Below are 133991 nucleotides of genomic sequence, written 5' to 3' on the forward strand. Positions count from 1 at the left end.
GCCGGGGGCAGCTTGGCAGAGGTGTTCGTGGTGCACACAGCAGAAGTGGCGTTGGAGACAGGGGTTTCATGACAATGTTGTGGACTGATTTTTCAAATACCGCTCACACAACTGCTAATACTGCATCGATGGAAAGTGACAGGAGACAGCAGTTGTCAACTATGGTTACAAACTACTTTTCCTCCCATATCGATGTTCTCCCACACAGGTCATTCCCCTTTGACTATTGGGCCGCTAAACTGGACACCTGGCCTGAATTGGCCCAATATGCCTTACAGGAGCTCGCTTGCCCAGCTGCAAGTGTGCTATCGGAAAGAGTCTTCAGTGCAGCTGGATCAATCCTGACAGAAAAAAGGACCCGTCTGTCAACCCAAAATGTGGATGATCTAACCTTCATTAAAATGAACCACGCATGGGTTTCCAAGGATTTTGTCCCACCTTCCCCTGATGACACATAGGGTGACAGAAAAATGGCTTGCTTTGGTCCACCTCTTCCTGGTACTTCACCTATTTCGCCTTTTGCATCAGCTGAATGTCCAACATCAACATATGCCACTTTCTAAAACTCCCTAGCTGTGCTGCCTCCCCCCCCATGGCCGGGGTCACCACCTACCGCACGACACCGTGCGAGTGCCGTTGCCCTGGACAGGTGGGTAGGCCGACTCTTGGGCGCGGGCACTGGCACAGGGTCCCTCATAGTGCAATCAAGTGTCTCTGACGGTGGTGGTGCACACCCGCCGTCAGACACACCGCTGTACTATGAAGGGCCCAGTGCCAGTACCGACGCCCACGAGTGGGCCCCCCTTGCTTGGGCAGGGCCCCAGCATTTGCAATCTTTACCTCTCCCTGCTCCTCCGCTGTGTAATCTGGGCCGTCAAATCCATACTGTGCCTGACACCGTCTGAGCCTGCCTCCTGAGACATATATTTTGAATGTGTAAGCTATCCATACATGTTATCCAGGGATACGGTACCCTTTCTAACCTTTGTGCAATCACGTGCAATCCATACTGGGCCTAACACCGTCTAAGCCTGCCTCATGCTGTATAGACAAATATTTTGAATGTGTACGCTATCCATACATGTTATCCGGGGATACGGTACCCTTTCTAACCTTTGTGCAATCACGTGCAATCCATACTGGGCCTAACACCGTCTGAGCCTGCCTCATGCTGTATAGACATATATTTTGAATGTGTACGCTATCCATACATGTTATCCAGGGATACGGTACCCTTTCTAACCTTTGTGCAATCACGTGCAATACATACTGGGCCTAACACCGTCTGAGCCTGCCTCATGCTGTATAGACATATATTTTGAATGTGTACGCTATCCATATATGTTATCCAGGGATACGGTACCCTTTCTAACCTTTGTGCAATCACGTGCAATCCATACTGGGCCTAACACCGTCTGAGCCTGCCTCATGCTGTATAGACATATATTTTGAATGTGTACGCTATCCATACATGTTATCCAGGGATACGGTACCCTTTCTAACCTTTGTGCAATCACGTGCAATCCATACTGGGCCTGACACCGTCTGAGCCTGCCTCCTGAGACATATATTTTGAATGTGTACGCTATCCATACATGTTATCCGGGGATACGGTACCCTTTCTAACCTTTGTGCAATCACGTGCAATCCATACTGGGCCTAACACCGTCTGAGCCTGCCTCATGCTGTATAGACATATATTTTGAATGTGTACGCTATCCATACATGTTATCCGGGGATACGGTACCCTTTCTAACCTTTGTGCAATCACGTACAATCCATACTGGGCCTAACACCGTCTGAGCCTGCCTCATGCTGTATAGACATATATTTTGAATGTGTACGCTATCCATACATGTTATCCAGGGATACGGTACCCTTTCTAACCTTTGTGCAATCACGTGCAATCCATACTGGACCTAACACCGTCTGAGCCTGCCTCATGCTGTATAGACATATATTTTGAATGTGTACGCTATCCATACATGTTATCCGGGGATACGGTACCCTTTCTAACCTTTGTGCAATCACGTGCAATCCATACTGGGCCTAACACCATCTGAGCCTGCCTCATGCTGTATAGACATATATTTTGAATGTGTACGCTATCCATACATGTTATCTAGGGATACGGTACCCTTTCTAACCTTTGTGCAATCACGTGCAATCCATACTGGGCCTAACACCGTCTGAGCCTGCCTCATGCTGTATAGACATATATTTTGAATGTGTACGCTATCCATACATGTTATCCAGGGATACGGTACCCTTTCTAACCTTTGTGCAATCACGTGCAATCCATACTGGGCCTGACACCGTCTGAGCCTGCCTCCTGAGACATATATTTTGAATGTGTACGCTATCCATACATGTTATCCGGGGATACGGTACCATTTCTAACCTTTGTGCAATCACGTGCAATCCATACTGGGCCTAACACCATCTGAGCCTGCCTCATGCTGTATAGACATATATTTTGAATGTGTACGCTATCCATACATGTTATCCAGGGATACGGTACCCTTTCTAACCTTTGTGCAATCATGTGCAATCCATACTGGGCCTAACACCGTCTGAGCCTGCCTCATGCTGTATAGACATATATTTTGAATGTGTACGCTATCCATACATGTTATCCGGGGATACGGTACCCTTTCTAACCTTTGTGCAATCACGTGCAATCCATACTGGGCCTAACACCGTCTGAGCCTGCCTCATGCTGTATAGACATATATTTTGAATGTGTACGCTATCCATACATGTTATCCGGGGATACGGTACCCTTTCTAACCTTTGTGCAATCACGTGCAATCCATACTGGGCCTAACACTGTCTGAGCCTGCCTCATGCTGTATAGACATATATTTTGAATGTGTACGCTATCCATACATGTTATCCGGGGATACGGTACCCTTTCTAACCTTTGTGCAATCACGTGCAATCCATACTGGGCCTAACACCGTCTGAGCCTGCCTCATGCTCTATAGACATATATTTTGAATGTGTACGCTATCCATACATGTTATCCAGGGATACGGTACCCTTTCTAACCTTTGTGCAATCACGTGCAATCCATACTGGGCTTAACACCGTCTGAGCCTGCCTCATGCTGTATAGACATATATTTTGAATGTGTACGCTATCCATACATGTTATCCAGGGATACGGTACCCTTTCTAACCTTTGTGCAATCACGTGCAATCCATACTGGGCCTGACACCCTCTGAGCCTGCCTCCTGAGACATATATTTTGAATGAGTACGCTATCCATACATGTTATCCGGGGATACGGTACCCTTTCTAACCTTTGTGCAATCACGTGCAATCCATACTGGGCCTAACACCGTCTGAGCCTGCCTCATGCTGTATAGACATATATTTTGAATGTGTACGCTATCCATACATGTTATCCGGGGATACGGTACCCTTTCTAACCTTTGTGCAATCACGTGCAATCCATACTGGGCCTAACACCGTCTGAGCCTGCCTCATGCTGTATAGACATATATTTTGAATGTGTACGCTATCCATACATGTTATCCGGGGATACGGTACCATTTCTAACCTTTGTGCAATCACGTGCAATCCATACTGGGCCTAACACCGTCTGAGCCTGCCTCATGCTGTATAGACATATATTTTGAATGTGTACGCTATCCATACATGTTATCCAGGGATACGGTTCCCTTTCTAACCTTTGTGCAATCACGTGCAATCCATACTGGGCCTAACACCGTCTGAGCCTGCCTCATGCTGTATAGACATATATTTTGAATGTGTACGCTATCCATACATGTTATCCGGGGATACGGTACCCTTTCTAACCTTTGCGCAATCACGTGCAATCCATACTGGGCCTAACACTGTCTGAGCCTGCCTCATGCTGTATAGACATATATTTTGAATGTGTACGCTATCCATACATGTTATCCGGGATACGGTACCCTTTCTAACCTTTGTGCAATCACGTGCAATCCATACTGGGCCTAACACCGTCTGAGCCTGCCTCATGCTGTATAGACATATATTTTGAATGTGTACGCTATCCATACATGTTATCCGGGGATACGGTACCCTTTCTAACCTTTGCGCAATCACGTGCAATCCAAACTGGGCCTAACAATGTCTGAGCCTGCCTCATGCTGTATAGACATATATTTTGAATGTGTACGCTATCCATACATGTTATCCGGGATACGGTACCCTTTCTAACCTTTGTGCAATCACGTGCAATCCATACTGGGCCTGACACCCTCTGAGCCTGCCTCCTGAGACATATATTTTGAATGTGTACGCTATCCATACATGTTATCCGGGGATACGGTACCCTTTCTAACCTTTGTGCAATCACGTGCAATCCATACTGGGCCTAACACCGTCTGAGCCTGCCTCATGCTGTATAGACATATATTTTGAATGTGTACGCTATCCATACATGTTATCCGGGGATACGGTACCCTTTCTAACCTTTGTGCAATCACGTGCAATCCATACTGGGCCTAACACCGTCTGAGCCTGCCTCATGCTGTATAGACATATATTTTGAATGTGTACGCTATCCATACATGTTATCCGGGGATACGGTACCCTTTCTAACCTTTGTGCAATCACGTGCAATCCATACTGGGCCTAACACCGTCTGAGCCTGCCTCATGCTGTATAGACATATATTTTGAATGTGTACGCTATCCATACATGTTATCCGGGGATACGGTACCCTTTCTAACCTTTGTGCAATCACGTGCAATCCATACTGGGCCTAACACCGTCTGAGCCTGCCTCATGCTGTATAGACATATATTTTGAATGTGTACGCTATCCATACATGTTATCCAGGGATACGGTACCCTTTCTAACCTTTGTGCAATCACGTGCAATCCATACTGGGCTTAACACCGTCTGAGCCTGCCTCATGCTGTATAGACATATATTTTGAATGTGTACGCTATCCATACATGTTATCCAGGGATACGGTACCCTTTCTAACCTTTGTGCAATCACGTGCAATCCATACTGGGCCTGACACCCTCTGAGCCTGCCTCCTGAGACATATATTTTGAATGTGTACGCTATCCATACATGTTATCCGGGGATACGGTACCCTTTCTAACCTTTGTGCAATCACGTGCAATCCATACTGGGCCTAACACCGTCTGAGCCTGCCTCATGCTGTATAGACATATATTTTGAATGTGTACGCTATCCATACATGTTATCCGGGGATACGGTACCCTTTCTAACCTTTGTGCAATCACGTGCAATCCATACTGGGCCTAACACCGTCTGAGCCTGCCTCATGCTGTATAGACATATATTTTGAATGTGTACGCTATCCATACATGTTATCCAGGGATAGGGATACGGTACCCTTTCTAACCTTTGTGCAATCACGTGCAATCCATACTGGGCCTAACACCGTCTGAGCCTGCCTCATGCTGTATAGACATATATTTTGAATGTGTACGCTATCCATACATGTTATCCGGGGATACGGTACCCTTTCTAACCTTTGTGCAATCACGTGCAATCCATACTGGGCCTAACACCGTCTGAGCCTGCCTCCTGAGACATATATTTTGAATGTGTACTCTATCCATACATGTTATCCAGGGATACGGTACCCTTTCTAACCTTTGTGCAATCACGTGCAATCCATACTGGGCGTGAGAACGGCTGGCGAGCTGTTAAGCAAGCTACAGCACCTGTCCAGACAAGTACAGGGATTCCCTAGCGAGGAGACTTACTTGATTGTTTTCAATGTTGGGACAGCAATTTTTGGGGAGCACTATACTCTGGAGAATGATAGATGGGGCCAACCATACACTGGAACATTCCAAAGGTGGACATCAGACACTGGAGCAGCATTTACAGGGCCCATTATACACTAGAGCATTAGAAATGGGGCCCATTATGTTTGGAGCATTATTTGGGCCCATAAGACAGTGGAGCTTCATCCATGGGGACCAACATATACTGTAGCATTATGTGGAGCTCATCATATACTGTTTCAAACATTATATGGGACCAATGATTCTGTATGGAGAAATAGATGGGCCTCGTCATGAGATGTAAAAAGTGAGGTATTTTTCATTGTACTATACCGCTATTTATCTGCCGTATCAGAGCATGATGAGTTGTGGTATGTGTTAAAGGGGCGCTCTTTCGCCCAGGGCACATGAAAACCTGCAGCCAGCCCTCCCCCCCCCACAACTTTAGCCAAATAACCCCCATTTTTCAGTGCGTAACTTGTATTATGAAGTTAATTAAGGTTGACAAGCTTAAGTAAGAAGAATTGATGCTTTTGGCATTCAAATGGGCACTGTAGGTGTGTTTCCTGTCCTCCTCTCACTGCCGACTTTTATTCCCCATTGACTTACATTGGGTTTCGTGTTTCGGGACGACCCCGACTTTTCCCTATAATCGGACGATCTTGCTCGACCCGACTTTTGGAAAAGTCGGGTTTCACGAAACGAAACGCGACCCTAAAAACCAAAAGTCACTCAACTCTAGTTCTGGATAATTAGGTCAGCAGTGTCCTTCACAGAGGGTAAACCGGAACAAGGGATGAAATGGGCCGCCTTGGTCAGGCGATCGACCACCACCAAAATCGTACTCTTTACCTCAGAAAGGGGCAGTTCTACAATAAAGTCCATAGAAATGGATCCCCACGGGTGAGACGGCACCGGCAAAGGCTGTAACAGACCAGTAGGGGAGGCACGTGGAACCTTGAATTTGGCACATACCTCACAAGATGAAACGTACTTCTGGAGATCCTTCCGAAAACCTGGCCACCAGAAGAAGCGAGATAAGAATTCTTGAGTCTTCTGAATTCCTCTGTGCCCTGCAACCTTGGAATCATGAACCAATCTCAACACTCTTATCCTCACGGCTTCAGGAATGTAGAGGCGCCGTTCCCGGGTCCAAACTCCATTCCTAAAAAGAAGGCTTACCTCATCAGATGGCTGAGACAGGAAAAGATCAGAGTTGTAAGCTTCTTTGATGACCTGCAGCAAATCTTGATTCTGAATGACTCCTACAAAATTGCAATCAGAAAGTATGGTCTTAGGTGGAGCATCTGGAACAGCGTCAGTGGAGAACATCCAGGATAGAGCATCTGCTTTTCCATTGCGAGAACCTGGTCTATAAGAGATTGTAAAATTGAATTGATTAAGGAAAAGACTCCAGTGGGCCTGCCGTGGGGTCAGGCATCTTGCTGACCTGATGAACTCAAGGTTGCGGTGATCCGTGAGGACCACGATCGGTTGTGAGGCTCCTTGCAGAAGATGTCTCCACTCCTTGAAGGCGGCGATGATAGCCAGTAATTCTTTATTTCCTACATCGTAGTTCTTTTCTGCAGGAGACAGTCGCTTGGAAAGAAAAGCACAAGGATGAAGTAAATTCTTCTCACCTGTTCTTTGGGACAGTATAGCCCCGGTGGCACAGTTTGAGGCATCCACTTCAATAATGAAGGCGAGTTCCGGGTCAGGGTGGATCAGTACTGGAGCTGACGTGAACTCGGTCTTGAGCCGAGAAAATGCTTCTTGGGCATGAAGGGACCAAATAAATGCTGTCTTCTTCTGTGTCAACCGGGTGATGGGCGAGACGATGTCAGAGAAGTTCTTGATGAAACGTCTGTAGAAGTTAGCAAACCCGATGAAACGTTGGACCTCTTTGACGTTCTTGGGGATTGGCCACTCCTGAATCGCCTTGATCTTGCTGTTATCCATACTCAGACCCTGTGGAGAAATTACATAACCTAAGAATTGGATCTCTGACTTGTGAAATTCGCATTTCCCCAGCTTGATGTACAGCTGGTGTTCCCTCAACCGCTGCAAGACAGTCTTGACATGTTGCTGATGTTCCTCCATGGAGCTAGAAAAAATCAGAATGTCATCCAAATAGATTACGACAAAAATATCAAGAATGTCTCTGAAAATATCATTTACGAGATGTTGAAACGTTGCTGGGGCATTGCAAAGTCCAAATGGCATGACCAAATACTCAAAGTGTCCATATCGAGACCTAAATGCTGTTTTCCATTCGTCTCTAGGTCTTATACGGACTAGATTGTATGCCCCGCGTAGGTACAATTTTGAAAAGACCTTGGCCTGACGAACTCTCTCAAGAAGCTCCGGAATTAATGGCAGAGGGTAGCGGTTCTTGATGGTTACCTTGTTAATTTCCCGGTAATCAACACAGGGTCTGAGGGATCCATCCTTCTTTTTAACGAAAAAGATGGGTGCACCGGCTGGAGAGGATGAGGGGCGTATAAACCCCTTAGACAGGTTTTCGTCGATATATTCTTTGAGAGTCTTGAGCTCAGGACCGGACAATGGATAAATATTACCAAAAGGAATGGTAGCAGCAGGCAGAAGCTCGATTGGGCAGTCATAAGAGCGGTGTGGTGGTAATTTATCTGCATTCTTTTTATCGCACTCATCTGAAAATTCTTTATAAACTGCCGGTAACTCTAGGTCCGATGATGGGTTGGCCGGAGATGGATCAGTCGATTTCTCAGAAGTTACCTCTTTAGCTGGGAACCGCAATCTCTTAGTCTCCAAGTCAATGATGGGATTTTGAGCCTGCAGCCAGGGTAAACCCAAGATAATAGGGAAATGTGGAGAGGAAATCAGAAGGAAGGGCAATTTCTCCTGGTGATCATCTCCCATGAGGACCTTCAGTGGTTCAGTCTGCTGGTCTACGGGCCCCGAAGTCAAAGGGGACCCATCCACAGTCTCCATCAGAATTGAAGACACTCTTCTTTGTGATCGGATTCCATATTCCTTAGCAAAAGAAGTGTCCATGAAGTTACCGCTAGCCCCAGAGTCTATCATGGCGGAACTGTTCACCCAACGGGAGTCAATCCAGATCTTGATAGGAAGGTAACAATGTGAATCTTTTTTCTTATTGCAAGGGTATGAAACTGCAGAAGATAGAATAACAGCATTAATGGGTAGTATCGTTTCGGATGTAACAGAGTTCATATCTGAAAAGTCATAATCAGGAGCGGTTGCTGCATTTTCGGGTGGCCCTGATTCGGAAGTCATGGAGTATGATTCGGAGAAGTCGCGTTCTACCACGGCTGCGGTTGTTCTGCGAGAACGATTGGGGCAGTTGATAATAAAATGTCCTGACATCCCACAGTAAAAACATAAATTCTCCTTGAAGCGAAATTCCTTCCGTTCGTCACTTACTCGACTTCGTAGAGAATTTACCTGCATCGGCTCTGGTGTGGACTCCTGGGGACTTGGGTCCGGACTCTCCTTAGGAAGGAAAGGAAGAAGCGATTTATTGCTGCGGTTCATCTCAGACCACCTTTCTAGTTTTCGTTCAGAGATGCGAGCGTCTAGGAGAATACAGTGATTGATGAAATCACCTAGAGCAGTGGGAGCCTCCGCACGTGCAAGCTTGTCCTTGATAGAACTGGACAACCCCTTCTTAAATATTGAGTACTTCGCTGCACTATTCCAGGTGGTGTCCTGAGCCCACCTTCTAAAATCCATAGCATACTCAGTCACTGGGCGTTTACCTTGACGCAAATTCAGCAGGGCCGTCTCAGCTGTAAGGCCACGGTTCGGATCGTCAAACATCTGCCCCATGGCGGCGATAAACATATTGAAGTCATTCAGACATGCATCCTGTGATTCTATCAGAGGGTTTGCCCAGGCAAGGGCCTTATTTGTCAGCAACATGATGATAGTCAATACTTTGGATCGGTCTGTAGGAAACTGTGTGACATGTGCAGCAAAGTATAAATGACACTGGTTCAGAAACCCACGGTACTTGTCTCGGTCGCCACAAAACCTAAATGGCGGTAGTTTGGGGATGGTAGGAACAGAAGCCTGAGATTGTGCCTCCAGAGCCGCAACTCGGCCACGCAATTCCTGAAGGGTCTGACTGAGCACTTGTATATCATATTTAGTCTGCCCCTCTAGGCCTTCTATTCTGCTCTTCCATGTCTGCACTTCAGCGTGTACAGTGGCAGTGATATTATTTAGCTTCTTAACACGCACTTCTAAAGTCTCTGACCCAGCGGCATCCATTTTTTAAGGCTTGAGTATCCTGTCACGATACTAGTGGAGACAACTGGACACCAGTGGCTAGGTCAAAGAGACTGCAGACACAATGGGTTGTGCAAGCAATATTGTATTAGTAATCTGATAGCATATAAGTCCAGATAAATGTTCAGTCAATCTAATAAATGGTTATAGCAGAGTTGATACTCTGCGACACAGCATTCAAAGTCACTGAGCAATGCGGGCACAAGACACAGACTCTTGCAGAGCGGAGGAACACACTAGCTGGCTGGAGTTCTTACTTCACCGCAGGTGTAGTCAGGCAGAGGTTTCTGAAGTCAGGTGTTCAGCAATCACTCGATCAGCAGGCAGGGATCCAGACGTGCAGGTTGACGGAGGACTCCGCCGTTAAGAGAGGACCAACAGGGATAGTAAGTCCAGGCTTGGGACTGCAGAGGCACAAAGTCCAAAACATAATACTCAAGCAATGAAACAGAACAGGTGCTGGCTTTATATACAGCTTTGGCAGGAAGCAAGATGGCCGACTTGTGAAACATCAAGATCCATGTTAACTAAGGGCAAGAAAAAACAGATTATAGGACTAGATACTGACACAAGGCGTTGGCCGTGGGTACCTCGGAGGAAGGGGTTAACGGAAGGGGAACACCAGGATGTCTGCCAAACACAATGAAAAACGGAGACTTGGCCGAGGACTCGCCAGCATGGTTGTTATAGGCGAACTCTGCCTAGGGGAGTAAGTCAACCCAGTCGTTCTGGTGGGCGTTGGAGAAATGACGTAGGTACCCAGTCAACGTCTGGTTGGTACGATCCACCTGCCCATTGGATTGTGGATGGTAGGCAGAGGAGAAGTCGAGGGAAACGTTCAGGAGCTTACAAAGTGCCCACCAGAACTTGGAGGTGAACTGAACCCCTCGGTCAGACACAATGCGTTCAGGTAGTCCATGGAGTCTGAAGATCTGATGGATGAAAACTTTGGCCAACTCAGAAGCCGAGGGGAGACCGCGCAGAGGGACGAAGCGGGCCATCTTGGAGAAACGATCCACCACCACCAAAATGACTGTACAGCCAGAAGAACGGGGTAGGTCGGTGATGAAATCGATGGCAATGTTTTCCCAATGAACCGCAGGGACGGGCAATGGAAGCAACAAGCCGGATGGAGGTCGTCATGCACTATGTTTCTTGCACAGGAGGGACAAGAGGCCCTGAAATCGAGCACATCTTGGCGAAGCGTGGGCCACCAAGAGTGATGCGTGATAAGGGCAAGGGTCTTCTTAGTTCCGGCATGGCCGGCCAGTCTGGAGGAGTGCCCCCATAGAAGGACCTTTAGCTTGAGGTTCTCAGGCACAAAAGTCTTGCCAGTGTCATGATCCAGGTTGGATGATGACAGTTAAAAGCATATGTAACCTTTTTTTTTCCTTAAGCTGTGTGCTTAAGTTTGGTTTTGCCCCCGGTGGCCATTAGGATTATTACACGGTGGTGTCTTTTGTTCTAGTTTGCCCCCGGTGGTGATTAGCGTTATTACATGGGAATCACTAACAGGTGTGATTCCTCTGGATTACAGTTGTGGGCAAAAGTATTGACACCCCTGCAATTCTGTCAGATAATACTCAGCTTCTTCCTGAAAATGATTGCAATCACAAATTCTTTGGTATTATCTTCATTTAATTTGTCTTAAATTAAAAAACACAAAAGAGAATGAAGCAAAAAGCAAAACATTGATCATTTCACACAAAACTCCAAAAATGGGCCAGACAAAAGTATTGGCACCGTCAGCCTAATACTTGGTTGCACAACCTTTAGCCAAAATAACTGCGACCAACCGCTTCCGGTAACCATCAATGAGTGTCTTACAATGCTCTGGTGGAATTTTAGACCATTCTTCTTTGGCAAACTGCTCTAGGTCCCTGATATTTGAAGGGTGCCTTCTCCAAACTGCCATTTTTAGATCTCTTCACAGGTGTTCTATGGGATTCAGGTCTGGACTAATTGCTGGCCACCTTAGAAGTCTCCAGTGCTTTCACTCAAACCATTTTCTAGTGCTTTTTGAAGTGTGTTTTGGATCATTGTCCTGCTGGAAGACCCATGACCTCTGAGGGAGACCCAGCTTTCTCACACTGGGCCCTACATTATGCTGCAAAATTTGTTGGTAGTCTTCAGACTTCATAATGCCATGCACACGGTCAAGCAGTCCAGTGCCAGAGGCAGCAAAGCAACCCCCAAAACATCAGGGAACCTCCGCCATGTTTGACTGTAGGGACCGTGTTCTTTTCTTTGAATGCCTCTTTTTTTCTCCTGTAAACTCTATGTTGATGCCTTTGCCCAAAAAGCTCTACGTTTGTCTCACCTGACCAGAGACCATTCTTCCAAAACGTTTAAGGCTTTTTCAGGTAAGTTTTGGCAAACTCCAGCCTGGCTTTTTTATGTCTCGGGGTAAGAAGTGGGGTCTTCCGTGGTCTCCTACCATACAGTCCCTTTCCATTCAGACGCCAACGGATAGTACGGTTTGACACTGTTGTACCCTCGGACTGCAGGGCAGCTTGAACTTGTTTGGATGTTAGTCGAGGTTCTTTATCCAACATCCGCACAATCTTGCGTTGAAATCTCTTGTCAATTTTTCTTTTCCGTCCACATCTAGGGAGGTTAGCCACAGTGCCATGGGCTTTAAACTTCTTGATGACACTGCGCACGGTAGACACAGGAACATTCAGGTCTTTGGAGATGGACTTGTAGCCTTGAGATTGCTCATGCTTCCCCACAATTTGGTTTCTCAAGTCCTCAGACAGTTCTTTGGTCTTCTTTCTTTTCTCCATGCTCAATGTGGTACACACAAGGACACAGGACAGAGGTTGAGTCAACTTTAATCCATGTCAACTGGCTTCAAGTGTGATTTAGTTATTGCCAACACCTGTTAGGTGCCACAGGTAAGTTACAGGTGCTGTTAATTACACAAATTATAGAAGCATCACATGATTTTTCGAACAGTGCCAATACTTTTGTCCACCCTCTTTTTTATGTTTGGTTATAATAATAACAAAGAATTTGTATTTGCAACCATTTTCAGGAAGAAACTGAGTATTATCTGACAGAATTGCAGGGGTGTCAATACTTTTGGCCACATCTGTACACCAGCTTTACGGGATCGATAAATCGCGGACTATGCCATACCACCCGCAGGGAAATGGAGCTTGCGAGCGATTCGATCGCACGCTGATCCAAATGCTGCGCACCCTAGAGAGCGACCGCAAGGCCCGCTGGCCTGAATGTCCCTGAGCTGGTGTGGGTGTATAACAATCGGGTACATCGAGTGACTGGTTACACCCCCTACTCATTGTTGTTCGGACGAGAAGGCAAAGGCATTACGGAGGTGGAATTGAACCCGGAGGAACCACAACCCTGGACCGGGTTATCCTCATGGGTCCGAAACCACCGGCATCGGCTGCAGACCCTCCACCGTATCGTCCATACGAAGCTCCAGGATCTAGAACACAAAGGAGGAGCACTACCCCCACCCATTGATTTTCAAGCTGGGGATCGCGTACTTTTACTTGATCAACGCCCCCAAAACAAGTTAGAAAACAGATGGGAGGTGAACCTGTACCGAGTGTTGTGCCGAATAAACCCCGATGGGCCTGTGTACGAAATACAATCTGAAGGAAACAACACGCCCCTCACTCGGGTTGTGCACCGTAACATGTTACGACCATGTACGTCTACCGATCCCCTGCGACCCGAACCGACCCCCCAGGTCCCTGACCCTCTGCCTATGGTCTGGGACCTAGATGACGAAGAGGACTTCCCCATCGCATCTGCGGGGCGCCCCAGCAGTGGCACTACCAAAATCCCACCAAAACCAACTAGTCGACCACCCTCCACCACCCCAGAAGACTCCACTACACCTGAGCTTCGACGCTCCGAGCGGTCAACAGCTGGCAAACCCCCTGAACGTTACGATCAGGACTAATTCGTATGGTGACAAGGACTGACATCTCAAGGAACTAATACGAGTCTACAGAAACCCTCGCTCGAGGACTGGCGAGCATACAGGGTGGAGGAGTGTGGGAGGAACGGCCCCCGTCGAGTGTCCGGGCCGGAACCAGAGGAGCCGTCATCTGAGTTCTGGGGGAAACTGTTCCCGGGGGACAGGATTCGAGGACGGACCGTTGTGACTGACAGGTGGGCTGGGGGAGGGACCGGTATAAAGGAGGCGGGGAATTCCAAAGACGATGAGTCAGCAGACTGGGACAGACACAGCAGGAGAGGGTGGGAGCGACTGCCAGCTAGAGCGACTCACCAGTGCCAGGGAGGACGCCGACTGAGGACTCCAGAGGGACGGTAACCAGGGAGCCATCCGAGACTTGTTGCCCCTCTCCATCCCGCGGCCACTGCGGCCCCAGCACAGCCCGTGGCCGCCGTCACCTCCCCTCTGCCCACGGCTGCGGCCTGCCCGGGGTCGCCTGCGGACGCCTCCCCTGAGCTCGTGACCGCAGCCTTTTCCCTGCCACCCGCGGCCGCCCGGCTTTCACCAGTGGCTGCGGCCAGCACCGCGCCGTCGGCGGCCACGACTGTCCCGCTCCGGTCCGCAGCAGGAGTCGGGCCTCTCTTGATCGCAGACTCCCGGTCGCAGCCGATAGCTGCGCAGGTGGCCTGTCACTCGCCACTATACATCGCTGCCGCCTGCCCAGGTCCGGGCGCTGCGGCCCATCCGTCTAAGGACTCCGCCGGGGTCTGTGGGGCTCCAGTGTCCTCAGCGCGCCAGAGAGCGCAAAGACTGCGTCAACACCTCAGCAACTGGGCCCAGCAACTATTTCGCCGAAAGACCACCAGCCCGAACGGCGAGGGACATCTGGACGGCTAAGTAGACTCTAGACTTAAGGACCCGTAGTCGGCCAAACCGCGGCCCTATAGTGACCAGCCGTTGCTGGGAGTAGCCGTGTGCGGCGTTACTGTGTTTGCTTGTTTAGAGCCCCTGCGTGGGCAACCTGTGATACCCCTGTTTCGGTGATCAGGGCGTGACTCAGGAAAGTCCCCTCAAGTCCCATAAATGTATTCTTAAAAAGCACCATAGTTGTCTCGTGACTCGACACTGCATCCTGCGAGTGCCACATTTGCACAACAGCATGTGAAATTGATTGTCAATCAGTGTTGCTTCCTAAGTGGACAGTTTGATTTCACAGAAGTTTGATTTACTAGGAGTTATATTCTGTTGTTTAAGTGTTCCCTTTATTTTTTTGAGCAGTGTATATCGAAATCCCTTGAGACACGCCTACTGGGTGCCTGATGTCAAGGAAAGCTACTGTGAAGCATTAGAAATTTCTAACGCATGCGCATAAACAACACAAACGCATGCCAAAACGCATGCACACGCACCGGTTTTTTGGTGTCATGCGTAAGATGATGCAGATAAAAAACGCTGCGTAAACATGCGTTTGCGCATGCAGATGATATGCTGTGCACAGAAATGCTAATGTGACCCTAGTCTTACAGAGGAAGCAGCACTGATGAAATTGCTCAGAGACATGGCTGGAGGCCATAATAACCTGCTCTGCACAATACAGGCTGCTACACTGACTGAGAGGAGGCCTCCCCCTAATCATTAAATAATAACCTGCTCTGCACAATACCGGCTGCTACACTGACTGCAGAGAGAGAACTCCTCCTAATCACTACATAATAACCTGCTCTGCAAAATACCGGCTGCTACACTGACTGTAGAGAGAGAACTCCTCCTAATCACTACATAATAACCTGCTCTGCAAAATACCGGCTGCTACACTGACTGCAGAGAGAAGACTCCTCCTAATCACTGCATAATAACCTGCTCTGCAAAATACCGACTGCTACACTGACTGCAGAGAGAGGACTCCTCCTAATCGCTACATAATAACCTGCTCTGCAGAATACAGGCTGCTACACAGACTGCAGAGAGAGGACTCCTTCTAATCACTAAAAGCCTGCACTGCAGAATGCAGGCTGCTACACTGACTGCAGAGAGAGGACTCCTCCTAATCACTACATAATACGCTGCTCTGCACAATACAGGCTGCTACACAGACTGCAGAGAGAGAGGACTTCTCCTAATCACTACATAATAACCTGCACTGCACAATACAGGCTGCTACACTGAGTGCAGAGAGAGGACTCCTCCTAATCACTACATAATACGCTGCTTTGCACAATACAGGCTGCTACACTGACTGCAGAGAGAGGACTCCTCCAAATCACTACATTATAGCCTGCCCTGCACAATACAGGCTGCTACACTGACTGCAGATAGAGGACTCCTCCTAATCACTACATTATAGCCTGCCCTGCACAATACAGGCTGCTACACTGACTGCAAAGAGAGGACTCCTCCTAATCACTACATTATAGCCTGCCCTGCACAATACAGGCTGCTACACTGACTGCAGATAGAGGACTCCTCCTAATCACTACATTATAGCCTGCCCTGCACAATAAAGGCTGCTACACTGACTGCAGAGAGATGACTCCTCCTAATCACTACATTATAGCCTGCCCTGCACAATACAGGCTGCTACACTGCAGAGAGAAGACTCCTCCTAATCACTACATTATAGCCTGCCCTGCACAATACAGGCTGCTACACTGACTGCAGAGAGAGGACTCCTCCTAATCACTACATTATAGCCTGCCCTGCACAATACAGGCTGCTACACTGACTGCAGAGAGAGGACTCCTCCTAATCACTACATTATAGCCTGCCCTGCACAATACAGGCTGCTACACTGACTGCACAGAGAGAGGACTCCTCCTAATCACTACATTATAGCCTGCCCTGCACAATACAGGCTGCTACACTGACTGCAGAGAGAGGACTCCTCCTAATCACTGCATAATAACCTGCTCTGCACAATACAGGCTGCTACACTGACTGCAGAGAGAGGACTCCTCCTAATCACTGCATAATAACCTGCTCTGCACAATACCAACTGCTACACTGACTGCAGAGAGAGGACTCCTCCTAATCACTGCATAATAACCTGCTCTGCAGAATACAGGCTGCTACACTGACTGCACAGAGAGGACTCCTCCTAATCACTGCATAATAACCTGCTCTGCAGAATACAGGTTGCTACACAGACTGCAGAGAGAGAGAGGACTTCTCCTAATCACTACATAATAACCTGCCCTGCACAATACAGGCTGCTACACAGACTGCAGAGAGAGGACTCCTCCTAATCACTGCATAATAACCTGCTCTGCAAAATACCGACTGCTACACTGACTGCAGAGAGAGGACTCCTCCTAATCGCTACATAATAACCTGCTCTGCAGAATACCGACTGCTACACTGACTGCAGAGAGAGAACTCCTCCTAATCACTGCATAATAACCTGCTCTGCAAAATACCGGCTGCTACACTGACTGCAGAGAGAGAACTCCTCCTAATCACTGCATAATAACCTGCTCTGCAGAATACAGGCTGCTACACTGACTGCAGAGAGAGGACTCCTCCTAATCACTACATTATAGCCTGCCCTGCACAATACAGGCTGCTACACTGACTGCAGATAGAGGACTCCTCCTAATCACTACATTATAGCCTGCCCTGCACAATACAGGCTGCTACACTGACTGCACAGAGAGGACTTCTCCTAATCACTACATAATAACCTGCACTGCACAATACAGGCTGCTACACTGACTGCAGAGAGAGAGGACTTCTCCTAATCACTACATTATAGCCTGCCCTGCACAATACAGGCTGCTACACTGACTGCAGAGAGACGATTCCTCCTAATCACTACATTATAGCCTGCCCTGCACAATACAGGCTGCTACACTGACTGCAGAGAGAGGACTCCTCCTAATCACTACATTATAACCTGCTCTGCACAATACAGGCTGCTACACTGACTGCACAGAGAGGACTCCTCCTAATCACTACATTATAGCCTGCCCTGCACAATACAGGCTGCTACACTGACTGCACAGAGAGGACTCCTCCTAATCACTACATTATAGCCTGCCCTGCACAATACAGGCTGCTACACTGACTGCACAGAGAGGACTCCTCCTAATCACTACATTATAGCCTGCCCTGCACAATACAGGCTGCTACACTGACTGCAGAGAGAGGACTCCTCCTAATCACTGCATAATAACCTGCTCTGCACAATACAGGCTGCTACACTGACTGCAGAGAGAGGACTCCTCCTAATCACTGCATAATAACCTGCTCTGCACAATACCAACTGCTACACTGACTGCAGAGAGAGGACTCCTCCTAATCACTGCATAATAACCTGCTCTGCAGAATACAGGCTGCTACACTGACTGCACAGAGAGGACTCCTCCTAATCACTGCATAATAACCTGCTCTGCAGAATACAGGTTGCTACACAGACTGCAGAGAGAGAGAGGACTTCTCCTAATCACTACATAATAACCTGCCCTGCACAATACAGGCTGCTACACAGACTGCATAGAGAGGACTCCTCCTAATCACTGCATAATAACCTGCTCTGCAAAATACCGACTGCTACACTGACTGCAGAGAGAGGACTCCTCCTAATCGCTACATAATAACCTGCTCTGCAGAATACCGACTGCTACACTGACTGCAGAGAGAGAACTCCTCCTAATCACTGCATAATAACCTGCTCTGCAAAATACCGGCTGCTACACTGACTGCAGAGAGAGAACTCCTCCTAATCACTGCATAATAACCTGCTCTGCAGAATACAGGCTGCTACACTGACTGCAGAGAGAGGACTCCTCCTAATCACTACATTATAGCCTGCCCTGCACAATACAGGCTGCTACACTGACTGCAGATAGAGGACTCCTCCTAATCACTACATTATAGCCTGCCCTGCACAATACAGGCTGCTACACTGACTGCACAGAGAGGACTTCTCCTAATCACTACATAATAACCTGCACTGCACAATACAGGCTGCTACACTGACTGCAGAGAGAGAGGACTTCTCCTAATCACTACATTATAGCCTGCCCTGCACAATACAGGCTGCTACACTGACTGCAGAGAGACGATTCCTCCTAATCACTACATTATAGCCTGCCCTGCACAATACAGGCTGCTACACTGACTGCAGAGAGAGGACTCCTCCTAATCACTACATTATAACCTGCTCTGCACAATACAGGCTGCTACACTGACTGCACAGAGAGGACTCCTCCTAATCACTACATTATAGCCTGCCCTGCACAATACAGGCTGCTACACTGACTGCACAGAGAGGACTCCTCCTAATCACTACATTATAGCCTGCCCTGCACAATACAGGCTGCTACACTGACTGCAGAGGGAGGACTCCTCCTAATCACTACATTATAGCCTGCCCTGCACAATACAGGCTGCTACACTGACTGCAGAGAGTGGACTCCTCCTAATCACTACATTATAGCCTGCTCTACACAATACAGGCTGCTACACTGACTGCACAGAGAGGACTCCTCCAAATCACTACATTATAGCCTGCCCTGCACAATACAGGCTGCTACACTGACTGCACAGAGAGGACTCCTCCTAATCACTACATTATAGCCTGCCCTGCACAATACAGGCTGCTACACTGACTGCACAGAGAGAGGACTCCTCCTAATCACTACATTATAGCCTGCCCTGCACAATACAGGCTGCTACACTGACTGCAGAGAGAGGACTCCTCCTAATCACTACATTATAGCCTGCTCTGCACAATACAGGCTGCTACACTGACTGCACAGAGAGGACTCCTCCTAATCACTACATTATAGCCTGCCCTGCACAATACAGGCTGCTACACTGACTGCAGAGAGAGGACTCCTCCTAATCACTACATAATAACCTGCTCTGCACAATACAGGCTGCTACACTGACTGCAGAGAGAGGACTCCTCCTAATCACTACATTATAGCCTGCCCTGCACAATACAGGCTGCTACACTGACTGCACAGAGAGGACTCCTCCTAATCACTACATTATAGCCTGCCCTGCACAATACAGGCTGCTACACTGACTGCACAGAGAGAGGACTCCTCCTAATCACTACATTATAGCCTGCCCTGCACAATACCGGCTGCTACACTGACTGCAGAGGGAGGACTCCTCCTAATCACTACATTATAACCTGCTCTGCACAATACAGGCTGCTACACTGACTGCACAGAGAGGACTCCTCCTAATCACTACATTATAACCTGCTCTGCACAATACAGGCTGCTACACTGACTGCACAGAGAGGACTCCTCCTAATCACTACATTATAGCCTGCTCTGCACAATACAGGCTGCTACACTGACTGCACAGAGAGGACTCCTCCTAATCACTACATTACAGCCTGCCCTGCACAATACAGGCTGCTACACTGACTGCACAGAGAGGACTCCTCCTAATCACTACATTACAGCCTGCCCTGCACAATACAGGCTGCTACACTGACTGCACAGAGAGAGGACTCCTCCTAATCACTACATTATAACCTGCTCTGCACAATACAGGCTGCTACACTGACTGCAGAGAGAGGACTCCTCCTAATCACTACATTATAGCCTGCCCTGCACAATACAGGCTGCTACACTGACTGCACAGAGAGGACTCCTCCTAATCACTACATTATAGCCTGCCCTGCACAATACAGGCTGCTACACTGACTGCACAGAGAGAGGACTCCTCCTAATCACTACATTATAGCCTGCCCTGCACAATACCGGCTGCTACACTGACTGCAGAGGGAGGACTCCTCCTAATCACTACATTATAACCTGCTCTGCACAATACAGGCTGCTACACTGACTGCACAGAGAGGACTCCTCCTAATCACTACATTATAACCTGCTCTGCACAATACAGGCTGCTACACTGACTGCACAGAGAGGACTCCTCCTAATCACTACATTATAGCCTGCTCTGCACAATACAGGCTGCTACACTGACTGCACAGAGAGGACTCCTCCTAATCACTACATTACAGCCTGCCCTGCACAATACAGGCTGCTACACTGACTGCACAGAGAGGACTCCTCCTAATCACTACATTACAGCCTGCCCTGCACAATACAGGCTGCTACACTGACTGCAGAGAGAGGACTCCTCCTAATCACTACATTATAGCCTGCCCTGCACAATACAGGCTGCTACACTGACTGCACAGAGAGGACTCCTAATTACTACATTATAGCCTGCCCTGCAAAGTACAGGCTGCTACACTGACTGCAGAGAGAGGACTCCTCCTAATTCCTACACTCTTCTGTCAGACTCTAGAGCGCATAGGCTCCCGTCCGCCAGTCACGTGGTACACCGCGGGGGGCGTGGTGATACAGTGAGCTGAGCGCACAGGTGCAGCGGTCCCGATAATGTGTCCTGCCGCTGTGTCCTGAGTATCTCCTGCAGCTCAGTGTGTGCGGCCGGATGGAAGGAGATCCGGGCTCGGAGGCTGTGCTGCCCGCGGGCGCAGGGCTGGGGTTCACTGCTCTGCTGCTCCTGTTCGCAGCTTCTTTGCTGACAGTGTTGGCCTGGTTCCTGCAGGTGACGCGGTGGTCCCGCCCAGCACAGCCCGGTGCCCGGGGTCTCCTCCAGGCCCTGTGCGGTTTCCCTTCCATACGGGACAGCTGGAGCCGGGCCTGGGCTCAGGCGCTCAACCGAGAGGCGGTGAGGAGCCGGGTAAGTGGAGGCCGGGGCTCGCTGCCTGACGGCCGGCCGGTTCTCATGGGGCTGCGTCTGCCCATCGTTCTGGGAGCGGTGAGGGGCGCCGGGCACTGAGTGGTGGCTCCCCCGTGGTCTGTCGCCTCCGTGCTGTGTGTGCTGATCGCTGGCCCAGGCTCTGCGGTTCTCTGATCGCACCTCCTTGCAGTGTGTACAGAGCCCTGACCCCGGCTTCCTGCTTCCCATGACATTATTGGTGGCATCTCCTGGTACCAGTGCTGTGTAGTCTTGGCGCTGTTCACATGGCTGGGTTTCTTTTGTCCTATGACTGAACAGAAGCAGACTTGTCCGATACTGATCCGAGGTCCAAATCAAACTTTCCGCTGTCTTTGGCTCCATGAATATGGTATGTGTCCACGGTCAGGTGACACGGCATACAGCCGCAGCGTCCAGATGTTCCAGCATAGTGGAGACGGGATGTCATAAAATCCCGTCTCCACTATGTGTGCAGGGCCGCCTCCGGAGCGTCTTTATAGACTGCAGCATGTCTATTTATCTTGCAGAGACGCTCCGTGTCCACTGGATAAATAACCCAGTCTATGGGTGGGGCGGCGCTTTGGGTGGAGCGGGGTAATGGCTGCATTGAAGCGCAGCACTTCCTGAACGTGAAGGACACATAATACCCCTGGAGGCTCTCCATGTGGTGTCTGTCTCATGAGAAATTGATGGTAAAACCTGCCCGAGCTCTTACGAGACTGGGAACACTGGGGCACAACAAGGACCGCCGTCTGCACCGGGCCCCAGGCTGAGCCCACAATCAGCATTTGGTGTTTGCCGTGCTGAAGGAATTTTTTTTGGAGCATTTCTGCACAAATTGGCTAAATTAGGTTGCTTTTGTCAAGTTTTAAAGGGACACAACACCAACTAACACAAAAAACGTAATGCCATACACTACAAGAGAGCCACATGTGTATTAGGAATACTTGCCCACCAGCTGCAGCAGCCAAGGAGCGAAATGCCCAATGGGTGCGGGGACCGAAGTCTCTGTGGGTAATTGGCATTGATCACCTTATACCCATGTATATGGTTTGGAAGTGTGGCATTCTGGTGTAGGGTATAGAGGTCTTAAATGGAACTAGCAGGGCTGTTTCCCTGGAGTAATTATCCCACCAATGGTGGTGTTGTCGTCATCCTCCTGTGGGTGTGAGTGACGTGATTTTCAGGAGCAGACAGTCTTCCCTGACTATGTGAGTAAGCCTGGTGTATGCCCCTCTGCTGCGCTGGCAGACGCCACCTCTGCTGCGCTAGCTACTGTACATGTTCGTTTTTTTTTTTTTATTAAAGAAATTTCTTTGAAAAAAATTGGCGTGGGATCACACGACATCTTACTAACCAGCAGAGGGACAGTGGGCAGATGTTTATAGCCTGGGAAGGAGGTGTTACCCCATGGAGCTTCCCAGGCTATTAATATCCGCTCACAGCTGTATACTACTTCCCAAGAAATGGCACATCCAGCCTCGCTCTTCCCACTTGAACTGGTACGGTGGCAAGTGGGGTGACAGTATTGGCATTGATGTAGCCTTTGTATTGTCAGGTGACATCAAGTTCAGAGGTTAGTAATGGAGAGGCGTCTAGAAGATGCCCCCATTACTAACCCCATAATGATATTGTATAAAACACACACCCTAAATAAAGTTATTTAATTGAAATAATGACATACTCCTTTTAATGAGTCTAAATTAAACAATACCAGCTGTACTCCTAGCAACCCCAAACCACTCAAGCCATTGTCTCCAGTAACAGAATTAAAATAACAAATATCCATATTTCTTACCTGTCCGACGAAAAGATAATCCATTTGTCCTGCAATGTGTCAAGCTCTGCTACATCTAGATGGCAAGCTGCATTGTTGCATGATGCGACTATACAGCCTGTCATCCAGCAGAGACACTGAGCTGTGCATGCTTGCTCAGCGCCTTGCGGTGAATTCCATTCACCTCACAGTGACCACGAGTGTGAGAAAGTTCTCATGCTCTGTGCCGTCACAGGTCATGCGTGTTAATAGCAAGTAACGCAGTGCAACTCACTGACGTCTGTTTTGAGTGCTGTGAGAAAGTTAAGGCTGCCAATAATGTTGGCCACAACTGAACTTGTTGGAGAAACGCATGCCACAGACTACTACTCTTAACTTGCGTATACAGTTGAGTACTAGTGACGCCAACTCCCCAGTCTGTGCAGTGCTCCACATCTGAATGGGCAGTACAATATCAAAATGAGTATAATAAGATTAGTGCCATGTGTGAACTGTTACCAGCTGCTGCTCAGCATCAGTATTTATAACATTATTAAACAAGGCTGTCCATTACTGCAGATGACACTGTAATTATAAGGCTGTGTGCACACGCTGCGGATTTTGCTGCGAACCCGCAGCAGTTTCTGCTGCGGTGTACAGTACCATGATTCCCTATGGGAATCAAAAACCGCAATGCAGACGGTGCAGAATTTTCCGCGCGGACTATCTGCAGTTTTCAATCTGCAGAAAGAATTGACATGTCAATTCTTTCTGCGGATTCTCCTGCGGTTTGCCATCTCCTCCATTGAGGAGATGAAAAACCGCAGGGCAAAACCGCAGAGCAATCCGCAGGTAAAACCGCAGGTCTTTTGACCTGCGGTTTCACCTGCGGATTGTACAAAATCCGCGCGGATGAATCCGCACCTAATCCGCAGCGTGTGCACACAGCCTAAGGAGCTAAAACTAAGGGACTTATCACTTTATATTGACAATATCTAAAGTATGTACAATTTTTTTTTTTTTTGTTTTTTTGTTTTAAATTTTTAATCCTGTATGCTGTCATCTTGTGTGTGTGTGTGTGATCTATTGTGCCACAAGTGCTTTAAGATCACCACATCACCTGGCTTGTTTTTTTTATTATTCGGATGAATTTGTTTTTAAGCAAATAAAATGGTCACCACTTTTTTCCCTTTTTGACTACAAGTTCTCGCTGACACTTTACATAGCAACTTGTTCTAGTGCTGACATTCATATCATCTACATTGTAATGAGCTTATTGGGGAGACTCGGGGGTCAGCGGATGTTCTAGTCCACTAGCCAAAAGCGTGTGGACCAGGGCTCATCCCACCGAACGCTCGTTCTTCTTTTACCGTAGGCAGAACACTACTCGGACAACAGGGTGAGGGTAATACAATGTGGCAATACTTTATTGAACCTTAAACCAGGCAAATAACACATGGAACAGTCCCAACAAAATGCCCTAGATGGTGGACCTTAGTCTCACCCTTCTGGTGATTTGCAGTGGTTTCAGAGCTTCCAGGGCCGACTTCCCTCACCTTTGGCATGCACAGAGAGGAACTAACAACAAGCTTAGGAAGAAGACAGTCTACTGAGGTACAAGGCCAGGTGACCGGAGGGTCACATCCTGGCTTCTCCAGACATCTCCATGGAGCCAGATGACTGGTGGGTCCCAATCCTGGCTTTCCCCAAACGTATCAATGGGGCTCAGGTGGCTGGTGGGTCCAAATCCTGACTATCCCAAACATATCCATGGATTCACTGATGGTCAATGGAGCTGATCTGTATTTTCTTTTGGGGCCATGGGTCCCATAAGCTGGCATTCTGTAGAAAGTAAAATCTGTGTCCCTTGTGATGGAATCATGATGACTTGGTTGCGGTCTTGTAAAGAATCTCTGGTTCTTTGGATCTCTTAGATGTCTGGTTAGAGGCAGGGCTGTGGAGTCGGTTTAAAATGGACCGACTCCTAAAATATATAATAAATTGGGTACAGTAGTTCAATGCAGAAAGTGCTGAATATTTTTTTCATAGGAATTTGGGAAAGTTATGAAATGTCCTATAAATGGCTGTTGTATTCCTGATCTAAGGCTGCATTCACACAAGAACAGTTTCTTGCTATTGTAACGGACAATGCTTCAATCATAAGTACAATTAAACTGATGAATGAGAGTAATGAACAACAACTAGAGGAACATTTAGGATTCAGTATGTTTGAGATGGAAGGCCACAGTGCTGTTCATGTAACTGAGAAACAAACAGATATTACAACAGAAGAACAGCAAAATTATACTTTTAGAAATAGATGATCTTGTTGAAGCTGCTTCAAAACACTTTCATATTCATCACATGCGCTGTGTTGTGCACACGCTGCCGCTGGCAATAAGAGAAAGTCTGCAAGAGGGACATGCTGAAAAAGTGAGGAAATTGTTTATTGCCGCCAGATCCCCTAAAATTGATTCCATCTTGAAGAGACGTGCAGAAAAAGGAGCAATTGTCGATCAAGCCACTCGGTGGGGCAGCACTTATTTAATGATTGAGCGATTGCTTGAACTAAAACCGTTTCTTATAAAAATTATAAGCTGAGGATTTAACTCCTGGCATTTTCATAAGGGAGTGGCAGAACTTGCTATTTTGCCTGTCCCAAAGAGGAGGTTTAATCGCAGATGGCATTTCTGCTTCAGTGAAACGGAGTATTGTTTCTCCTTGCGGAGAATGACATGCTAGGCAATGCTCCTCTGGGAAATATGCTAATTATGCAAATTCTCTTCAGAGAGGAAGAGACAACGTGTAACAAGGCTCGTTAACGGGTTGACATTGACTTTTAGGATTGCTACTTCCAATAGGTGGCACTAGAGTTCTAGTCCTCTTCCTTTCTGAAGAGACAATTTGCATAATTAACAATGAAATGGAGAAAGACACAGCTATTGGAAAATAAAAATTTTTCTGGCAGCTGTTTATGTGGACCCAAGTCATCATATACTGCTTGATGATCAACGGCTTACTAAAGGAAAAGAAGCTACAACTGAGGTAGCAGTTAGGATGAGTGGCCTACAGGAGAACTGCCAGGCGCAAGAGGACTTGTGTTGTGAATTCGCTTTCTGGCCTAGCTCTGGTTACTAGTGAAAGTAGTGGAGCTGGTTATATTGACAGAGGGGTCGCAAGTTCTCTTTCCGGGCTCCTTCTGGTGGTTACTGGAGGTAATGGAGCTGATCTAATTAACAGAGGCCTGCCACCTGATAATGAGGAGATCTGGCGTTTGACTGGATTTAAGACAGCCGACTCCCTCTATCCGTGCTGGTGATTTTTTCCTGCCTCCTGAGGTCTTAGTTTTCAGCTCAGTCCCTGCATGCTCAGCTAAATGGGGTTTTACACATAGCGATATCGCTAGCAATGTCGCTAAAACGTCACTGATTTAGTGACGTTATAGCGATATCGCTATGTGTGATACTTACCTCCGACCGGCTCCATCGCTGATCCTGCGAGAATGTCCGGCTCCATTTCTCATCGGGCGCTTCCTGCTGTGTGAGACGAGCGACGCTGGACGCGGACGGGAGGACGTCAGGATCGCTGTGTGTGAAAGGTAAGTATCGTCCGCTGCGTCGCTGCTGCATCGCTGTGAGATCTGCCTGTTTGGCAGCTCACTAGCGATCATTTAGCGATGCACCAGCGATGCTGACCGGGTCGGATCGCTGGTGCATCGCTAAATGTAAAAGGCCCTTAAGTGTTCTTTTGCTATTCACATTTGATCTGGTTTTGCCTATTTCAGTTTTGTGTGGTCAGCCAGCTCCGGCTGGGGCTGTGCTGAATTTCTCCTTCCCCCATGACGCCACCACGGAGAGAGGGGATCCGCCCCACGGGGACAGGAAACCTACCGATAAAAAGGCGGTACCTCTCTCCCGCATCAGTTGGTTTCCTGTCCCCATAGGGAACCTACAGACTTGCCATCGGATGCCGGGGCCGACCAGTCTGGAAGATGGCAGCGGGAGCCCCCTGTCCCAGCTGGGGCAGTTACCCGAGGCGCCACCGCTGGGGTCAGCGGGCCTCCAGGGTGTGTGTGTGGGGGGGAGGAGGCGGCAGAAGCAAAACGATCCGTCCTCTCCCAGGATAGCATCTTCCATGGCGGCCCTGGGCCGGAGCAGGTACCGGGGTGGGAGAGCGCCAGCGGGCGCAGGTATCCCCCACGCGCGCCGGCAGCCGGGGGAGACTCTGCCGCCCGCGCAAAGCACCACTGGGAGCCAGCGGTGGTGCGCACGCGCTGGGCGGAGCGCGCAACGTCACACACGCGCCGGGGGAGACTCCGCTGTCCGTGCAATGCACCACTGGGAGCCAGCGGTGGTGCGCACGCACTGGGCGGAGCGCGCAACGTCACACACGCGCCGGCAGCCGGGGAAGACTCCGCTGTCCGTGCAATGCACCACTGGGAGTCGGCGGTGGTGCGCGGAGTGCGCAACGTCGCAAAGCATCTGGGTAGGCCGGGTGCGCGCGTGCGCGTGTGCATGGGGGAGCAGGGGACATGGGCGGCGTAAAGTATCTCTGGGAGGGATGCACAGGCGTCGCTCTCCCCGAGAAGGGAAAAAAAAAAACCTTTTTCTGGAAACACTCCCCTCAATTGCTTAAAAGCGCACAGGGGGCACAGCGCGGCCTGTTTCCTGGCACCATGAGCACCGAGCCTCCAGAGGAGCAGCAGCTGCTGGACGCGTCCTCGGACACAGGACAACAGCAGCAGCCACGAAAGTCAACACAGCAGCACCGTAAGAAGGAGACCAAGGAGCAGTCACAGCAGCAGCAGCTGTTCGGAGTCCCGACGCAGCAAGGTGTCTGGGGGGCAGGGGTCCCAAAGGACAAGCGACGTGCAGATCCGTGGCCCACGTCGGATTTGGTATCCTTCGGCCTGGTGGGTAAGTGGACTACGTGAATGTATATACTGCAATTAGGGCCTGTCCTCTTATAGGGGAAGAAGTGCACACAGAAGGCCAACCACAAGATTTGCCCACTTTGTAAGGAGGAGCTCCCTGCGGCGTGGGGAAAAAAGGCTTTGCCAGTCCTGCATTGAACATACAATCTACAAGGAATCCCCAGGGTTCGCTTCTGACCTTAGAGCCCTAATTTCCCACCAGGTAGAGAACACCTTCAAAACCCTTCAGGGGAAAAGCAAAAAGCATAAGAGACCCAAAAGAAAGGAACCTGAGTCAGATCCTAGTGATAGGGAGAGCGAATCTTCTTCATCAGGCACAGATAGCCCGTCATCCGGCTCCTCGTCCTCTGCGGATGAAGGTCGCAGCTGCTTCCGTATAGAAGAAACGGATAACTTAATAAAGGCTATCAGAACCACTATGGGACTAGTAGACACTAGGCCTAAAAGAACCATTCAGGACACCATGTTTAGCGGGCTAGAGCAGAAGAAGAGGTCTTATCCCATGAACGATAAAATCCAGGCGCTCATACAGAGGGAGTGGAAAAGGCCAGAGAAAAAGGGCCTCCTAGCACCAAAAAGGAAATAACCCTTTGAGGAGCCAAGCTGTTCGTTTTGGGACAAAGCGCCAAAAGTAGATGTAGCCATAGCTAAAGCCTCGAAAAATTTTCTCTGCCATTCGAGGACATGGGGACACTGAAGGACCCTATGGACAAAAAAAGCGGATACATTCCTAAAAGGAGCCTGGGAAGCAGCCGGAGGAGGACTAAAACCCGCTATAGCTGCCACTTGCACAGCCAGAGCCCTGATGGTGTGGCTGGACGACCAACTAAGAAACAAAACTCCAGGGTGCGCAATCCTGGACTCCGTCCCATTAATGAAAGGAGCAGCAGCATTTCTGGCTGATGCATCCGCGGATTCCATCAGGTTGACAGCCAGGGCAGCCTCATTCTCGAATGCAGCTAGAAGGGCTCTATGGCTCAAGTGCTGGACGGGAGAACTGCAAACAAACAAAGCTGTGCTCCATCCCCTGTGAAGGTGAATTCCTTTTCGGGCCCACACTGGACAATATACTTGAGAAAGTAGGAGATAGTCTTTCCCTAACCCATCCAATTTCCCCTTCAAATGTTTTTGGAGCAGGAAATTTATCCAGAGGAAGCCACCTAAAAACTCCCAGGACAAGTGGGAAGATAGAAGAGGCAAAGGGAAGGGGTTCATGTTCGGGAAACCGGCAGACAAGCAACCCCAATGAAGGTGTCTCCTTGGTAGGGGGAAGATTGGGCCTCTTCTTCCCAACCTGGGAAAAGATATCAAGCAGTTCCTGGATCCTAAGCATCGTAAAAACAGGTCTCAAAATTCCACACTCACCCAAACACTCTTTCGTAGTGACCCCACAGAGGCAATCGATAGAAGAGCAAGCTGCAGTACAACAGGAGATTCAGACCCTGGTGGAGAAATCGGTATTGCAAGAGGTTCCCCACCAAAAAAAAGAAGGCTTCTATTCCCCTATCTTCTTGCGGAAGAAACCAGATGGGACGTTCAGGACAATAGTGAACCTAAAAAGGTTGAAAAAATGCCTCGTGATTCCTCCATTCAAGATGGAAACAATAAAATCCGCAGTAAAGATGCTGTTTCCATCTTGTTACATGACGGTACTCGACTTGAAAGATGCGTACTATCACGTCCCCATACACACGGACTACCGCCGGTTTCTCAGAATGGCAGTCATAATAGGGGGAGAAATAAAGCATTACCAATTCAAAGCCCTCCCATTCGGGCTGGCCATCGCCCCGAGAGTATTCACGAAAATCATATCAGAGGTCATGGCACACTTGAGAGAGCAGGACGTCCTAATAGTCCCATACTTGGACGACTTTCTAGTAGTAGGCAACTCCCCCGGTCATTGCAGAGACCAGTTGAACCAGACTATGGAATCTTTGTCCAACCTAGGTTGGCTGCTGAACCTACCAAAATCTCGGTTAATTCTGAGCCAAGTGCAAGAATATTTGGGCATAACCATAGATTCCATCAGGCAGGAGTGCCGTCTCCCCGAAGGGAAAAGGCTACACATAGAAGAGCTAGCAACAGGAGCAATAACACGTACAGTAATGACACTCAGGAAGGCCATGTCCTTGCTCGGCTCAAAGACAGCCTGCCTACCAGCTGTCCAGTGGGCCCAAGCTCATACAAGAGATCTCCAGTGGGAGATACTAGAGGCGGACATTTCTCTTCACTGGAGTTTAGAAGGGCAGTTAAACATCTCACCCGTAACAGCTTGCTCTCTACAATGGTGGACAAAACCATCCAACCTATCCAGGGGGGTCCCTTGGGTGATACCGGTCTCTCAGATCCTTACTGCAGATGCAAGCCCCAGGGGGTGGGGGGCTCACTGGGACAACCAGGTAGCACAAAGAGTCTGGACAGAATACGAAAAGACAGCCTCCTCAAATATGAAGGAGCTATTAGCAGTGAAGTGCGCGCCCTCCTGTATTTTCTAAACTCCTTTAGAGGCCACCACATAAGTGTTCTCGGACAACAGCACTGTAGTTGCTTACTTAAATCATCAGGTGGGCACGAGATCCTGTACCTTTATGGAGGTGACAGTCAATTTTCCACTTTGCAGAGGGGAACCTAGGCTCACTGACGGCATTACACATAAAAGGGTCAGACAATGTGATGGTGGACATTCTAAGTCGCACACAGCTGAGACAGGGCGAGTGGGAGTTGAACCAGGGAGTTTTCAATCAGATCACAAAGCTATGGGGGAAACCCAACATAGACCTATTCGCCAACAAGACGAATCGGAAGGTGAAAACGTTCTGTTCCATAGACCCATCTGGGGACCCAATAGCCCTGGACGCCCTCATGATCCCCTGGCACTTTCCCCTTGCATATGCGTTTCCACGGATAGCCTTAATTCCATCAGTTCTGAGGAAGATTCTGGAAGACAAAGCAAGGGTAATATTAATAGCCCCCTTCTGGCCGAGAAGGACGTGGTTCTCTTGGGTGAGGAGAATGTATATCTCCGATACTTGGGTCCTCCCGGATATCCAGAACTTACTCTCCCAGGGCCCAGTACTGCACCCTCTGGTGGAGAACCTACACATGACGGCCTGGAATTTGAAAGGGCTCTATTAATGAACAGAGGCTTCTCCCAAAATTTAGTATCCACTCTACTACGAAGCCGATAACCACTAAACAGTACGGGAGGGTCTGGAGGAAGTTCCTTTCAGTATCAAAGGCCAGTCCAAAGGGGAAGGTGCCCATATCAAAGATCTTAGAGTTCCTGCAAAAGGTCTTGGAGCAAGGCCTAGCTACCAGCACATTAAAGGTTCAAGTGGCAGCCCTGGGGGCCCTATACAACTGTGACTTGGCAGGGAATCGTTAGGTGTCCTGGTTCACTAAGGCAGCCAGTAGATCCAGGCCCGTGTCTTCCCTAATCACCCTTCCCTGGGATCTAAACTTGGTACTCTCAGCCCTGACCAAGCCCCCCTTTGAGCCTTTGCAGGAAGCACCACTAAAATTAATATCTCTCAAGACTTCCCTCTTGATAGCCCTCACATCGGCCCGTAGAATTAGCAACATCCAGGCCCTGTCAGCCTTCCCTCCATTTACACAGATTCTGGATAACAGGGTGGTACTGAGGACAGACCCAGCCTATCTGCCGAAGGTAGCGTCCTGGTTCCACAGAACTCAGGAAATCTCCCTCCCCTCCTTTTGCCCCAATCCCAAAAAGAAGGGAGTAGAGACCTTGCACACATTAGATGTCAGGAGATGCCTAATGGAATACTTAGCGGCCACCAGGGAGTGTAGGAAGGATAGGACTTTGTCTGCTTCCAGGGGCCAAAGAACGGGCGAAAGGCATCAAAGAGCACGCTGGCGAGGTGGATAAGGGATGCCATCACCTTGTCGTACTCGTCACAAGGCGCGGACATTCCAGGCAGAATAGCGGCCCATTCCACAAGAGCGGTGTCAACTTCCTGGGCAGAGAGAAGGCGCCTCCATTGAACCATTATCGGCTGGACCTAGCCACCTCCTTAGATCTAACCTTTGGTAGAAGGGTGCTGGAGGCAGTGGTCCCCCCCCCCCCCAATAGTCTCTGCAATTCTCTCCGTGGTGCCGTCATGAGGGAAGGAGAAAACCGTAGCTGCTTACCGTTAACGGTATTTCTCTGAGGCCATGACGGCACCCGTATATTCCCTCCCTACACGCGTGAGGTGCGCACTTATTGTAAATACAGTTTAGTCAAAAAGTCACGTGGTGTCTCCTCTGCGCAGTTTATTGATTTATAGAAATTCCTTTTTCTTAAAGTGATAGTATTAGGCTGATGTTCCGTTAATGCTCTGTAAAACAACTGATGTGGGAGAGAGGTACCGCCTTTTTATCGGTAGGTTTCCTGTCCCCGTGGGGCGGATCCCGTCTCTCTGTGGTGCCGTCATGGGCTCAGAGAAATACCGTTAACGGTAAGTAACTACGATTTTACATCCTTATGTTACTGCTTGTGCCAGTTTGTTTTTGTCCCTTATTAGATTGGCCTCTTTTTGCTCTGCTTTCAGAATATACCAGAGTGCTGATATAGTGGGCGAAGCCGTGTGACTTCAGTATTTTTCTATCAGACTTGTTGGGCATTTCATGCAGGGTTTTTTGTGTGATTGCAGTCGCAGACAGTCTTTCCTGTCCTGTCTAGTTAGTGTGGGCCCCATCGTTTGCTCAGTTTTTTTTCCTACCTGCGTTTTGTGTTTTAATCTTGTCTCACCAACAATATATGTTTGGGGGCTATCTATTCCTTTGGGGTCTTCTGTGGGGCAGTTTAGATTCCCCCTTTCTTGCTTTAGGCTTATTTAGTTCTCCGGCTGTGTCGAGGCGTCTAGGATGATCGTAGGTACGCTCCACGGCTACTGCTAGCTGTGTTGATAGGATCAGGGGTCTGCAATCTGCTTAGTTACCAACCTCTCTGGTTTTCTGTGGCTTAGCTTGGTCTTTCTTTCCTCCTCGTTGACCCAATCATAATAGACTTGGGTCCTGACAGTGCTACCTCTGCTGTATCTTCATCCTCCTCAGATGAGGCATTTGACTTTGACAAGTATTTGTATGACATGGAGCAGGCAAAGCGTTGCCGCAAGGAAAAAGATTTCTCTCCGTCTCCTATAGCAAGCAGATTGACCATATTTCAGCAAAATGTTTCACTTGCTCTCAAAGAAATAGAAAAATTCAACCGGTCATCAAAACTGATTGTGCATGAGGCAATTCCTTTATACCCGGAAATGGTTAGAGATGTTGCCCATGTGTTTACGGCTTTGTCACCAACCCAAGTTAGTGTAGAGAGGTTGTTCTCTAGCCTTAGGGTGTGTGCACACGCTGCGGATTCTGCTGCGGATCCGCAGCGGATATGGCCCTTCGTACAGTACCATTACAACCTATGGAAATTAAAAACCGCTGTGCAGACGGTGCGGATTTGCAGCGGTTTACCATCGCCTCCATTGTAGAAATGATAAACCGCAGGGCAAAACCGCAGGCTAATCTGCAGATAAAACCGCAGGTCTTTTCACCTGCGGATTTACATGCGGATTTTGCATAATCCGCGCAGATCAATCCGCAGCAGAATCCGCAGCGTGTGCACACACCCTGAAAATTATTAGGTTGGATTTGAGGTCGTCTATGAAGGAGGATCTGATGGAGGCAATTCCATTTCTTAGAACAAATTCATAGACTGCACAAATGTTATTTAGTATGTTTTTGTTGAATACTGTTTTTTGCTGCTTACATAGTGATATATATATGATGGAGGCAGCACACCATATGAAATTGTAGAAAGAAGTGTTATTTAATAGCCCATATGGCGACATTTTGGTCTTGAGTGCAGAACTTTCTCAAGTTCTCTGCACTCAAGACCGAAACGTCGCCATATGGGCTATTAAATAACACTTTCTACAATTTCATATGGTGTGCTGCCTCCATCTTTTTTGATTTCTATTTACAAGGACAGGTACGTGCCTGGGAGGCTGTGCACCCTATTTTTTTTCCTGTGCTGAGATATATAACATAGATATATATATATGTGTGTGTGTAATGACCACTGTGTCCACTAGGGGGCGCTGTGTGGATGTCCCAAGAGAACGGATGAGTGGCAGAATCCTGAAGGATAGTTATATATCTCAAAGTGGGTGGCTTTGAGATGGGGACTTGTGTATGTGTGATCAGCAATATCATTGCTGAGGTGTTTCTAAGTGTAAGGGAGAAGTCTTCAGGTAACTAGAGAGATGGGCGGGTTCTGGTTACCTACAAATCCACCCAGGGGTGTGTCTGAAAACGCCTATAGTAAATGGCTTTGTGAGTATGTGAAGGACCTGTGATGAGGTCATAGCCATGTGACCCAGTGGGTGTGGCTACAGACCATATAAGGTGGCCAGGGTAGGTCACAAGGTATGAATGCTGGGACCTGATTGGTCCAGTTTGGATGGTCCCGTGAGGAGAAGGATCTCCTCACTAACAGCCTGTGGAGCGGCTGTGTGTGTAATGGCGGCCAGCGTCTGAGAGTCCCTGAGGAGTGAGTGGATGACTGCAGCATGGAGCAACAGCCATGAGGAAACCCTGACGTGGGTGAGATAACGATGAGGCTGAATAGCCTGTTTAATGAACGCTGTGCTGTTATATATTGCTGCTGTGGTTTATGATGGTGAATAAACCTCAAGGACTGATATGGTTTTATGGAAAACCCGTACCAGATGTGATTTATTTGCTGCCAAGTGAGTGTCCCCCACCCTTGAATGACATGGCTACCTCACTTGACAAAGACGGGTCACCGTTGAAACGTTGCCACCTGAGGATCAGTAAAGTATCCACTTTTTTCATATTTAATTTGAGTGCTGCCTATTATTTTTCCATGTATACATATATATATATATATATATATATATATACACACACACACACACACACACACACACACACACACACACACACACACTGGCATGCAAAAGTTTAGGCACCCCTGGTCAAAATTACTGTTGTGAACAGTTAAGCAAGTTGAAGATAAAATGACCTCTAAAAGGCCTAAAGTACACTGTCATTTTTTCACATTTTAAAAATTACAAAAAGAAAAATGGTCTGATGCTAAAGTTTGGGCACCTTTTGGAGATTTGTGTGCTCAGGGTTATGGCTTGTTCACACTCAATGTTAGGAAAGGCCAGCTGATGCAGATTCCACAGGTTTAGAAACCCATAGCCTCCTCTAACCTTGTGCGAAAAAACAGCCACCATGGGTTCTTTTAAGCAGATACCTAGCACTCTGAAAATGGTGGAGGCCCACAAAGCAGGAGAAGACTATAAGGCTGTGTTCACACAGCGTTTTTTTAGCGGTTTTTACCGCGGTTTTCACTATAAAACCGCTATAAAACCGCTAAAAATAAGGTGCACAGTCATTTCTATGCATTTTGCACTTTTTGTGCACATTGATGCGTTTTTTACCGCGAAAAAAACGCATTGCGGTAAAAACCGCAGCATGCACATTAATTTTGCGTTTTCCGTGGTTTAGGCTTCTCCCATGCTTTTAGAAACCGCTGTGGTAAAAAACGCATCAAAAACGCGCAAAATCCGCTGCGGGAAAAATAGGTCCGGTTTCTGGAAAGGGATACAGGTTTTTGTGCAGAAATTTTCTGCAACGTGTGCACTTACCCTAAGAAGATGGCAAAGCGTTTTCAAGTTGTCCTTTCCTCAGTTCAATATGTAATTCAGAAATAGCAGTTTACAGGAACAGTGGAGGTCAAGATAAGGTCTGGAAGGCCAAGCAAAATTTTAGAGAGAGCTGCTTGTAGGATTGCTAGAAAGGCATATCGGAGCCCCCACTTGACTGCAAAAGACCTTCAGAAAGATTTAGCAGATTCTGGAGTTGTGGCACATTGTTCTACTGTTCAGAGACACCTTATCAAATATGGCCTTCATGGAAGAGTCATCAGAAGAGAACTTCTTCTGCACCCTCACCATAAAATTCAGCATCAGAGGTATGCAAAAGAACGTCTAAACAAGCCCAATACATTTTAGAAACAAGTCCTGTGACTCGTTGAAGTTAAAATAAAACTCTTTGGTCGCAATGATCAAAGGTATGTGCAGAGAAAAAATTGCATAGAATTTCAGGAAAAGAACATCTCTCCAACCATTAACCCCTTCCTGACATCCGACGTACTATCCCGTCCACGGTACCCGGGCCCGTATGACCGTGGACGGGATAGTACGTCTACCGCGATCAGCGGCGCCCACGTGGTGAGCGCCGCTGATCGCGGCCGGGTGTCAGCTGATTATCACAGCTGACACCCGGCACTATGTGTCAGGGGCGGTCACGGACCGCCCCCGACACGTTAACCCCTTGCACACCGCGATCAAACATGATCGCGGTGTACCGGGAGTTAAAGGGAAGCATCGGCAGGGAGGGGGCTCCCTCCGTGCTTCCCTGAGCCCCCCACGGCAGCGCAATGTGCAGCGCTGCTGCGGGGGGCTCCTATCCTCCAGGCCCCCGAATCCAAGATGGCGACGGGGGCCTTCGGGGACCTGAGGAAGCTGGCTTCCTCAGTGCCTGCAAAGCGCAGGCAAGAGGAAGTCTGCTTCAATGCCTGTGACAGATTGCTGATCTGTCACAGTGATCTGTGATGTGACAGATCAGCGATCTGTCACAGGACAGTGATGTCCCACCTGGGACTATGTAATAAAGTAAAAAAAAAATTAAAAAAAATGTAAAAATAAAAAAAATCGCCAAATTAGTGTAAAAAAAAAAAAAATATTCCCCAATAAATTCATATTTTGAAAATAATAAAAAAAAACCAATAAGTACACATATTGGGTATCGCCGCGTCCGTAATGACCCGCCCTATAAAACTGTCCCATTAGTTAACCCTTTTAGCGAACCCCTTAAAAAATAAAAATAAACGAAGCAAAAAATAATGATTTATTATCATATCGCCAAACAAAAAGTGTAATAACGCGCGATCAAAAAGACGCATATAAATATCCATGGTAACGCTGAAAACGTCATCTTGTCCCGCAAAAAACGAGCCACCACACAGCATCATCAGCGAAAAAATAAAAAAGTTATAGCTCACAGAATAAAGCGATGCAAAAATAATTATTTTTTATATAAAATAGTTTTCATTGCATAAAACCGACAAAACATAAAAAAACGACCTAAATGAGGTATCGCTGTGACCGTACTGACCCGGAGAATAAGACCGCTTTATCAATTTTACCGCACGCGGAACGGTGTAAACGCACCCCCCCAAAAGAAATTCATGAAACGCTGGTTTTTGTTCATTCTGCGTCCCAAAAATAGGAATAAAAAGCGATCAAAAAATGTCCCGTGCCCGAAAATGGTACCAATAAAAACGTCAACTCGTCCCGCAAAAAAGACCTCACATGACTCGGTGGGTCAAAATACGGAAAAATTATAGCTCTCAAAATGTGGTGATGCAAAAACTATTTTACAATAAAAAGCGTCTTTTAGCGTGTGACAGCCGCCAAACATAAAAACCGCCATAAATAGTAAGTCAAACCCCCCGTTATCACCCCCTTAGTTAGGGAAAAATAATAAAACTAAAAAAAAAAAGTATCTCCATTTTCCCGTTAGGGTAAGGCTGTGTGCACACGCTGCGGATTAGGTGCGGATTCATCCGCGCGGATTTTGTAAAATCCGCAGGTGAAACCGCAGGTCAAAAGACCTGCGGTTTTACCTGCAGATTGCTCTGCGGTTTTTCATCTCCTCATTAGAGGAGATGGCAAACCGCAGGAGAATCCGCAGAAAGAATTGACATGTCAATTCTTTCTGCGGATTGAAAACCGCAGATAATCCGCGCGGAAAATTCCGCACTGTCTGCACTGCGGTTTTTGACTCCCATAGGGAATCATGGTACTGGGGTCCGCAGCAGCCAAAACCGCTGCGGAACCGCAGCAAAATCCGCAGCGTGTGCACACAGCCTTAGGGTTAGGGCTAGGGGTGTGTTGGGGTTAGGGTTGGAGTTATAATTGGGGGTTTCCACTGTTTGGGCACATCAGGGGCTCTCCAAATGCAACATGGCGTCTGATCTCAATTCCAGCCAATTCTGAGTTGAAAGTCAAATGGTGCTCCTTCCCTTCCAAGCTCTGCCATGCGCCCAAACAGTGTTTTACCCCCACATGTAGGGTATCAGCCTACTCAGGACAAATTGCAAAACAATTTTTGGGGTCCAATTTCTCCTGTTACCCTTAGGAAAATAAAAAATTGGGGGCAAAAATATCATTTTTGTGGAAAAAAATGATTTTTTTATTTTCATGTCCGAGTGTTATAAACTTCTGTGAAGCACTTGGGGGGTTCAAAGTGCTCGCCACACATCTAGATAAGTTCCGTGGGGGGTCTAGTGTCCAAAATGGGGTCACTTGTGGGGAGTTTCAATAGTTTAGGTACATCAGGGGCTCTCCAAACGCACATGACACCCGCAGACCATTCCATCAAAGTCTGCATTCTAAAACGTCACTGCTTCCCTTCCGAGCCCCGACGTGTGTCCATACAGTAGTTTTCTCCCACATATGGGGTGTCAGCGTACTCAGGCCAAATTGGACAACAACTTTTGGGGTCCAATTTCTCCTGTTACCCTTGGGAAAATGAAAAAATTGGGGACTAATTGATCATGTTTCTGGAAAAAATATGATTTTTTTTATTTTCATGTCCTGGCATTATAAACTTCTGTGAAGCCCTTGGGGGTTCAAAGTGCTCACCTCACATCTAGATAAGTTCCTTAGTGGGTCTAGTTTTCAAAATGGGGTCATTTGTGGGGGGTTTCCACTGTTTAGGTACATTAGGGGCTCTCCAAAGGCAACATGACACTCGCAGACCATTCCATCAAAGTCTGCATACCAAAACGTCACTACTTCCCTTTCGAGCCCCGACGTGTGCCCATACAGTAGTTTTCTCCCACATATGGGGTATCAGCATACTCAGGACAAATTGGACAACAACTTTTGGGGTCCAATTTCTCCTGGTACCCTTGGGAAAATAAAAAAATGGTGACTAAAAGATCATGTTTGTGGAAAAACGAATTATTTATTTTCACGCCCGGGCATTATAAACTTCTGTGAAGCACTGGGGGGGTCAAAGTGCTCACCACACATCTAGATAAGTTCCTTAGGGGGTCTAGTTTCCAAAATGGTGTCATTTGTGGGGGGTTTCCACTGTTTTGGTACATCAGGAGTTTTCCAAACGCGACATGGTGTCCGATCTCAATTCCAGCCAAAAACGTCAAATGGCGCTGCTTCCCTTCCGAGCTCTGCCATGCTCCCAAATAGTGGTTTTCCCCCACATGTGGGGTATCAGCGTACTCAGAACAAATTGCACAATAACTTTTAGGGTCCTGTTACCCTTGGAAAAATAAGAATTGAGGGTGAAAAGATCATTTTTGTGGAAAAAATATGATTTTTTAATTGTACCGCTGTACGTTATAAACTTCTGTAAAGCCCTTGTGGGTTCAAAGTTCTCACCACATATCTATATAAGTTCCTTGGGGGGTCTAGTTTCCAAAATGGGGTCACTTGTAGGGGGTTTCCACTGTTTAGGTACATCAGGGACTCTCCAAACGTGACATGGCGTCCGATCTGAATTCCAGCCAATTTTGCATTGAAAAAGTCAAACTGCGCTCCTTCCATTCTGAGCTCTGCCATGCGCCGAAACAGTCGTTCCCCCCCACAAATCAGGTATCAGCGTACTCAGGACAAATTGCACAATAACTTTTGCAGTCCAATTTCTCCTGTTACCCTTGTTAAAATAAAAAAAAATTGAACCTGAAGTATTTTTTTTGTGAAAAAGTTAGATGTTCATTTCTTTTTAAATATTCAAAAAAATTCCTGTGACGCACCTAATGGGTTAATAAACTTCTTGAATGTGGTTTTGAGCACCTTAAGGGGTTCAGTTTTTAGAATGGTGTCACTTTTGGGTATTTTCTATCATATAGACCCCTCAAAGTGGCTTCAAATGTGATGTGGTCCTAAAAATAAAATGGTGTTGTAAAAATGAGAAATCGCTGGTCAACTTTTAACCCTTATAACTTCCTAACAAAAAAAAATTTTGGTTCCAAAATTGTGCTGATGTAAAGTAAACATGTGGGAAATGTTACTTATCAAGTTTTTTGTGTGCCGTATCTCTGTGATTTAAGGGCATAAAAATTCAAAGTTGGAAAATTGCGAAATTTTCAAAATTTTTGCCAAATTTCCATTTTTTTCACAAATAAACGCAAGTTATTTGAATGAAATTTTACCACTAACATGAAGTACAATATGTCACGAGAAAACAATGTCAGAATCACCGGGATCAATGGAAGCGTTCCAGAGTTATGACCTCATAAAGGTACAGTTGTCAGAATTGTAAAAATTGGCCTGGTCATGAACGTGCAAACCACCCTTGGGGGTGAAGGGGTTAAGCATGGGGATGGATCAATCATGCTTTGGAGTTGTGTTTCATACAATGGCACAGGGAACATTTCACAGGTAGAGGGAAGAATGGAGTCAATGAAATTTCAACAAATTCTTGATGCAAACATAACACCATGTGTAAAAAAGCTGAATTTGAAAACAGGATGGCTTCTAGAAATGGATAATGATCACGCACATCAAAATCCACAATAGACTACCTCAAAAGGCGATAGCTAAAGGTTTTTCAATGGCCCTCACAGTCCCCCGATTCGATCATCATTGAAAATCTGTGGCTAGTCCTCGAAATAGCAGTGCATGCAAGACAACCCAGGAATCTCACAGAAATGGAAGAATTTTCCAAGGAAGAATGGATGAAAATCCATCAAACAAGAATTGAAAGACTCTTGGCTGGCTACTAAAAGCGTTTACAAGCTGTGATATTTTTAAAAGGGAGTGCTACTAGGTACTAACTATGCAGGGTGCCCAAACTTTTGCATTGTCCTATTTTCCTTATTGTACTTTTTAAAATGTAAAAAATGACAATATATAACTTTTTTGGCCTAAAATACAGAGAAAATGTTATCTTTAACTTTAGCCCTTTTAGAGATCATTCTATCTTCAACTTGCTTAACTGGTCACAATAACAGTAATTTTGACCATGGGTGCCCAAACTTTTAAATGACACTGTATATAATGTTGGACAAAATAATGGAAACCTCAACAAAAGTTAGTTTAATATGGTGTAGGTCCACCTTTTGCGGCGATTACAGTCTCAATTATCTGAGGTATGGATTCATACAAGGTGTGAATTGTTTCCAAAGGAATTGTAGCCCATTCTTCAGTTAAAACACCCTCCAGTTCTTTGAGCAACGATGGCGGCGGAAATCGACGTCTAACTTGAATCTCTAAAATCGACCATAAATGCTCAATAATGTTCAGGTCTGGGGATTGTGGGGGACAGATGAGATGCTCAGCTTCATTACAATGTTCCTTGTGCAATGCTTTAACGATTCTAGCTGTATGAATTGGTGCATTATCATCCTGAAAGATGGCGTTCCCCTCTGGGAACAGTGCTTGAACCATAGGATGCACTTGGTCGCCCATAATGCCTAAATAATCTCGGCTGTTAATTATTCCATGAAAGGATATCATTGGCCCGGCGGATCTCCACGAAATAGCACCCCAGATCATCACAGAACCTCCGCCATGTTTTACGGTTGGGAGAAGGCAGTCTGGATGGAATGCTTCTTTCGGCTGTCTCCAAACGTACACTCGGTCGGAAATAGGGTAAACGCTGATTCGTCAGAGAATATCACATGTTTCCACTGCTCGAGGGACCAATTCTGGAGGTTTCTACGACACTCTAAACGCTTGGAAACAATTGTCATTGAGAGCAGCGGTTTTCGAATTGCAGCTCTTCCGTGGAATCCAGAGTTGTGCAGCTCCCAACGAACATTTTTCATGGAAACTGTGTTCTGTAGGTGTTCATTGAGCTCAGAAGTGATTTTCAGAGCCGTGGTCTTGCGATCCTCTCTCTCAATTCGCTTTAGAGTCCGCTGGTCTCTCTCAGTCAACTTCGACTTTCGGCCGGACCTGTGCTTTGCTGCGGACGTTTTTCCTTCTCTTTCAAACGCAGTCATTAATTTGAGACAGTACCTCTTGACACGCCAAGCATACGGGCACTTTCTGTTACACTTTCTGTTACACTTTCTGTTACACTTTCTGTTACACTTTCTGTTACACTTTCTGTTACACTTTCGCCTGCCATACGAGCACCAACAATTTGGTCCCTTTGAAAATCCGAGAGGTCTGCCATTGGTAGCAGGTTTTCCTCAATGTTCTTACAATTCTGAAAAACAAACAGTTAATTTACATACACATATCACAAATAATCAACTAGAAAACATTACCATATGTCACTGTTATGCATGTTTATAACATGTCCGAAGATTACATGCCAAAACGTTGGGTGTTTCCATTATTTTGTCCAACCCCTGTGTGTGTGTGTGTGTATGTATATATATATATATATATATATATATATATATATATATATATATATTCTCTATCTCTTGATTATTGTATCATAAAAATGATTAAATGTCTGATGATCACATTATACTACAATAAATGTTTCACTTAAAATATAAGCAATATATGTGGGAGTCGTGGAGTCTGTGTGAGGGAAATTGAGGAGTCGGAGTTGCAGGTTTGGCTTACCGACTCCACAGCCCTGGTTAGAGGCATATCTCACTTAAGGGAAACTGTCACCCTTTTTTTTTTTTTTTTTTTTTTGACTATCAGCTACCGACATTGACATCAGGGGCTTATCTACAGCATTCTGTAATGCTGTAGATAAGACCCTGATGTAACCTGAAAGATAAGAAAAACACATTAAATTATACTCACCGGAGGGGGCGGTCCGGTCCGATGGATGTCCGGTCCGACGCCTCCCATCTTCATACGGTGCCGTCCTCTTCTTCCCTTCCTGTAGTGGCTCCTGCGCACTGCTCTGCCCTGTTGAGGGCAGAGCAGAATACTGCAGTGCGCAGGTGCCGGACCTCTCACGACGCCTGCGCACTGCAGGACTCTGCTCTGCCCTCAACAGGGCAGAGCAGTGCGCCGGAGCCACTACAGGAAGGGAAGAAGAGGACAGCATCGTAAGAAGAAGGTAGGAGCCAGACCGCCCCCTCCGGTGAGTATAATCTAACGTGTTTTTCTTATCTTTCAGGTTACATCGGGGGCTTATCTACAGCATTACAGAATGCTGTAGATAAGCCCCTGATGTCAATGCTGGCAGCTGATAGTCAAAAAAAGGGTGACAGATTCCCTTTAATATAGATTACAACTGTTGTCCTTCATGCCTGCATCCAGAGGTCAAGAGAAAGATGTGATGAATTTAACTACTTTATTAAATTGCATAGATTTTACTCCTCTGTTTTGCAACAGATTAGAGACACAGGAGGAGACACAGATTAGATATTAGACACAGATTAGATATTAGAAAAAACTTTTTGACAGTTAGAGTGATCAATGAGTGGAACAGGCTGCCACGAGAAGTGGTGAGTTCTCCTTCAATGGAAGTCTTCAAACAGGCTGGACAGACATCTGACTGGGATGATTTAGCGAATCCTGCTTTGAGCAGGGGGTTGGACCAGATGGCCCAGGAGGTCCCTTCCAACTCTACGATTCTATGATTCTAAGTCAACAAACCACAGGACCCACCCAATGGTCTCTCAACATATTAAGCAAACATTCACTATTCCTTGACCCTGGATCATGGTCTTGCAAAGATAGCAGACAATAAATTGTAGGAGCTGATATGAGGCTTACACTAGCCATTCAAAAATATCAATCTTATTTTTTTAAGACTCCTGTGACAAGTGTATGGTTCTTGACCAAGTGAAGAGCAAACGCATAAATTCAAAAGTCCGCATATTGATAAGTCTCTTCCTCCTGGCTTACTGAAAATAGACGTTTGGTTAATTAACCACTTACCTACAATGGACGTAATATTCCGTCCATGTGACCCTGGACCTAATTACTATGGACGGAATATTACGTCACAGCGATCAGCGGCGCCCACGTGGTGAGCGCCGCTGATCGCGGCCGGGTGTCAGCTGATTATCACAGCTGACACCCGGCACAATGTGTCAGAGGCGGGCACGGACCGCCCCCGACACGTTAACCCCTTGTACACCGCGATCAAACGCAATCCCGGTGTACTGGGGGTTAAAGGGAAGCATCGGCAGGGAGGGGGCTCCCTCCGTGCTTCCCTGAGCCCCCCCACAGCAGCGCAATGTACAGCACAATGTGCAGCGCTGCTGCGGGGGTCTTTCCCTACAGGCCCCCGGATCCAAGATGGCGACGGGGGCCTGTAGGGAGCTGACTTCCTCACTGCCTGCAAAGCGCAGGCATGAGGAAGTCTGCAGAACTGCCTGTGACAGATTGCTGATCTGTCACAGTGATCTGTGATGTGACAGATCAGCGATGTCCCACCTGGGACAAGGTAATAAAGTTAAAAAAAAAAAAAAAAAAAAAAAAAAAGGAAAAATTAAATAATTTTAAAAAAATCGCTAAATAAATTAGTAAAAAAAAAAAATATTCCCCAATCCATTTTTTCAAAATAAAAAACAATAAAAGTACACATATTTGGTATCGCTGCGTCCGTAGCGACCCGTCCTATAAAACTGTCCCATTAGTTAACCCCTTTAGCGAACCCCTTAAAAAATAAAAATAAACGAAGCAAAAAATGATTTATCATACCACCGAACAAAAAGTGCAATAACGCGCGATCAAAGAGACGCATATAAATATCCATGGTACCGCTGAAAACGTCATCTTGTCCCGCAAAAAACGAGCCGCCATACAGCGTCATCCGCAAAAAAAGTTATAGCTCGCAGAATAAATCGATACAAAAATAATTTTTTTATATAAAATTGTTTTCATTGCATAAAACGACCTAAATGAGGTATTGCTGTAACCGTACTGACCCGAAGAATAAAACCGCTTTATCAATTTTACCGCACGCGGAACGGTGTCAACGCACCCCCCAAAAGAAATTCATGAAACGCTGGATTTGTTCATTCTGCGTCCCAAAAATCGGAATAAAAAGCGATCAAAAAATGTCACGTGCCCGAAAATGGTACCAATGAAAACGTCAACTCGTCCCGCAAAAAATAAGACCTCACATGACTCGGTGGGTCAAAATACGGAAAAATTATAGCTCTCAATATGTGGTGATGCAAAAACTATTTTTACAATAAAAAGCGTCTTTTAGCGTGTGACAGCCGCCAAACATAAAAACCGCCATAAATAGTAAATCAACCCCCCGTTATCACCCCCTTAGTTAGGGAAAAATAAAACTAAAAGAAAATGTATTTATTTCCATTTTCCGATTAGGGTTAGGGGTGTGTTGGGGTTAGGGTTGGAGTTATAATTGGGGGGGGGGTTTCCACTGTTTGGGCACATCAGGTGCTCTCCAAACGCAACATGGCATCTGATCTCAATTCCAGCCAATTCTGCGTTGAAAAAGTCAAATGGTGCTCCTTCCCTTCCAAGCTTTGCCATGCGCCCAAGCAGTGTTTTACCCCCACTTATGGGGTATCAGCCTACTCGGGACAAATTACAAAACAACTTTTGGGGTCCAATTTCTCCTGTTACCCTTAGGAAAATAAAAAATTGGGGGCAAAAATATAATTTTTGCGGGGAAAAAATGATTTTTTTATTTTCACGCCCAGACGTTATAAACTTCTGTGAAGCACTTGGGGGTTCAAAGTGCTCACCACACATCTAGATAAGTTCCGTGGGGGGTCTAGTGTCCAAAATGGGGTCACTTGTGGGGAGTTTCAATAGTTTAGGTACATCAGGAGCTCTCCAAACGCACATGACACCCGCAGACCAATCCATCAAAGTCTGCATTCCAAAACGTCACTACTTCCCTTCCGAGCCCCGACGTGTCCCCATACAGTAGTTTTCTCCCACATATGGGGTGTCAGCGTACTCAGGACAAATTGGACAAAAACTTTTGGGGTCCAATTTCTCCTGTTACCCTTGGGAAAATAAAAAAATTGGAGACTAATTGATCATGTTTGTGGAAAAAATACGATTTTATTTTTTTTCACGCCCATGCGTTATAAACTTCTGTGAAGCCCTTGGGGGTTCAAAGTTCTCACCACACATCTAGATAAGTTCCTTGGGGGGTCTAGATTCCAAAATGGTGTCATTTGTGGGGGGTTTCCACTGTTTTGGTACATCAGGGGTTTTCCAATCGCGACATGGTGTCCGATCTCAATTCTAGCCAAAAACGTCAAATGGCACTGCTTCTTTTCCGAGCTCTGCCATGCGCCCAAATAGTCATTTACACCCACATATGGGGTATCGGCGTACTCAGGACAAATTGCACAATAACTTTTAGGGTCCTTTTACCCTTGGAAAAATAAAAATTGGGGGGGGTGAAAAGATCATTTTTGTGGAAAAAATGATTTTTTAATTGTACCGCTGTACGTTATAAACTTCTGTGAAGCCCTTGTGGGTTCAAAGTTCTCATCACATATCTAAGTTCCTTGGGGGGTCTAGTTTCCAAAATGGGGTCACTTGGGGGGGGGTTTCCACTGTTTAGGCTCTCCAAACGCGACAACATGGCGTCCGATCTGAATTCCAGCCAATTTTGCATTGAAAAAGTCAAACGGCGCTCCTTCCCTACTGAGGTCTGCCATGCGCCGAAACAGTGGTTCCCCCCCACATATCAGGTATCAGCGTACTCAGGACAAATTGCACATTAACTTTTGCAGTCCAATTTCTCCTGTTACCCTTGGTAAAATAAAAAAAATTGAACCTGAAGTGTTTTTTTTTGTGCAAAAAAGTTAAATGTTCATTTTTTTTTTTCAAATATTCAAAAAATTCCTGTGATGCACCTAAAGGGTTAATAAACTTCTTGAATGTGGTTTTGAGCACCTTAAGGGGTGCAGTTTTTAGAATGGTGTCACTTTTGGGTATTTTCTATCCTATAGACCCCTCAAAGTGGCTTCAAATGTGATGTGGTCCCTAAAAATAAAATGGTGTTGCAAAAATGAGAAATCGCTGGTCAATTTTTAACCCTTATAACTTCCTAACAAAAAAAAATTTTGGTTCCAAAATTGTGCTGATGTAAAGTAAACATGTGGGAAATGTTATTTATTAAGTTTTTGTGTGCCGTATCTCTGTGATTTAAGGGCATAAAAATTCAAAGTTGGAAAATTCCGAAATTTTCGCCAAGTTATTTGAATGAAATTTTACCACTAACATGAAGTACAATATGTCACGAGAAAACAATGTCAGAATCACCGGGATCCATGGAAGCGTTTAAGAGTTATGACCTCATAAAGGGACAGTGGTCAGAATTGTAAAAATTGGCCCGGGAGTTAACGTGCAAACCACCCTTGGTAGTGAAGGGGCTAAGGTAAAATGCTGTGTCATCACATTTCTTTTTCCTGATCGGCGGGGTCCAACTGCTAGGACCACTCAGTCCTCACAATGTACCACCACCACTACTACTGCTAGATGTTGTGCCATGATGGATACATGTACAGGAGAGGTGGTTAATGCTCCCTCTGATTAATAGGGTGGGCATCCTCAGCCGCCTGTTCCTCCTTATTGAATGACTAAGATAAGGCTGCGTTATTGAAGTGCTCGCTGTACAAGGCCATTGCCATCATCCCATGTAGTTGTTGAGTGACAGCACGCTTTGTATATTTATTATTCACACTCCTGTGTTCCTGCAGTAACATAGGGGCTTGGACCCCCCATTCTGTTGACTATGGTGGCCCCCAGCAAAGTCATGTTGTGAAGGAAAGACCCGTTCCTCCCACATTACCAATGTGACGTAACTACACAGGCACAGCTCTCCGGCACCCCCTTTTTCTATCAGGTCAGTAAGGGAACTGCACCTAGAGCAAATGGCCGCCGGGGAGGATGTCCTGTTACCCGCTGGGTATTCTAAGATCTGTAATCTGAGTAAAAGCATCAGCCCAAGATTAATTTTATAGTTTAATTGCCTTAAGGGCGCGCTAGATAATTACAGAAATATACAGTAAGCTATACAATGGAATTACAGTGGATTTGCAGTCAGAGTAAAAATATAACAATAATGGTACAAGACTTAGAGATATTAAGCTAGAGGTCAATTTACCAGGTTGTAGGTTGCATGTGGATGCTGGGAGCTCTGCAGTCCACAGGTACAAGAATCTTCGTTGCCGGACAGACCCCAAAGCGCATGCCGCTGCTCCCTTGGCAGATCTGTCCCCAGTTCCTTCTTAGATCATCATCATCTGGTTCTTCTGTGAGAGAGAGAGTCTCTGCCATGTGCTCCCAGTTCTTAAGCATGCTGGGTTCCTCCCCCCTGTGTCAGAGGGTGGGCTAATAATCTCCACCCTTTAGCTCCCTGCAGAACATATTCCCAATATCTAAGAAAGGGGATAACTTCCTCCAGGATGATCGGATCAGGACACGAGCGGTACCAGTGAATGTGGTTTGTTTTGCCTGTCGTGTGGAGAGCAAACATGGCCCCATTGGGTCACCATGGAGGGTCAATCTCTATATCTCAGGTCCCAGAGCCCTCACCGACTCAGGAGTCGCACTGCCAGATGCGTGATTTCCTCAGGGTCACGCGGATATTTTTTATGAGTCTACAACTCGAAAGGTGTGCTCATAATCCATGATCCTAGGATGGAGTCAGAGTGGCTAGGAGAGACAATGGATGTGTATTTCTGTGTCCAGCTGGCAGGTATATTCTAATTGAAGCCCCCAGGCACCTTCATGCCCCATGCTGGCGTGGCTCCTACTCAAGCTTTGAAGTTCTGTTTTGGTATTATCTCATTATCATACTGAAAGACCTTGCTATCCAACATTGGAGCACTAAATCCTGCTTTCTTCAATATGCTTACATGCCATGGGGGGTAGGAGCAGTTAGCTGTCTATAATTCTTGTGAACTCAGACCAAAATGGCGTCAATGGGACAGGCCAAGCTCAGACATGAGGCAAGCATTAGGCCCCATATCCAATATGGTGGCTGCTCCTTCATCACACATGTATTACCTGTGTTGTGATTAGGGAACAAATGGCGATCATTGGACAGACACTTAAGTTCTCCTTCAGTGTCGCTTTATGTATTGTTGCGCCAGTTAAGTTAAAGGGGTATTTCCATCGCCAAGATCCTATTCCAATATGTAATGGGTGTAGTAATAATAGCAAATACCTCCAATTAGTGAATCTAAAGAACTATACTAAATTTCTGTCACTTACCCCATGTACAGGGCATTGCAGTAGCTTAGGTATCTATGGTTAGTCACTCGTATAGTGACAGCTCTTGGTGGTCATAACCATGGATACCTAAGCTACTGCAATGCCCTACATTAGATAAGCGACATGAATCAGAAGAACTGTACTAAATTTCTAATTGGATCTATTTTCTTATATGAATACACCTACATATTAGGATAGGAATACGAGAACTTGGCTCAGCCATTGTAGAGGAGTGGACCAATGCTCCACAGGACACAATCAGCAACTGGATCAACTCTATGCGAAGGAGATCTGCTGCACTGTGCGAGCCAAATGGTGGCACGCCAGATACGGACTGGTTTTCTACTCCACATCTCCAATAATCGTGTGTCTAATCAGTATCTGGCTGTTCCCCACTGTTGTGGATGGATTATCTTTGCACAGAAGAAGAGCTAACTAACAGATTTTGACAAATTTGTGAACAATATTTGGAGAAAAAGGCCTTTTCTCTACAAAAAATCTTAGATCTTTGAATTCTGCTCATGGAAAATGGGAGCAAAAACAAATGCTGCATTTATATTTTTGTTCTGTGTGTGTAAAGGAATATAATATATATTTTATTCTTTTTCTTTTTGTCTCTATAATTTAGTAAGTTGCTTCCAAGCGGAGGGGAAGCCGCCTGAAGAGTAGTTGTGTTTACGACGCCGCAAAGATTCATAGGAGCTCAAAAGACTAAACCTATGAACAGCAAGTGGCTTTTCCATTGCAGTGCATATATCCTTCATTCCAGAGTTCTTAGTTTCTGGCTGGTTGCAGAGCATACCTACCTGAAGGAGGCTGTGTGCCCGTACAATAAGTATATGAAGGCACATGTAATTCGCTGTAGTAGATACCACAGGGCACAAACACTGAATTTTCCAGACCAAAAAAAAAAGCTTTTCCATATCGCTTTTGCATTAATTAATCCTGTGGTTTACTCCCAAAATAAGTTCTCTATTAGGAGGGGGAACATCGTGTGGATCGTGATGGGTCTGACTGCTTGGACACCCCCCCCACCTATCCGTTGATCTGTTCTGTAGAACTCTGAAACCTATGCCCTGTAGCCCCATCTGTAGTAGAGCGTGTACTCAACCTTCACTCCGGTGGGACTGCAAGTGAGGGACAAGTGCACTCGGTTTCTCTGGCAGCCACATTACCAATGAATGAGGAGGCCGTGTTTGAGCACCTCCTCACCATTTAGGACAGACCTGCAGACCCCCGGTCTTGGGATCGTTGTGGTTAGACCCTTTGACTGCAGCATTTCTGCAATGAAATCTGCAGCCATAATCTCATGTGCACTTGGCTTTGGAGCCTTAGTGAAAATTCTTTGTTTTGCTTTGTGTTAATCCTCTCTGGTATTTTCTAGTTCACATACCAGTCTGTCGAGTTTTACTAATCTAATGTTATTTTGTGCCTCAGAGTTCTGTCCAGATGATGTTTGAAGAGAAAGTGTCCCTGCAGCCCCATGTGCACATCAGTCAGGTGTCGTGTACGAGGCAGTCTGACAGCACTATGGTAAGGATGTTCTGCATCATGACATGGTGGCTACAGAGCTGAGGAAAATGTAGCGTTTAGTTTTCCTCTCTGTTGTGATACCGGCTTGTAACACTTAAAGGGAATCTGTCACCCTTTTTTTGCTGCCGGCATTGACATCAGGGTCTTATCTACAGCATTCTGTAATGCTGTAGAGAATCCCCCGATGTAATCTGAAAGAGAAGAAAAACATGTTAGATTATACTCACCGGAGGGGACGGTCCGGTCCGATGGGTGTAGCGGTCCGGTGCCTCCCATCTTCATACGATGCCGTCCACTTCTTCCCTTCCTGTCGTGGCTCCAGTGCCGGCGCACTGCTCTGCCCTGTTGAGGGCAGAGCAGAGTCCTGCAGTGCGCAGGCATCGGGAGAGATCTGGCACTTGCACACTGCAGTATTCTGCTCTGCCCTCAACAGCGCAGAGCAGTGCGCCTGCACTGGAGCCTCCACGCGTTGCTCGTCTCACACAGCAGGAAGCTGACGACGAGAAATGGAGCCGCCTGATCTCGCGCGATCAGCGATAACCAGCGGGGAGCCGGTAGGAGGTAAGTATCACACATAGCGATATCGCTATAACGTCACAAAATCAGTGACGTTTTAGCGATATCGCTAGCGATATCGCTATGTGTAAAACCCCCTTTACACTGAGAAAACTGCTCTAAGAGTTTGTGTAGCCATGCTTCTTTTCCTCTGGATGTTGCAGGCTGCTTATGATTTGTCGCCTCATGCTAGGGGAAGAAGTACAGTCTTGGAGAAAAATCTTCGGACAAGACCCCCACCCTTGGGTTTATCATGAATAACTTAAAGGGAATCTGTCACCCTTTTTTTGCCCCATCAGCTGCCGGCATTGACATCAGGGGCTTATCTACAGTACAGCATTCTGTAATGCTGTAGATAAGCCCCCGATGTAACCTGAAAGATAAGAAAAACACGTTAGATTATACTCACCGGAGGGGCGGTCCGGTCCGATGGGTGTAGCGGTCCGGTGCCTCCCATCTTCATACGATGCCGTCCACTTCTTCCCTTCCTGTCATGGCTCCAGTGCAGGCGCACTGCTCTGCGCTGTTGAGGGCAGAGCAGAATACTGCAGTGTGCAAGTGCCAGATCTCTCCCGATGCCTGCGCACTGCAGGACTCTGCTCTGCCCTCAACAGGGCAGAGCAGTGCGCCGGCACTGGAGCCACGACAGGAAGGGAAGAAGTGGACGGCATCGTATGAAGATGGGAGGCACCGGACCGCTACACCCATCGGACCGGACCGCCCCTCCGGTGAGTATAATCTAACGTGTTTTTCTTATCTTTCAGGTTACATCGGGGGCTTATCTACAGCATTACAGAATGCTGTACTGTAGATAAGCCCCTGATGTCAATGCCGGCAGCTGATGGGGCAAAAAAAGGGTGACAGATTCCCTTTAAGTTATTCATGATAAACCCAAGGGTGGGGGTCTTGTCCGAAGATTTTTCTCCAAGACTGTACTTCTTCCCCTAGCATGAGGCGACAAATCATAAGCAGCCTGCAACATCCAGAGGAAAAGAAGCATGGCTACACAAACTCTTAGAGCAGTTTTCTCAGTGTAAAGGGGGTTTTACACATAGCGATATCGCTAGCGATATCGCTAAAACGTCACTGATTTTGTGACGTTATAGCGATATCGCTATGTGTGATACTTACCTCCTACCGGCTCCCCGCTGGTTATCGCTGATCGCGCGAGATCAGGCGGCTCCATTTCTCGTCGTCAGCTTCCTGCTGTGTGAGACGAGCAACGCGTGGAGGCGGGCGGGAGGACGTCAGGATCGCTGTGTGTGAAAGGTGAGCATTGTGCGCTGCGTCGCTGCTGCATCGCTGTGAGGTCTTTCTGTGTGAAAGCTCACTAGCAATCATTTAGCGATGCACCAGCGATCCTGACCGGGTCAGATCGCTGGTGCATCGCTAAATGTAAAAGGGCCTTTAGACATGTAATGAACGACAGTCTGTAATCACACACAGTCCTGCTGGGTGTAGAGCAGAGATTGCTCAATTTCCATCTCCCAGTAGTCTGTAGGGGGAGGGGCAGAGCTGACGACACTGGAAGAGGAGAGCAGCTCACCTGCTGTACTGCCCCTCCCCCCACACTGACTGCTATGGGATGAAAGATGGAACAGTACTCACCTCTTCTCTATGGCTCTCCAGTGAGATGATTGAGGAGAGCATAACGACGACATATGTCCCACACAGAGAAAGTGGGTCCTAAGCTATATATATATTTTTTTGTTTTGGAGGGGGTGTCTCCCCACCTCCGGCTTGATTCGCCCCACAGAGAGAATCTCTGGAAATCAAAATCCTGTCATGTGCAGAGATTGTTAGCGCTATATAAAAATAAAGATTATTTATTTGACATGAATGTAGTATGTAGTCCTCAAAGGAGCGGTTGAGGTCTTGTTGGGTAGAATTGGTCATCAGACTTGTTTTTCTTCTCAGTGTTTTTCCTGTTGCAGGTCTTCCTGTGTCATCTCTCTGCTGACACGGTGCGATTTCCAGTGTCTGTCACTCAGGAGTCCCCCGCTGCTGTATCCTGTGACACTTACCAGGTCTCCTTAACCATACAAAGCGCACAGGTGAGATTTATTGTCCTACAATTGGTATTAGTGCAAAAATGTGCAAAATTGCCAATCCTTTTTCTGCATTGTTGCATAAATGTGCTAGTGTGATAATTGCACAGTTGTATATTTACAGTCAGGTGGATGGGACGTATAACATGTATTTTCAGTACGTAATTTAGGGTCTGACAGTCCTCTAATGTCGTGTGGTGCCGCTTACAACGCGGTGACGTCCCCTGACTCCTCTGTAAAGTTCCCTATTCGGTCGTCTTGGCTCTTAGGAAAGCTGTGTGCCACGTTGTCTTCCGATGGTCCCACTGCCTATATTTCAGAGGCAGAGTATGATCAGCCTTTGACAATAATGGCACAACCATGTAGCCCCCCCCCCCCCAAATATCTCCTCTACTTTGGTCGGTAAAAGTGGCACACAATGGAGTAGCTAATGGGCACCATCAGTAGGTTGCACTGCATATCGTACTACAGCGTGAAATGTTACTTAGGATTTTGAGAAGTATTTTTAGCCAAAGGAGTACATAAATTACAGTATTGCGGGTATATCCAATCTAAAAATAATTTCCAAAATTGAAAGTGATTTCCTACCCATGTATCTTGGCATTGCCACTGCTGTGACCATTGTCAGTCCAGAGAGCAGTACTGTGAAGAAAGTGCAGGTCGTGTGTATCTCCGCTGTACGTACAGCAGTGCCGGAGGCAGCATGTACAGCGCTTTGCTGTTTTCTAGCGGTGGCTGCCCAGATCTGCTTTACCTGTGAGATGGGGCCAGGTGATTTTGCTGAAAATGACACATACAGTAGTAATGTGACTGGAATATGATGCTGTTAATACAGACTTCACCGGTTATGTGATCTGTTAGTGATTCCAGAACATCAGCGATTACTCCAGTCACCTATTATCCTGTGTATAGAACAGCGAACATATGTCCTGTATACTGTATGTGGTAACCTATACGACTGCTATATGACAGTCATGGTGTATGTGTAATACATGAAGCAGCCCGCCTCTGCTTTCTATAAGGAGTCTCTATGGTAGCAGCAGCCGCGCTGCTGAGTTTTCGCTGTGACTTATAGCAGCTGCTTGATCTTTCATGCTGATGGAGCCGTGCTAAGTTGATGATGCGCTGACAGCACGACCCAATCTACGTGAAAGTGAAAGCTGCTGCTATATAAGCAGGGCTGTGGAGTCGGTAAGCCAAACCTGCGACTCCAACTCCTCAATTTCCCTTACTCCGACCAGGGCTGTGGAGTCGGTAAGCCAAACCTGCGACTCCGACTCCTCAATTTCCCTTCGACCGACTCCACGACTCCGACTCCAACATATATTGCTTATATTTAAGTGAAAAATTTATTGTAATACAATGTGAACATCAGACATTTAATCCTTTTTGATACAATAATAAGACATTTAGATAGAACATAATATATATTTATTGGAATACAACTTTAGAACACAAACTGTAATAAATTGTAAATATGTAATACACTATGTAATATCGATTACATATATATGTACATTGTGTGTGTGTGTATATGTATGTGTGTATATATATATATATATATATATATATATATATATATATATATATATTCACTATGTAATAAACTATGTAAGTGGCAAAAAAGTTTTCAACAAAAACATACTAAATAACATTTGTGCAGTCTATGAATTTGTTTTAAGAAATAGAATTGCCTCCATCAGATCCTCCTTCATAGATGACCTCAAATCTGACCTAATAATTTTAAGGCCAGAGAACAACCTCTCTACAATAACTTGGGTTGGAGGCAAAGCCGTAACCACATGGGCAACATCTCTAACAATTTCCAAGTATAAAGGAATTGCCTCATGCACAGTCAGTTTTGATGAAGGGTTGAATTTTTCTATTTCTTTGAGAACAAGTGAAACATTTTGCTGAAATATGGTCAATCTGCTTGCTATAGGAGACAGAGTGAAATCTTTTTCCTTGCGGCAACGCTTTGCCTGCTCCATGTCATACAAATACTTGTCAAAGTCAAACGCCTCATCTGCTGAGGATGACGATATGGCAGCAGTAGCACTGTCAGGACCCAAGTCCTCTTGCGACTGGCAGTCCTCCTGTAGGCTACTCATCCTAACTACTTCCTCAGTCAGAGCTTCTTTTCCTTTTAGTAAGCTGTTGATCATCAAGCAATATACGATGACTTGGGTCCACATAAAAAGCTGCCAGAAAAATTTTATTTTCCAATAGCTGTCTCTCTCTCTGTTTCATTGAAGCAGAAATGCCATCTGCAATTAAATCTCCTCTTTGGGACAGGCAAAAGAGCAAGTTCTTCCACTCCCTTATGAAAATGCCAGGAGTTAAATCCTCAGCTTGTAATTTTTTAGTCACGGTAAATAGGTGATTAAGCAATTCCTTCAATTCAGCCACCTGTGTCCATTGACCTTCATTTAGGGTTACCTGAGGGTTCGCCACATCTATAAGAAATGGTTTTAGCCAGGAACAAGACTGGGGGGGGGGGGGCAGAACCTCATACTGCACACCTCAGCTGCTGCAGAACCTTATACTGCACACCCCTGCACTTGAAAATAAAGCCTGCACCTTAAGATGTGGTGAATGCAGTCTATGTAAGCTTTCAATTGATGTTGATGTCTTACTGAAGACGAGCAATGCCTGTCCTGGGCGTCCTTTTGGGCAGCTATGAGGTGTACCTGACTGGTGCTAAAGAAAAAAAAAAAAGAGTGTTAGTCTGTGTGCTACCCGGCTTTCATTCTTTTTGGTACAGATAAGATATGGATAGACAGATATGGATAAATGGATAGAGCAGATTTCTAATCTGCTTTTGCTATTGAAAACATTATCTATGAGCTCAAAAACCTTTCAGGTGATGCAGTTTTTTAAAAAGCTGATCTGCTTTTGCGGCTGAAAAACGTATCCTCAAAAAACGCAGCAAAAACGCTGTGTGTGAATGTAGCCTTAGATCAGGAATAAAACAGCCATTTATAGGACATTTCCTAACTTTCCCAAATTCCTATGAAAAAATATTCAGCACATTCTGCATTGAACTACTGTACCCAATTTATTATATATTTTAGGAGTCGGACCATTTTATTCCGACTCCACCAAAATGAGCTCTGACTCCACGACTTATATTTTAGGTTTTTCAAAGTAGCCACCTTTTGCTTTGATTACTTCTTTGCACACTCTTGGCATTCTCTTGATGAACTTCAAGAGATAGTCACCGGAAATGGTCTTCCAACAGTCTTGAAGGAGTTCCCAGAGATGCTTAGCACTTGTTGGCCCTTTTGCCTTCACTCTGCGGTCCAGCTCACCCCAAACCATCACGATTGGGTTCAGGTCTGGTGACTGTGGAGGCCATGTCATCTGACTTGGCACCCAATCACTTATTCCTCTTGGTCAAATAGCCCTGACACAGCCTGGAGGTGTGTTTGGGGTCATTGTCCTGTTGAAAAATAAATGATGGTCCAACTAAATGCAAACCGGATGTAATAGCATGCCGCTACAAGATGCTGTGGTAGCCACGCTGGTTCAGTATGCCTTCAATTTTGAATAAATCTCCAACAGTGTCACCAGCAAAGCACCCCCACACCAACCATCACACCTCCTCCTCCATGCTTCACGGTGGGAACCAGGCATGTAGATTCCATCCGTTCACCTTTTCTGCATCGCACAAAGACATGATGGTTGGAACCAAAGATCTCAAATGTGGACTCATCAGACCAAAGCACAGATTTCCACTGGTCTAATGTCCATTCCTTGTGTTCTTTAGCCCAAACAAGTCTCTTCTGCTTGATGCCTGTCCTTAGCAGTGGTTTCCTAGCAGCTATTTTACCATAAAGGCCTGCTGCACAGTCTCCTGTTCCGCAGAACCTCATACTGCACACCTCAGCTGCTGCAGAACCTCATACTGCACACCCCTACACTTGATAATAAAGCCTGCACCATAAGAAGATGTGGTGATGAATGCAGTCTATTTATTCCAACTATCAATTCATGTGTTACTAAGGACGAGCAATGCCTGTCCTGGGCGTCCTTTTGGGCAGCTATGAGGTGTACCTGACTGGTGCTAAAAAAAATAAAATAAATAAAAGCGTTAGTCTGTGTGCTACCCGGCTTTCATTCTTTTTGATATGGATAGACAGATGGATAGACAAGATTTCTAGTCTGCTTTTGCTATTGAAAACATGATCTTGATCTATGAGCTCAAAAACCTTTCAGGTGATGCGGTTTTCTAAAAAGCTGATCTGCTTTTGCAGCTGAAAAACGTATCCTCAAAAAGTGCAGGAAAAACGCGGTGTGAATGTAGCCTTAGATCAGGAATAGAACAGTCATTTATAGGACATTTCATAACTTTCCCAGATTCCTGTGAAAAAATATTCAGCACATTCTGCATTGAACTACTGTACCCAATTTATATATTTTAGGAGTCTGAGTCGGTCCATTTTATACCGACACCGACTCCACCAAAATGAGCTCCGACTCCACGACTCTGACTCCACAGCCCTGGCTATAAGTCTTCGAACCTTAGAGCATACCCCATTCTGCACAGTACTGACCCTGAGGTGTGCAGAATCCTCTCTCCCAGCACCATTCCATACTGATACCAGTAGCCATCCTCTAGCTCCCTCTGTCCCTCAGCAGCGCTGTGTTCCACTCCACACCCTGCAGAGTCGCCACTCTGTCCCGATTTTGACTCTTCGGCGTTGAGGTTCATTTTTAATTTGCATTTCCAACCAATATCCTTAAAAAGGCATCCAGTTCTCCCTACTGTGCCCTGTATATCTTGTCCCATCAGCCATGGCCGGTCACATGGCAGACTGTGGCACAGCGCTGTTCCTAGTGAGGAATCCGATGTGACGTATAGTAGCCTCCACACACCTGTAATATAAGCTGATCAGCCTTAACTTAAGGTGACTTTATCTGCAAAAGGAAATGTTTCTGATGGTTACAAAATTAGTACCTTTTAACCCCTTTACCCCGAAGGGTGGTTTGCACGTTATTGACCGGGCCAATTTTTACAACCCTGACCACTGTCCCTTTATGAGGTAATAACTCTAGAACGCTTCAACGGATCTTGGTGATTCGGAGATTTTTTTCGTGACCGTACGTAAAGTTATTGGTAAAATGTCTTCGATATAACTTTCATTTATTTGTGAAAAAAAAAAAAACAAAAAAAAAAACGGAAATTTGGCGAAAACCTTGGAAAATTTTGCAATTTTCAAACTTTGAATTTTTATGCCCTTAAAACAGAGAAATATGTCACACAAAATGGTTAATAACATTTCCCACATGTCTACTTTACATCAGCACAATTTTGGAAACAAATTTGTTTTTTTTTGGGTTGGGAAGTTAAGGGTTAAAATTTGACCAGCGATTTCTCCTTTTTACAACAAAATTTACAAAACCATTGTTTTAGGGACCATCTCACATTTGAAGTCACTTTGAGGGGTCTATATGATAGAAAATACCCAAAAGTGACACCATTCTAAAAAATGCACCCCTTAAGGTGCTCAAAACCACATTCTAGAAGTTTATAAACCCCTTCATGTGCTGCACAGGAACAGAAGAAACATGGAAGGAAATCCACAGCTACTGTCAGGACCTGCAGAGCAGTGACACAGGTTACAGAGTGGTCATACCGATCACAGCAATCCCACTAATCAGAGCTAGCCCTGGTGACGTTTGTGTTGCTAGGCACCGGCCAGGATCGGAGCTCGCAGCTCCGATCCTAGGCAGGTCCCGGCAGGACACAGCACGGTAACACCATGGCTGTGCCCTGCGATTAGCTTGATCAATGTGATCGTTGATCGCGCCAATCTTAGAGGTTTTCGCCGATGCTTGGCGTTGCCAGACACTGACCTTGGATCGAATACATCTGTACTCGATCCTAGACTAGGACTTTTTTATATCTTGCGTTTTGTCTGTTTAGTGGCCAGTGTGAACATGCGCCTTCACGTTGCATGCATGCCAACCTTTATTCCAGTAGTCCTTTCATTTAAACAATGGGGTAACTTTTTTTTTTTTTTTTTTTTTTTTTTGAAGGCTCATTGTTATCAACCACAGACTTGAGTATTTTTCAATCATTTCCAGATAGAAGTTCGGCTACAAGAGCTGCAGCAGGCAGGCCTCCTGGTGTCCTGGAGTTTTAAGGAGCGACCCGATATGTTACTCCATGTTGTTCCCAAGCATTCACATCAGGTAGGTGTAGAAAAGTGTTGTTCCTTCTATACTTTCAAGTCATGATCTGTTGTAGGCCCCAATAATTTTTGGAGACTTTTGTATTTGCAGAGAAAAGGAGGAGGTGCTGAACTTTGTACGGTTCAAGATCTTGTACAAAGCACATTACTCACAGCAGAGCCAGCCATGATGTTCAACCTAAAAGCTCATGATAGCCATATGGTGAGTCATTTACTACTCCATTACGGCATAGGGTCTGGTCTCTTAGTTCATCACCTTCTGCACTGATCTGTACTGCATAGGATATTTGTGACAGACTGATTCAGGGATCCCCCACTAGGACAGACAGCTTGAAACTTCTTGTTCGACAGCTCCATCTTCGGGATATGGTTCTGCAGGATTCAGGTTGGTTATTTTAATTTTTATTCATAAATGTAGATGTAAAGGCTGTTTTACCAGTCCATATTGATCAGAGCTAATCTCTCAAAAGCAAAATGGGGACCTCTAGTGTACCTCCATTATCTCCAGGAATATGGAAGTTACTGCCTCTAGGGGAAAATCTCTCCATATAAAGCTCTGACAAAAATTAAGAGACCACTGCAAAATGTTCAGTTTGTCTGATTTTTCACAGATTGACAGGTTAGATAGAGAATAGATATATACATATAGAATACATAGATATATAGATGTCAGTGACACACACACATATATATGTATTTCTATTGCATAGATTGATAGATGGAAGAAAAGCCGGTAATTGATCTGCCGTTTTCTGTAAATTCACTGCAGGAGCCGACAGGATATAAGAAATGGATTACATAAAGTAAATACAAATAGGATAGGTAGATATACAGCTCTGGCAAAAATTAAGAGACCACTGCAAAATGTTCAGTTTGTCTGATTTTTCTCTTTATAGGTATATTTTTGAGTAAAATGTAAATCTATAAACTACTGACAACATGTCTTCGAATTTCCAAGCACTAAATTTTGTATTTATTTTCAGAAAATGAGAAATGGTCAAAATAACACACAAATGCAGTGCTTGCAGATCTCAAATAATGCTAAGAAAAAAGTTCATAATCATTTAGAAACAACAATACTAATGTTTTAAATCAGGAAGAGTTCAAAAATCAATATTTTGTGGAATAACCACGATTTTTAATCACCGCTTTCATGCATCTTGGCACACTTTCCACCAGTTTTTCACATTGCTTTTGAGTGACCTTATGCCACTCCTGGTACAAAAATGTAAGCAGTTCTTCTTTGTTTGATGACTTGTGACTATCCATCTTTTGATTACATTAAAGAGGTGGAGTTCAGGTCTGGAGATTGGGCTGGCCATGACAGGACTTTGATGTGGTGGTCCTTCATCAACACATTGATTGACCTAGCTGTGTGGCATGGCGCATTGTCCTGCTGGAAAAACCAGTCCTCAGAGTTGGGGAACATTGCCTGAGCAGAAGGAATCAACTGTTTTCCAAGATAACCTTGTATGCGGCTTGATTCATACATTCTTCTCAAAGATTAACCTGCCCAATTCCAGTCTTGCTGAAGCATCCCCAGAGCTTCACTGATCCTACACCAAATTTTACAGTGGGTGCAAGACACTGTGGCTTGTATGCCTCTCCAGGTCTCTGTCTAACCATTAGATGACCAGGTGTTGGGCAAAGCTGAAAATTAGACTCATCAGAGAAGATTACCTTACTCCAGTCTTCTATGGTCCAATCCTTATGGTCTTTGGCAAACTTCAGCCTGGCTCTCCTTTGCTTCTCATTGTGAAAGGCTTTTTTCTAGCTTTACATGACTTGTGCCCTGCCTCTAGGAGCCTATTACGAAATGTTCTTGCCGTGCACTTCACCCCAGCTGCCATTTGCCATTCCTTTTGTAGGTCACTTGATGTCATCCTGCGGTTGCTGAATGACATTTGAATAAGATGATGGTCATCCCGGTCAGTGGAGAATCGTTTTCGCCCTCTGCCTGTCTGTAGCTTTGTTGTCCCCAATATCTGCTGGACGGCCATCTTTAAAGGGTTTTTTATACTTTCCTTCACTAAATAAGATTTGGTTCAGGTGATCACCTAATCAGAAGCACATTAAGTAGAATGAGGGGTACTCTGGTTGGCATTCAACTGACACTGGAATGGAATGGCTGTCAGACATGTAGAGAAGCTGATTTTTATAAAACTATGCAGTGGTCTCTTAATTTTTGCCAGAGCTGCCTATGGTAGCTGATGTCTGTCCAGTAGCTCATGAAGGTTGTACTCCTTACAAGGATTTATAGGGTTAGTTAACTGCAGCCAGTGATTTCTCCTTTTTGTAGTTCTTCATTTTCTGTGGCTTTTTTCTCAGATGTTGAGCTGATATGTGAAGCTGAACTGGATTGTCCTTGTCAGATGAGAAAAACCCGTTGTGGCAGGATGTATAAAAATGGAGAGACATGGAACATCTCATGGAGTGAGGAGATGATATTGTGAGCAGGTGTAAAGGGTAACTGGGGAGATGGCTTGCTATTAAGGGCTCTTATCTGCTGGAATGGTATTTGATTCTGTCTGTTGGTTTTTACACACAGTGAACTCGCTCCTCAGAGCAAGGAGCTGTCTTTGAAGGTGTGGCAGATAGTAAGAAATGCAGACAGTAAGTGACTTTTGCAATTTTTTTTCCATCTAGATTGAAATATTTGCTGCTAACTTCTAAAAGTATTTGTTTTTTTATGTCCTGTAGATCTTCTTCTGGGACACACCTCAGTGGCGCTGAGGTCACCAGAAAAAGACTTGTGTGGGAAGCGTCTGTACCCGCTGACTTTATGCACCATGTTGCCTAAAATGACAGCCCCTTTAATATCTGTTGAGGTGGGTTATAATGGACAATCACAAGTCGCTCTGTTGCAATGTTGGATGATGACATACTGGTAATAAACGTGCGATGTCGGTCTGTCTATCGGGCTCCCTTCTAATCCCAAAGAACAGGTCCTTGACCTGTATACTGTTGATGCTTGGTAATTGGCGCCTAGCTCTGCATGTACAGTATGGGGATGGTGTGTTCCCAGAACGTGGGCTTTGCCATCTGCACTGGCTGCTGGGTATTTAGTACAGATGACCTTCTACAATTGCCAGAGTTGGAGAGAAGGTGGATACTTGGCGCTTTTTTTTTTTTTTTTTTTTTTTTTTTTTTATTACCCCTTAGATTGTGTGGTCAATAACGACTCCAGCATCTAAGCGGTTAAATGGGCTGATCTCTGGTGGGTTCAGCTGCTTTGAATACCAAGATCAGGGCTCTGCAACCCTCCCTGTGCATGAGGCGGTCCTAAATGCATAGGCGATAACTTGTTTTATTTTTGGGAATAACACTTTAAAATGCCAAAGCAAGCTATATCACACAGTGGATTCCATTAAAAAAAATGTTCTTTTTCACTCACTCTTAAACATGTAAAAAAAAAAAGTTGCAAATATGCAGTAATGGAAAACACAAATTTTATTTATTTTTTTTTTTAGCCTGAGATGGGAACAAATCCGAGGACGGTTTTGCATCTTCGTGAATGTATGTTGACCTCGTAGTAACCTATGGCTTGTACTTTCCACCCACTCGTAGTTTCATATACCAGATGGGAATTTGCCATGTGCTACTTTGGGGGCTCCACCTCAGAGAATTAACATTACTCCTACCAAGAAAGTGGAGATGGATCGTACAGTGATGCCAGATGGTACTATTGTAACTACTGTGACAACAATTCAGTCAAGACCCAAACTTGACGGTAAAATAGGTAATTTTTTTTATGTTGTACAGTTTCTGAGCTCTACTAGCAGTCCAATATAGTGGCAGGGGGCATTTAAAGGGAGCCTGTCACCAGAAATAACGCTGTTACCCTGTAAATATGGGGTTAATCTGCATGTTAGCAGCGTTATGATGTCCGGTGCCTGCACTCAGCCAAATGCAGCTGGGAGGAAATAATCTTTATTCTCCCCGCCAGCATGTGGTATTCAGTCATGGTGGCTGCACGGGTCAGTCACTGCTCTGGGTATACAGAGCCCCCGCTGTATCCATGCCCCCGGCCCTGATTGCCAGGTACAGCCAGTGTCAGTCAGGGCTGGGGGTGGTTACACCGGCCGCTCTGTATACTCAGCGGTGACTGAACCAGCGCCACCACCATGACTGAATACCACATGCTGCTGGGAGGAATAAAGATCATTTTCTCCCTACTGCGTACAACTGCGTGCAGGCGCCAGAAAGCATAACGCTGCTAACATTAACCCCATATCTGCAGGTGAGCAGCGTTATTCCTGGTGACAGGTTCTCTTTAACCCCTTCATGACCGGAGCTTTTTTTTTTTTTTCGTTTTTTGCGTTTTCATTTTATTCTCCCCTTCTTCCCAGAGCCATAACTTTTTTTTTTTTTTTCCATCAATATGGCCACGTGAGAGCTTATTTTTTGCGGGACGAGTTGTACTTTTGAATGACATCATTGGTTTTAACATATCGTGTACTTGACAACGGGAAATGAATCCTAAGTGCGGTGAAATTGCAAAAAAAGTGCAATCCCACACTTTTTTTTGTTTGGCTTTTTTGCTAGGGCCACTAAATGCTAAAACTGACCTGCCATTATGATTCTCCAGGTCATTACGAGTTCATAGACACCAAACATGTCTGGGTTCTCTTATCTAAGTTATGAAAAAAAAATTCCAAACTCTATAAAAAAACACAAAAACTGAGCCATTTTCCAATACTTGTAGCATCTCCATTTTTCATGATCTGGGGTCGGGTGAGCGCTTACTTTTTTTGCACGCCAAGCTGACGTTTTTAATGATACCATTTTGGTGCAGATATGAGCTTTTGATCGCCCGTTATTGCGTTTTAATGCAATGTCGCAGCGACAAAAAAATAATTCTAGCATTTCTCACTACGCTGTTTAGCGAGCAGGTTAATCTTTTTTTTTTTTTTTTTTTTTTTTTTTTTTTATTGATCGGACGATTCTGAACGTGGCGATACCAAATGTGTATGTTTTGATTTTTTTAATTTAAGTTGAATGGGGCGAAAGGGGAGTGATAGGAACTTTTTTATATTTTTAAACTTTTTTTTTTTTTTTATTTTATAACTTTTGGCATGCTTCAGTAGTCTCCATGGGAGATAGAAGCTGCCTCAACTCGATCAGCTCTGCAACATACAGGTGATGATCAGATCGCCTATATGAAGCAGAATTACTCACTTGCTATGAGCACCATCCACCGCGGGGTGCTCATAGCAATCCGGCACTGACAACCATAGAGGTCTCCAGTAGACTTCTGGTTGTCATGCCAACCCACCGGTGACCTGCAGTCACGTGACGGGGGTCATCTGTGGCCGGAAGCGCGAGTTAAATGCTGCTGTCAGTTTGACAGCGGCATTTTAAGAGGTTCCACCCATGGCTATTCCGGGCGCATGTCTGCTGTTCAAAACAGTTGATATGTCCTGGGAAAGATGTGGGCTCACCTCCGGAGCCCACATCAAAGGGAGGGAATCCGACATCGGCATAAATTTACGCCCGATGTCAGAGGTTAAGAGCTGCGCCGCCCGTCACTGTAGTGTTTTTAGGATTGGCCAGCCTAGGGAAGCTTAGAATTGATTTTAAAAGAACAAAAAAAGTATTGATTTGTTTGTAACATAGCCTTTTGTGGCCAGGGCAAACCACAATAAAAAAAACTTTAGTTACTGAGCAACCCCTAGGGGGTTAAGTGTGGGTACGTGATAGCTCGTATCCCTCCCTTTGGTGCGGGCTCTGGCGCAATCTGACAGCGGCATTTAACACGCGCAACCTGGATGTGCGTCACAAACCCTGCCCATCAGCACCACTGTCACATGGGCACGGAGCGCTGATGAGGTCGGATGAAAGCTGGTGCTCTGCAGAAGACCCCTTGCCTGTCATTGCAGATCTCCAGTACAGAGGATCCCAGCTTTAAGTTTTCTTAAGGGACTATTGAAGCAGGTAAAAAGTGTATGTATATATATATGTGTGTGTGTATATATGTGTGTATATATATATATATATATATATATATATATATATATATATATATATATATATATATATATATATTAAAATGTAAAAGTTTAAATCCAGCCCCCCCCCCCCCTTTGCCCCATTCAAACTAAAACAACAACAAAATACACATTATGGTATTGCTGCCTTCAGAAATGTCCAGTCTATAAAAATCTAAAAACTATCTGTTCATTAAATGGTGTAGTGAGAGAAAATCAAAAACACCAGAATTAGGTTTTTGTTTTTATTGGTTGCCACCACTTTGCAAAAAAATGTAGCAACACGCTATCAAAATGCTGTATCAACTCCAAAATGAGATCAATAAAAAGTCGACTCAAAAAAAGCCTTCGCCCAGCCCAGGTCATGAAAAATGGAGACAACACATGTCTCGGAAAATGGTGACTTCCCCCCACAAACTGTGGATATTTTTTTTTTTTTTTTTCACCACTTAAATAAAAAAAGAACCTAGACATGTTTGGTGTCTACGGACTCATAATGACCTGGGGAATCGTAATTGCCAGGTCAGTTTTAGCATTTAGTCAACATGGTAAATAAACAAAAAAACAAAGAACAATTGTGCAATTAGAATTTCATTGCACTTGGAATTTCTTTTCCCATTTTCCAGTACATTATATGGTAAAATTAATGGTGTCCTTCAAAAATGCAACTTGTCCTGCAAAAAACAAGCCCCCACATTGCTAGATTGACAGAAAATAAGTTATGCTTCTGGGGAAAAAAAAGCAAAAAAAAAAAATTAAATTGCAACGCGTGAAGGGGTTAAACATTAGAAATTGCAGTTTAGGCTAGTTTCACACTAGCGTTTATGAGCGCAGCGACGGCCTGCGCACGGCCGCCGCTAAGCCCCGCCCCCTGCCGCGCCTCCGTCGGTAGCTCCGCCCACCGGCGCATGACGCTGCATGTGCCCTGCGTCCCCTATCTTTATCACAGGGGGCGCAGGCCGTGCGCAGTATGCGTTTGGCGGCGCATGCGTCCTTTTGACGGTGCGCCGACGCAACCAAACTGCAGCAGGTTGCTAGTGTGAAACTAGCCTATGATATAATTTGTCGTGTAGAACTAACATGTTCTGCTTCAACTTTTTGACCAGAGTCTCCTGCCAGATCACCATCAAAAGTAGAAGTGACTGAAAATAAACCTGTTTTATTCCCTCGAAGCTGCTCTTCCGGCTCTTCTCCCAGTGGCAGTGGTAAGTTGCCGTTCTATTTTGCGTTTTTGATTTGAATGTTAATCACAATATCTTATGCTTTCCTATCTGTTTTAGTTTATTAAAATTGCCAATTCTCTTGACTAAAGTCTGTACACACTCTTCAACATTGAAATTGCAACATCAAGAAGGAAAATCGTAGCGCATGAAAATCACAGGATGGCCAGACATGTAAATGATACGCAAATGGTGAAAAATACAAACTAGATTTTCACATCTTGATTTTATTCAGTATCAAGTATGAGCGCTCACCCTAGGAGAGAGGACCTAGCTTACCTCTTTCCCAGTCTAATTGAGGCAATTGAAAAGATCTGTGGTCCATCTATGATGGGTGCACGGTCCGAAGGCCACATGCAGCCAACAGTACTGTTGCCCTCGACCATCTGGTCACAGATGTTTTTCACAGGGTCTGGTAGCTGTTCTCATGTATTTCGCATGTCTAGGATTGTGAGGTAGCACTCTAGGGACAGGTATTTTAGCATAATGTAGGAGTTCCTCAGCCCAGAAGGGACCATGTATGAGTGCTGCTATATATTCATTGTGCCTTAGGGGAACAAGAAAAACTTGACTGTTTTAACATCTTGCATTAAAAGGGTTATTAATAGGATAGGTGATAATTTGTGGGGGTCCGACCGCTGATACTTGTACTGATGGGAATACCGTAACGCCTGGGGCACTTCTATCTCGGTTACAAAATGTAGAAGCAGATTGGATGGTCAGCACTGCATTCAAACAAAAAAAAAACAAACAATTTTTCAGGGATTGAGGTTAGAAACGAAATGTTTAAGATTTCCTTATTTGCGGATGATTTCCTTCTAACCCAAACCAAATTACATACTACACTCCCTAATCTCATGAAGGATTTAAAAAGGTATGGGGAATTATCCGGGTATAAGCTGAACATTTGAAAACAGAAGCCCTGCCATTGAATATCCCGTCTGAGGTATTAGACCATTTAAAACTAAACTTTAAATTTAGATGGAAGACTGAGTCTATTAAATATCTGGGAGTTAATCTGTCTTCTTCCTATGGTAATCTATATAACACCAATGTTCCACCACTTCTGACTGATTTGAGAACAATTTTGGATAGGTGGAAATCGCTCTTGCTCTTAATAGGACAAATTACTTCTATTAAAATGTTGCTCCTTCCTAAGGTACTCTACTTTTTTGAGAAGGAACTAAAATCCCTCCAAGCTGCAGTGATGAGAATCATTTTGAATGATAAGCGTCTTCGGGTCTCCAAGCTTTTCCTTATCTCCCATAAATCGCATGAGGGTGATTTGGTTCCTCACATTCTTAAATACTAGTGGGCCACGCATTTAAGAAGGATTCCCTTGTGGGCTTCACTATGGGCATATAGCAAATGGACGGAGATAGAAAAGTTGTGGCTAGCCCCAATTCATCCGAATTCACTACTGTGGTCCATTAGGACCTCTAGAATGGCTCCTTTGTTGGGTCCCATGAGATTCACAAGGGAAATATGCATTTCATGCATGAAGAAGCCACCCCTAATTCACCAATGATCTCATTTATATTTCAGCACTTACTACCAGGCAGTTTGGAACGTGCAATGGTCCATCCGTGGACTTCTGCGGGTTTATTTAGGTTTGCAGATCTGGTGGATGTAAACATGCTAGAGTGTCTTACCTTTTGATGCTGTCCAGATTCGCTATCTCTATTAAAGAGTTTTTCCAGTATTTGCAGATTAAGCACTTGCTTCCTCGCTTTATGTTGTAACAAAAGTTTCTTTACCAACTGACTTTGTGAGAATATGCAGAAGAGGACCGTCAACGAAAGGTGTAATAACAGAGATGTATAAGCTGTTGAACTCACCTCGGGAAGGTCCGCAACCCTAAGCATCCTTACATGAGCAGATGGGAGTCTGTTTTAGATGATCATAGATTATTGGGAGGAAATGGAAATTATCGCCCTTCATGTAGTTGGGTGCCAACTGGTTTTCACCACACCATCACTTGAACTAGAATGGAGAAAACTGCATGTTTGGTCTTTTCCTTTCTAGCTTGTGAGTGGGGAGAAAGGGATCTTTTCAATATGGCCTCAGGAGGTGATACTCCCTAAAATGCAAGCTTTATTGTGGCCCTTGGGGTTGGTTCAATCTGACAATGCGGTCCTCAGATCTAAAAAAAAAACCTGGTGCAACCCTGATTGGAGGTTGGATTTACCTCCTGATTGTTATATTAAAAAAATGTATGGCAATGGTGTAGTGTGTGCATTAAACGACCTATGTATATTGTGTATCATGTTTGTGTATACGTTTAGTGAGCATAGCGTATTTGTGCACGTGCATAATAATTTCACTTTTATTTTTTTACTTTATATGCAAATGCAGCAGCTGTTCTATAAACCAGCCATATATCGCTGATTTACAAAGTGCTGCTTTTCTACAAAATTGTATCCAAAACAGCCTTATTTGGGGATGATGTTAGTGTAAGTGATGAGGTGATGTCATACTGACATATTCTTTTTCTGTGAATAGCACAGAATTTGCTTTTATGCAAAGCACAATGTGATACGTCCCATCATGGCTTATCCAGTGCAAAAGTTCACGTACCTGAATGTTAACCCTGCTGAATTTTACAGGTCTGTCTGGTTTATAATCATCCTGCTGCATGTGCAGCCACTTGACACTGTGCAGCTACGTGGCTGTCAAACAATGGAGTAAGAGAGTACTAATTCACCGCACACTCATTGGTAATTTGCAAAAAATAGTGGTAGTTTATTACACAAATAATCCAAGGAGCAAAATATCAGCAAAGAAAAATGTGATTTCTTGTGACTGAAACACCCGACGTTTCGACGCTCCCGGGTCTTAATCATGGGGTCGCTTGGTTTCAGTTATGGACAGTGTGCAAGGCAAGTATAAAAGAGTGAGGTCCCTGAGAAAATCCACAGACGCTGTCATAGGTGGCCGTCAGGCGTTTCAGTCGCATTGTACCATTAAGGCTATGTGCACACGTAGATTTAGGTCCTCCGGATTTGGAAAAATCCGCAGGTAAATTCTCAGGTCAAAAGACCTGCGGATTAGCCTGCAGTTTAGCCTGCGATTTGACACCTGTACAATGGAGAAGGTGTGTAACCGCTGCGGATTCCGCACAAAGAGTTGACATGCTGCGAATTTGAACCCACAGCAAATCCGTGCGGAAAAATCCGCAGCATGTGCACAGCGTTTTTCAGATTACCATTGGAAACAATGGTACTGTACAACACACCTAATGCTGCTGCAGAGCCTGAAATGCTGCTGATCCGCAGCAGAATCTGCACCGTGTGCACATGGCCTAAGAAATCACACCTTTTTTTTTGTTTTTTTTACATTATCTTGCCCCTTGGATTATTTGTGTAGTACACTACCGCTATTTTTTTTTTTTTTTTGCAAATTACGGTACCAATCAGAGTGTGCGGTGATTTATGACTCTCTGATTTAGGGACTCTCATGGTCCATTCCACCAGCACCTTGGCTTTTTGACCTGAGTGCACACCAATTTTTCCCTCGTAAACAGTGGAGTAACTTGTTGGATGTTAAAATATATTTTCTCAAATTTTTTTTTTTTTTTTTGGTTTTCGCTGTTGGAAATACCGAGTTTTTTGTCATGTATATAAATCGCACCAAGAAGAATCCTTTCAGGACTTTTTCAACCTCTCGTTTAAGTACCTTTTGAACCACATCTCCAATTATGAGAGGATGTTCACACTTATGCAACCACATAATTTTTGTTTTCCCCCTCAAAATGATTTTTCTTAGTTGAATTGTACAGATTATGGGTGACAGGTGGGGAAAGTTCTGACCTTTTTCTTCATGGTGTGGTTTTGGTTTTTTACATGGCAAACATTTTGGCAATTTACCCAAGGTGTGTAGACTTTTTTTTATAATCACCGTATGTATCACATCTGTAATATATTTCTATGGTAATGTGCAAAGCTTTTAAACCAGTTTGGGGGAAAAAATGCTCCAAAGCAAGAATGCTTTCAAAATAGAAGTTGAGAAGTGTAAATCATGTTATTTGGGAGGTTCAGGTATTACATGTTCTCTGCAGACACACCCTGACTAGATGCTAAGACTTGCCCTTTTTTGTCAGGTGGCTCGCCATCGTCCATCAAGCTAGATCCTGTGGCAGAAACTGCTATTAGACAGTTAACAGAACCCAACAACAAGTCATCCAAGAGGACACCCACAAAACGTAGCACGCTGATCATATCGGGCGTGTCAAAGGTTAGCCCCCGGACCCTGGAGGTAGCTTCCCATTTTTTTTTTTTTGGCTCCGTATTTTATGGATTTACAAGTACTTAAATTAATACGCTCTTCTGTAGGTACCAATTGGTGATGATGAGATGGCACTTTCTTTAGGATACGCAGCTTCCATGGATGCATCAATGCATGGGACTTCCACGTGTTTTCAGGAGTCATTAATGGAGGGCTCTGCTGAATTTCCTTCGGAGGTGGCAGCTTCCCAATGTCAGGACACTGATGACACCGCAAGATCAGACATTTCAGATCGACCATCCCTGGATGATGTGGAATCTGAAACTGGCTCTACTGGAGCCTTGGAAACAAGCAGCCTTAAAGACCACAAAGGTAACTAGTCTAAAGTCCCATGCTTGGCGAGACAATCGTGCCTGCATATGACTTGTCTACTATGGTTTGTACAAGAAGTGTCATCCAAAGCGGCCAGTAGGCTCAAACTCATCTAATTGCTTACTATACACATAAGGGTTCATTTCCATGAGCAGATTTTTTTTTTTGCCTAAAATCAGCGTCAGTAGTCAACATAGCAGGTGGATGTTCAGCTATAAGCAGTCAGTGGCATTTTATGACCTGTTGGTGGTTACTGTGATCATTCGGTCACATTCAGCTTCATCATTGGCAAACCATCCCTGCTACTATGGGCAGATGACACCGATTTTAAAATTTGACCCAAAGATGGAGAGAGAAGCATTTGTAAAGTGACCAATGGTCAAGAATGAATGTTTGTATGAACATTGGTCACGCTAAAGGGTTGTGACATAGGCAGCAGCTGAGGTGTCTTTTTCTCGTTTGTGTGTGGTAGTAAGGTAACGCTCTGCACCACCATAGCTATGAGAGAAGCAGCAATGCAATAGTGTTCAGTTTTTCTATATTGTCAAATGCCTATTAGCACCATGTAATACATTCCAAGGATATGGCAGCCTTCAGCACCTGACTCCTGGCCAGGCGTTTCTGCCTCCTAAAGGGTTATTTTTAATTATTGAAATGCAATTTCTTGATTCAGAACACATGCTAGTATCAAGCTGAATTTAGAATCGACCTGGATAAAGACCTGATTGCCAACACATTGCTGTTGTCTGAGTTCCATAATAAAACATTGAAAGTCGATGTGTTTGGTGCCTTTGACTGGCATATCGGACTAACATGGTGCATCAAGCTTTTAAATTGGGACCTCGTCAAGAGGGGATGACTCATGCAGGGATAAGACATCCTGTTGCTACATAGAACAGAAAAAAAGAATTAGCTGGGTAGAAAAGTAAAACGAGCAATTGTAAGTAAGCAGTGCTACATAATATGATTGCAATTTGTGATAAACTTTAATGGGAAGAGTGCTTCATTAAGGGACCTTGTGAATGAGTGTTTCCCCCCACACTGACATTCATTTGTTTCATTGCAGTTGGATTCCTTCGAAGTGGCACTAAGCTTTTCTTCCGCCGACATAATAGAGATGCAGGGCTGAGCCAATCTCACGATGACTTGACAAATTCTGCTACCTCTTCCCGTAAGAAAAGAGGCAGCTTTCCACGGCGCCTATTAAAGCGTTTTTCTCTGAAGACCAAATCAAAGCCCAGTGTTAATGGGAGTGCCCCGGCCGGAGAGAAGTGATCTATTAGGTGTTCACCTCTGTCTGTTACTGCATGCCAGCAAAGCTGCAAGCCTGCGACTATGGGTGTGTTTTACAGCTATGCCGGGATGCTAGCCTTTTCTAAAAGTCAAGAGCATCGTGCGGCGTTTTCTTACTGACTGCTGGATTCCGCTACAGTGTGTTGGTGCAATATTTAAGAGTGCTGCTTCTAATAAGGAACCCTAATGAGATGGACATTTATTTCAACATTCAATGCAAGTGCAATGACTATTCTTTGATCTTCGTACTGAATTACAATGATGTTCTTTTACTGTACGCTTGGGTGAATTTCTACCGATTCCACTTTTGAGATTTGTTTTTTTTATATACACCTCCGGCTACATTTAGTTAGCTACTTTTCAAGTAAGCCTGTTAGCAGTATTGCAAGAACGAATTAAAGTCCAGCACTTGTGGAGCTTGGCAATCAGTGGCTGGTGGGCATGGAAAGTTCCCAGCAGCTTGTCTACCTATGTTGGCAGCGTGCCACTGCTTACCGGTCTGCCTAATGGTGAGGAAAAGTATGTAGATGCTTGAGACCTTTAATGGTTGCTTTAGATAATTAACCCTTAAGCTTGACGTTTTGCTTTAAACTTGAATTCCACTTGAAATGTATGTACACGTTAACAACAAATGCTAACACTTGCTTAATCAATAGTATGTGTCCCTGCACACTCGCTCTGTCCAGTCGGTGCTCACTGTGCCGGACTCTGCCAGAGCACACCATATCGCCACGGGAATGGTCGCACCCGGTTGTCTATATAGGTCCAGCAACTGAGGAATGGCAAAACACAGGCTTCTAAGAAAATATTCTCTAGAATTGCTATTTGTTGGGGAATACTCGTCTTCACTAAAGAGACCTGTCAGGAGAGTGGACAGATTGTATGTAACGGGTAAAGCTCTCAGAATGAAAATGATAGGTCCTGCTATTGGTGAGAAAATATTGTAATAGACTTGGTCAGTAAATTCTGAATATGTTCCTCCTTTTGCTCTGCTGGTCAGGGCCTAATATTGTGTGTATGACTTTTTTAATATAAAGTTTTCTCGTGTATTTAATATGTAAAGGAAAAAAAAAAGCACCTATTTATTTGCTGTATTTATTCTGGAACTTTTGGCCGAAGTGTAAAACAATCCTTATGCAATTGTAGGTGGTGAATGAATGAATGTCTTTTCACGTGAAGTACGCTGCCGTTCCTCATGCATGCAAAAACTCCACAGATAGGTTATCCTGTTTACAATCGTGTAGTGAGACAGAATTACTGTTATCTTCTAAACGCGATAATTTATTATATTTATCGATCCTCTATGTACAAAACTCCCATGTAAAATGCCTAATTGGTGAGGTCACTGGTGACTGTAACAGATGCGGTTATGCCGTGAGGCTCCGAGTCCTGGTGGTAATGTTCATCACGTGGATCAGTGTGGAAAATCTAGACAGCCTGCATCAGCTGTGCAGAACCTTACACCCGGTTTCTGATTTATTTTTATGACCAAAAAATTCTGCCAAAATTGTCCACTTGGGATCATGAAGAACTGTAATTAATTGGTGAGAAATATGATTATTGTGTCATGTAATGAAATAAAGTGAAGGATCATTTCATTCTTGTCTGCTGTTTTTTCTTCTTTGAGCAGTGACACATTTCTATTAATGTAATCCTAGTCGTAAAGGTTTTATTTAAAAAAAAAAAATTTACTTAAAAGGAAAAAATCCAATAATTAAATTGCAAAATGCAAGGCAAATATACCAAAAAGACAAGCAAAAATAGAATCGCATAACCAAAATGAGTCAAAAGAAATGGGAAATCAGATGGATAGTGGAGAATGCATGAAAATATTGCCCTAAAGTAACGGATTAACTACAAGATGGCAAAAAAACAGTTTTGAGCAAGTGTCGTAATCATGCAAAGCCAATGCAAAATGACTGGAACTTGGGAACGTGGGGCATGAAATGAAAATTAAATCTCAGCTATATCTATCAAAATTGTTACCAAAAACACCTACAGAATATGAGAGAACATAAGAGAGAAGCAGGGAACCACCACTCCCAACGTGTTTCTCATGCTGTTCATGATTATCAGTTTTTAACTTTAACCCCTTTCTGACATGACTTACTATTCTACCCATGTGACCTGGTCTGACGCCTGTGCACTGCAGTACTCTGCTCTGCCCTCAACAAGGCAGAGCAGTTCGCCGGAGCCGTGATGGGAAGCAAAGAGGACGTAATCGCTAGAATATGGGAGGCGCCGGACCACGACACCCATAGGACCCGGACCGCCCCTGGGTGAGTATAATATGACTTGTTTTTCTTATCTTTCAGGTTACATTGATGGCTTATCTACAGCATTACAGAATCCTGTAGATAAGCCCCTGATGGCGGTGGCCGCATCTTATATGTAAAAAAATAGGTGACAGATTCCCTTTAATGCCCATGAACAGGATAGTACGTCATATGCGATCAGCTGCGCTCATGGGGGGAGCGTGGCTGATCACGGCCGGGTGTCAGCTGATTATCACAGCTGACTCCCAGCACTAAGTGCCAGGATCTGTCACGGACCACCCCTGGCACACTGCAATCAAACATCGCAGCGTTCCAGGAGCAGGCAGAGGGGCTGACAGCCCCTCTGCCTTTGGATCGGAGACCCCGCAGCATGACGCTGGGTCCCGATCGCTGCCATGGAGACCCTATGTCGTCATAACGACATCCAGGTCTCCACTGCTGAGAGACTTCCTGTCATGCGCAGTGATGACCAGGAAGTCTCAGGTCAATGGGCAACGCCGACAGTTTCTATAGCATACAGATCTGCATGCTATAGAAGCGATCAGCCTGCACAAAATGTGTCCCATAATGGAACAAAGTGTAAAACTATGAATTAAATTTTAAAAAAATTAAATGCAAAAATTTTAAATATCAATATTTATTCAATAAATAAAAAAGCTACACAAAAGTACACATTTGGTATCGCCGCATATTTAATGACCCGCTCTATAAAACTATCCCACTAATTAACCCCTTTAGTGAACACCATAAAAAAAGCAAAAACAACAATGCTTTATCATACCGCCAAACAAAAAGTGGAACAGCGCGGTCAAAAAGACATATAAATAAACGTGGTACCACTGAAAACGTCATCTTGTCCTGCAAAAAACGAGCCACCATATAGCATCAGTGATAAAATAAGTTATAGCTCTCAGAATAAAGTGATGCAAAAATAATTTTTTATAGAAAATAGTTTTTGTGTAAAAGCGCCAAAACATAAAAAAATTATATAAATGAGTTATCGCTGTAATCGTACTGACCCGAAGAATAAAACAGCTTTATCAATTTTACCACACGTGGAATGGTGTAAACGCACCCCCCAAAAAAAGAAATTAATGAAATGCTGGTTTTTGTACATTCTGCCTCACAAAAAATCGGAATAAAAAGCGATCAAAAAATGTCATGTGCCCGAAAATGGTACCAATAAAACATCATCTCGTCCCGCAAAAAACAAGACCTCACATGACTGTGGGCCAAAATATGGAAAAATTATAGCTCTCAATGTGGTGATGAAGAAAAATATTTTTTGCAATGAAAAGCATCTTGTAGTGTGTGACAGCTGCCAAACATAAAAACCTGCCATAAAAGTCTGCTATAAATTAGTAAATCAAACCCCCCCTTAGGGAAAAATAAAATTAAAAAAAAAAAAAAAATTCTATTTTCTGGTTAGGGCTAGGGTTGGATCTAAACTTAGGGTTGGATCTAAAGTTAGGGGTGTGTTGGGGTTAGGTTTTTGGTTAGGGTTGGGTTTAGAATTAGGGATGTGTTAGGGTTGGAGTTAGATTTGGGGGGGGTTTCCACTGTTTAGGTACATCAAGGGGCTCTCCAAATGCGACATGGCATCTGATCTCAATCCCAGCCAATTTTGCATTGAAAAGTCAAACGGTGCTCCTTCCCTTCCAAGCTCCACCATGCACACAAACAGTGGTTTACCCGCACATGTGGGGGTATCTGCATTCTCAGGACAAATTGCACAACAACTTTTAGGGTCCACTTTCTCCTGTTACCCTTGGGTAAGTAAAAAAAAAAAAAGGCAAAAATCATTTTTGAAAATTTTTTTATTTTTTTTTTATTTTTACGACTCTACATTATAAACTTCTGTGAAGTACTTAGGGGTTCAAAGTTCTCACCACACATCTAGATAGGTTCCTTAGGGGGTCTACATTCCAAAATTGGGTCACTTGTGGGGGGGTTTCCACTGTTTAGGCACATCAGGGGCTCTTCAAACGCAACATGTCATCCGATCTCAATTCCAGACAATTTTGCATTGAAAAATCAATAGGCGCTCCTTCCCTTCCGAGCTCTGCCATGTGCCCAAACAGTGGTTTATGTGCATATATGGGGTATCGCTGTACTCGGACCCCAAAAGTTGTTGTACAATTTGTCCCAATATCTCCTGTTACCCTTGGTAAAATAAAACAAACTTGATCTGAAGTAAATTTTTTGGGGAAAAAGTTAATGTTCATTTTTTATTTTTATTTTTTTTTATCATTCCAAAAGTTCCTGTGAAGCACCTGAAGGGTTAATAAACTTCTTGAATGTGGTTTTGAGCACCTTCAGGGGTGCAGTTTTTAGAATGGTGTCAGTTTTAGGTATTTTGTATCATAAACCCCTCAATGTGACTTCAAATGTGATGTGGTCCCTAAAAGAAAAAAATGATGTAAAAATGAGATCGCTGGTAAACTTTTAACTCTTAACTTCCTAACGAAAAAAAAATTTTGGTTTCCAAAATTATGCTGATGTAAAGTAAACATGTGGGAAATGTTATTTATTAGCTATTTTGTGACATATATTTCTCTGTATTAAGGGCATAAAAATTCAAAGTTGGAAAATTGTGAAATTTTCAAAATTTGCCAAATTTCCATTTTTTTCCACAAATAAACGCAAGTCACATCAAAGAAATTTTAGCACTATCATGAAGTACAATGTCATGAGAAAGCAATATCAAAATCACAGGGATCCATGCAAGCATTAAAGGGACAGTGGTCAGAATTGTAAAAATTGGCCTGGTCATTAACATGCTAACCACCCTTGGGGGTAAAGGGGTTAAAAACACAAGCTGAGATAATTGCATAAAATTATATGGGCTGCAAAAAACAAACTCAAGCATTAAGTGCTTAGCATAGAGGAGTACACCCCCTTTGAAAAGTAAGGTTAATATAACTTTCATTACAAAATCTTCAGTTTTACTCAAATTGACATTAGAATGAGTACACCCCACATCAAAAACTACTGTATCTAGTATTTTGCATAACAAGTAGAGGGAAAGGGATGACTGTCCGGCTCACCAACCAGGTAAAAATCCAAAATTTATTAGAACGTTTGATACAGCATTGCACTAGAAAGCTGGAGTGGGTGTTGTCCACCTTGCAATATTTAGGTTGGCTATTGAACCTTAAGTCAAAATTAGAGCCCCTAAAAAATACAGGAATTTTTGGGGCTTCTGCTGGACTCATAGGTGCAGGAGTGTCCTCTCCCAGGTGATAAGATAGAAAAGATCCACCTTGTCCATTAGAAGCACTGTCCATTCTAGGTTCTCTAACTTTGTGTATTCGATCAGTTCTGAGAGTCCAGTTCCATTCTATAGCCTAGCAGTGGGATGTGGTAAGAAATAACATTTCCTTTAAAGGACATCTGGAGGGAAGGTTGACACCATCCCCAATGTCAATACAGTCCCTCCTTTGGTGACTGGGTATGTCAACTGTCCAGGGGGGTTCCCTGGGTGAATAAAGTCACACAGATGGTCACCACATATGCTAGTCCCAGAGATTGGAGGCCTCATTTAGAATACTTAGTAATCCAGGGAATTTGGACAGGGGGCGATGATAGGTTTTCCTCTAATTTGAAGGAATTACTTGCATTTGAGTTGGCAGTAAGAAGACTTCTTGTGTTCCTAGCAGGTCATCATGTCAAAATCCTGACAGTCAGGTGACAGTGGCATACATAAACCATCGGGGAACCCGGTCCAGACCCTTTATGGGATGGCGAATGACTTATTCCAAATAATGGAAGGTGGTCATCTGTCTTTGACAGCTCTTCACATAAGCGGAAAAGAGAACACCAGAACAAACTTTTTAAGCCGCTATCAACTAAGGCTGGTTTCACACTTGTTTAGGGGAGGGCTGCATAGTTCCTCCGTTAAGCCCTGCCCACTGTCGCACCTCTTCAGCTCCGCCTACATCTGCATGCATCCTGACGCATCCGCGGGCGCTTTAAAACAACGCATGTGGATGCGTCATGATACATCCACATGGCCTGCGTACCCAATGTTAAAGATGGGGGACGCATGTAGGTGGAGCTGATGGAAGAGGTGTGGCAGTGGGCAGGGCTTAACAGAAGCCGAAAGGAAGTAGGCTGCCATCCGCAGCCCTGCTGAACGCTAGTGTGAAACTAGCATAGGCCAGTGGGAGCTAAATCTTGTTTATCTTCACCCAAATAGTGCAGATGTAGGGCCGTCTGGACATAGACGTCTTTGCCACCAGGTTAAATAGGAAGATAGAAACTTTTTGTTCTCTGATCCCCAGAGAAAGGTCTTTAAACTGTGTTCCAAATTATTATGCAAAAAGAGTTTAGTAGTGATAAGGTTAGAATTTTTTTGTTTGTCATTTAAAGGGAAGGTGCCATCCAAAAAAAATTTTTTTCAGCAATTGAAAAAATGTAAAGAATTAATGTTTACATTTTCTTAAATATTTTTAATTTTGCAAAATATGAAAAATAATTTTAAAAAGTTTGGCATTTCCACTTGTTAACACTAGGGGGAGCAGCTACTGAAATCTGGCACAAAAACCTATGACATCTAGGAACACAGTGAGCAGCCATTTTGATGGGGCCTGCAAAGTTACTGACTGTCTTTGCATGTAAAGTATGGATCAGAACAGGTCATCAATCAGCAGAAATGTGTCCTGGATTTCTGTGGAGCAGACAAGCAGACGGTCCATCCATGTGTATAAAACAGCGCTCTATGTACAATCCCTGGCACCAAACAGGGTGCCCCACCATAGACCAGCACACTGCTCTCCTGAAATACTCTGTGCTGCTGTCACTCTGCTCCTTCCACCATATATCAGGCCCCTGTCGCCTCGCTTTCACACATCGCCAAGACAGGATCTGAGGAGAGGAATGGGGTCTTTGGTCACTGAGGATGGCAGGCAGGAAGGATTCTGGGAGCAGGGTGAGAGCAGCACAGAGTATTTCAGGAGAGCAGTGTGCTGGTCTATGGGGGCACAGAGGGAGATATATGGGGGAGGAACAGGGTGACAGCAGCACAGAGTATTTCAGGAGAGCAGTGTGCTGGTCTATGGGGGCACAGAGGGAGATATATGGGGGAAGAGCTGGGTGACAGCAGCACAGAGTATTTCAGGAGAGCAGTGTACTGGTCTATGGGGGCACAGATGGCGATATATGGGGGAGGAGCAGGGTGACAGCAGCACAGAGTATTTCAGGAGAGCAGTGTGCTGGTCTATGGGGGCACAGAGGGAGATATATGGGGGAGGAACAGGGTGACAGCAGCACAGAGTATTTCAGGAGAGCAGTGCGCTGGTCTATGGGGGACACAGGGAGATATATGGGGGAGGAGCAGGGTGACAGCAGCACAGAGTATTTCAGGAGAGCAGTGCGCTGGTCTATTGGGGGCACAGAGGGAGATATATGGGGGAGGAGCAGGGTGACGGCACCACAGAAATCAGGAAACATTTCTGCTGATTGATGGCCTGTTCTGATCCAGACTTTGCATGCAAAGACCCCATTCCCCTCCTCAGATCCTGTCCTGGCGATGTGTGAAAGCGAGGCAACAGGCGCAGTCCGGGGTGACGCTGGGAAGCAGAATGGGGGGAAATGTAGCCATACCGTAACATTAAAAATGAGGCCCCTCTCTTCAGCTGCCTCACCAGCCCTCCCCTGACTGCACCTATTACCCCTGACCCGTGTGCAGGTGCTCAGCCAGAACCACCCTAGAATGGGTCCCCTTTTAGCAGATAATACTGAAATAGTGTTCTCACATAATACCGCCATATACTTCACACATAATACCGCCATATACTTCACACATAATGCCGCCATATACACTCACTGGCCACTTTATTAGGTACACCTGTCCAACTGTGTGTTAAGACTTAATTTCTAATCAGCCAATCACATGGCGGCTACTCAGTGCATATAGGCATGTAGACATGGTCAAGACAATCTCCTGCAGTTCAAACCGAGCATCAGTATGGGGAAGAAAGGTGATTTGAGTGCCTTTGAACGTGGCATGATTGTTGGTGCCAGAAGGGCTGGTCTGAGTATTTCAGAAACTGCTTATCTACTGGGATTTTCACGCACAACCATCTCTAGGGTTTACAGAGAATGGTCCGAAAAAGAAAAAAAATCCAGTGAGCGGCAGTTCTGTGGCCGGAAATGCCTTGTTGATGCCAGAGGTCAGAGGAGAATGGGCAGACTGGTTCGAGCTGATAGAAAGGCAACAGTGACTCAAATTGCCACCCGTTACAACCAAGGTAGGCAGAAGAGCATCTCTGAACGCACAGTGCGTCGAACTTTGAGGCAGATGGGCTACAGCAGCAGAAGACCACACTGGGTACCACTCCTCTCAGCTAAGAACAGGAAACTGAGGCTACAATTTGCACAAGCTCATCGAAATTGGACAGTAGAAGATTGGAAAAACGTTGCCTGGTCTGATGAGTCTCGATTTCTGCTGCGACATTCGGATGGTAGGGTCAGAATTTGGCGTAAACAACATGAAAGCATGGATCCATCCTGCCTTGTATCAACGGTTCAGGCTGGTGGTGGTGGTGTCATGGTGTGGGGAATTTTTTCTGGGCACTCTTTGGGCCCCTTGGTACCAATTGAGCATCGTTGCAACGCCACAGCCTACCTGAGTATTGTTGCTGACCATGTCCATCCCTTTATGACCACAATGTACCCAACATCTGATGGCTACTTTCAGCAGGATAATGCGCCATGTCATAAAGCTCGAATCATCTCAGATTGGTTTCTTGAACATGACAATGAGTTCACTGTACTCAAATGGCCTCCTCAGTCACCAGATCTCAATCCAATAGAGCATCTTTGGGATGTGGTGGAACGGGAGATTCGCATCAGGGATGTGCAGCCGACAAATCTGCGCCAACTGTGTGATGCCATCATGTCAATATGGTCCAAAATCTCTGAGGAATGCTTCCAGCACCTTGTTGAATCTCTGCCACGAAGAATTGAGGCAGTTCTGAAGGCAAAAGGGGGTCCAACCCGTTACTAGCATGGTGTACCTAATAAAGTGGCCAGTGAGTGTAGATCATACCACCATGTAGATCACACATAAAACCAGCAGGATGACAGCAGCACAGAGTATTTCAGGAGAGCAGTATCACACGGGATAGGATTAGATACACGGCTCAGCAGACAGTATCACACAAGAGAGGATTAGATACACGACTCAGCAGACGGTATCACACAGAATAGTATTAGATACACGGCTCAGCTGTCAGTATCACACAGGAGAGGATTAGATACACAGCTCAGCAGACAGTATCACACAGGAGAGGATTAGCTACACGGTTCAGCAGACAGTATCACAGGAGAGGATTAGATACACGGCTCAGCAGTCAGCATCACACAGGAGAGGATTAGATACACGGCTCAGCAGGCAGCATCACACAGTAGAGGATTAGATACACGGCTCAGCAGTCAGTATCACACAGGAGAGGATTAGATACACGGCTCAGCAGTCAGTATCACACAGGATAGAATTAGATACACTGCTCAGCAGTCAGTATCACACAGGATAGGATTAGATACACGGCTCAGCAGTCAGTATCACACAGGAGAGGATTAGATACACGGCTCAGCAGACAGTATCACAGGAGAGGATTAGATACACGGCTCAGCAGGCAGCATCACACAGGAGAGGATTAGATATACGGCTCAGCAGTCAGTATCACACGGGAGGATTAGATACACAGCTCAGCAGTCAGTATCACACAGGGGAGGATTAGATACATGGCTCAGCAGTCAGTAACACATGTGATAGGATTAGATACATGGCTCAGCAGTCAGTATCACACAGATGATTAAATACACGGCTGAGCAGTCAGTATCACACAGGATAGGATTAGATACACGGCTCAGCAGTCAGTATCACACAGGAGAGGATTAGATACACAGCTCAGCAATCAGCATCACACGGGAGGATTAGATACACAGCTCAGCAGTCAGTATCACACAGGAGAGGATTAGATACACAGCTCAGCAGTCAGTATCACACAGGGGAGGATTAGATACACAGCTCAGCAGTCAGTATCACACAGGAGAGGATTAGATACACAGCTCAGCAATCAGCATCACACGGGAGGATTAGATACACAGCTCAGCAGTCAGTATCACACAGGAGAGGATAAGATACACAGCTCAGCAGTCAGTATCACAGGAGAGGATTAGATACACAGCTCAGCAGGCAGTATCACACCAGACAGTATTACAGATATGCCCACACTGGTGAAACTTCCAGCCCCCCCCCCCCAATTATACACTAGACTATGGGCTGTATATGTCACTGTCCTCCTCAGACAGCCATAAAAGCTGTTATAAAAAGGAAGGTGTCAGATTACCGGAGATCACTGGGGCTGTGAGTGAGGAGGCGGAGACAGAGCAGGAGGACAGGGGAGCTGGAGCAGGAAGCACAGTGCAGAAAGTGGAGCTCAGCAGATAGCACTGGGCTACAGTAAAATGGCGCCCAGTCACACCTACAGCAGTGAATGGTGCAGCCCACAGGGGCGTGCCCAGTTCACTGCTAATGAGGCTGCAATGTGGGGTCGGGAACCGACCACAGTCTCCTATGTCCAGGGACGGCCATATTTGCAGACTGTATGAGTCCTCCACAGATCTGCAAATCAAGATGGCAGCGCCCAGTGGCTACATTAAAACATTATTACAAACAAACCATAAATCCTGGTTAGTACAACATTTGCTGAAACAACATGTTTTGTTACTTACTCTTTTTTTTGCAAATTATATAAAGTTGCAGCACCTTCCCTTTAAACTCATTGATGGTGATGTGTGTCAGGGCTCTTTATATCAGATACCTGTGCAAATTAGTTTGGCAGGTGTGTCCAAATAAAGGCAAGACTACTTAAGAAGGCTGTTCCACATTATTAAGCAGCCTACATTTTTTGCCAAAATGGGAAAGAAAAAGGATGTGTCGGCTGCTGAGAAGCAACAAATTGTGGAGTGTTTAGGTCAAGGCATGACTACAATCAACATTGCCAAGACACTTCATCGTGATCATCACACAATCAAGAAGTATGTAGCTTATTCCCAGCACACACGTGTGCGTGCTGATAAGGAAAAATTGAGGACTCTTTCCAACAGGCAATTGCGTCAGGTTAAAAGAGCAGCTGAAAGAATGCCTTGTCATAGCAGCAGACAAGTTTTTGAAGCTGCTGGTGCCTCCAACGTCCCCCGAACAACAAGATTTAGGGTCCTTCAGAGGTATGCAGTTGTGCGTAAGCCATCCTGTCGACCACCTCTATCCACTGCACACAAGCAGAAACGGCTCCAGTGGGCCAAACGATACATGAAGACTGACTTCCAAACTGTTTTGTTCACCGATGAGTGCCGTGCAACGCTCGATGGTCCAGATGGATGGAGTGGAGGATGGCTGGTTGATGGACACCCAATGAAAAAAAGGCGCCAACAAGGAGGAGGTGGAGTAATGTTTTGGGCTGGAATCATGGGGAGAGAGATTGTCGGCCCCTTTAGGATCCCTGAAGGGGTAAAGATGAACTCCATAATCTATGTGGAGTTTCTAAAACAGCACTTCCTGCCATGGTTCAAGAGGAAGAACCGTGCTTTCCGCAGCAAGATCATTTTCATGCATGATAATGCACCGTCTCATGCTGCAAATAACACATCTGCATCTCTGGCTGCTATGGGAGGACAAACTTATGGTGTGGCCACCATCTTCCCTTGACCTCAACCCCATTGAGAACCTCTGGAGCCTCATCAAAAGGAATGTCTATGATGGCGGGAGGCAGTTCACATCTAAGCAACAGCTCTGGGAGGGTATTCTGTACACATGCAAAACAGCTGAAGCACAAACCATCCAAAAGCTGACAAATTCAATGGACAAGAGAGTTCAGAAGCTTCTTTCCAACAAGGGGTCCTATGTGCAAATGTAACATCACCTAGAATAAAGTTTTGACTTGAAAACTGATTTCATTTTGTAATAAGCTGATAATGCTTATAATTTCACAACTGACCATTTTTTTGTCCAAAATAAAAATAAAAGGTTGAAAACTCTGCTGTGCATAATAGTTTGGAACATTCATTTTGAGTGTTTATTATTTTTCAAAATATACTGTTTTCATAGGCAGTTTGTTCAAAAACCTTGCAATTATGCTAGAATAGTAGATATAACAATGACTGCAATTCATATAGGTAATTTAGAGAAAATTTGAGGAAATATTTTTTGCATAATAATTTGGAACACAGTGTAGAGGGGAAGTTGTTGTCTTGGTTCAGTGGAAATTCAACCTGGCATATGCCTTTCCTCCAATAGTCCTAATAACATTGGTTGTAAGGAAGATCAGAGAAGTCAAAGCAATGATTGTCTTAATTGCTCCATTTTGGCCCAGAAGATTATGGTTCTCATAGTTGAGGACAATGTCAGTCACCGGCCCGTGGGCCCTCCCTGAGGTATTAAATCTCCTCTCTCAGGTGTCAATTCACCATCCTCAAGTAGCCAACCTTAATTTGACAGCGTGAAATTTGAGAGGATGTTATTAACCCTTTTGCGCCAGAGCCTGTTTTTGCCTTTGTGACCAGGCCAATTTTTCAATTCTGACCATTGTCACTTTGAGGTCATAACTCTAGAACGCTTCAATGGATCCTGGTGATTCTGACATTGTTTTCTCGTGACATATTGTACTTCATGATAGTGGTAAAATTTCTTTGCTATGACGTTAAAAGTTGACCAGCGATTTCTCATTTTTACAACAAGATTTACAAAACCATTTTTTTAGGGACCACATCACATTTGAAGTGAGTTTGGGAGGTCAATATGACAGAAAATACCCAAAAGTGACACCATTCTAAAAACTGCACCCCTCAATGTGCTCAAAACCACATTCAAGAAGTTTATTTACCCTTCAGGTGCTTCACATGAATGAATGGCATGTGTAAGGAAAAAATAAACTTAACTTTTTTCACAAACAGAACAAATTTTTTTTTTATTTTCACTAGTGTAAAAAGAGAAAATGGACCACAAAATTTTTTGTGCAATTTCTCCCAAATACGCTGATACCCCGTATGTGGGGGTAAACCACTGTTTGGGCACACGGCAGAGCTCAGAAAGGAAGGAGCGCCATTTGTCTTTCAATGCAGAATTGGCTGGAATTGAGATCAGACGCCATGTCGTGTTTGGAGAGCCTCTGATGTGCCTAAACAGTGGAAACCCCCCCATGTTATGAATGGGTCACCGAGGAGGACAACAAAAAACTAAGTCCCAGAAAACCAGAGAGGTTGGTAACTATGCAGATTGCAGATCCCTGATCTTAACCACACAACTAGCAGTAGCAGTGGAGCGTTCCTACGATGATCTAGACGCCTCGTCACCGCCGGAGAACTACATAAGCCTAAAGCAAGAAAAGGGAAAACTGCCCCAGAGCAGACCCCAAAGGAATAGACAGCCCCCACATATGTAGTGATGGTGAAACAAGATGAAAACACAAACACAGGCAGAAAAATAGGCAGAGCAAACGATGGGGCCCAGACTAACTATAGAGAACAGGAAAGGAAAGACACTGTCTGCAATCTGCCAAAAACCCTACAAAAATAATGTCCAACACTTCTGATAACAAAATTAACCCTGAAGTCACTAGACTTCTCCCACTATATCAGCACTCTGAAATATTCTGAGACAGAGCAAAAAGAGGCCAATCTAATAAGGGACTAAAAAGCAAATTGGCAAATACAGATAAATAAGAGTGGAAATATATATGGGGGAGGAACAGGGTGACAGCAGCACAGAGTATTTCAGGAGAGCAGTGTGCTGGTCTATGGGGGGCACAGAGGGAGATATATGGGGGAAGAGCTGGGTGACAGCAGCACAGAGTATTTCAGGAGAGCAGTGTACTGGTCTGGGAGGCAGAGAGGGAGATATATGGGGGAAGAGCAGGGTGACAGCAGCAAAGAGTATTTCAGGAGAGCAGTGCGCTGGTCTATGGGGGACACGGAGATATATGGGGGAGGAGCAGGGTGACAGCAGCACAGAGTATTTCAGGAGAGCAGTGCGCTGGTCTATTGGGGGCACAGAGGGAGATATATGGGGGAGGAGCAGGGTGATGGCACCACAGAAATCAGGAAACATTTCTGCTGATTGATGGCCTGTTCTGATCCAGACTTTGCATGCAAAGACCCCATTCCCCTCCTCAGATCCTGTCCTGGCAATGTGTGAAAGCGAGGCAACAGGCGCAGTCCGGGGTGACGCTGGGAAGCAGAATGGGGGGAAATGTAGCCATACCGTAACATTAAAAATGAGGCCCCTCTCTTCAGCTGCCTCACCAGCCCTCCCCTGACTGCACCTATTACCCCTGACCCGTGTGCAGGTGCTCAGCCAGAACCACCCTAGAATGGGTCCCCTTTTAGCAGATAATACTGCCATAGTGTTCTCACATAATACCGCCATATACTTCACACATAATACCGCCATATACTTCACACATAATGCCGCCATATAGATCATACCACCATGTAGATCACACACAAAACCAGCAGGATGACAGCAGCACAGAGTATTTCAGGAGAGCAGTATCACATGGGATAGGATTAGATACACGGCTCAGCAGACAGTATCACACAAGAGAGGATTAGATACACGACTCAGCAGACGGTATCACACAGAATAGTATTAGATACACGGCTCAGCTGTCAGTATCACACAGGAGAGGATTAGATACACAGCTCAGCAGACAGTATCACACAGGAGAGGATTAGCTACACGGTTCAGCAGACAGTATCACAGGAGAGGATTAGATACACGGCTCAGCAGTCAGCATCACACAGGAGAGGATTAGATACACGGCTCAGCAGTCAGCATCACAGAAGAGGATTAGATACACGGCACAGCAGGCAGCATCACACAGGAGAGGATTAGATACACGGCTCAGCTGTCAGTATCACACAGGAGAGGATTAGATACACGGCTCAGCAGGCAGTATCACACAGGGGAGGATTAGATACACGGCTCAGCAGTCAGTATCACACAGGATAGAATTAGATACACTGCTCAGCAGTCAGTATCACACAGGATAGGATTAGATACACGGCTCAGCAGTCAGTATCACACAGGAGAGGATTAGATACACGGCTCAGCAGACAGTATCACAGGAGAGGATTAGATACACGGCTCAGCAGGCAGCATCACACAGGAGAGGATTAGATATACGGCTCAGCAGTCAGTATCACACGGGAGGATTAGATACACAGCTCAGCAGTCAGTATCACACAGGGGAGGATTAGATACATGGCTCAGCAGTCAGTAACACATGTGATAGGATTAGATACATGGCTCAGCAGTCAGTATCACACAGATGATTAAATACACGGCTGAGCAGTCAGTATCACACAGGATAGGATTAGATACACGGCTCAGCAATCAGCATCACACGGGAGGATTAGATACACAGCTCAGCAGTCAGTATCACACAGGAGAGGATTAGATACACAGCTCAGCAGTCAGTATCACACGGGAGGATTAGATACACAGCTCAGCAGTCAGTATCACACAGGAGAGGATTAGATACACAGCTCAGCAGGCAGTATCACACCAGACAGTATTACAGATATGCCCACACTGGTGAAACTTCCAGCCCCCCCCCCCCAATTATACACTAGACTATGGGCTGTATATGTCACTGTCCTCCTCAGACAGCCATAAAAGCTGTTATAAAAAGGAAGGTGTCAGATTACCGGAGATCACTGGGGCTGTGAGTGAGGAGGCAGAGACAGAGCAGGAGGACAGGGGAGCTGGAGCAGGAAGCACAGTGCAGAAAGTGGAGCTCAGCAGATAGCACTGGGCTACAGTAAAATGGCGCCCAGTCACACCTACAGCAGTGAATGGTGCAGCCCACAGGGGCGTGCCCAGTTCACTGCTAATGAGGCTGCAATGTGGGGTCGGGAACCGACCACAGTCTCCTATGTCCAGGGACGGCCATATTTGCAGACTGTATGAGTCCTCCACAGATCTGCAAATCAAGATGGCAGCGCCCAGTGGCTACATTAAAACATTATTACAAACAAACCATAAATCCTGGTTAGTACAACATTTGCTGAAACAACATGTTTTGTTACTTACTCTTTTTTTTGCAAATTATATAAAGTTGCGGCACCTTCCCTTTAAACTCATTGATGGTGATGTGTGTCAGGGCTCTTTATATCAGATACCTGTGCAAATTAGTTTGGCAGGTGTGTCCAAATAAAGGCAAGACTACTTAAGAAGGCTGTTCCACATTATTAAGCAGCCTACATTTTTTGCCAAAATGGGAAAGAAAAAGGATGTGTCGGCTGCTGAGAAGCAACAAATTGTGGAGTGTTTAGGTCAAGGCATGACTACAATCAACATTGCCAAGACACTTCATCATGATCATCGCACAATCAAGAAGTATGTAGCTTATTCCCAGTACACACGTGTGCGTGCTGATAAGGAAAAATTGAGGACTCTTTCCAACAGGCAATTGCGTCAGGTTAAAAGAGCAGCTGCAAGAATGCCTTGTCATAGCAGCAGACAAGTTTTTGAAGCTGCTGGTGCCTCCAACGTCCCCCGAACAACAAGATTTAGGGTCCTTCAGAGGTTTGCAGCTGTGCGTAAGCCATCCTGTCGACCACCTCTATCCACTGCACACAAGCAGAAACGGCTCCAGTGGGCCAAACGATACATGAAGACTGACTTCCAAACTGTTTTGTTCACCGATGAGTGCCGTGCAACGCTCGATGGTCCAGATGGATGGAGTGGAGGATGGCTGGTTGATGGACACCCCATGAAAACAAGGCGCCAACAAGGAGGAGGTGGAGTAATGTTTTGGGCTGGAATCATGGGGAGAGAGATTGTCGGCCCCTTTAGGATCCCTGAAGGGGTAAAGATGAACTCCATAATCTATGTGGAGTTTCTAAAACAGCACTTCCTGCCATGGTTCAAGAGGAAGAACCGTGCTTTCCGCAGCAAGATCATTTTCATGCATGATAATGCACCGTCTCATGCTGCAAATAACACATCTGCATCTCTGGCTGCTATGGGCATAAAAGAGGACAAACTTATGGTGTGGCCACCATCTTCCCTTGACCTCAACCCCATTGAGAACCTCTGGAGCCTCATCAAAAGGAATGTCTATGATGGCGGGAGGCAGTTCACATCTAAGCAACAGCTCTGGGAGGGTATTCTGTACACATGCAAAACAGCTGAAGCACAAACCAGTTGACCAGCGATTTCTCATTTTTACAACAAAATTTACAAAACCATTTTTTTAGGGACCACATCACATTTGAAGTGAGTTTGGGAGGTCAATATGACAGAAAATACCCAAAAGTGACACCATTCTAAAAACTGCACCCCTCAATGTGCTCAAAACCACATTCAAGAAGTTTATTTACCCTTCAGGTGCTTCACATGAATGAATGGCATGTGTAAGGAAAAAATAAACTTAACTTTTTTCACAAACAGAACAAATTTTTTTTTTATTTTCACTAGTGTAAAAAGAGAAAATGGACCACAAAATTTTTTGTGCAATTTCTCCCAAATACGCTGATACCCCGTATGTGGGGGTAAACCACTGTTTGGGCACACGGCAGAGCTCAGAAAGGAAGGAGCGCCATTTGTCTTTCAATGCAGAATTGGCTGGAATTGAGATCAGACGCCATGTCGTGTTTGGAGAGCCTCTGATGTGCCTAAACAGTGGAAACCCCCCCATGTTATGAATGGGTCACCGAGGAGGACAACAAAAAACTAAGTCCCAGAAAACCAGAGAGGTTGGTAACTATGCAGATTGCAGATCCCTGATCTTAACCACACAACTAGCAGTAGCAGTGGAGCGTTCCTACGATGATCTAGACGCCTCGTCACCGCCGGAGAACTACATAAGCCTAAAGCAAGAAAAGGGAAAACTGCCCCAGAGCAGACCCCAAAGGAATAGACAGCCCCCACATATGTAGTGATGGTGAAACAAGATGAAAACACAAACACAGGCAGAAAAATAGGCAGAGCAAACGATGGGGCCCAGACTAACTATAAAGAACAGGAAAGGAAAGACACTGTCTGCAATCTGCCAAAAACCCTACAAAAATAATGTCCAACACTTCTGATAACAAAATTAACCCTGAAGTCACTAGACTTCTCCCACTATATCAGCACTCTGAAATATTCTGAGACAGAGCAAAAAGAGGCCAATCTAATAAGGGACTAAAAAGCAAGTTGGCAAATACAGATAAATAAGAGTGGAAATTCAGCACAGCCCCAGCCGGGGCTGGCTGAACACACAAAAAACTGAATAGACCAACAAAATCAAGTGTGAACATTAGCAAAAACACTTAGCTTTGAGAAGGCTGGAACAGAGTTGAAAACCAAGACCTGAGTAGCCAGAAGCAATCACCAGCACTAGACTAGGGCGTTGGCTGTCTTAAATCCAGTCTAAGATTCCTGAGGTCCAATCGTCATCCTCATTATCAGGTGGTAGATCTCTACTGATTAAATCAGCCTCACTACCTCCTGTTACCACCAGAGGGAGTCTGGAAGGAGAACTCACAGCTGGTGGACTAGAGAATGACCTCACAACACCCCCACAAGTGATGCCATTTTGGAAACTAGACCACCCAAGGAACTTATCTAGATGTGTGGTAAGCACTTTGAACCCCAAGTGTCTTACTAAAGCTTATAATGTAGAGCCATGAAAATAAAAAAATCATTTTTCACAAAAATGATCTTTTAGCCCCCATTTTTTTATTTTCACAAGGGTAACAGGAGAAATTGGACCCCAAAGATGGTTGTCCAGTTTGTCCTGAGTACGCTGGTACCCCATATTTTGGAGAAAACTATTGCTGGGCACATGGTGGGGCTCGGAAGGGAAGTAGTGACGTTCTGAAATGCAGACTTTGATGGAATGGCCTGCGGGCGTCATGTTGTGCTTGCAGCCCCCTGATGTGCCTAAAACAGTGGAATCCCCCAATTCTAATTCCAACCCTAACCCCACCATACCTCTAACTCTAACCTCAACCCTAACCACAAAGCTAACACCAACACACCCCTAACCCTAATCCCAACCATATCCCTAACCACAAGCCTAAACAGTTGAAACCTCCCACAAGTAACCCCATTTTGGAAACTAGACCACCCAAGGAACTTATCTAGATGTGTGGTGAGCACTTTGAACCCCCAAGTGTTTCACTAAAGTTTAAAATGTAGTGCTGTGAAAATAAAATCAATTTTTTTTCACAAAAATGATCTTTTAGCCCCCAATTTTTACTTTTCACAAGGGTAACAGGAGACATTGGACCCCAAAAGTTGCTTTCCAATTAGTCCTGAGTATGCTGGTACCCTATATGTGGGGGGAACTACTGTTAGGGAGCATGGCAGAGCTCGGAAGGGAAGGAGCTCGGTTTTGGAATGCAGACTTTGATGGAATGGTGTGTGGGCGCCATGTTTCGTTTGCAGAGTCCCTAATGTGCCTAAACAGTGGAATCCTCCAATTCTAATTCCAACCCTAACCCTAATCTCAACCCTAACAACAAAGCGAACACCAACACACCCCTAACCCTAATCCCAACCATAACCCTAACCACACAACCCTAACCCCAACACACCCCTAATCCCAACCCTAACCCTAGCCCCAACTCTAACCCTAATTTTAGCCTCAATCCTAACCCAAACTTTAGCCCCAACCCTAACCTTAGCCTAACCCCAACATTAGCCTAACAATAACCCTAACTTTAGCCTAACAATTACCCTAACTTTAGCCTAAGAATTACCCTAACTTTAGCCTAACAATAACCCTAGATTTAGCCTAATCCTAACTTTAGCTTAAAGGGAATCTGTCACCGGAAGTTGGCGGCCTATGTAAATAGCCTGTGTCCGTTCCGATGGGCGGTGTTTTTTTTTCTCCACCCCATCCTTGGCCCCCATCTGCGATCTTTTCTGGAATTCTAGTAGTTCTACTCTACAGTTCGCGCCTGCGCAAAGCAATCTTGCTTAGCGCATGCACAGTATACTTTGCCCAACTGCAGGCAAAGCCGAAAATCATTACTGCGCATGCACCGGTACACTATGTCCCGGAACACAGCGAAATACTTCCGGGACATAGTGTACCAGCGCATGCACAGTAATGATTTTTGGCTTTGCTCACAGTTGGGCAAAGCATACTGCGCGTGCGCGAAGCAAGATTGCTTTGCGCACGTGCTAACTATGGAGTTGAACTACTAGAATTCAGGAAAAGATCTCGGACGGGGGCCATGGATGGGGTGGAGAAAAAAAGAAACACGGCCCATTGGACCGGACACAGGCCATTTACATAGGCCGCCAACTTCTGGTGAAAGATTCTCTTTAACAGTAACCCTATCAGTAACCCTAACTTTAGCCTTACAGTAACCCTAACTTTAGTCTAACAGTAAATCTAACAATAACCATAACTTTAGCCTAACTCTAACAGTAGCCAAGCTATAGCACTAACCCTAACAGTAACCCTAACCATAGCACTAACCCTAATCATAGCAATAGCATTAACCCTTACAGTAATCCTAACCCTATCTATAGCACTAACCCTAGCCCTAACCTCCTTTTTTTTTTTTTATTTTGTGAAAAGATCGCTGCCTGGCACAGCTCTTGCCAGCAGCACTTGTCACACTGTTTCTACTCTGATCTCACACTGACAGGAGATCAGAGGAGAAGCAGCATTACTGTGTGACAAGATCGCTGCCTGGCACAGGCCAGGGGGTCACAGCATGCATTGTGCGCCAGGATCCCCGCATTATAAGGTATGTGGGGGTCCCGGGGGGCACAAAACCGCCGCTGCACAAAGCCCAGCAAGTGCTGACGTTTATCTACCATTGGCGGTCGGGAACCGGTTAAAGGAAAGAGGTTTCTATCTTAATCTTGTCTCCATACTACTTCAGAGAAAGAAGGTGTCCAAAACAAGGATTTATGCTAGATCATTGAGATTGGACTTCACCACAGCCTGTATCAAAGTAACTGCACCGCCGGAAACAGAGAAAAGGAAGGCGTGGCTTGTGATGGTAACCTACCAGAGAATTTCTTTGTATATGCTCCATCAGTCTCATCCAAAAGATCCAGTAGGTCTCTGAATGCCTGTCTCTCAACCAAAGGGGAGATCATCAATTGTGGAAGGTTGGTGATATAATAACTTAAAGGTTAATTGTCTGCAAAATAAATATACATCTTTAATTAATGTGAACTTATCAAGACAACTGGTAGGACAAAAGGAGAGTCCCTTTTCCAAGACAGAAACCTCAACGTCTGACAGCACAAAGACAGATTGATGATTTGGAGCTTACCCGAATCCGGGGGGTTGTCCAATGTGGAGATTAGGGTCTCCTGTTTTGCCGGGTCTCCCGTCTGTATTTGGGGGACCAGGTCCTGACGTTCCGGGTGCGTTTTCTTTGTGAATTGTCTCTTGCGTCGACCCCTCCTGTTGCGCCCTCAATGTCGCTTGGTTCGGATGATAAAAAAAATCACTTGATGGGAGTTCATGTAATGTTCATGTAATGTGGCCACATCATTACTGGCCGCCGTAGCTGGGCCAGAAACCCTTTTATTGCCTTTATGTACCCATCTGTATGCACGTCCATATTTGAAGTCAGTTTGGTCAATTTTAAACTTATTTTTCTTACTACCAATGACCTCCTTTTTAACATTATCAATAGTTGTCTTAAGTTGTGTTTGAAAAGGCTCAACCAAAGACTTCTTGTCAAACTTCTCTAATTTAGACTCACAAGATTTAATTTTGTCTTTTACAATTGATAAAATGCGATCATGTTCAATGAGCATGTCCATGATGATATTGGAACATTTAAGTAGACCACTCGCCCATGTTTTTGGAAAAGCACCATCAGCCTCCCAGGCTGGAAAGATCTGAATTCTCAGACCTCTAGGAACTGTTCCAAATTTCTTGTATTCTTCCAGGTCGTAATGTTCAACCAGGTTTTGGTGAATGACTTGTGCAAACCAACAAGCTCTTTTGAAATACTCTGAAAGTCAGCATCACCACTGTTGTCACTGGTAACTAACCCTGGATGGTCATCAAAAATACCATGTGCCTGATTGCTCCAAGCAGCCTCCCTGGTGGGTAAATCCGTGCTTAAATAATAACGACAATAACAGAACCCGTGTGCCTACACGGCCTATAGGCCATAATAAGGGGATCACCACAAAGCATAGATATTATATAGAAATTTTATTGGGTACAAAGGACACCCAAAAACATTAAAAACATTAAAATGGTCACACATGTGACATAGCAAAACAACAATTAAGCTCATAATAGAGCTTTTAGCCTTAAACCAAATCCATATGTGTGCAAATGTTATCTATAAATGTATAAACAGCATACCATCACTAGATAAGCAAAATGGCCAAAACCCCCACACATAAAGATGTGAAAACACATATACCCCTGATTATATAAACTCGCCACAGCCAAATATAAATACACAGAGTGGGTTACCAAATACAAGCCCAGAGATATAAAATGGTTAATCCAATCAGGAAAAAGGCCCAAGTGAGGCAAAAATCCACAATAACCCAAGCAGGACCTGTTAAAAAGAAGCAGGGTAGGGGATCAAATAAAGAAAAGAGGAAACAGAGTAAGCGCTAAAGTAGCTGCCCATGAATGCATATCATGGGGTAACCGTGACAGTAGCACGTGGAGCACACATAGTGACAGGTAAGGCAGAGAGTGTACGCGACTCGTTTCGCCACTCAAGGTAGCTTCGTCGGGTAACCATTACCAGTGACCTGTACCCATTATATAGCTGTAATTAAGCCAACAAATACATTGCAGCTGTGCTGCTTACCAGGGACAAGTGGTAGCCGCCATACCGGAAGCGCATGATCAGTATGCGACGATAATACAAGGAGCAGAGTTGCTGGAGATGACGTATAGACATAGTCAAAGCGCATGCGCTAGTATCATGGAGACCATAAAATCGGAAACACGCCGGCACGATTCAAAGAGCAAAGTTGCTAGGGCGACGCATACACAAGATCAAGGCGCATGTGCTAGTATCGTAGAGCTGGACACACGCCAGCATCATATGACTGACAAACCAGAGGCAGCGTTGCTAGGAGCAGTACACTAGCAAAGAGTGCACAGGCGCAAACACCACGCATACTGAACCTATTAGGCGCACACGCAATAGATAAATAAATGCACCGCGCATTTACTGTGCATATAAGCACAATGTTAGGAATGGCAGAATGCACTAAATAAAATAAATAATAAAGTGCGTTCACCTCTCGGGCTCCACCATGCAGATGGTGTAATAACTGCTGATGAGTAATTGGGCCACTGATGTCACACTAAGCACACACAGATACCGATGCCCCGCATCAAACCCAGGTCCCTCCAGCCTGGCCCAAATGGGTTATTGGCACCAGAACTGGCATCAAAGAGGGCACACAGCCAATTTTCACAGGTTTGATTAAGTAACTGATGTTTTTAAGGGGTTAAATGACTTTGGGCCACTGATATCATACTAAGTGCACCCAGATAGTGATGCCCCAAATCAAACCCAGGTCCCTCCAGCCTGGCCCAAATGGGTTCTGGGCATCAGAATTGGCATCAAAGTGGGCACACAGCCAATTTTCACAGATTTGAATAAGTAACTGTTTTTAAGGGGTTAAATGACTTTGGGCCACTGATGTCACACTATGAATACTCAGAAAATGATCCCTTGCATCAAACCCAGGTCACTCCAGCCTGGCCCAAATGGGTTCTGGGCATCAGAATTGGCATCAAAGTGGGCACACAGACAATTTTCACAGATTTGAATAAGTAACTGATGTTTTTAAGGAGTTAAATGACTTTGGGCCACGGATGTCACACTAACAACACACAGATAGTGATGCCCTGCATCAAACCCAGGTCTCTCCAGCCTGGCCCAAATGGGTTCTGGGCATCAGAATTGGCATCAAAGTGGGCACACAGACAATTTTCACAGATTTGAATAAGTAACTGATGTTTTTAAGGGGTTAAATGACTTTGGGCCACTGATGTCACACTAAGAACACACAGATAGTGATGCCCTGCATCAAACCCAGGTCCATCCAGCCTGGACCAAATGGGTTCTGGGCATCAGAATTGGCATCAAAGTGGGCACACAGCCAATTTTCACAGATTTGAATAATTAACTAATGTTTTTAAGGGGTTAAATGACTTTGGGCCACTGATGTCACACTAAGAACACACAGATAGTGATGCCCTGCATCAAACCGAGGTCCCTCCAGCCTCGCCCAAATGGGTTCTGGGCATCAGAATCGGCATCAAAGTGGGCACACAGACAATTTTCACAGATTTGAATAAGTAACTGATGTTTTCAAGGGGTTAAATGACTTTGGGCAACTGATGTCACACTAAGAACACACAGATAGTGATGCCCTGCATCAAACCCAGGTCCCTGCAGACTGGCCCAAATGTGTTCTAGGCATCAGAATTGGCATCAAATTGGGCACACAGACAATTTTCACAGATTTGAATAAGTAACTGATGTTTTTAAGGGGTTCAATGACTTTGGGCCACTGATGTCACACAAAGAACACACAGACAGTGATGCCCCGCATCAAACCCAGGTCCCTCCAGCCTGGCCCAAATGGGTTATTGGCACCAGAACTGGCATCAGAGGGCACACAGCCAATTTTCACAGATTTGAATAATTAACTGATGTTTTTAAGGGGTTAAATGACTTTGGGCCACTGATGTCACACTAAGAACACACAGATAGTGATGCCCCGCATCAAACCCAGGTCCCTCCAGCCTGGCCCAAATGGGTTCTGGGCATCAGAATCGGCATCAAAGTGGGCACACAGACAATTTTCACAGATTTGAATAAGTAACTGATGTTTTCAAGGGGTTAAATGACTTTGGGCCACTGATGTCACACTAAGAACACACAGATAGTGATGCCCTGCATCAAACCCAGGTCCCTCCAGCCTGGCCCAAATGTGTTCTGGGCATCAGAATTGGCATAAATTGGGCACACAGACAATTTTCACAGATTTGAATAAGTAACTGATGTTTTTAAGGGGTTAAATGACTTTGGGCCACTGATGTCACACTAAGAAGACACAGACAGTGATGCCCCGCATCAAACCCAGGTCCCTCCAGCCTGGCCTAAATGGGTTATTAACACCAGAACTGGCATCAAAGTGTGCACACATTCAATTTTCAGAGGTTTGAATAAGTAACTGATGTTTTTAAGCGGTTAAATGACCTTGGGCCTCTGATGTCACACTAAGAATACACAGATAGTGATGCCCCGCATCAAACCCAGGTTCCTCCAGCCTGGCCCAAATGGGTTATTGGCACCAGAACTGGCATCAAAGTGGGCACACATTAGATTTTCACAGGTTTCAATAAGTAACTGATGTTTTTAAGGGGTTAAATGACTTTGGGCCACTGATGTCACACTAAGAATACACAGATAGTGATGCCCCGCATCAAAGCCAGGTTCCTCCAGCCTGGCCCAAATGCATTATTGGCACCAGAACTGGCATCAAAGTGGGCACACAGTCGATTTTCACAGGTTTGAATAAGTAACTGAAGTTTTTAAGGGGTTAAATGACTTTGGGCCACTGATATCACACTAAAAATACACAGACAGTGATGCCCCGCATCAAACTGTGGTGCTAATAAAAATATAGATATCTTATAGCCTACATATTGTAATATATTGTTTATATGCTTTGATATAGTGTGGTCACTAGACCATGGGTGGAATGTATTGCAAATATGAAATATGGTTGTTTGAATCCAACCACTATATATTGCAATATACTATGGTGTAATATCATTAATGCTGAACTTTGATACTGAGCCACAAAGCGTTTGCTCTCTTTCAAAACTGTATGACAAGGAATTGTTCTGTGGTCTTTGAAGCTCTGTGTTTCAAAGATTCATTATCCTGATTTGCACACAAGTGACCCCTGTTGACAAACAGTGATAGATACTGAATACTTTCACTTGGGGGGTGGTTGATGGGAATTCTACAAGGAGCTTTCCAACTAATTCTGTGTGGTGTATTCTTACACATGTGCTAGGAAAATTACAAAGACAATAGGAATAACAACTGTATAGATAATGAATATTTATGCTGCTTGAACAAGGAAGTCTTGTGTTCAATAATAGTGTGATGCTCGGAGACAAGGGAGACCAAAATGTTATGGTCTCATGTAGCAATGGTCATGCATGACATCAATAATCGAGGACCGATTGTGATACACATGGGACAAATATGAGTGTGTGCCTGGGTTACGATAGGTATCCAGTTTTCAGAATAGGTAATTATGGAAGTCATGCTGCCCATATAGCTACCATCTTAGAGCGTTATGCTATGAGCATGAAGAGTTAACTTTGTAACAAGCAACATATGTTGAACTTTGAACAGTGATGGACAACTTTGACAAGTTGACCAGAGGCAAACAGAGCCTGGGATATAATCAGTAGCAAAACAACCCTGATGCATTGTGCTATTGTTAAGAGCTAAGATTGTAGTAGGCTATAACAAACAGACCTTGAAGTCTTCTGCAATTTCAAGATTCTGATGATTCAGCCTAAACATACTGCACAGATGTAATGTGGGAGTTTTGTGTATAAAATGGTGGACCCTGTGTCAGTGAGGGAGGGACATTTCCAGAAGGTATCGTGGGTGCGAGGTTTCTGTGATGAAAAGACCAGAGTATTTTCTTCTCGTTGACACTGTGGTCCCTCCAATGGAGAAGTGATGTTGCAATACTACTTGGTAATGTATTGATGCTTATTTCTCTATGTACTATAATTCATATTAATTGTATGATTCACATGAAATTAATTAACAAAACAGGGTAATAATATATCTGCCATTCCATTAATTTGGTGTTTTATCATTTAAATTAATCATTGTATAATAAAATTGTGTCATATCCAAGTGGTGCCTTCTTTAAAGCCGTATCCGAACCTTATTGCTAAACAGTTGGCAATACACAAATCCAGGTTCCTCCAGCCTGGCCCAAATGGGTTATTGGCACCAGAACTGGCATCAAAGTGTGCACACATTCGATTTTCACAGGTTTGAATAAGTAACTGATGTTTTTAAGGGGTTAAATAACCTTGAGCCTCTGATGTCACACTAAGAATACACAGATAGTGATGCCCCACCTCAAACCCAGGTTCCTCCAGCCTGGCCCAAATGGGTTATTGGCACCAGAACTGGCATCAAAGTGGGAAAACAGCCAATTTTCACAGATTTGAATAAGTAACTGATGTTTTTAAGGGGTTAAATGACTTTGGGCCACTGAGGTCACACTATAAATACACAGATAGTGATGCCCCACATCAAAGCCAGGTTCCTCCAGCCTGGCACAAATGGGTTATTGGCACCAGAACTGGCATCAAAGTGTGCACAAGTTCGATTTTCAGAAGTTTGAATAAGTGACTGATGTTTTTAAGGGGTTAAATGACTATGGGCCACTGATGTCACACTAAGAATACACAGATAGTGATCCCCTGCATCAAACCCAGGTTCCTCCAGCCTGGCCCAAATGGGTTATTGGCACCAGAACTGGCATCAAAGTGGGCAAACAGCCAATTTTCACAGGTTTGAATAAGTAACTGATGTTTTTAAGGGGTTAAATGACTTTGTGCCACTGACGACACACTAAGAATACACAGATAGTGATGCCCCGCATCAAACCCAAGTCCCTCTAGCCTGGCCCAAATGGGTTATTGGCACCAGAACTGGCATCAAAGTGGGCAAACAGCCAATTTTCACAGGTTTGAATAAGTAACTGATGTTTTTAAGGGGTTAAATGACTTTGGGCCACTGACGTCACACTAAGAATACACAGATAGTGATGCCCCGCATCAAACCCAAGTCCCTCTAGCCTGGCCCAAATGGGTTATTGGCACCAGAACTGGCATCAAAGTGGGCACACATTCGATTTTCACAGGTTTGAATAAGTAACTGATGTTTTTAAGGGGTTAAATGACCTTGGGCCTCTCACACCACCATTGCATACACAGTAAGGCTGGAGACACACTAGCGATTTAAAAATCGATCCAATTTTGATACAGGAGAGTTGGATGAGTGCAATGCAATTGTCATGTGTTTTTTTATGCAAGTATAAACTGATTTTTCACACCTAGCCTCCGATTTACATCCCAATGCAGTGCGATTGCTATCAGACTGCAGCGTTCCCAATTTGTACTCCACAGGTTAGTAATTTGTAACCAACAGGTGTTTATAATCCAAACAGAGTAGTCCAAATCCTTTTCCATTCCTCAGAGGCAGGCCTGCCGCAGAAGGTATCGTATTAGCGGTGGCGATCCTGCCAACTACGCCAAGTGTAGGGTCGTGGGCCGGGCTGGGGGGCTGGTCCCTCTGTATATCGCACAGTGACGTACAGACACAAGATGGAGGCAGATTTCGGGTGCAACAGGTCCAAGTTTATTTCCCGCCGTCCGTCTGACGGCCCTCGCAATACACCGCAATTCTCTTCACGGCCCTCCGTGTCCAGGCCCTGTTACACACACCGTACTAATCACCAGGGACGTAAATATACGTGCCGTCCCTTTTTCACTTAGTGACGTTCCTGTCAGCTCGGTCACTGTGGCTGCCTTAGGCCTGTACACCAACAGCAATTTTACTGGTCAGGTATCGTCTTCAACTCGGTATGCATCTCCCGGGGGCCTCGTCTGTACTGTGGTACTTCATGTCAGGACCACCCCCCTGACTTCCTTTCTCCTCAGTCCCCTGGTTTGGCTCTCCTTACAGCACACAAACTGTCACAGACTTCTTGTCTCTTGAGCACCTCCGGGGACTGGAACTTTCTGGAACCCTCCTGTCAAATTTATAACTTTCCAGATTCCCTGTAACTCCGCCCCCCTGACCAATGGTTTCTAAAGCCCTAAGCTGCTGTCAAGTCCTGAACTCACACTCCTCCCTGCCATCTTGTGGTCAACCCAAGGTACTGCACGTCATCTACAGTTTCCTAGCTGTTTCCCCACTGTCATAACTACTATCTGCCTAAAATGTGCAAACCCTCCATTCTACTTGCTGACAAGTCCATCCGTCAGGTCACCTTCCCTACACTCACCCTTCCTTTGTCTATTGTCGTCCTCGACAATCGTAGTCCCTGCCGTCTACATTCTGAAACTTCTCCTACTATCTGTTGTTGGACCAGTTGTTGGGCCAAACCCACTAGCCGCGGGGGCCAAACCAAACCGGGAGCACCATGCTCCGAGAAGCCTTCTGCCACTCGCCAGCGCGCACGCCACATGACGTCTTTCAAATTGGGCTAGGTACACCCGGATTCTCTCTACGGCGTGTACCTTCCCCTACTCTCCCCTTCTGTCACCTTTCACTATCCAGTACGCCATGATCGAGGCCTTACACCTACCAGATCATTGTCAGCATCCGCCTTCTTCCTTCTGGGATGTCCGTGGTGCTAGGGACCTGACTTGGGACTTCTGTCCGTCTCACATCTTCCATCTCTTTACCTTCCATTCGGTAACAAGTCATGGTCGGCGTCTTGGTCACACAGACCTTCTCATCTCGTAGACCCCTTTGGTCTCACACTTCCTTCGGTCACACAGACCCTCCTGTACCCGGACCTGTTACATTTTACTTTTGCATATTATACATCAAAACAACTTTATAATAGCACAAGTACTCCTTTTTCTATTTTTTTTTCATTTACTGTTTCTGGTTAAAACCAACATACAACAAAACAAAAACATACAAGGTTTTCTCCCCTTCTTTGGACATTGACACTCCCTCTCTTTTTCTTTGCATCCCTGCTATGTCAGGCAATAGAATAAACTTTAACTCTCATATAAAAACAAACTTAAAAAAAACATAAACAACACTTTCCGTTAACCAGGACGCCAACTGTCCCGATGACCTGCATAACGTAGCAACGAATTCCCGACAGTCCACGCCATCTCCTGGTGGCTGGTAGCAAGGGACCCCACAGCCGTGGAGCTCCCGGGATGCAGGGAGTGTCCTTACAGTCCTTTCTACGGGGGGCTCGTGATCTTCCGGTTCAGCGAGCATGGCTACCGCATAGTAGCCGCGAGGACAATATTCCTTGTAATAGGACACCAAGTCCCCCTCTTGCAAGGCCCGGCCATGGCGGATCGATGCCACATTGATGTATACTTTCTGGCCTGTTGCAAGGTCTCGGATAAACCCGTACCCCTTTGGTATATTGGTGTATACAAGCCGTCCCAAGGATCGTGTAGCCGCCATGCCAGCCTCTCCCTTTGCATGGAGCAGGTTCCACACTTCCTGCTCCCTGGCTTTTTTCTTCTTTTTGACCTCCGCGACCCAAACGGAGGGTCCGTCATAGACCCTGGAGTCCAGTGGGTGGGACTTAGCCGGGGGTGAAAGCAGGGAAGAGGCGGTCGTTGATGTCAGCGGCCCAGCAGCCGCTGGGGCCGGGTGGCAGATGGGGACAGCCGTAGTTCCTGAAGACTGGGCCGCAGGGCCCGACAAGTAGGCCACGACCGACTCCAGAGCTGGCATAGACGCGGCCGCGGGTTAGGCCGCACCCGGAATTGCAGACGGGGCCGAAATATTGGCCGGTTTCGGTGATGAGGTCGCTACTGGCAGGGGGAACGCAGCAGCGCCTTCCGCGGACGAGCTCCGCACTGGTGACACCGGGCGGGGTGGCTCGGGGACGGGAGGGGGGCCTTACTCAGCTCAGCATAGATCGTAGGGCTCTCTGCAGCCAGGCCTTCGGGAACACAGGAGGCCGCGTGCTGCGGCCGAGTAGTGGGGGCCGTCTGCGGAGCCGCCGGCGGAACCGGGGGAACTCTCACCTTCCCCGGCGCCGCTGCCTCTGCCATAACATCCCGCGGCTCCTCCTGCAGTCTCCGTCCTTCTCCCCACCATCCGGCGGGTCTAGCCTCCTGGCTCGGGGGTTCCGCAGGGAGGCACTGTGATGTCAACTTTGGCGGCCACTCCCGCGGGGCCCGCAATTGTTCTACTTCTCCGCCCGAGATCCGAATGACTGCCCGTGGGTCTGAGAAATAAGTCCAGGGGGCTAGGCTCGTTCTCCCGACGCCATCGCCATTCCAGGCGCCTGATGCCTTGACAACCACAGCGTCGCATCCCGCCAGGTGGGCAGCAATCAAATGGCGCCAAGCAGCCGCAGCCAATCATTTCCTCTGTGTCACTCCCTCTTCTGGGTGGGGCGATGGCAGGCTTCTCCACCCAGCTGCCTGGGTCCAGTATGTGGGAGCGTCGGTCCCCTGGTACATATCACTTCCCCCAGGGGTACGTTGGAGTGGGTCCCAGTCCATCCGGAACGACTGCAAACACCCGGATCTCTCTCCTGCGTTGGAGCAACACCGTCATCTTGCACAGAACCTGGTACCGCCCCGGATCCTCTGCCAGCACCGCAGTTCCACCACAGCATTCCCAATTTGTACTCCACAGGTTAGTAATTTGTAACCAACAGGTGTTTATAATCCAAACAGAGTAGTCCAAATCCTTTTCCATTCCTCAGAGGCAGGCCTGCCGCAGAAGGTATCGTATTAGCAGTGGCGATCCTGCCGACTACACCAAGTGTAGGGTCATGGGCCGGGCTGGGGGGCTGGTCCCTCTGTATATCGCACAGTGACGTACAGACACAAGATGGAGGCAGATTTCGGGTGCAACAGGTCCAAGTTTATTTCCCGCCGTCCGTCTGACGGCCCTCGCAATACACCGCAATTCTCTTCACGGCCCTCCGTGTCCAGGCCCCGTTACACACACCGTACTAATCACCAGGGACGTAAATATACGTGCCATCCCTTTTTCACTTAGTGACGTTCCTGTCAGCTCGGTCACTGTGGCCGCCTTAGGCCTGTACACCAACAGCAATTTTACTGGTCAGGTATCGTCTTCAACTCGGTATGCATCTCCCGGGGGCCTCGTCTGTACTGCGGTACTTCATGTCAGGACCACCCCCCTGACTTCCTTTCTCCTCAGTCCCCTGGTTTGGCTCTCCTTACAGCACACAAACTGTCGCAGACTTCTTGTCTCTTGAGCACCTCCCGGGGACTGGAACTTTCTGGAACCCTCCTGTCAAATTTATAACTTTCCAGATTCCCTGTAACTCCGCCCCCCATGACCAATGGTTTCTAAAGCCCTAAGCTGCTGTCAAGTCCTGAACTCACACTCCTCCCTGCCATCTTGTGGTCAACCCAAGGTACTGCACGTCATCTACACTTTCCTAGCTGTTTCCCCATTGTCATAACTACTATCTACCTAAAATGTGCAAACCCTCCTTTCTACTTGCTGACATGTCCGTCCGTCAGGTCACCTTCCCTACAACTATATAACATGGATTTTTGTTTGTGGTTGCTTTATTTTGGGCTGGGCATTGTTTAGGGTTATTTAGTCCTCATGAGCCTGGGAATAGGGAGGTATACTGCTATAGTGCTATAGTGTCGCTGGATTATATGCTCTCATTATATGTACTTACATGTATGACATTTTTGTATTGATATGCATTTTAGGTATCATGGATGCCATAGTTTTGTGATTTTATCATGTGTTTAGTGTGTATAACTCTTTTGTATCAATAAAAATTACTTATTTCAGTCATCACTTTAATTGGTGCAGTGTGCGCTTTTTTGCAGTGGTGCTTTCTCTTTTCCTTTTCTATTGTCATTATTCCACTGCAGCGGCACCAGGCCATATCACTGATGTTGCTATCATGCACAGCTGAGTGCGCCCACAATTGTATCTTGTATTTTACGTAGAGAAATCATTAAAACAAAATATTCTTCAAAACATGTCATTATTAGTGTTGAGCGATACCACCCGATACTGAAAAATATCGTATCGGAATGGATCGGCCGATCTAAAAAAAGTATTGGGTATCGCCGATTCCGATCCCGGAAGTCCCATTCAAGTCAATGGAACAGAAATATCGGAATTAAAAAAAAACCCTTTCTTTCCCTGTTGGTTAATTCTACATGGAGAAAAACAACTAATAATAATGTAGAATGTATTGTGGGAGGTGTAGGAGACATTAAAGCCATAGAGCTTTAGCCCAATCAAATGGAATAGCAGGATGTTTTTTTTTTTTTAAAGACGTTCGTAGTTACAAAGATATTGACTATGTTAAAGTCTTTAATTTTTTGTCAGATATGTATGTTTCACTACTTCCATGCTCTTCACCTTCTTTTTTACTTCTCCCACACTTTCTCCTTCATCATCTTCAGCAGCAGCAGTATCTTCTTCTTCTTCTTCTTTTATTCTTCTTCTTTTCTTCTTCTTTTCTTCTTCTTTTATTCTTCTTCATATTCTACTTCTTCATCTTCTTCCTATTCGTCTTCATCATATTCTTATTTGTGTCAGGCATTCCTGTAGTTGTTATCTATAAAAGTTTGTAGATTACACCTTCCGTTCAGCCTGTCACAAAAGATTTACAACAGGATTTGTCCGCGTTCAGTTTGGCCTGCAGCAGCAGGCCTTTTCCAGGGGCACCATGAGGAGGAACGGACTCACCCCCATACACTGCTTAGTCTTCTTCTGCTTATAAATTAGATAATATCATTTGCTCTGATTTTTAGTCTTATGCTTCATGTTCTTCAGCTTTTGGTTTTTATGCTTCTTGGTCTTCTGTCTCTTGTTGTTCTGCATCTTGGTGGTTGTCTTCCTGTTCTTTGTCCTCTTGATCATCTTCTTCAGGGTCATCTTTTAGGTATTCTTCGGTGTGGTCTTCACGGTCGTCGTCTTCAGGGTCATTGTTAAGGAGATCCAGAGTGAGAATCAAAAACCATTTCCACAAGCTTGAACTTGGAAAAGTAGCAGAAGGTACAAGAGGGCTGAGGAACTGCCGAGAACCAGCTGACGGTACTGGAACCCGGAGGGGCAGCAGAATGAACAAGAGCCAATGGCACAACCGTGGACCAGCTGACGGTGCTGGAACACGGTTACTAAGCAGGAGGTACCTGTGCTCCAAAGCACTACCAAGGACCAGCAGACGTTGCTGGAACTCGGATACCAAGAAGGAGGCACCTAGGCCAAAGGCACTGCCGAGAACCAGCTGACGGTGCTGGAACCCGGATGGGTAGCAGAAGCTGCAAGAGCAAATGACACTAGCGAGGACCAGCTGATGGTGCTGGAACCCGGTAGGGCAGCAGAAGGAACAAGAGCCAATGGGAGAACCGTGGACCAGCTGACGGTGCTGTAACACGGTTTCTAAGCAGGAGGTACCTGTACTACAAAGCACTACCAAGGACCGGGAGACGCTGCTGGAACTCGATACCAAGAAGGAGGCACCTAGGCCAAAGGCTCTGCCGAGAAACAGCTGACGGTGCTGGAACCCGAATGGGTAGCAGAAGGTACCCAGGAAAAAAACAAAGTTGCAAGGCCGTGAGCCGGCCGCAGTTACCGAAACCCACAGTCCTACAGGGGGTGCTTGTTGCTTGTCCTATTGGCACTACAGAACCAGCCTTTATTACCAGAACCCACAGCTCACATAGGAAGCACCGAAACTGCAGGCACCATAGACTCGGCTAACCCGACCGCAACACGACAGGACAACGTATTGGTGGCAAAGTGACGTTGACACTACTCGGAAACAGCAGGCGTGCTGGAACCAGGCTGGGCAGGAGGGAGTGCCCGTGCCAAAGACACTTCCGAGAACCAGCTGACGGTGCTGGAACCCGGATGGGTAGCATTAGCTACAAGAGTCAATGGAACTACCGAGAACCAGCTGACGGTGCTGGAACCCGGAGGGGCAGCAAAAGGAACAAGAGCCAATGGCACAACCGTGGACCAGCTGACGGTGCTGGAACACGGTTACTAAACAGGAGGTACCTGTGCTCCAAAGCACTAAAAAGGACCAGCAGACGTTGGTGGAACTCGGATACCGACAAGGAGGCACCTAGGCAAAAGGCTCTGCCAGAACCAGCTGACGTTGTAGGAACCCGGATGGGTAGCAGAAGGTACCCATGATTAACAAAGTGTCGCGTCCGCGAGCAGGCCGCGGTTACCGAAACCCACAGTCCTACAGGGGGTGCTTTTCCTATTGGCACTATGGAACCAGCCTTTGTTACCAGAACCCGCAGTCCACATAGGAAGCACTGAAACTGCAGGCACTATAGACTCGGCTAACCCGACCGCAACACGACAGGACAACGTATCAGTGGCAAAGTGACGTTGACACTACCCGGAAACAGCAGGCGTGCTGTAACCAGGCTGGGCAGGAGGGAGTACCCGTGCCAAAGACACTGCCAAGAACCAGCTGACTGTGCTGGAACCCGGAGGGGCAGAAAAAGGAACAAGAGCCAATGGCACAATCGTGGACCAGCTGACAGTGCTGGAACCCGGATGGGTAGCATTAGCTACAAGAGACAATGGAACTACCGAGAACAGGCTGACGGTGCTGGAACCCGGAGGGGCAGCAAAAGGAACAAGAGCCAATGGCACAACCGTGGACCAGCTGACGGTGCTGGAACACGGTTTCTAAGCAGGACGTACCTGTGCTACAAAGCACTACCAAGGACCAGCAGACGTTGCTTGAACTCGGATACCGACAAGGAGGCACCTCAGCCAAAGGCACTGCGGAGAACCAGCTGACGGTGCTGGAACCCGGATGGGTAGCAGAAGGTACCCATGAAAAACAAAGTTGCAAGGCCGCGAGCCGGCCGCAGTTACCGAAACCCACAGTCCTACAGGGAGTGCTTGTCCTATTGGCACTATGGAACCAGCCTTTGTTAGGCTAGTTTCACACTTGCTTTTTTTTGCAGCGCGTTTTTCCCGCAAAAAAACGCATTGAAAAAACGCATACAAACACATACAGATGCTGCGTTTTTTTCAAGCATTTTTATGAGCATGCATGAAAAAAACGCAGCGTTTTTATGCGTTTGTATGCGTTTTTAGTGCGTTTTTACCGCGTTTGCGTTTTTTTCCAACATTAGGTGGCCCCTCACACTAACCCAAACCATGACTTTACTAACCCTAACCCTAACCCTGACCCTGACCCTAACCCTAACCCTTAACCAAACCATACCCTGATCCTAACCCTAACCCTGACCCTGACCCTAACCCTAACCCTGACCCTAACCCTAACCCTAACCCTAACCCTGACCCTAACCCTAACCCTAACCCTGACCCTAACCCTAACCCTAACCCTTAACCAAACCATACCCTGATCCTAACCCCTAACCCTGACCCTGACCCTAACCCTGACCCTGACCCTAACCCTAACCCTTAACCAAACCATACCCTGATCCTAACCCTAACCCTGACCCTAACCCTAACCCTGACCCTAACCCTGACCCTGACCCTAACCCAACCATACCCTGATCCTAACCCTAACCCTGACCCTGACCCTAACCCTAACCCTAAACCCCCTTAACTAACCCTAACTCTAACCCAAACCCCTAAATTCCATTGTCTAAACTAATGGTAAAAAAAAACCTCATGTGCAAAAAAACGCATACATAAGCATGCCAATGCGCACATATGCTCACCATAGACTTATAATGGGTGTCTTGCTGTAAAAAAACGCATTGCGCGCGCATGCGTTTTTTTGAGGCAAGTCGGACGCCCAAAAAATGCAACAGGTTGCATTTTGTGCGCCCGAGCGCATACCGCAAAAAAACGCATGCGCGGAAAAACGCGTACAAACGCATGTGTATGCGCACATAAGCGCATCCCATGCAAAGTATAGGAAAAAAAACGCATGCGCTATTTAGCGCTAAAATACCGCGAAAAAAAACGCAAGTGTGAAACCAGCCATACCAGAACCCGCAGCCCACATAGGAAGCACTGAAACTGCAGGCACCATAGACTCGGCTAACCCGACCGCAACACGACAGGACAACGTATCAGTGACAAAGTGACGTTGACACTACCCGGAAACAGCAGGCGTGCTGGAACCAGGCTGGGCAGGAGGGAGTGCACGTGCCAAAGACACTTCCGAGAACCAGCTGACGGTGCTGGAACCCGGATGGGTAGCATTAACTAAAAGAGTCAATGGAACTACCGAGAACCAGCTGACGGTGCTGGAATCCGGAGGGACAGCAAAAGGAAAAAGAGTCAATGGCACAACTGTGGACCAGCTGACGGTGCTGGAACACGGTTTCTAATCAGTGAGTACCTGTGCTAAAAAGCACTACCAAGGACCAGCAGACGTTGCTGGAACTCGGATACCAAGAAGGAGGCACCTAGGCCAAAGGCTCTGCCGGGAAACAGCTGACGGTGCTGGAACCCGGCTGGGCAGGATGGAGTACCCGTGGCAAACACACTTCTGAGCAGCAACATGCGATGTTGAAGCCCAGGGGTCAATCATGCAGCAGGCTGAGGCAAACTTGGAGCGAGTTTTATATTGGTTGTACACAACTACTGTTTGTAACCGTGCTCCACTTTGGCCTCTGGCTCTACAGTCTCTAGTATTTCCCCTGGCCTCCAACCACAGCAGTTGCTGCTCTGCAGAGTTGTCTGCACAATCCACACTTATTCCTGAGTTACTGGGGCTCAGTCACGTCAGTTTATCCCCTGATGTGTGTCCGGCAAGGTGTCCTGCTCTGTCCACATTCCCACAACTATTAATGGGAATTGCAAAAAGGAGATGAATCCAGCGAGCCAAGTTTGAAGTACATAAAAAATCTTTTTCTTTATTTCAAACGTAGATTAAAAATATTTATCCATAGCAGCATATTATAGATATAGGCAGAGATAGGAAAAATTACTGCTGTAAAGCGCACGGCAAGACGCGTTTCGGCTAGACCTTTATCATTGCCATAATGGCTGTGTTGAAGCCCAGGATTAATGCTCCGAGCAGGCTGAGGCCTACTTGGAGCAAGTGGAAAACAACATGTAGTGTGATGTTGGAGGCAGCAGGAGACTTTGCCGTCTACACAGCAGGGGAACAGCTGGCATTACTGAACTCCACTAACACAGGAGCTAGTGTGTGTTTCTCTGTTAAGACGGCACTTCTGAACACCAGCCGGCATTGTTGGAGCCCAGGATGAGGCATGGAGTTGGCTGAGGCCAACTTGCAGCACGTTTTATAGAGGTTGTAGACTACTACTGATTGTAACCGTGCTCCACTTAGGCCTCTGGCTCCACTGTCTCTAGTATTTCCCCTGGCCTCCAACCCCGCCAGTGACAGCTCTGAGGTGGCGTCAGCACAATCCACACTTGTTCTTGTGTTACTTGGCCTCAGTCCCGTCAGTTGATCCCCCGATGTGTGTCCGGCAAGGTCTCCTGCTCTGTCCTCATTCACACTACTAGTAATGGGAATGTGGACAGAGCAGGAGACCTTTTACGGACACACATCAGGGGATCAACTGACGTGACTGGGGCCAAGTAACACAGGAACAAGTGTGGATTGTGCAGACGCCACATCAGAGCTGTCACTGGCGGGGTTGGAGGCCAGGGGAAATACTAGAGACAGTGGAGCCAGAGGCCTAAGTGGAGCAGGGTTAAAAATCAGTAGTAGTTTGAATGTGGATGGAGCAGGAGACTTTGCCGTCCACACAGCAGGGGAGCAGCTGGCATTACTGAACCCCACTAACACAGGAGCGAGTGTTTATATCTGTGCGGACGGCACTTCCAGGCTACAACTGGCTGTGTTGTAGCCCAGGATCAATGCTCCGAGCAGGCTGAGGCCTACATGGAGCGAGGAGAAAAAGCGTTGTAGTGTGAGTTTGGAGGCAGCTGGAGACTTTGCCATCCACACAGCAGGGGAACAGCTGGCGTTACTGAACCCCACAGACACAGGAGCGAGTGTTTATATCTGTGCGGACGGCACTTCCAGGCTACAACTGGCTGTGTTGTAGCCCAGGATGAAGCATGCAGCAGGCGGAGGACAACTTGCAGCTAGTTTTATAGCGGTTGTAGACTACTACTGATTGTCACCGTGCTCCACTATGGCCTCCAGCTCCACTGTCTCTAGTATTTCCCCTGGCCAACAACCCCGCCAGTTACAGCTCTGAAGTGGCGTCAGCACAATCCACACTTGTTCCTGTGTTACTTGGGCTCAGTCCCGTCAGTTGATCCCTTGATGTGTGTCCGGCAAGGTCTCCTGCTCTGTCCTCATTCACACTACTAGTAATGGGAATGTGGACAGATCAGGAGACCTTGCCGGACACACATCAGGGGATCAACTGACGTGACTGAGGCCAAGTAACACTGGAACAAGTGTGGATTATGCAGACGCCACTTAAGAGCTGTCACTGGCGGGGTTGGAGGCCAGGGGAAATACTAGAGACAGTGGAGCCAGAGGCCTAAGTGGAGCAGGGTTAAAAATTAGTAGTAGTTTGAATGTGGATGGAGCAGGAGACTTTGCCGTCCACACAGCAGGGGAGCAGCTGGCGTTACTGAACCCCACTAACACAGGAGCTAGTGTTTTTCTCTGTGCAGACGACACATCTGAGCAACAACTGGCTGTGTTGAAGCCCTGGGATTATAGTTCAGGTGGTAGAAACATGAACACAACAGGAGACCTGGATACAGTTGCCAACCAATTATTTAGTCGGGAAGAGGACTGGCAAATTCTGGGGAGATCCAGGCCTTGTTCATTTTCAGAAAAGTAAGCCGGTCGACGTTATCGGAAGAAAGTCGCATGCGACGGTCTGTTAGTACACCACCTGCGGCACTAAAGACGCGTTCCGATAATACACTGGCAGCAGGGCAAGCCAGCACCTCCAATGCATACTGGCTAAGCTCTGGCCATGTATCCAGCTTAGAGACCCAAAACTTGAAGGGGGAAGAGCCATGTAGTCTGTCACCATCTGACGGAAACGTTGCCTCCTGTTGACTGGAGCCGTCAGTGATGGTGTAGACAATTGTGGCGGACACACAAAACTTTGCCACATTTGGGCCATAGTGGTCTTGCCTTGTGCTGAGGCGCTGCCTCTGCTCCCTCTTTGTGCCGAGTTTCCTCCACTGGCTCGACGCACAGAGGTGCTTTGTAAAGCACTAGCACCACTGCTGTCAGGTGGAATGGAAAACATGATGGACTGCACCAGTGTGTCTTGGTACTCCCGCAGTTTACGCTCCCGGTTCAACGTTAGTAGGAGGGTTTGCAAGTTGTCCCGGTAGCGAGGATCTAGGAGGGTGTACACCCAATAGTCAGCCGTGTAGAGAATGTGGGCAATGCAGCGGTCTTTTCTCAGGCACTGCAGCATGAAGTCAACCATGTGCTGCAGACTCCCAACTGCCAAAGAACCGCTGTCCCCTGCTTGAGGCGTGATCTCTGCCTGCTCTGCATCACCCCACCCTCGCTGTACATACTGACCAGAGCTTTGTGTACCTCCCTCCTGTGTAGAGATGTCTTCCTCCTCCATCGACTCCTCCTCATCCTCCTCACAAAGTGTCCCCTGCCTAGGCCTTTGTGAGGAAGCACGTAGCGCAGACTGTCCAGAAGCAGATGGCATTTGGGACTCCTCATCCTCCACCTCTTCCAAAACCTCATCCCTTAGTGCTTGCAGTGTTTTTTGAAGCATGCAGATAAGGGGGACAGTCATGCTGACTAGTGCATCATCTGCACTCGCCATCCGCGGGGAATCATCGAAGGCATGCAAAACGAAGCAGTTGTCCTTCATAGAGGCCCACTCAGTGGTGCTGAAGTGTGACCGGCGCACATTGCGACTTGTTTGCGCCTGATGCAGCTGGTACTCCATGACTGCTGCCTGCTGCTCACACAACCGCTCCAACATATGTAATGTTGAATTCCACCTGGTGGGTAGGTCACATATGATGCGATGTTCCGGAAGGCGTAATCGGTGCTGCAGAGCAGCAAGGCGCGATCTTGCCGTGCTGGAACGATGCAAGTGAGCACACTCTGTGCGGACCTTGAGCAGCAGTGCATTAAGATCCGGATAGTCCCTCAGAAAGCTCTGCATGACCAAGTTGAGCACATGTGCCAGACATGGGATGTGAGTGAGGTTGCCTAGGCAAAGAGCTGCCACCAGATTTGGGCCATTGTCACACACTACCAAGCCCGGCTGGAGATTCGCTGGCACAAACCACACGTTGCTCTCCTGCTTGATGGCATTCCAGAGCTCCTGCGTTGTGTGGCTTCGATTCCCCAATGAAATTAATTTCAGTATGGCCTGTTGACGTTTGGCCACGGCTGTGCTCATATCGGTCATAATAGGCTCCTGCTGCACTGTTTCAGAGGAACTGGAGTAGGAGGAGGAGTCAATATGTACAGACTGGATTCCTGCAATCCGTGGAGTTGGCAGAACACGTAGAGCGCCACTCTCCAGATCTGTACCCGGCTCCACAACATTGACCCAATGGGCAGTGAGGGAAAGGTATCGTCCCTGTCTATTGTTACTGGTCCACGCATCAGTGGTCAGGTGGACCTTGCTACTGACGGCGTTTAGTAGCGTATGTTTTATGTTTGCCTCCACATGTTTCTGCAGGGCAGGGACGGCTCGCCTGCTGAAATAAAAGCGTATGGGCACGGTGTATTGTGGGACTGCCAATGCCATGAAGTCCCGGAAGGTGTCAGTCTCCACCAGCCTGAATGACAGCATTTCAAGGGCCAGTAGGTTGGCAATGCCAGCATTCAGAACCTGTGCTCGGGGATGGTTTGCCGAGTATGGCCGCCTTTTCTCCCATGCCTGTGCTACCGATGGCTGCCGAGTGGCCTGGGAGTGTGAGGATGACTTTGAACGTGGTGCTGTGGGTGGAATGTCACAGGGTCTCCGGACAACAGTGCCAGAGGTTCTTCCTTGGCGATCCTGTGAGGAAGCCGAACCAGCTGTGTGTGAGCTGGAGGAAGAGGCCCCAACACAAGCTGAAGAGGTGGTAGGTGGTGCTGTACGTTGGCCTACGTCTTCAGTGTGTCTGTGTAACTCCTGCTCGTGCTTGGTCCGCACATGTTTCCACATATTAGTGGTATTGAGGTTGCTGACATTTTTCCCTCTTTTGACTCTCTGATGACACAGCTTGCATTTGACAAAGCAAATGTCATCTGCAACTGTGTCAAAAAAGGACCACGCACTGCAAGTCTTGGGAGCGCCCGTTTTGCCTTTTGAAAGTGGAATGCTCCTAACGGGTGCCGAAGTGGAGGCTACAGGCAACCAAGTCTGCCCCCTCCCTCTCCCTCCGGTTTTGGCCGTTCGGGGAATCTCTTCCTCAGAGCTGCTCCCACCACCTTCCTGTTCCTCACGCCATGATGGGTCAAGGACCTCATCATCTACACTCCCCTCTTCAAACACCTGCTTCTCCTGGGTTGTCTCGCCAGCACCGTACGCAACAGAAAGTGGTAACTGAGTCTCGTCATCATCTGATGCGTACTGAGGTGTGCTGTCCATAGGCACTGGCCTACCCGCCTCTTCAGATTCAGAGGGACAAAGAAGTTGCGCATCACTGCATACTCCCTCTTCTTCACATTCTGGAATGCTCCTTGGCTGGCCCCCTCTTTCCAAACCAACAGATTCCGAGAACAGAAGTAGAGACTGTGATGGCTCCTGTCCAGGGCTCTCTGACTGCCTGGGCAATTTGGCAGGTGGTGAAGAGACAGATGGTTGCTCTTCGGTGCTCTGGCCCTGAGAGGATGTGGAAGTAATTGAAGTCGATGCGTTAGCTGCCATCCATCCGACAACGGCTTCAATTTGTTCCTCCCGCAGCAGTGGGGTACGGTGAGGTCCTACAAAGCTGCGCATAAAGGACTGTTGCCTGCTAAAACTGGGGGATGCTGACTCACTGGTGCCAACAGCAGGCACAGAATCCCCACTTCCTCTCCCTGCAGAATCCCCACGTCCTCTTCCTGCTGAAACTCCACGCCCACGGCCACGTGCCTTACTCCCTGCCTTCTTCATCTTGCTAGACTGAGAAAGATAGGCAGAAAAGTACAAAGTGGGGCCTTAGTGTGCTTATTCCTGAACAGCTGGTTACAGGTATAAGAAACACTAATTTTATGAAGTGTGTGTGTCGACTACACTTTAATGGGAGCTAATGTGGCCTACACAACTTTCAAATGTAGTGTTTGGTGAACTCTGTTGTTTTTTTTGGGGGGAAAAAAAACTAAAAGGATGTGACCAAAGATTTGAAAGTCAGAGTATCACCAACTTTCTTGAGCTATTACAATGCAGGCAGGTAACCTACAATGCAAAAAATGAGGCTCCAAAAAAATTGGGTAATACTAATCTGGCTGCAGCTGAAGGGCACAAGCCAGAAAAAAGGCTCCTCTATCTACTCCTATATAGTGTTTGCAACCAACCAATGTAGATGGATATGGATGGATGCACACTAATAGGAGAAGAAAAAATGAGCTGCAATTAAAGAAAAATATGCGTGAGGCAGTGACGCACGCTGAGCGGCCTACAACCAGACGTAGCTGCAGGACACATTACTCAGCGTGAGCTGCACTCACACAGAGTCAGAGACCTCTCAGACAGCCGTGAACAGTGCAGCTAAGTGGGCACTAGCACTGACAGGCTGCAGAAAGGCTCCGCTGTGTACTCCTAGAGTGTTTGCAACCACCGTATATGGATACGGATGGATGCACACTAATAGGAGAAAAAATGAGCTGCAATAAAAGAAAAATGTGTGAGGCAGTGATGCACGCTGAGCGGCCTACAACCAGACGTAGCTGCAGGACACACTACTCAGTGTGAGCTGCACTCACACACAGTCAGAGACCTCTCAGACAGCCATGAACAGTGCAGCTAAGTGGGCACTAGCACTGAAAGGCTGCAGAAAGGCTCCGCTGTCTACTACTAGTGTTTGCAACCAACGTATATGGATACGGATGGAAGCACACTAGATAGAATTTTTTAAAAATAAGCAGCTCAAAAAGAAAAATATGTATGAGGCAGCAGTGAGGCACGCTGGGCGGCCTACAACCAGACGTGGCTGCAGGACCCACTCCACAGCGTGAGCTGCACTCACACAGCCCTTGCAGACAGCTGTGAACACTGCTGCTAGGGAAAAGCAAGCTACAGTGGTGGTTTATGTAGCCTGGGTAAAGCACAATATTGTTTTGAGAATCGCTATTTCTAACTGTCCCTCACAGTCTTCAACAGCAGCCTGTCCCTAACTGAATTCACAGCAGAGTGACCAGAAATGGCGGCGGCAGTGGCTTTTATAGTGCATCATGACATCATTTCAGCAGCCAATCACAGCCATGCCAATAGTTAACATGCCTACATGCCTAACAGGATGTGCCCACACTTCTGAGGATTCCCATTGGCTGAATCAAAGCGAGCGGGCTGATAGCATTATGGGAACTTCCGATTACGGTATCCGATATGAAAAAAGTATCGGAAGTCAGTATCGGATTTCCGATACAGCTAATATCTCCCGATACCCGAAACTTGCGGTATCGGAAAGCTCAACACTAATCATTATATATATTCTAGATAGATAGTGTCATGATCCCAGTGCAGGTTTTTGAGCTGCACACCGGGGGTTAATGTCTGGAGCTCTGTGCAGGTTTTGACCTGCACACCTGGGGTTAATGATTGTGGCCTCTTTCTGGTTCTGGGAGAGCTTCTTAAACCCCTGGGAAGCTTCAATCCCTGCCAGTTATACTTTTGCCTTTGGCCTAGTGTGCTGACCCCTGTGTGCCTGTGCCTGTTTGTTGCTATAGCTTGTTTATATGGTTCTGACCCGGCTCTGTTTCCCGTTGTGAGTTTGCCTGTTGATTTTGCACTGCGTTATTATCTCTGTGTATGACTCATTGCCTGTGACCTGACTACTCTCTGCTCGCCCCTCTTGTACCTTTGCAGCTATCTCTGTGTGTGACTCACTGGCTACGTCCTGACTATCCTCCCTGTCTATGCCCCTTGGTAACTTTGTCTCGCAGTTACCCTGCTAGGAGTTCTCTTGCAGCTCCTAGCTCTGTGGAGTTTAGGCCATGCCCCTAGCAGTCACATGCTTCAGGTCCTGCGGCTCTGAAGTACGCATCTACTCGGCTGCTGCCCGCTCCACAGGTATCTTTGAGCACAGTTCGCTTTACTCAGGACACGCGCACTGGCTCAGTGAGCAAGTTCAGTGAGGTGTTCCTGACATAACTGGCCTGCTATTTTTTTTCTCTCCTCACTTCTGCAGCATGGACCCAATGTGTGCTTTATCTGAGCAGGTGAAATGCTTGACTCAGTCACTGCAGAAGCTTAGTTTGGAACACCAAGCTCTGGCCCAGTCCCAACGGCGGGTGGAGGACTCAGTTCAGGGGGTGCTTTCCGCAGGCTTCCAGCAGGTGGGGAATAGAGATGTCATTTTAGTCCCACCCGAATCCCCGGTTAAATTGCCAGATACGTTTTCTGGTAACAAAGATGATTTCAGAGCATTTAAGGAGGGCTGTAAGCTCTTTTTCTCTTTGAGACCCCGCGCCTCTGAGGATGAGAAACAGAGAGTGGGGGTGGTGATATCCCTGCTTAGGGAGTCCCCACAAGCCTGGGCATTTTCGCTTTCCTCTTCTGCCCCTGAAGGAATGTCTGTGGATGCATTTTTTGAAGCCTTAGGGCTTATTTATGATGAGCCTGATAGAGTGCGGTTGGCTGAGGACAAGGTGATGAGTGTCTGTCAGGGGGAGCACTCGGCCAAATGGTTCTGTACTGAGTTCAGACGTTGGGCAGCCGAGATTTCCTGGAGTGATGCCGCCCTTCGGGGGCTGTTCCACAGAGGCCTATGTGAACGTCTGAAGGATGCTTTGGCACTCCATCCTCCGCCTGACTCCCTGGAGGATGCCATGATCCAAGTGGTTCGCATGGATCGCAGGCTGCGGGCTAGAGGCATTATGCAACGGGAAACACCATTATTCTTCAGTGGAGATGAGACCCGGACTCTTCCTATGGCTATGGAGGTGAGTGCTGTCACCTGTGAGGGAAAAGAAAGAAGACGCCGCCGGGAAAAGCAGTTGTGCTTCTATTGTAGGGAATCTGGACACTGGAAGAAGGACTGCCCCTCTTGTCGGTCATCCTCCAAGATGGCGGGAAATGACTAGGTCTGGGTAGTAATCGAGGAGGCTACGCAGACCTTCAGGTACAATTTTCCTCATGTGCAAAAATGGTGCTGCAAGTGGAACTGGAACTTGACTATGGTCCTGTTCAGACTACTGCTTTTGTTGACTGCGGTTCTGCTGTGAATCTGACTGATACCAAGGTTATGACTCTTAATAAGATAGGGACAGTCAGGCTTCACGATCCTGTTAAACTTGTGGCAATTGACTCGTCTCTTCTTACCCAAGACGGTATCTGTTGCAGGTCTGAACTTTTTTCTCTAAAAGTGGGTTCCACTCATGTGGAAAAAATAAGTTGCCTTGTGCTAGACAACTTGCCTGCAGGACTGGTACTGGGGATGCCTTGGCTTCAATGCCATAATCCTACATTTGATTGGGTTACAGAGGAAATCACCCAATGGGGATGCAATAATAAATGTGGTAACCTGGGACATCTTGATAACGCTGTTAAATCCGTGTCTGTGTCGTCTGTCGGTCTGGAAGGTATTCCGGAGTACTTGAAGGATTTCGAAGACGTTTTTTCTGAAAGTGAGGCTGAGGTGCTGCCACCACATAGACCCTACGATTGTGCCATTGATTTAGTACCCAGAGCCAAGTTACCTAAGGCTCGAATGTTCAATTTGTCTGGGCCTGAGCGCCAAGCCATGAAGGAGTACATAGCTGAGAGTCTCCGCAAAGGGCATATCAGGCCTTCTGTGTCAACTGTGGCAGCAGGATTCTTCTTTGAGAAGAAAAAAGATGGTGGTTTGCGGCCGTGCCTCGACTTTCGGGAACTGAACAAGATAACGGTTAGGAACTCTTACCCGCTTCCCCTCATCCCAGACTTATGTAACCAGTTAGCTGGGGCCCAATAGTTCTCCAAGTTTGATCTGCAGGGGGCCTACAATCTGATAAGGGTTCGGGAAGGGGACGAGTAGAAAACTGCATTCCTCACATCAGAAGGACTCTTTGAGAACCTGGTAATGCCGTTTGGGTTAACTAATGCACCCGCTATTTTCCAGAATTTCATCAATGTTGTGTTTTCTGACCTGATAGGCCGTTTTGTTATTATTTATTTGGATGACATTTTGGTGTATTCCCCGGACAGTCAATCTCACTTGCAACATCTAAAGACAGTTCTCCAGAGACTCAGGGAGAACCAATTGTTCGCTAAATTGGAAAAATGTTCGTTTTTTGTACAGGAACTGTCTTTTTTGGGGTTGATTGTGTCCTGTGAGGGGTTTCGTATGGATCCTAAGAAGGTGCTGGTGATTGCTGACTAGGTTCAGCCTCGAGATCTCAAGGGGCTCCAGCGCTTCTCAGGATTTGCGAACTATTATCGAAGATTCATTAAAGGTTTCTCACAAGTGGTTAAACCACTCACGGATCTTACCCAGAAGGGCGCTGATGTAAAAATTTGGTCTGTACTCGCTAAGGAATCCTTCTCAGCGATTAAGAAATGTTTCATGTCTGCCCCGGTGTTGGTACAACCTGACCCGTCCAAACCATTCATTGTGGAGGTGGATGCTTCTGAAGTGGGGGTGGGGGCTGTGCTGTCCCAGGGTCCGGCCACCCTTACCAATCTCAAACCCTGTGCCTTCTTCTCCAAGAAGTTCTGTTCAGCTGAGAAAAACTATGATGTAGGCAATAGGGAACTTCTTGCGGTCAAGCTGGCGTTTGAGGAATGGAGGTACTTTTTGGAAGGGGCGGCTCACCCGATCACGGTTGTCACGTTTCACAAAAATTTTGCATACCTTGACTCTGCTAAGAGGCTTACTCCTAGACAAGCCCGTTGGTCACTTTTTTTTTTCACGATTTCAGTTCTCCATTACTTTTCGACCGGGGTCCAAAAATGTTAAAGCGGATGCCCTGTCCAGAAGTTTTGATCCAGTGTCTCCCTCTGAGCCACCGTCCTCCATTCTTCCCCCAGGGGTGGTAGTGGCGGGGGTCTCAACTGAGTTGGAACAAGAAATTTTAAGGGCCCAGGCCCTAGCTCTGGCAACCAGGCCAGGGGATAAACTGTTTGTTCCAGATTCATTGCGGCCTAGACTTCTGCAGGAGTTTCATGAGTCTAGGCTGAGTGCTCATCCAGGTATCACGGCCACTAGAGAGGCAGTAGCCAGGGGTTTTTGGTGGCCTTCATTAAGGTCCGATGTCAAGGAATTTGTTTCTGCTTGTGGCATGTGTGCCCGTTCCAAAAGCTCGCATAACCGACCGGCTGGGGAACTCATACCTTTACCGGTTCCTGATAGGCCATGGACTCACCTTTCCATGGATTTTATTACTGGCCTTCCACCTTCCAGGGGCAATACCGTGATCTGGGTGGTGGTGGATAGGTTTTCTAAACAGGCCCATTTCATTCCCTTGGCAGCATTACCCTCAGTAGAAACATTGTCAAGCTTGTTTGTGCAGCATGTGGTTCGATTGCATGGGGTACCCCTGAATGTTGTGTCTGACAGAGGTGTGCAGTTTGTGGCCAAATTTTGGAGGGTGTTCTGTATGAAATTGGGCATCTCACTCTCCTTCTCGTCGGCATATCACCCGGAGAGTAATGGTCAGACAGAACGCACCAATCAATCCCTGGAACAAATTCTCAGGTGTCTGACCTCAGCCAGACAGGAGGATTGGTGTGATGCGTTACCGTTGGCTGAATTCGCTTTTAACAACCGGGTGAGTCAGTCCACCAACATGTCCCCATTCCTGATTAACTATGGGTTTAATCCGCATTTTGGGGAGTTTTCACGGGTGGATTCCGGTTGTCCAGGGGCAGAGGGGTCCGTTCAATGGTTAAAAAACCTCTGGGCTGAAGTCCGGCATAATATCTCTCGGGCCCAGGGGAGATACAAATATTTTGCTGACAAAAAGAGAGCCTCGGGACACATGTTTCAGGTGGGAGAGAAGGTTTGGCACTGCACACGTAACATCAACTTAAAGGTACCATCAGCTAAGTTGGGACCAAAGTTCATTGGTCCGTACGAGATTATGGAGATAGTCAACCCAGTGGCATATAGGTTGCGTCTCCCCGCCTCCTTAAAAATATCCAATGTGTTCCATAAATCTCTGTTGAAACCCGCAGGGTCTGTCAAAGAGAACTCTGAGTCTATTGTTCCTCCAGTGCTGGTGGAGGGTCAATTGGAGTATGAGGTCGGACATACTGTGGACTCTCGGCGGGTGCCCCGCTCTTTGCAGTACCTGGTCCACTGGAGGGGATATGGACCAGAGGAGCGCTCATGGGTTCCTGCTCGCTCGTACATGCAGATAGCCTGGTTCGGGCTTTCCATGACAAGTAACCGGGGAAGCCTGGGGGTCCAGAGGCCCCCCATTGAGAGGGGGGTACTGTCATGATCCCAGTGCAGGTTTTTGAGCTGCACACCTGGGGTTAATGTCTGGAGCTCAGTGCAGGTTGACCTGCACACCTGGGGTTAATGATTTTGGCCTCTTTCTGGTTCTGGGAGAGCTTCTTAAACCCCTGGGAAGCTTCAATCCCTGCCAGTTATACTTTTGCCTTTGGCCTAGTGTGCTGACCCCTGTGTGCCTGTTTGTTGCTATAACTTGTTTATATGGTTCTGACCCGGTTCTGTTTCCTGTTGTGAGTTTGCCTGTTGATTTTGTACTGCGTTATTATCTCGGTGTATGACTCATTGCCTTTGACCTGACTACTCTCTGCTCGCCCCTCTTGTACCTTTGCAGCTATCTCTGTGTGTGACTCATTGGCTACGTCTTGACTATTCTCCCTGTCTATGCCCCCTGGTAATTTTGTCTCGCAGTTACCCTGCTGGGAGTTATCTTGCAGCTCCTAGCTCTGTGGAGTTTAGGCCACGCCCCTAGCAGTCACGTGCTTCAGGTCCTGCGGCTCTGAAGTACGCATCTACTCGGCTGCTGCCCGCTCCACAGGTATCTTTGAGCACAGTTCACTTTACTCAGGACACGCGCACTGGCTCAGTGAGCAAGTCCAGTGCGGTGTTCGTGACAGATAGATTAAAAGCCAGCAAATGATCTGCCGCGTACATTTTAATCACAGAGTGACACGTTAGATTACAATAGAGTAGAGATATACGCATAGAATACATGTGTGTGAGTATATATATATACAGTGGGGCAAAAAAGTATTTAGTCAGTCAGCAATAGTGCAAGTTCCACCACTTAAAAAGATGAGAGGCGTCTGTAATTTACATCATAGGTAGACCTCAACTATGGGAGACAAACTGAGAAAAAAAAATCCAGAAAATCACATTGTCTGTTTTTTTTTCATTTTATTTGCATATTATGGTGGAAAATAAGTATTTGGTCAGAAACAAGCAATCAAGATTTCTGGCTCTCACAGACCTGTAACTTCTTCTTTAAGAGTCTCCTCTTTCCTCCACTCATTACCTGTAGTAATGGTACCTGTTTAAACATGTTATCAGTATAAAAAGACACCTGTGCACACCCTCAAACAGTCTGACTCCAAACTCCACTATGGTGAAGACCAAAGAGCTGTCAAAGGACACCAGAAACAAAATTGTAGCCCTGCACCAGGCTGGGAAGACTGAATCTGCAATAGCCAACCAGCTTGGAGTGAAGAAATCAACTGTGGGAGCAATAATTAGAAAATGGAAGACATACAAGACCACTGATAATCTCCCTCGATCTGGTGCTCCATGCAAAATCCCACCCCGTGGGGTCAGAATGATCACAAGAACGGTGAGCCAAAATCCCAGAACCACGCGGGGGGACCTAGTGAATGAACTGCAGAGAGCTGGGACCAATGTAACAAGGCCTACTATAAGTAACACACTACGCCACCATGGACTCAGATCCTGCAGTGCCAGACGTGTCCCACTGCTTAAGCCTGTACATGTCCGGGCCCGTCTGAAGTTTGCTAGAGAGCATTTGGATGATCCAGAGGAGTTTTGGGAGAATGTCCTATGGTCTGATGAAACCAAACTGGAACTGTTTGGTAGAAACACAACTTGTCGTGTTTGGAGGAAAAAGAATACTGAGTTGCATCCATCAAACACCATACCTACTGTAAAGCATGGTGGTGGAAATATCATGCTTTGGGGCTGTTTCTCTGCAAAGGGGCCAGGACGACTGATCCGGGTACATGAAAGAATGAATTGGGCCATGTATCGTGAGATTTCGAGTGCAAACCTCCTTCCATCAGCAAGGGCATTGATGATGAAACGTGGCTGGGTCTTTCAACATGACAATGATCCAAAGCACACCGCCAGGGCAACGAAGGAGTGGCTTCGTAAGAAGCATTTCAAGGTCCTGGAGTGGCCTAGCCAGTCTCCAGATCTCAACCCTATAGAAAACCTTTGGAGGGAGTTGAAAGTCCGTGTTGCCAAGCGAAAAGCCAAAAACATCACTGCTCTAGAGGAGATCTGCATGGAGGAATGGGCCAACATACCAACAACAGTGTGTGGCAACCTTGTGAAGACTTACAGAAAACGTTTGACCTCTGTCATTGCCAACAAAGGATATATCACAAAGTATTGAGATGAAATTTTGTTTCTGACCAAATACTTATTTTCCACCATAATATGCAAATAAAATGAAAAAAAAACAGACAATGTGATTTTCTGGATTTTTTATTCTCAGTTTGTCTCCCATAGTTGAGGTCTACCTATGATGTAAATTACAGACGCCTCTCATCTTTTTAAGTGGTGGAACTTGCACTATTGCTGACTGACTAAATACTTTTTTTCCCCACTGTATATCTACAGTACAGACCAAAAGTTTGGACACACCTTCTCATTCAAAGAGTTCTCTTTATTTTCATGACTATGAAAATTGTAGATTCACTCTGAAGGCATCAAAACTATGAATTACCACATGTGGAATTATATATAACAAAAAAGTGTGACACAACTGAAAATATGTCTTATATTCTAGGTTCTTCAAAGTAGCCACCTTTTGCTTTGATTACTGCTTTGCATTCTCTTGATGAGCTTCAAGCATGAGCATTGCCGCGCGCAGGATTTGATTCCCCCGCCAAGCTGCATGGCACCACTCACTGGCTGAGCACCCTTTACATACCTCACCGGGAGGAGCATTGCTACGGAGCTTCTCTTGTTCTGGAGACCAGGGCAGGAGTGCGCGTGAGAATCGCACATGCGCATAGCGCTATCCGGCACCATTTTACTGAAGACACATTTGCAGTGTGTCTTCACCAATATGGCGCCAGACAGCGTGGTATGGGTATGGGCATACTCTGGTGCCACACTCCTCCCCTGGCCTCCTACAGAACGGGACAGCGCTGGAACACAGGAAAGAAGGTTGAGTATAAATTTTTTTTTTGTATGTGTGCAGTTTAATAGGGGTGAGGGGGGCCATGTATACCAGGAAAGGGGGGTGAGAGGACCATGCATACCAGGATTGAGGGGTGAGGGGACCATGCATACCAAGATAGGGGGGTGAGGGGTACCATGTATACCAGGATGAGGAATGGGGTGCCATGCATACCAGAATTGGGGGGTAAGGGAACCATACATACCAGAATAGGGATGAAAGGGCCATGCATACCATTATAGGGATGACGGGGCTATGCCAGGGGCGCTCAGCCAATGAGCGGTGCCGCGCAGGATTTGAATCCCCCACTAAAGCCGCGCGGCACCGCTCATTGGCTCAGCAGGTGGGGCGGAGGATTTGAATCCCATGCTGATCATTGGCTGAGCACCAGGGGCTTTGGCGTGGGATTTGAATCCCGCGCCGCTCAAAGCCACGTGGCACCGCTCATTGGCTGAGCTGCCGCCGGCTGAGCCCATGAGCAGTGCGGGATTCAAATCCCCCGCCCCGCCGACTGAGCCAATGAGCGGTTCCACGCAGGATTTGAATCCCCCACCACTATGGATACACAGATGTTCATTTCACCGCACTCCCGATGCAATAGCATCGGGCCTATTTCTAGTATATATATACTGTATATATATATATGTTAGTGAAACACACATATATATCTATATATATCTTTATTAGTGATGAGCGAACATGCTCGCCACTACTCGTTACTCACCCGAGTATCACGGTACTCGGTGTACTTGGCGAGCACCGAGCATTTCCCGGGATTACTCGGCAGGAACTCGGGTCTCCACCCAACTTTTTGGCGGACTTTAGAGACCCAATCATGATGCAGGGATTGTCTGCCAGGCAATGAAACACCGCATCCATCTTTGTTGTGTTCGTGCAGTGATTGGCTGGCCACACAACATCATCAGGGGTATAAGGGACCGGACGCTGCCCTGTTTGGAGCATTCAGATTCGGATTTAGAAAGTGTAGGGAGAGCTGCTGCCGAGATAGGGACAGATTTGGGGATTTATTAGTCAGTATGGGTTCTACCATCGTAAACTACTCAAATCCAGCTAAACCAATAGTCCTTCTAAGGACTAATTCCAGAGTATATAGGTTCCAGTGGTTAGGTAGGCAGGGTAGTGTACGTTGCTCTATACACATCAGTGCAAGTCGCTCTATACACATCAGTGCAAGGCTTGCAGGCACTGTATGTGTGTATATAGAGCATTGCATACATTCCCTTTCTGTGTGCTGGTGCTGCTGCTGCTACCTGTAGGATATATTGACTGTATATACCTAGCCTCAGGTGTAATTGGCTTTGAAAATTTTTTTGGCCAGAGTTAATAGAGCTTTTTTTATTGCAAAGCAATCCAGAGCCCTTTTTTCTCCATTTGCTTTTTGACAGTGCATAATACAGCCTGATCCTTTTCCTAGCACAGCATGAAAATCCTCAATTTTAACGGGGTCCCAAAAATCCCCTTTGAGTGCGCAGAGAAATATTTAATTTTTATGTGGTACGATTGAGTAGATTTTTTTTGGAGTGTCTTACACAATTTCTTGACACTATTTTGCTGAACCCCCTGCCCCAAAAAGGCCACATATTTTACAGTGCGGTATATCTGTGACACACCTCATCTGTCCGTCTGCTAAAAATTTTGGTCTTTTTAGCCCTAAATTCAAATTTTTTTGCTGTCTGTCACTGTACTTATATACAGCACTATTTAGCCAAAAAAAACCCAAAACAGGCCACACATTTGTCGGTGTGGTATCTCCATACTAGCTCATATCTGTGCATGCTCAGAGTTGAGCCAGTTTAGGCCGCTTTTCCTTTTTTGTCCAGTGTGTCACTGTACTTATATACAACACTATTTAGCCAAAAATACAGGCCACACATTTGTCGGTGTGGTATCTCCCTAACAGGCCTCATTTATCAGTGCCAAAAATTTGCCCATGTTAGGCCTACATATTGTATTTTTTTTGCAGTCTGTTAACGTACTTATTGACACAAATCTGATAAGGCAAAACACATTTTTACCTACAGTCCAGGTAGGTAAAAGTGTGGTTTTCCAGCACACGTATCACATACACGGTGTCTCCCAAATCAGCCATTTGTAGTGAACGTGTATGATATTCTAGTCCATTTACAATGGGCAAGGCGCGTGGTAAGGGACGGGGAAGTGGATGTGATGGTGATGGTGCAGGACAAGGCCGAGGCCGTGGGCAAACTGAAATTGGGCCACCAAAAACACCCACATCTTCTCGCTGGACTTTAGTGTCCAAAGTCCAAGGGGACTGCGGCAAGACAGCACTATTGAAGCCCGAGCAGTGTGAAAAGGTTGTTGGTTGGATAGCGGATAATACTTCAAGTTACTTATCCACCACCACCAGCAACCTGTCTTCCACATGGTCAAGTCACTTTAGCCATGAATCTGGACAGCATATTCCTTACCATGATTCTCCATCCTCCCACCATGCTGAGTGCCCTGAGACAACTGATCCCACACTCGGACACTCCGAAGAGATGTTCAGTTTTCCATTTGGACATTCGTGCCTCTCGCCTGGTCCACTTGAAGCGGGGCAAGATGATATTCCATGTAGCGATGCACAAATATTTGAGCAGCCACGGTCACAAGAAATGGACGACGATGAGACACAATTGCTGGAAAGTCAGGAAGAAGACCAGGGTGGGGAAGTGGAAGATGAGTTGGTGGATGATATAGTAACAGACCCAATCTGGCAGGAGGACATGCAGAGCAAGGACAGCAGCACACAGGGGGAGGTAGGTGTCGCACCACTTCAGGCAGGAAGAAGCAGTGTGGTGGCTGCAGACAGAAGGCGTGCAACCGTTCCCCGTAACACCAACATGACATAAGTTGCCAGTCCAACTGTTAATCTGGCTTTTTTTTAAAGACTCTGCCAATAACCCCAAACAGGCCATTTGCAACACCTGTCATGCCAGCATCAGCAGGGGTAGCAAAACTACCAGCCTTACCGTCACCAGCATGATCAGACACATGACAGCAAAGCACCCAACTTTGTGGGCCCAACCCCATGCTGCAGGAACAGTGTCTGCTGGTGACACCACAGCTTCTTCCACTGTTGTGCATGCAAGCCAATCCCCTGTCCATGGTGCATGCGAAGATGCCTCCTGCCCTGCACCTGCCGTTGCCCACAGTCAAATAGCCCCATCATCAAGCACGTCCCCGTCCTTGTCCCAGCGCAGGCTTCAGTTGTCCATACCCTAGTCATTGGAACGTAAGCATAAATACGCAGCCAATTCCCCACAGGCCACAGCACTCAAGTCTCATATTTCTCGTCTGCTTGCGCTTGAAATGTTGCCATTTAGGCTCATGGAGACGGAAGCTTTCCACAACCTGATGGTGGCGGCCGTCCCAAGATACTCGGTCCCCAGCCGCCACTATTTCTCCCTCTTTGCCGTCCCGGCATTACACAAACATGTGTCCCACAACATTAGCCGTACCCTCAACAATGCAGTTACTGGGAAAGTACACCTAACCACGGACACGTGGACAAGTGCTTGTGGCCAGGGACGGTACATATCGCTGACGGCACACTGGGTTAACATAGTGGAAGCCGGGACCCAGTCAGACCTTGAGATGGAACACGTCCTCCCGACGCCAAGGATTGCGGGCCCTACATCAATCAGGGTTGCCCCCACTGTGTACAGCTCCTGCACCTCCTCCTCCTCTTCAGCCTCCATCTCCGAAATGAGCACATCAGTCACAAGCTGGAAGCACTGCAGCACTTCCAAAGCCAAGCAGCAGCAGGCTTTTCTGAAGCTAATTTGCTTAGGTGACAAACCGCACAATGCTGAAGAGTTGGTGACAGCTCTGAAAGAGCAGACAGATGCGTGGCTGACACCACTGAATTTCCAGCCAGGCATGGCTGAGTGTGACAATGGCAGGAACCTGATGGCGGCTCTGAGGTGAGGCGAACTGACACACTTACCATGCCTGGCCCATGTGCTTAACCTCGTGTTCAACGTTTTCTAAAAAGATACCCGGACCTGCTGGTGAAAGTACGCCACCTGAGTGCCCATTTTAGAAAGTCAGCTACAGCTTCAGCCGCCCTTGCCATGCTTCAGCAGCAATTGTAGATTCCGGGTCACGGACTGGTGTGTGATGTCCCCACGCGTTGGAACTCTACACTGCATATGTTGGAAAGGATTTGTGAGCAGAAGTGGGCAGTTGTTGAATACCAGCATCAACAAGGCCATCGTTTTTCAGGTTTGACTCCACACATAAGACCTCAGGAGTAGACATGGATGTCAGACATATGTAACATCCTCCAAAACTTTGAGGAGTCCACTAAGATGGTGAGCGGCGACGACGCCATGATTTGCGTCACCATCCCACTCATCTGCATTCTGAAAAGCTCTCTGCTCACAATGAAAGAGGACGCAATGCACAAGGACATGGATCAAGGAACCATACAGGGTGATTACACACAGCCCAGCCTCATGTCATCCCAACGTGGATTGGTTGATAATGAGGAAGAGGAGGAGGAGGAACAGGAGCTACTTTCATGCACTATAGACGGGACTACAACAACAATTGTCATACCATCTGTTCAGCGTTGATGGCCTGAGGACAGGGAAGAAGAGGAGGAGGAGGACACCTTGGTCAGTCATCCTGTTGGTGAGGACACGAAAGGCTTGCCTGTTACCAGTCTGGCACGCATGGCTGACTTTATGTTGCGCTCCCTTTTCCCGTGACCCCCGTATTGTGAAAATATTGGGTAACAGTCATTACTGGCTAGTGACACTTTTATACCCACGCAACAAGAAGAACTTTCAATCTCTTGTTCCAGAGACAGACAGGTGTACCAAAATGGTGCAGTACCAAAGGGCCATTGTTGCTGAATTATTTAAAAAATTCCCATCTCAAAATGCTGGCAGCAGAGATAACAGTTCATTGGCCAAACAAGGAGGACAGGCTAGAGAGACACAACTCCAATCCAGCAGAGGCAGGGGAACACTGGCAAAGTTCTGGGACAGTTTTCTAAGACCCTCCCATTGCCCTGGCACTGAGGCTCGGGGTAATCTCACAAGGAATGCAATGTTTTCTAAGATGCTGAGGGAGTACCTTGCTGACCATACCTACATCCTCTGTGATTCCTCTGTGCCTTTAATTATTGGGTATCCAAGCTGGACACGTGGCATGAACTGGCCCTCTATGCCTTGGTGGTCCTGGCCTGCCCTGCCGCTAGCATTTTGTCAGAGAGGGTTTTTAACGCCGCTGGAGGAATTATCACAGATAAGCGCATTCGCCTTTCAGCGGAAAATGCAGACAGGCTGACTCTTATAAAAATGAACAAGGGATGGATTTGGCCTGACTTCTCGACACCACCAAATGATGACAGCGAAACACCTCTTCACACCCACACATGGGTATACGCTTCCTTATTTTGGCTATTTGGTGTCCTCCTCCTCCTTCTCCTCATCCTTACTGTCCACCACCACTCGAACACCAGAGTGAATGTGTTCCGGCATGCTCCAGCCACTCTATTTTTAGGCAAGGGTGTTATGATACCTGTCACCAAAATACAAAAAATATGTACACTCCACAGGGGAAATGTTTGACAGACCATACACTAAGCGTATGGGCATTCCAAGTCTATGAGACCCGCTCATAGAAATCGGGCCTATTTTTTAATCAGGCATTCTTCCAAGTCTCAAAATTCACCGCCACTATATCAAAAGGGTTTACGTGTATGGTGTAGCTACAGCCAGTGTCGAATTCCAAACAAGGGTGTGTGGTTTTGCTGGGCATAAAATACTTGTTATGGAAAAGTTTGAGGTGTACCCCACAGGGGAAATGTTTGCCAGCCCTAAGTGTATGGGCATTACAAGTCTAGGAGACAAGCTCCTTTTTAATGGGACATTTTTGGTTAAGAGGCCCTCCTCCATGTTTCTTCCAAGGGGGATTGGGGTTATTGGGGTGCAGAACGGGAGTACAAAATTAATAATGTGAAGTGGATTTTCCTGTGCCCAGCCAGTACCTGGGTTCAAAGGCATATTAGGGTGCATATGACTTGGTAGCAGAGCAAGCCTTGCAGACAATGCATAAGAAAAGAGTTTGGGAAATTACGAAATGAATAATGTGAAGTGGATTTTCCGTTGGACATCAAGTACGTGGCTTGAAAATCTAATTTAGGGTGCATGTAACTTTGGGGCAAGCCAGGCCTTGCATTCAATGCAACATTTTTTTGGAAGCCCTCCTGAACCTCTTGTGAAAGGGGTATTGGGGTGCGTCGTAATTCTTGGCAGCCCATCCACTCACTGCATAGGCTATGACAGTTTAGGAGACCCACTGTTTAATAATGGCCCTTTAAGAAGATTAATGCCGCCTGATGCCCCAGTTAAAATAGACTCTGTGACTTTGAGTCCCTCATTCATAAATGTAACAAGATATGTCTGCTTATGTGTCACACACCACATGGCCAGCTAGGGTTGGTTGTTCTGTCCGAGTACCTGAGTATTCCAATTTGCTCGACCCGAGCAACGAGCACCCGAGCATTTTAGTGCTCGCTCATCACTAATCTTTATAGTGCAGAGAGAGATACATAGAAGAATAGCCGGTAATTCATTTGTTGGCTTCTGTAAAATCACTGCAGGAGCCGACAGGATAGAAGACATGGTTTACATACACTAAATAGATGCAGAATAGTTATATAGATGTCAGTGACCAATACAATTAGTATAGTGTATGTGCAAATTAGGGGACATGTATGTATAAAAGATTCTTTTGGGGGGAAAAAATGGTGTGGGCTCCCGCGCAATTTTCCAATCCAGAGAGGGAAAGCCAGCGACTGGGGGCCAATGTTTATAGCCTAGGAAGGGGTTAATACATATGGATCTACCAGGCTATGAATATCAGCCTGCAGCGGTATACAGTGTGTCTGTAAAGTCATGGTGCACTTTTGGCGCCCTTTCTCTGGCCTAATCATATCAGACCGGTTCATGAGGAGAGATACAAAGAACCTGTCACGGTCACGTGTGTCTGGACGCCGCGAGTACCGCAAGGCGAACCCATGTGACACACGTGACCCTGGATACACCGCCTCCAGTGGGGTGAATTTAAATAATAAGACGTGCAGCTGGATACACCGCCTTCAACTGGCGAATTTAGACATTACACGTATATACAAGTCTGGAAACCCTGCCTCCAGTAAGGCGAATTTAAATAATAAAGGGGAACCTGGGAAACATTAACAATGGTGGGCCCAGCGATAGGGAATAGGGAAGTGGAGACCTCCTGAGCTCCCCTGAGCCAGTGTCCCTGCACTCCTAACGTTCCCTATGCCGGTTCCGCACCGGGCGCGCAACAGGAACCTAAAAACCCTAGCTCGTCCTGACCTAAACCCTCACTAGGGAATTGGTCGGTGCGGAAACTAATCCCACCACTGCACTAAAACACACATGAGGAAAGATGACAAAACAGGGGAAACACCACTTAGCTTTGCTCTGTTGCGTATGCTCCTGGCAACAGAGCCCACCACCTGTGTGCATCTTCTCCTCCACCCGGATCCATCACCATAACTGGATCCTTCACCATAGTGCAGCCTTGGAGCAGAGTCCACCACCAGTTGCAGCGTCCCAGTAAACAGAGTCCCAAAGATGAGTCCAGCTTCTGCCAAAAAGTCCAGCATGCTCGAGTCCAGTCTTCAGCAACCAAGTCCAGCATGTTGAGTGCAACTCTCTCCATAGTCGTCACTCCACCAAGCCATGCAAGCACTTCCTGCCAACACCATAAACTGTGACTCCACCACGCCATGCCAGCCCTTCTTGCAGACCACCTAGCTGCCACTCGTCCCCTCTGGCTGGGCTGCGCTGGTCTCATGTTCAGCTCCTTCATTCACCCAGGCCTCCTTGTGAATGACTAACACACAATCAATATCACAAACAGTGATTGAACCCATCTGGCTCCCTTTTATAGAGCCTAACACCTGATTTGTAATTGCGTGCACATTAACCTTAAATCTAAGGTGCAATACCACTCACCACCACCAGGCAACAAAGAATGAACGACACCACGTGTAATAATTCTAGTGGCCACCGGGGGGCAATCAACCCACTTTGGCACCAAACCAAAGGAAAAAAAGTTCAATTTGTGCATTTAAACTGACAGATCCACGCTGGATCATGACAGTACCCCCTCCTTAATGAGGGGCCTCTGGACCCTCAAGACCACTCCTCATTAGGGAAACACCTACTGCGGGGACACCCAGATCCTGAGTTCACCCCACCACTACCTGACACTTCAGGTTAATGACAAACGCACCGCTGGAATTGGCAATACATGTTCTGGAGGCATCACTCATCTCCACAGCGCCGCCCTGGGGAACGAGGTTATGTATTTGAATGTTTGCTATGAGCTGATCAGACTCCACAACACACTTCCACAAGATGTTTTTTGGTGGCCACCCATACATGCTCGTTCACACACAGGTCCGGACCAGAACGTTTATTGCACACATTCGTTTGTCATATATTTGGTGAACTCCTTCAGGACAC

At 46.2% G+C, this 133991-nt stretch overlaps 1 protein-coding gene across 4 annotated transcripts; it reads left to right on the top strand.

Annotated features, from left to right (window-relative positions):
* The first annotated feature begins 21245 nt into the window (after positions 1–21245).
* On the top strand, positions 21246–74600 carry C2CD2L (C2CD2 like). 4 transcript variants are annotated; one of them, XM_073566451.1, is made up of 14 exons: positions 21251–21666; positions 51011–51106; positions 53596–53715; positions 59800–59907; positions 59998–60108; positions 60189–60291; positions 62235–62355; positions 62455–62519; positions 62607–62734; positions 63474–63645; positions 67000–67098; positions 71213–71367; positions 71445–71709; positions 72776–74600. In XM_073566451.1, the coding sequence occupies exons 1-14, from the start codon at positions 21415–21417 to the stop codon at positions 72982–72984; spliced, it is 2004 nt and encodes a 667-aa protein (XP_073422552.1). In that variant the 5' UTR covers positions 21251–21414; the 3' UTR covers positions 72985–74600. The 4 variants fall into 4 exon arrangements, with proteins under 4 accessions (XP_073422555.1, XP_073422554.1, XP_073422552.1 ...); XM_073566452.1 differs by having other exon boundaries at positions 21255–21666; positions 71213–71346; XM_073566454.1 differs by lacking the exon at positions 72776–74600 and having other exon boundaries at positions 21246–21666; positions 71482–71683.
* The last annotated feature ends 59391 nt before the right edge of the window (positions 74601–133991 follow it).

Source organism: Dendrobates tinctorius, unplaced genomic scaffold (genome assembly GCF_039654945.1).
Source record: "Dendrobates tinctorius isolate UK_male_01 unplaced genomic scaffold, ASM3965494v1 ptg000018l, whole genome shotgun sequence".
In the NCBI taxonomy this organism is placed as follows: domain Eukaryota; kingdom Metazoa; phylum Chordata; class Amphibia; order Anura; family Dendrobatidae; genus Dendrobates; species Dendrobates tinctorius.

Bases quoted from the DNA above. Each gene is read 5' to 3' on its own strand.
- C2CD2L (XM_073566451.1), top strand. From the start codon at position 21,415: ATGGAAGGAGATCCGGGCTCGGAGGCTGTGCTGCCCGCGGGCGCAGGG. The intron at 62,356-62,454 runs GTGAGCAGGTGT...TTTTACACACAG, and splicing joins TGGAGTGAGGAGATGATATT to TGAACTCGCTCCTCAGAGCA. The intron at 71,710-72,775 runs GTAACTAGTCTA...GTTTCATTGCAG, and splicing joins CAGCCTTAAAGACCACAAAG to TTGGATTCCTTCGAAGTGGC.